This window comes from Phaenicophaeus curvirostris, chromosome 3, assembly GCF_032191515.1.
Source record: "Phaenicophaeus curvirostris isolate KB17595 chromosome 3, BPBGC_Pcur_1.0, whole genome shotgun sequence".
Classification (NCBI taxonomy): domain Eukaryota; kingdom Metazoa; phylum Chordata; class Aves; order Cuculiformes; family Cuculidae; genus Phaenicophaeus; species Phaenicophaeus curvirostris.
The window spans coordinates 4,332,591-4,476,161 of record NC_091394.1 but is presented as its reverse complement, the minus strand read 5'-3'; the positions used below and the strand labels follow the sequence as shown (position 1 = coordinate 4,476,161).

The 143,571-nt window shown below is 41.4% G+C and overlaps 5 protein-coding genes across 7 annotated transcripts; 2 read left to right on the top strand and 3 right to left on the bottom strand.

The window, feature by feature from the left end:
* Positions 1-1,980: 1,980 nt before the first annotated feature.
* Positions 1,981-14,281, bottom strand: CNDP1 (carnosine dipeptidase 1). Of its 3 annotated transcripts, none has more exons than XM_069853276.1 (12): positions 14,188-14,270; positions 12,237-12,355; positions 11,637-11,780; positions 9,757-9,919; positions 8,754-8,842; positions 7,022-7,222; positions 5,562-5,646; positions 5,187-5,347; positions 3,942-4,106; positions 3,608-3,749; positions 3,066-3,213; positions 1,981-2,230 (listed from the first exon to the last, which is right to left on the bottom strand). In XM_069853276.1, the coding sequence occupies exons 2-12, from the start codon at positions 12,312-12,314 to the stop codon at positions 2,125-2,127; spliced, it is 1,482 nt and encodes a 493-aa protein (XP_069709377.1). In that variant the 5' UTR covers positions 12,315-12,355; positions 14,188-14,270; the 3' UTR covers positions 1,981-2,124. The 3 variants fall into 3 exon arrangements, with proteins under 3 accessions (XP_069709377.1, XP_069709376.1, XP_069709378.1); XM_069853275.1 differs by having other exon boundaries at positions 14,192-14,262; XM_069853277.1 differs by having other exon boundaries at positions 1,982-2,470; positions 14,192-14,281.
* A 14,538-nt stretch (positions 14,282-28,819) lies between these two features.
* Positions 28,820-41,270, bottom strand: CNDP2 (carnosine dipeptidase 2). Its single transcript, XM_069853280.1, has 11 exons — positions 41,125-41,270; positions 40,056-40,199; positions 37,486-37,648; positions 35,849-35,937; positions 34,757-34,957; positions 34,161-34,245; positions 33,438-33,598; positions 31,373-31,537; positions 30,710-30,851; positions 29,937-30,084; positions 28,820-29,527 (listed from the first exon to the last, which is right to left on the bottom strand). Exons 1-11 carry the CDS (start codon positions 41,182-41,184, stop codon positions 29,458-29,460), a joined length of 1,428 nt encoding a protein of 475 aa, XP_069709381.1. The 5' UTR covers positions 41,185-41,270; the 3' UTR covers positions 28,820-29,457.
* A 2,712-nt stretch (positions 41,271-43,982) lies between these two features.
* On the top strand, positions 43,983-71,148 carry DIPK1C (divergent protein kinase domain 1C). The gene is made up of 6 exons (XM_069852987.1): positions 43,983-44,255; positions 58,653-59,070; positions 60,449-60,570; positions 64,883-65,560; positions 69,620-69,784; positions 70,520-71,148. Exons 1-6 carry the CDS (start codon positions 43,983-43,985, stop codon positions 70,733-70,735), a joined length of 1,872 nt encoding a protein of 623 aa, XP_069709088.1. The 3' UTR covers positions 70,736-71,148.
* Positions 71,149-100,231: 29,083 nt separating this feature from the next.
* C3H18orf63 (chromosome 3 C18orf63 homolog) lies at positions 100,232-117,457 on the bottom strand. The gene is made up of 15 exons (XM_069853032.1): positions 117,439-117,457; positions 116,139-116,308; positions 115,397-115,475; positions 113,985-114,041; positions 112,637-112,748; positions 111,439-111,480; positions 111,009-111,085; positions 109,499-109,608; positions 108,838-108,934; positions 108,632-108,717; positions 107,920-108,103; positions 105,775-106,845; positions 104,675-104,791; positions 102,285-102,372; positions 100,232-100,854 (listed from the first exon to the last, which is right to left on the bottom strand). Exons 2-14 carry the CDS (start codon positions 116,270-116,272, stop codon positions 102,316-102,318), a joined length of 2,223 nt encoding a protein of 740 aa, XP_069709133.1. The 5' UTR covers positions 116,273-116,308; positions 117,439-117,457; the 3' UTR covers positions 100,232-100,854; positions 102,285-102,315.
* Positions 117,458-120,373: 2,916 nt separating this feature from the next.
* CYB5A (cytochrome b5 type A) lies at positions 120,374-135,129 on the top strand. The gene is made up of 5 exons (XM_069853282.1): positions 120,374-120,550; positions 129,150-129,278; positions 130,901-130,930; positions 133,217-133,251; positions 133,989-135,129. The coding sequence occupies exons 1-5, from the start codon at positions 120,413-120,415 to the stop codon at positions 134,065-134,067; spliced, it is 411 nt and encodes a 136-aa protein (XP_069709383.1). The 5' UTR covers positions 120,374-120,412; the 3' UTR covers positions 134,068-135,129.
* The last annotated feature ends 8,442 nt before the right edge of the window (positions 135,130-143,571 follow it).

Genomic DNA, 143,571 nt, shown 5'->3' with positions numbered 1-143,571 from the left:
ATACTGCTTGGGTAAGGAACATGACCGTTTTTCTTTGCTAACAGGATGCACGTCGTGCAGTGTGTACTTTGAGGTTAGTCAAGGTTTTGATGGATTTTTTTTCCCCTCCCAAGGGTAAAGTTGCTTAGCAAATAGAATCCCAATTCAATGCCTCATGTTTTTGCAAGCACTTTCACACCTATTTAATTTAAGTCCACAAAATAATATCAAAATCATAAATGAACACAGAGAAGGGGTTAGAAACCACAAAGTATCATCAGCTGGCAGTGAGTGTTTTGATTAGCAGAGGGGACAGAATCTGGAGGTAGGTGAGAACAAGGGCATACACTTCCCCGTATGTGAGTTTTCCACACACAGGCAACCTTCACACCCTAGTGATGAGCCAAGGAGACTAAACAGGATCTATTTAACAAGAAGATTGTGTTCAGGATTTCTTTCATGCATCAGTATTTTAACTTTTCATGTTACTTGCAGGTAGAAGTTTCCAGCAGGAGCAAGGGGACTGACTTACTGGCACCAGTCACTGTGTCACGAGCTCCTGCGTCACCAGGAAAGGCAAAGCTGCACAATATTCCCTGTCCGAACTTGAACTATGAACATACTTAGGTAGCGAGGCGTTTTATACATTTTATCAAACAAGCTAAGTGCCATATTCTGAGAGGAATAACTAGCAGGAATCAAAGTCAAGCTTCTTGGGAATAATGTTATTGAAAAGGAAACCCATAACTACATGAGTAAGCCTAATCTTCCACTTTTACATGCTAAGCAGATGGTGACCTGATTAGTTCTTATTCTCAGGAGGCTGCTCATCTCACTATGCCTTCAGCTTCTATTGTCAGCATCACATTATTTTACTCATTCTCCGTGATTTTAGCTGACTGGCACATTTTTTTTAGTCTTGTCTTTTGAGACATTACTGAAGGATTAAAAACTCTATTTATCTAATATGAAAAAGCAACTTTCACTCTTAAGCCCACTGATTTTAAATGGAAATGAAAGTTTTCCAATTTCTTCTTTCACATTAATAATCAGTAGGAAAATACGATTCCACCCTTGAGCATTTGTTTTCTTACAACATGGATGTACAGCCTACAGGAGGAAAGACTCGGGATGATGTGCCATCGGGGAGAGAGGCAGACCTTGACGCCCTGTGCTAGTGGAGGTGCTCTGGGGTGCTGCTCTGGGCCACTGGCAGCATTAATAAAGGGCTTGAACTGTGTCCTTAGGCCATAGTTCTTAGGTACTGCGGGACATCCCCAGTGGTATTAGGCATCTGAGTCTTGATACCTGAATCAAGCTGTCAAAGGTATAGATGCTGCTGTTGGACATACCCACAAAGTTTTCCTATTACCTGCGTAGGTTTAATCCGCAAAGCATCCCCTTACATGACTATACAGAATATGAGATGTGAAACAAGTGGTACTTGGGTTTCACTGTGAGAAGGTACCCTGAAGTAAACTCAAATTAATGCTTGACCTTTATCACAGTGTAAAAATTAGTCTAGCATAAAATTTAACCAGTGCAATTTACACAGAGAAGTTATCTCTTTTTGACGTACCTTTTCTGTGACTTCGTGTAAACTGTGCTAATAAACACATTGTAGCATTTGTAGTTTGAACTTGAAGCACTATGAACAAGAATTTTGTTCTGATGTGGGATATGACATATCTAGAATACGCTAACAAATCAAAACAAAGTTGAATCCTATTTTGAACACTATTACTTTGCAGTTATCTTTAGCTTACTGTGGCAACAAATGGCTATTGATGCAACCAAGAAGTAGCACTGCTAGAAATGATGTAGAACAATAAAGACCTTAGAAAAATGCACACTGGTTTGTTTGGTTTTTTTTAAAGGCTGATGAGATGCTGCACATCAGAAAAAAAATAACAAAGACAGAATGACCGGTGGATGCCCTGTCTTGATCTAAGAGGCAAAGCGTAACTCTAGGAAGCCCTGGGGGTGGGAGTGGCTTCCACAGTGGTTTCTTTCATGGACAAGTAATAGAATGGTATTTTTTCCACCAATTCAGACCCATTGAACTTGTATCATGTTTTTCCAGATCAGGAAGTTAGAAAGCTTCACACTAAAAAAGTGCTTTGCTGATTTTCTTCTGATGGTCTATCAATTGTTAGTCTCTGTTTTGGAAGTTTCATGTAAGTGCTGATGTAGCTTCGATATCTCCAGGAAGAAGGCTGCAAACACTTTGGTTCCTTCGATGTAGTTGTGTCTATGAAGAAGAAAACAAAGAGAATGAAGCCCTGTCAGGCTGTTCTGCTCTTCAAATTAGTGGCATAGTCCGTTGAAGTTTTTAGAGTTTTTGCAAGATTCATCACCCAAGGAAAGGACCAAGTGCACAGAAATTCTGGACATCCTGCAATTGGAATTCCTCTGAAGGATTCACTGAGGAAACTTTTTCCAGTGTCACGTCCCATAATCGTTGTCTGTAGCCCCAAAGGTTGAGGCTATACTAGGGGGACAACAAAAATCATTGAGAATTATTGTAGGGCTCTCCAGTTCCTCGAGCCTGACATGATTTAACTCAGAAACTGTACATTTAGGCAACACACTACATGGTGTCTTAACGTGGCTCCTCAAAGAATGAGCACAAGTGGCAAGATTAAACTAATTTTTATATAATTACACTAGTTTTAGGCCCTGTGATATAAATACACCATTATATCTATTTATAATGAAAATCATTAAAACCCTTACTCAATCATTTGCTTTGGTATGTCTGACTGGACTACTTTGAAACTGATGTTGTGATGGGAAGGTGCCAGTCTACATCATCAATTTTCAGACCTGAGACCAATTTAATTTGCATTGAAGTTAAAATTGCCAGATTGATATATTAAAAGACTGAGTAAACACTTAATGAAAAGCACATAGCAGTATGTGTTTGATTGGGAATTTTGCTTTCTGTTTGGCACAGCAACGAGTTTGCCAGAGACAGTAGTTTGGGATTGTCAAAGCTTCCCATCTGTCAGTGCTTATGCATGGGTATCTGGGGACTTCAGTTCTTCCTCTTTCTGCTGTAGCACAAATAGACAAAGAAAAGAAACCTGCTTATTTTCTCATTCTGGGAGTGCTCCCCATCATCTGCTGCTCCAATTGGAAACATCATCACACTTTTCTGTGTTATAGTCTGAAACATTCTGGCTACAGGAACTGTTGAACCATCCTGAATAAAATCTGGATCTTCTCCAAAAACTGAAATACATGGGAAGAATGAAATTATTATTAAATGAAATAAAGGTGCTTTCTTCTGCTACCATATATTTGAGTAGATAGCTGATATTAAGAACTTCTGAGTAGGAGTTATTTTAAGTGCACAACCAATTGATTTCATGAATCAGCTGCACTCTACAAACTTCTGGCTTTGTATCAGTACACAAAGAAACTAAACAAGTCCCTTAGTCTACTCCTATTAAATATGAGCAAGGTGTGGAAGAAGAGGTGGCTGAGTTATTCTATCAAAATCAATGGGATTCATAAGAGTAAGTGACTGTAGCACTGAACTGGGAAATCCCTCTTGCTCTGCGGATGAGCACAATTCCCCTCCATGCTTGCAGACATATTAAGAACTGAAAACGAAGGCATTTACCTATTTTTATTGCCCTTCTTGCTGCTTGATATAGTGGATCATTAACATTAGCGAGCCAAGGCTCGGCACCCAAAGGCATAGACACTTTCAATTTGTTTGGACTGTTCCTCTTGGAAAAGACATTCTCCAAGTGCTCCATGACCTGCAAGGAAAACATGTTACACTCCTATGGGTTCATCTTGCAGCTGAAGCTTACACCTGCATTCCCACTTCTGCTCTCAAAGACAGATAAATACTAGAAACATTCAGTTTACTACTTGGGTCTTCAGTGTGTGAGGTGCTAAGAGTGACTTAGTTTACACAGTAGAAGCCAAAGAAAAAGTTTATTTCTTACCTGTTGTTTCACAACTGAAAGGTCCATGTGGGGGACCTGACGGATTGAGAATTTGCCAGTGACTTTTGCTGGAATGACTGTTTTAATTCCTGGTTCGTGAAAAGCTCCTTCAATCCCATGAATAGAGAGAGAAGGGTAATGCCATAGGTGTAGAAGTATTTCATCCTTCAAAACAATACATTGAAAATATAAGGGATGACACTGGAGCCAATCGCAACTGTTATAAATTGATATGAAGAAACAACCTTTTTCCATCCTAAAATTTGTATTTGGAGGCCTCTGTATTTTAAAGATGTTAGGTTTGTAACTCAAGCCCAGGTCTATATCTTTTAATTTTAAAAAATACTACTTCTTTCAGTCAACATTTTTTTACCTTGAGAAATATTTGGATGAGAACAGTTTTTCATGCGCAGCAAGAAAAGTGGAGCATTATTTTAAAACACCTTGGAAGTAAATTTTTCCAGTGGCTCCTTCTCTTCTGCTCCGGTTTTATGAGACTAGAGCTTTATGTACACGTAAAATTTGCACCACTGCATTCTTATATAGGATAAGCATCAAAACTTATTTAGTGTCTCACTACATTATACTACTGTATTAGTGATTATTTACAGTCTAGCTCAGGCTAATTCAGCAGCATCCATATTAGAGTTTATACCAGTATAATTATGTTAGTGATTAAAAAAAAAAATAAAAATAACTTCCTTCCTTCCTACCTGCTGCCATTCTTGTGTAGAGACATCTTTCTAAGCCAGCCCTTACCTGCTGGTTTTTATATTTAGGATATATTTTTTTAAATGATGGCATTTTATAGCTTTGGGTGCTTTTTTTGGCATGCTTATCAGACATAACATTCCAAAACATCTGCCTAAAGCTGCCTTCCCATTCTTCAGAGCCGAATACTACTTCTTTCCTACACTGTAACCTGCATGCAGATGTTTTAATGCTTGTTTTCTTTGGCTGGTTAGGTGAGGGGAAGACAATCTGTAGTGCAAAAGGGGGAGCAAGACTTAGTTTGGCTTTACTGCTTTTCATCAATTATTCATGTTTCGGATCACTTTCCCCAGATGCAGTAGCTTGTATTTCCAGCAGATTAATTTTATTTATATTTTAATGCTTTGTGCTCCTTTATTTTATTTTGAGTTTGCAATTGAGTGAGGATATTTTTCAGTTTGGCTTAATACATGAATGCTACGGATGGGTGATTTAAAGTCTTTCTGCTGACCATTTATATGGTTTTTATGTTACCTTGGTGCCATAGAGGAACTTTTTCACACCACTATTATTTTTATGTTCTTCTAGATCGAATTCAATCGATTCATACGATTTCCTCTCCTCCCCTGTCAGGGCAGCGACGCTGTCATAGATTCCAGGGATCAGAATACGACCTGTGGGATCCACAAGACTGTCTACAAAATAAGATAGAGGTAGCAGTACAAGTAAGTACAACACGTTTTCCTCTTCTACCTCTTTACCTAATGAGGAAGCTTAATAACTAGCTACTAGTAACAGTTTGCACTCATCAAATTGTGGCACCTGTGTTGATACATTTTCATTTATGAAGAAAACCATTGAGCTGCAGTCGTGCACCAGTTACTCGTGAGCAATGAGGTGTGTTATTACCCAGCAGAGCTGTCAGGTCCAGCAGTGGCTCATGAATGATGCCTCCAAAGGTTCCAGAGTGAAGGTCCTTGCTGCCACATTCAACCTGTACCAAAAACACTGGTTATGTATAAACACTCCCTAACTTATTCTTCTGCAAGTGTGATTTCCACGCAACCAGTGGCTTCAGTTTTTCTTATAAATGAGGCCACAAATGAACAGAAAAGAATTACGTATTTGTTTTTATAAGATGGAAAATATCATGTCAGGAACAATCTGCTTCTGGTAAAGAGAAGATAAGGCTCTCCTGTTAACCACTAGAGAGAGAAATTCAGCTGTCTGCAGCAGTTACAGGCGTTTGAAAGCAAGAGTCCCTCTCCATTCCCTCCTCTGCTTCAGTAAGATTAAATACACTGCAAGTGAAACACTTGCATATTGCTGTTTCTAACATCATAGAATAAATCCTTCAAGTTCTCTATCCCTTTATTTTTAATGCAAAATCTTCATAACAAAAGCAAGAAAGGACTTACTTGTTTTGCATTAAGAAAATATATGCCCAACCTTAATTCCAGATTGCAATGAATAAGAATTTAAAGCCCACTTGAATCATATGGCTTTAGAATAGAGAGAAGCATTTGGTTTATTAAATGGGCTCTTTTTTCCAGACACATTTTCATACATAGGTTTATCATAAACTGTTTGCCTGCAACAAACTTGTTTATACTTCTCAAAACCTCATTACAGCCCACTGTCTCGTAGCAAGCAGAGATCATTTTTGATGTTTTAATAGCATCATTTTTCTTAACCAAGACTTAGAGGAAATTAATCAAGGCTGCTGAGGCTCTTTTGGTTAAAAACAATTTTCATTCTATTTCAGACATAAAGGTTAATGCAGATTTTTCTTTACTTCTCTAGTTCTGTAATTGTCTCTCTAAATTCCTTTTATGCTTCATCAGGAGGTTTCCAGATGAGAAATTTCTGCTCCTCATTTCGCAGTAGCTCCTGTTGGCTGCTAAATATACTACAGTGTGCTATTATTTTTGTCTGCCAGTGGTTACAAAAATGTTGTGTGGCTTTTAAACCCAGGGATCCAACTAATTTGAGTCCTTTTAGGCAGATATATTGCACTAACTAGTATCTGCTGCAACAAAGGGCAGAGCTGCATAAGAAATTATTTTGAAGTGAGTAGGAGAGTCGGGGGGTGTAGGGAGAGAAGACTGAGAGAGTGGCAGGAGAAAAATGGGATAGGAAAGGTACCAAGGAGAGAGAGCGTAAGTGGAGAGATACTAATAGCAGAAAAGTTAATGAAAGTAAATAAGGCCAATTGAACTGAAATGAGGGGAGAAATCTGCACAAGATAAAAGGATGTGGAAGAAAGGTCTGTATTTGTAAACGTTAAGCTTGTGCTCGGTCATTCTCTGCATGCAGATATTGATGCTCTCTGGTCAGGGGTCCAGTTCAAATGAACCTGTGTCCTTTACCTCCACAGAGAAGCAGGCGTTTCCCCGACTCCCATACGTAAGGGCAGGCTTCTTGTTGCTGAGCCAGAGGTTGTCCGAAATCACAATATAATCAACATCAGAGAAAAAGTGCTGCTTTTCTTCTTCAAGTAATTTTTCTAGCCCCAAGGACCCTATTTCTTCCGTGCCTTCAATTACAAACTTGAAGTTTACTGGCATAGCCTAAAGGAACATTAGAGAAGTCTGAGTAAGGAACAAGCATTTTCAAAAATAAAAAATCTTTTTTAAATATCAGAATCAGACTGGCTTGCATTTATGTTGTGTTAGGAACACAGGATATATAGCTTGTTTCAATAGGAAGGGCACTGATATGTATACACATATAATTTCCCTGAAAAACTTATTCTTCTTGTTTTTCTGTACTTCTAATTTTTTGAAGGAAAATAGAAGTGCTGTTTTTTAACTTGTGTTTCCAGAAAACTTGCTGGACTCCCATAAAATGGTATTTCTGTCACAACCATTAAATATTCTAATTGCTTTTGAAAGCCTATTTAACGACCAAAAATTGCATTTTCACAGAAAATTTCTTGCATTTCCTCTGTTAGTGCCAGTTCAGGAACCACTGGTAGAGGTCCCCCCTCTACAGTTTTCACGGCATGTTATCTATAGCCAGAGTTAGTCACACAATGGTAAAAATGCTGCTGGTGATTCTACTGTAATTGTCCTTTTAGCACTCATGAATCCATTTGCCTGCTAGTTCATAAGGATGTATTTCTAAGGGTAATTAAGAGAACTTTTATTATGGAATAGTGCAAGTTAGAAATGCTGACACGTCCCACAGGAGAAATAAATTTGGGCTTAGTTTCCCATTCCAATTCATTTTCTCATTACAGCTTTTAAGATGTTTTATCTTTTGATTCAGTGCTCAGATTAAGCGCAGGAAAAAAATGTGGAGAATTAAATGAACTTGTGTAATGGATGGGTTCACCAGTGGTTCATCGAACGACCACAAAAAATTTAGAAACAAACTGTTCATGAATGTTATTTGATGTTCTGTGCTGTTTCCTAGGGAGGGGCTTCAAATGATAAAGATTTCTTTTGCTTGCTCGTTAAAATGCCGAAGTAGCTATTAGTGACTTAAAAAAAATGGAAAGATAGAGAAAGACATCCCCACAACCGCACCCACTTACAACAGCTAATCTGTAGGCAAGTAACATGTGGGTTTGCAGGCACTTTAGAGACTCTGAGGTCAATTCAGTGTTATTAACGGAAGAAAAACATCAGTTTTCCAGAAGGTTGCAAAAGGATTTTTAAAAGTCAAGACTTACACTCAATTTGTGCCATAGTATCATAATAATCACCACGAGAATATCAAAGTTTGGTTTAGTGTTTGATAGGAATGGTTGGACTCGATCCAATGGGTCTTTTCCAACCTGGTGATTCTATGATTCTAAAGTTTTTTAATATATATAGTGAACATTTTCCCCAGTGTGTTTTCCTCTGCAGGGCAATGACAGCAATACCATCTTTACATCTCATACAAACCGTTCAAAATAGAAATGCTCAAGGACAGACTCTTCCTGGAGTGGCACCAGTGCTCTGGATACAGCATTAGAAATAAGCTAATATTTCAAAAGGCATGTAGTCAGCTGGGACAGTGACATATCATCTAACTCCCAGGCAGGTAAATGCATCCCCCTAGAGAGCTTGTATTACAAAGAAACAGCAAAAATAATTTCTCGTTGATACCTACTATTTTCAAGGCTCTAAATGTTTCCACTGCATTTATCCAAGCTAAGACAGGTCCTTTATTATCTGTTGCTCCACGCCCATAGAGATTTCCTTAAAAAGAAAAGAGCAAAGTTTTTAAGTAATCCTTGAAACTTCTCTTGTCACTTCAATGTAATCAGCAAATCCCTGTTGCCAGAGAAGCTGTACTGGTGCGTCAAGTGAAGTGTGGAATGAATCAGGATTTCATTGACTTGTTTTAGATAAGGTGATGGGGGTTTCCCAGTCAACTGATACACTTACCCCCCCACCCCTTCCCTGCCCCTCAAGTTTTGTACACATCACATTGTGATTTGTGCTACGTGCCAGTTTCTGACCTTCACTTTTGAGCCGTTTGTGTTCACACCTGGCATACCTGGAGAGTTTGCATAATATGCAGCTTGTGTGCACATCCAGCAGCCCAGGTAACAAGCAGCAAAAAGCTCACAGATAAATACCATGGTGGAAATATGAAGCTACAAGTCTGGGTACATATTTTTTTTTAAAGCATTTAATTGTGCGGTTAAATACAGGGACGGAATTTGGGTTTATGTACAGATAAATCTGCTTCATATACACATAAATCTGTGGATCACCACTATCAGACCCCCTGAAGGCAGAAGAGTTGCCTCAGTAATGGTGTTTGGAACTGGTGCTAACAGATGGGAAAGGGCAATTTAATAGCTATAGGACAGTCCTGGGAATCAAGATTCCTGGGTTCTGGGTCTAAATCCCTGCTGACCCTCCAAGTGAATGGAGATTTTCCTGTTCAGCTGCCTGTAGGGGAAGGATAAGTACATTCAGGGGGGCCTCTCATTCTTCCACCACCAATGCTCCTTGGCTCTAGCATGGCAGGTGGAGGTAACTAAAGGATTATGAAGCAAGAAGTGGTCCTCGTGCTATGGTTAAAAATACAGGGAGCCTCTTTCTACTCAGAATCTCAGTCAAGTATTCAACTAACAATACAAAAAATAAAACCAGATACACACCACTGATTTCCGTCAGTGTGTAAGGGTCAGTTTTCCAGCCGTCTTCTTTTTTGGCAGGCTGCACATCTACGTGGCCGTAGAAACACACAGTGGGGTTTTGTGGATCCTTCCCCAGTTCCCCGAGAATCACAGGAGGCAGTGGGAGGTCCTGGCCATCAGGTAACTGCAGATAAATGTTTAGGAAAAAAAAAAGAGAAAAAGAGAAAAAAAGAAAAAAAGAAAAAAGAAAAAATAGAAAAAAAAGAAAAAAGAAAAAAGAAAAAAGAAAAAAGAAAAAAGAAAAAAGAAAAAAGAAAAAAGAAAAAAGAAAAAAGAAAAAAGAAAAAAGAAAAAAGAAAGAAAGAAAAGAAAAGAAAAAACCTTTGAAAACTTGCAAATATCACATAAAAAAAAAAAACTGGACTTCTCAGCATTGAAAATAATTCTACATACTCAGTTGGCTCTGATTTGATCGGGCTCACAAATGTGACTTTGAACTCAGCTCAGAGAAATCAAGGTTTTTCTCCCAACCTGCTCAGGTTCTGCAGGAACTTTATGGAGCTCTTTTAACAATTCACTGTCATAAACGCCCTCATTACTAAACATTTACTTCCCAGCACTAGAGAAGACAAAGCTGACTCTGCTGGAGTGACAAAAGCATGTGTTGTGACACCGAAATATTCAAACATCATACAGACTAATTTGGGGGTTGATTTTGCCACAGAGAGCTGACAGGAGGTTTGTAACTCCAAACAGAGAAACAAACCAAAGTTTTCCTGGCAGGAGGCAGCAGCAGCTATTTCAGACTCTTATCAGAACAGGTTAAGGCTCTAAGCAAATCCTGTAACTCACTGCTGTGCAGAACAGATCCCCACAGGGGCCAAGAGAGGCTGTGTCTCACAATGAACAGGAGTAAAAAGTAAAGGAATGTGTATTCTTTTCTATTCACCAATAATATCAGTCTGTTGCAGCACAAAAGCAAAGCTGCTTGCTGAGAAATCAAAGGGAAAACCCATTTTGTGTAACGAAACCTTGCCCTAAGGTGAGATAAATATCTCTGGTCTCTGCTCCAACAACCCCTTTCCCGCTGTTATCGACACAGACTGTTCCTATGTATTTTGGCAATTATCACTGCGTGCCAAGTGCATGTGAAGGTTTTAATAATAAATGCATCTATTACAACTATTAAATGGCATAACCTGAAATATTAAAATATTGCTGTGCTGCAAGGTCCCTGTGCTAAGACTCTCTCAGTTCCTCCCCAGAGGAAGGAAAGGGAATCTCTAGGAGTGAACTTTTGAATTCCCATTAGAACAGGACGGGAAAGAGCCCCAATAATGTACGTGAACTAGAGACAATGATTTCTCAAAGATTAACTCTTGCCTGTTGTTTTCCACGAGTCATTGAGGAAATGGCTTGGAGCTTGTGTCAGAAGGTCCCAAACCCAAAGATGATGCTCAAGACAGCTAACCTTTTCTGTATGGCAACACTCTCAGTGTAAAAGCCACCTCCTTCATATAGAGACTTTGGTGACACACTGATGGATTAACTATCATGCTACAAGAATGGAAAAATGAGCCCAGATAAAATACTCAGGCTTTTACTTTTACAAAATGGTTCCCTCCCTCCAGTTAAAAGCATCAAACCATCCACGCTGTGCAGAGAACATCTGTTTGCATTTGGATGGTTAATATGACCTCCCAAGTCTCTTCTCAGGCAGTCTGAGGAGGAGCTGATTTCAGCAGGTACCAGATGGTTATGGGGCTATCAATAAATTGTTATCTAGCTACCAAAACCAACCATTAAGTCACAATATACATATGCATAGACATAGCATTGAACATAAAAGGTAAACCGCATGTGAAAATACCATTTTTTAAATGTAAGAATTAGACAAGCACCTGATGTGACCCCAGATTTACTAAATTAACAGTGGCTCCCAGCAACGAAAGTCTGTCAGCTGCCAATGCCATCATTCTTATAACTTCTTTCCTCAGGTGTGGTTGGACAGAATCACTTTCCACAGCCACCCATTCCTTAAGATCCTGCACAGGAAGGAAAGAAGCGCAGTTAAATCACCCACGATGCTGCGGTGTTTGGCCTCTGAACACAACAAGTGTCACACTGGAGGATGGTTTCATTCCCATCCCCTCACAGCAATGTCGTGGTTGCTGTATTTTGGTCCTGACTGGTAAAGATTTACCAGTTCTCCCAGGTGGGTGCATTTTGGCTCAGTGAAGCCTCTCTCTGTGCACATTTGAAGGATGCCCACAGCCACCTTGTCTGTGGAGGGCTGTGTAAATCCCTCTCCCACCTGGAGGGTCCCCAGCACAGACTCTCCCCTTGCAGCCTTGCTTTGGGAAGCACGTACGGCACACCCGATGCCAGACCTGGAACCCTTCTCCTTGCCTTATCGGCAAACACTTATCTGGCATGTAGAGCACAGGAGCCCAGGACACCAGTTCTGCCATCCAGGCATTCCACTGCAATATGATTCCTACCTTGATAAAATCACTTTGATGTACATCAATGTACTGGAAGATCTCCACCTCCAACGCCGAAGACGACAATGAGGACATTCCTGCCTTAAAGAGTAGTTCAGGGTTGAGATGGATGTTATCTGGAAGTTAAGGATAAAATTCAAGATGTTGGAGACATCCTGCAATATGCACTTCTCAGTGCTGTAAAGCATAGACAACTACAGAATGCTGCATCTATTTACGTCTCATTTATGTCCTTCAAGCCAAGTATACCTGAGTTATTTTATTGTATAAAACCTGCAGTCAACTCATACTCAAAATGTTGAAAAAAAAATTTACCAAAGAGTAAACAGCTTTACAATTTCTGCTTTATAAGTAAATGAAGGGAAGCGTTTTCTAAAGAAGTATTCATTGCATCAATGCAATGCACAAAAATTGTATGTTCTGGGAAGACAGCCCTGGGGGAAGAGCTGCAAACACCAACACTCACCAATGGCCTAGGGGACTCATCTTTCTTCTAGTTCATTTCCAGGAGGAGGGAGAAGAAGGGATTCACTGACACATATGGTGTGTTTTCAGTGAATAAGGAAAAGCAATGCCGACACTGGAGAGTACTGGACAAAGAATTGCTTCTGTGGTTGAATAAGAACAGCTTGAGTAATGGAACACTTGATAAGTGCAGAAGTCATTTAGTATCTGCAGACCTCTCTGCCACCTTGTTTTTGACAAGATGAATGAAGGCTTAAAAAAGGTAATATTCCAAAAAGTGTATCACTTCCTTCCTGCAGTTTACTACTCCTGTTTCCTTGTAGTTTCTTGAATCAGTGCTAGCAAAGTAATACCTGGCTGGCTAAATACTTGGCTGGCTAAATTCAGAATATCTGTTGTATCAGGCTTTGCAATGCGATGGACTCCAAGGTCAAAGCCCAACACATTGATTCTAAAAATATTTTATACTAGTAGCAAAATACACAGTTATAGTTCCATCCAGAATTCCTTAACTTTGATGCATTGCTAAGGTGCTAGGCTATGGTAATAGTAATAATTTCAATTATGTTTCTCTGACAGAGAAAAAAGGTTGAAACCACAAGAACAAGAGGAGAAAAGCATTGTTCGTTTTGGCTGGAGGTCCTGTCTGTGTGAAGGATGGGCCCCTTTTTCTAATCTTCCCTTGCAAGCAAGGTTGCATCCACGTTGCCTATGATACACATCACTCTCCGGAACAAAACTCTGAGAATAGGAAAACTCTTTGATAGGAATGGTTGGACTCGATGATCCGGTGGGTCTCTTCCAACCTGGTTATTCTATGATTCTATGAAGGCCTGTGACACTAGATAGAATCCCCAGTGTCCAGTTCCTGACAGATGTTGACACTCTAAATGCTGGTATTGAAGGTGACCAAATGCCAGTTTTGCAGGACAGTGAAGAATCATAGAACCATAGAACAGTTTGGGTTGGAAGGGACCTTAAAGATCATCCAGTTCCAGCAGCAGATGGAACTTCAGGTTAATGCACTGCTAATACACTGGCAATGCTTCTAGAAAGCACTTGGGTCACTATGGGGAAAGCTTGTGTAAATAAAGGAGTTGGTTTAATGAAGGGTTTCAGGCAAGGCTAGAAGAGCTCAGTGTTATGAGGAGGGTAAAGATTATTTGAAAGGATGATAAAGCCTGGAAGGGGGAACCATCAAAGACTTCAGTGTTCAAATTAAAGTGTATTTTACTTGATCTCATTTTAAAGAGCAGTTGCTGCTTGATAGAAAAATGCAAGTATGACTATTTTTAGAAACAATGCATGACAGTCATGCAGTTTCTCTTCCTTCATTCTTTAGTAGTAAGAACCTTTTTGTGTCTCACTTCCTCCCATCTCGTTAAGAACTGTTAAAAGAAAACTCAGCATTCTTAGGGGGGTGATTTAAAAAGAAATCCAAGTTGATTCTTTAACTAGGGTGACTGATAAAATAACAACTTACGAACCCTTGAGAAGCAGCTCCTGAACGTGCTTTGCTGCCCTCCTTGCTGTTGCTGAAGCCAATCGCTCGCGTCCTTCCCTCCCTGCAATGCAGCATTTTAGATGTGCGTGAGGAGTGGGGGTGAAGGGAGGACTGGCAAGGAAAACTGAGCATTTGGCAAGCAACCCAGAGAAAGGCAAGGTCTGGTTTGCAAATAACATAAAGAACATTTGACATGAAAGGAAATAAAGATGTGCATGGCAGTAGGAGCTAATTTACTTGACCAAGAGTGGACTCTATCGAAAGGAGCTTTCCCTTTGAGCAATCTCCATCAAGGAAGAACACCAAGATAACAAGGTTATTATTTAACTTCCTTTAGCAACGTTCACTGATAAGTGGCAAACCCTTGGGGGAAGCAATCAATAAGCCTCAGTCACTTCTCCAGCGCACTAGGCGAGACCCTTGGAGGAGGAGGGTGACCCTTCACATGGTAGTTCTCAAGCACAGCCCTGACCACTGTCATTGTAGTGATCAGGAGCTGCAGAGATGCCGACACCGGCACGGGGAGGAATAGCCACTCACAGAATCCGACTGCATTTGATGATGCTTAAAGAAATGGCATCAAATCCAATAAACTGTGTAACAGCAATGAGTGCTTCTGGTGGAAAGCACAGGTAGGATCTGGCGCTTGCTTGCTTGCAGGTGACACTGTGATGCCCAGAGCTGTTTCCAGCACACACAGGGTTTAAAAAAATCACAGAATCACAGAATGGTTTGGGTTGGAAAGGACCTTTAAAGGTCACCTAGTCCAGCCCTCCAGCAGTAAGCAGGGACATCTTCAACTCAGTCAGGTTGCTCAGAGCCCCATCCAACCCAGCCTTGAATGTTACCAGGGATGGGGCAACCACCACCTCTCTGGACAACCTGGGATAGTGTTCCACCACCCTCACTGTAAAACACTTCTTCCTTACAGCGAGGCTGAATGTACCTTCTTTCAGGTTAAATCCATCATCCCTTGTTCTATCAGCAGTCCACCTTCCTGCCTTAAGGGTGTTTTGGAGAATGACTATTACTAGCCCTGCCCTCGCTCAAGCCGACTTCTTAGAGAAAAAAGTGAGGCCCCCCCAGTTTGTTAGTTCTGCTTTGCTGTAATACAGATTAAATTACAAAAGACAGGCTTTACCTCTTTGAGCTCTCGTTTTGCAGATGTCTGCAGATGGTGATGAAAGCTTGAACTGAGAAGATCTCCTCTTCCGCCTGCAGAACTGACACGTTTTAACTCCGTTCATGACATGAAGGGTTACTTTTAAACATTAACTTTTGGTTTAGGTGCTTAAGTCTACTTCTTTATCATATTATAACCCAGGCAGGATGTCCAAATCGCTACCACATCAAGCCATGAGAAATTTTCCCATCTCCTTTTCCTCCTCCTTTTCTCCACAGGAGTCCTAGATCCTAGGAGGAATCCCATCATCAGAAAGCACTTCAGCATTGCTGATAAGTGTTGCTGCTTTACTATAGTATTTTGAAGGACTTGGTGAAAAGGAGCAGCTTTTGTTTATTGCTTTGATCTGAAAACTGGAAGATAAAATAATACATTTATGCTTAGGAGAAGAATTTCACCCAGGAAGTAGCATTACACTCTGTGCCTACTGAGGAGAAATAATGCACTATTTACCTAAGAAAGTTTTCTGAGCTTCACTGCTCATTGATTTGCAGGCAGATAAACACTGGCATAAAAAGATCCTTCTTGGGAAGACAACCGCGCTGTCTTTTGTTCTTTTTGTAGCAAAAAAAGGTTAATAGGAATGAACCATTGGAGACAGAGTTAAATATCAAAATGTGTGCACTAGTACATAAGACTAAGCTACTAATCCATTTCATAATGCCCTTAAAACACAGTGAGCACCAAAAAGTAGAGAAAACAAAGAATATTTGCTATATTCTGACTTGCTAGGATGGCATTTAACATCCCCATCTAAGTGTATTGCTCTTGCATAGGTGTGGACAGCCTCACTTCTTGCTGCCAGTTCTTCTGCATCAGAAAGCCTCTGAACTTGTAGCATATTTTATGTGCTTGTGTTTCTGTATGTGTTTCTATCCTTATGGTCCTCTGTTCATGTGTTCACATGATCAGATTCGTGCATCGGTCTTCAAAGGGAAGTCAAGGACCTGCCTGAGAGCCTCACAAAGACCTTTTCTTCATTTGATTAATATATAAATACTCATTTCCAAATGAAATGTAAAAACTGGGGGAAATTAAATGTTTATTTGCATTTGTTTAAAATAATTCTCTTTTTACATAAATCCTGCCTTCCTTTATCCTAACTTTAAATGTTTCACGCTAGAGTTAGCCCTGAATTACTGTAGTACAAATGAGATTAGAAATAAGTGTAATAAATATAGTCATTCAACTCTACTATTGTGGAAAAAAGAAAGATGATTACTTTGTAGCTTATTATTTCATTGCTAATTGCTCCTTACTTTATAACCTATAACTTGGAACAAGGTTTAAAGTCCACAGTGTAAGAGATTTATTTTTTTATGATCACTGTTCCATTTATGGAGTATCATAAACATTACCAATATCGTTTAGAAGCGTTTTTAAATGCAGGCAGCTTTATCTCCTTAATAAAAACACCCTTTCATGGTAGCTTATTAACTACAAGAAAATAAAGAATCTATTAGAATAGTCCAGCTGATTGGTGGCATAGACAACACCTCTTCAGAATACAACAGTGTTTAAGCAGGAGGAAATAGATTAATTTCATAGAATCATAGAATAACCAGGTTGGAAGAGACCCACCGGATCATCGAGTCCAACCGTTCCTATCAAAATTTCATTGGTACTGCAGTAGAACTAGGACGCCTTAATTGCTACCTGAATTAAAAAGGCATCCTAAGTAATTGCAGTACCAAGTTTATTTTAGCCAATATGTAAAAAATATGCTGCTAGGAGCAATATTTCATTGACAGAGAAATTATATGATGGTTTTCAACACTGCCTGTCACTCTATAAGCAACCACCTCTAGCGCAAAACGGCTACTTTTCATTTCTTGAAGCTGTATTGCAGGAAAATGGGAATGATATTGTGGTGTCATAATCAGTGCTACCTGGTTATTATTGCAACTTACTGTCACTTCTCAATATACTGCTTGCATATAACTTATAATTGTCTCCTAGAAGTACAAGCATGGAATGGAGAGGTCCTTTCACACAATTCCCAACATTTCTCTCCCCTACAAGGATTTCTACTCCTGCTCCCTGTGCAGTGCAGCAAACCCTTCCACCTCCTCACTCCTTCCCACTTCGTGCTGCAGTTTGAGGATTATTTCCCAGACATTATCCTTCGAGATAACTATAATTGATGGCAAAACCTGGGATGACAAGTTAAGCAATATTGCCTGCTGCAAGGGCTTGGCCAGACAGTGGAGCAAGATTACTCTGGTAGAGAGGAAAAAAACCCCAAGGATCCCAAATTAGTAATTGTTACCTGAACATTGATAATCAGACCTGAGAATAATTGAGGAAAAGCCTGCTTACCAAGGCAAGAGGTCACCCAGTGCTTCACAAAAGTCGGTGGCTACAGACTGTCCTCTGCATAGAGCAATGATACTCAGCGCCTTCAGGAGCAGGGCCACAAAGATTCAAGATCCTCTGTGAAAGAACAGTAATGTGAAGCCTTCTCACTGCCTAGTGGCTAATTCAGCAAGCTCTTTGTATATAGGCTTTAAATGATACACCCTGGAGAGGAAGGAACAAGTTCTTCTTGTCCAGCACCTTTTCCAGTACCCGACACTGAGTGCTGAGATAGGAAACTGTCCTATTTTTCCAAGAGCAAGAGCATAAATTCATTTTGCTTTATGATTAAGCAACCATATTTTCAGATATTTATAACATCAAAGCAATGGCAAGAGGCTAAAGAGGCTGTTCCCATCTTGATATCATTCAGCTCTGCCCAGCCAAATAACAGCAGTGTTCCCTTAAGGGTTTTTAACGCTTTCCATGCAGGTGAGGCTTTTATCCAGCTAACAACTCACAGTAATTCCCAAACAGACATCAGAGACTGGCTTTACGAGTTCACAAAGTGAAGTTGGTACTAACAGTGCAGTATTTTTTTAATGCGGCTCTTCACGCTGCCTCCTCTCAACCTTCTGTGAAGTGAAGGAGTCGGTAGAGGGAGGGCACAACTCACTGAGGTGATGGTGTGCGAGGCGTCCCTCAAGTCACACGTCTGGAGCACCAGAGATTTAATTCAGTTTGACACTTAACCGACTTCAGCATTTTGTCTGTGTCCCAGGAGCAGCAGCCTCTGAAGAGAAGCTTACGAGTATTTTTCCATCGCAGCCCTCCTGTCATTGAAGTGTATTTGGGAGAAAGCTGAAACAAGCAGAGAGATACTTCTCTTGACAAATCTGTCACTTGTAAATAGTAGATTCCTTTATTTTTAAGCTATCTGAACATATATATTCACACGTGCGTAAGCTATAAATACACAGTCACAATACTGTGCCATCTCATGACAGCAGTGTTACCGTTGCAAGGTCTTTGTGATTGTGACCTCCTGAAGGAGGAATGTGAGATTTTTCCTAGCACATCTCATTTCTCAAAGTGCCACTGATCCTGTCGAGGGAGGCACATGTTCCATGACTAAAGGATCAGGCTTTTTGGCTGAGATGCTACAAACATAGAATCATAGAATCTTAGAATCACCAGGTTGGAAATAGACCCATCGGATCATCGAGTCCAACCATTCCTATCAAACACTAACCCATGTCCCTCAGCACCTCGTCCACCCGTCCCTTAAACCCCTCCAGGGAAGGGGACTCAACCCCCTCCCTGGGCAGCCTCTGCCAGGGACCAATGACCCTTTCCGTGAAATTTTTTTTTCATGATGTTCAGCCTAAAACTCGATTACAACTTCTGTGAAAAACAGTTCCCTACAGGCAAGTATTTTTGCTCTCTGTGTTAGAAGAAAATTCTCAACTTGCAAAGGCTGTTTTCAAAGGCCTTTCAGCAGCAGTGTAGCATGTGCCTTGACATGGCTTAAAAGGCAAAGATGGCTTTGCATTTTTTGTACTAAAGGAAACCAAACGTTTAGAACTAATGTTTTCATAGCTCTTCACTTCTAAGCAAATGACAGTTCTGAAAATCACTGGTTTGGACGTAAGCCATTAATCCCACGCTCCGAGTGCCTAAATCCATATTTAAGTTGTGAAATTTTGGTTGAAATATTTTAGAGCATTCATGAAGATGCATAAAGTTTGTATCCTCTCACTCACTGCACTTCAGAGGGAATTAACTTTCAGGATGAAGAAACAGAGGAAATCCCATGCTAATAATATTAAAAAAAATGCATTTAAGCTATGGAAAATCAAATACACAAACAGCTGTTGGAGGAATAGTTCCATTATGTGGAACTCTACTCTCACCTGGAAAGGTTTAAGGGAAACACTGATGGGCCAGGAAGAAAAGTATCTTCTCCCCATTTACAATAAAATATGCGCCCTTCCCTGCAAGATGGGAAGGGGGAATGCTGGGGAGGGAATTACCTCTTGGATATGTGTTGCCTGGACACGTACTTGAGACACAAGACTCTTGCACTCCAGGTGAATAATACCATCATCAGCTTCCATTTCCATCTGTTTTTAATGGGGGTTTCCTTCTCAGACCCACAAATACAAGGTTATTGTCACCTATATTTGAGAGAAGGTGTTGGGCTTTCCCTGCTATGCCAAGTTGAATGTTAGGCCAGCTCCCTTAGTTTGCAGAGCCTCCTGATAGCAAGGATCCATGTCCAATGCACCCCTGCAGGCACTGCTTCCCACCACAGGGCTCCAGGTTCTCCTCCAAGGCTCATCCCAAACTAATCATCACCGTCCAAAGCCCTCCCTAAGTAGCTGAGTGCTACTGAGCAGCCTAACTGAACAACTCAAGGTTTTCAAAATCTGACTTCTAACGACAAACCACACCAGTCTGACACACCACTAGCTTTTGCTTCACACTTATTTGCTGTGACCTCATTGAATTTTTTGTTTGCATCCAACACTGGGACAGAAAACAGTCAATAGTACAGTTGAATATCTTTTAATCACAGGATTACAGGATCATTTATGTTGGAAAAGATCTTTAAGATCATCAAGTCCAACCATAAATCTTGGTTCATGACATACAATTACATAGAAACTACCCAGTACATGAAGAACTCATATAGAAGACTAACTTTGCAACATGATGGACTTAAGGAGACAAAGTCCTAACAATCTATTTCGTACCTCGTGAGGAATTTCAGGAGAATACAAAGGAGTCAGAGATGTCAGATCCTTCATCAGTGCTCAGCTTTCCCAGCCACATGTAGACATGTCTTTTCTCTACCTGTACTTACTCTTTCTTAGCTAGAAAGAGAGAAAACTGGAGACGTTAGAAAGATAATGCAAATCACACAGTTGAGGCTTTAGGTGAATTCTACAAGAGGGAAAAAAGTGCTTCTCTCCCTGAACAGTTGGTTTTCCAAGAGCCGTATTTCAAGCAAAAAAAAAAAAAAAAAAAATCATCGGCTTTAAGTGCAACTGATCCCTCTTGAATTATCTCAGCATGGTGTCATCTTATCTGGAGATTTCATTCGTTCCTGTGACTAGTAATTGGGTCTTAAACCAGCTAACACATTTAGGGAGATCAAGTTCTCAAGTTCAGAGCACAGAACACATACAGACAGGTTTTTGATCTTTAAACTGAAAGATGAAGGCTGTTATGGATGTTGACATACACCACTTTAAGTACTGAAATAAGGAGTTTAGAAAGTGAGCTTTTTGGTACTTGATGTGTTCCTTCACTAGCAATAAGATATAAGTCACTCTTTGCTCCTGCCAACTTTGAAAACTCTCTGAAAACTGATAAATCTGTGAAAAATGAGTTACAGATGAAGCTTATGAGTTTGTGCATTATTTGCCAATATATCTGTTACCCGTAGTAACCGATTCTCCCAAGTCACAAACTACAAGAGGCTTCTATATCATTTTGCTCTTTGGTAGCTTGGAGTTGTAGAATAACTTGGTAGGTTTAAAGTACTAAGGTTAACACATTACTTTCTATCAACGCAGATAAAACTTAGTATGCAACAGATGAATTACAATCTATATTTCTGCATTGTAATCTTATGCAAAGCATGTGACTTTGAAATTTACTGGTTTGCTCCTTTATAAAGAAAACAAGTTCCTGAACATTTCATGGTCTGAAATCACCATATCCTCTACCTTTAATTTAGACACAGATTTGAAGCAGGGTCTTAGATTCATAGACCACCTTGTCATTTTATCACCCCAAATTCTTATATTCACTGATTGAAAATAACTAATAAACAGTGTGCCAGACTCAATTTTCCATTGGTGGGGGCTCCGGTCATTCAAATTCAAAAGCAAACAGGTGCATATATGCAGGTTTATTAAGGGATTACCATAAAGTGCTGGATATATTAATCTGAATTCTGTATTGACCCCTATGAGTGTAAGTGGATGAAAAGACTGTTCATTTCTCATCACAGCTGTCAGTACCTCCCTTACTCACGTTATGCTTGCAGCACGTCTGAGGGATGGAGAAGTTTTACTTCCCACTGTAGTGAGAGGGAGCAGAGCCCAGGATGGTGTTAACTTGCCAGTTACCCAATACTGCCTTCCACAAGCCGCCTGCCAAAGCCAGCAGGCACAAATCCTCTACAAGAAATTCTTGCATGAAGTCTGATTTGACTGTGTGTTATTGAAAAAATAACTCTTTCCTACTCCAGACCCCTTTTAAATTTTAGTGCTACGTATAATTATTTTCAGAATCTTTCTTCTACATCCTTAAGTACTGCTGGTCTGTTAGTGGCAGGGATTGTCTCTCTAATACTCTCTTCCATATAAATCAAGCTATTGGAAGGAGCTAGAGGAGCATTTATTACTGAGGCTCTCTCAGCTCCCTCTAAGGAGGTCAGAGAAGCTGAATTTGTTTTACATTTGGAAGAGATCATGCTAATCAGCTGTTACTGAGCACAGCTTCAAGGTGACTGCTGTGTCCCAGTAAATCTGTGCCATATTTGCACGTAGATAGATGTGGAGCTACAATGCATTAAGAAAATAGAATGCATAATTTGAAATTTTAATATTTTATGTTCATGACTCAATTACCTGTCATACTCTATAGGAACACTTTCACAGAGTGGGCAATGTAATATAGCATAGTTTTCTATTAATTTAATACTTAGAGAATCTGGTGCTCCCATTTTCCATGAGGAAAAAAACCCCCAAACAACAAAATTAAGAAACTCTGCATGTGTTTGCTACTTCTTGGGTATTTCTATTTTTAACCAATCAATGCATGAGTTTACCTGCAGCTAAAGACAATGTTTTTTTCCTCCCATTTCTCAAATCCCTTCTTCAAAGCTTTTATTAACTTTAAAAAGATAAGGACTGCTGAACTGGTCTCAAGGTATTTAAATTCCACCCACGAGTGTCAGACAGCTCCAAGTAAAGCTTCCAAAAATTATATGAAGTTCTACAAACTTACAGAAGTTCATAACCAGCCAAATTCCATTAAATATCATCCCTCGATCAGTGCAAAGGACCATGAGCAGATGAAAGCCTGGAAGCTAATAAACTGGCTATTCTCCTCACCATTCTCCTCAAGCCTTTCACTTTATTTCTGAAACCTCCTTTCTACCTGCCTTTCTCCCCAGTCTCTCCACATTCAAGTTATCTCTATTTACATCTCTATACTGAAACTCTCTTGTCAGACAACAGACCTCATTATCAACCCTGATCTCATGATGAACCTTCCCTCTTCGAGGTTTGTACTTCTGAATCTATCCAGTCAGAATTAAAACTGCCTTAAAATAATCATGAGCAGCACTGTGCCTCCTTGTACAAAAATTTAGGATACGGCTGACAACGCATTACAGGATATTTCTGAAATACAAACAGAAATCAAAGCTGTGTAGAAATAAATCTTTTGCTTTCTTTTTATTAATTCTCTCTATTTGACAACTGATTCATGAAAATGATGACATGTATTCTATGCTGTGTTTTGAATTTATATTGTATTCTTACAGCTTTGAGTCCTGCAGCTAAATGTTCCACACATACAATAGAAAAACCTAAAGAGATTTGTCATTTCAGAGTGTCTTTTGTCTGATGCCTTTGACTTCTGGCATTTCTGCAAATTAGAAAGTATCTTCCAGCAGACTTGCAGAAATAACAGCTCTTCTGCCAGAAATGTTAGAGGTTACTGTTCATTCAAAGAGTAAAAAGGTTAATGGAAAGGAATTTGGAAACAAAAACTTAAGTTCCCCCACTCCATTTAGTGTTCCTATGTTGTTAAGCCAACTTCCAAAAACTGAGTGTTATTGCAGTGGCAACTACAAAGTTGCAATTCAAGATCATTGTTTGATAGCGTTTTCCACGTTAGCATTAGAACCACAAACCTAATACAAAAAATAGAAGAAACTCAGTCCAGTCAACACAGAACAATCGCATTATAAAGTGAAAACCTGGTCATATTCCTGGGAAGCTCTGGATCACCCTCGCAGAGTTAGCTCCCCTCATGATAGGAAAAAATAGCGGGAGAGGGAAAGCAGAAAGAGCAGCAGCAGTAGAAAATATGGGAGGAAACAATGGCCAGGTATTCTGTGCTCTCCGTGTACTAGAAAAAAGTCCATCAAAAGAAAGAATATTCGGGTTTAAAAGGTTTCTAATGATGCACCAGTACACAGCCGACAATAGAAGAGAAAGTTGTCAACCCATTACTTACGCAGCAAGACAGTCCAAAACAACACCCTAACAGAGGCACTTTCATAAATACAATGCAGCATTCTAGCCAGAAAATCTTTCTAAAGCCATTCTAGGACTTTAACACTCCAGGTAGTTTAGTTATTTTGTAGCTTTCCAAGTTGCTGCTCATCTAAAGAAGAGTTTAATAGACTTTCTTGAAATTCAGAAGCAGCATCTCAAGAATTCTCCCCACTAGCATTTAAAACAGTCCAAGAAATGCCAGCATTTATTCTCAAGTCTCTAGCTCTGACCCCATTGTTCACTATATGGACATTAAATCCATTAAGCAGTTCAGAAAGGTGAAATTTAACTTCTTCATATCATAGAATCACCAGGTTGGAAAAGATCTTTTGGATCATTGAGTCCCATCATTCCAAGTATCTTAGCAGCTATCTTGAAATTGAGGAGACTGTTACAATTATACATTGTACTAACAGCTTAGATTTGCAATTCCATTTACTTACTCTATCCAAAAGAGAAAGAAAACAATTCTCCAAGATTCACTTCTATCTAAAAATGCTAAATGTCTTGACATATGTTTTTATTTCTGTATAGACAGTAACAGCAGCCTTCAAAGGCTCCATCCTTAAACAACGCTCATCCATATTGCTCATGAACTCTTAAACTTTATTAAGGCCACTCATTCAGTACAGACCAGCTGATTGACAGCTGTGGGGTCCTTGTATTCACCAGGAATGGCTAACACAGAAGTGCCTCTATATGAAGATGCTTGAGCATCTAATAACTGAATATATTTCACTTTCATAGAATCATAGAATCACCAGGAAGAGACCCACCGGATCATCAAGTCCAACCATTCCCATCAATCACTAAACCATGTCCCTCAGCGCCTCGTCCACCCGTCCATTAAACCCCTCCAGGGAAGGTGACTCAACCACCTCCCTGGGCAGCCTGTTTCAAATAATATTTGACACTTTGTGCTGTGGGTCAAATTCATTGCTATAGATAACTATGTAGATACTCTTGGTGCAGTTAGCTTTTACTTTTTGTGAAGAAACCACACGTATCCTCTGAAGATGCAACAGGTCTCATGATTCAAATCCAATGCATACAGGACAGCTTCTTTCCCAAAGGAGAGCACAGCAGCAATGACAAAAGAAGCTGTTCAACCAAATTCTTTATCTCATTTTTCAGCCTAAAGGATGACAGGCATACATGAAGTCCACAGGCTGTCTCTGTGATTGAGAAGAACATAAGTCTGAGCAGACAGAAGGAGGACATGGCACACCAATGTGTCAAGCAGCAGCTGGCACACCTCACCAGCATGCATCTTAAGCAGTCCTCAAGAAGTCTCACTATCGCTAAGGATATGCAAAATTGATAGATGAGTATTTAAACATACTAGCAAAACAGGTCTTAGTATTCAGGGTTTGTCATAACCTAACATCATGATGTAGAATGCTATGATAAAGCTAGCAAGGGACGAGAATCAAAATTATCCGCTAAGCTTTCCTGTGTAGTCTAAGCAGATTCTCTTCAGAGTGATTTAAATCCCCTGCATAGCTTTATTAATTACCAGGAAGATGATTTATTCAGATTGACTCCTCATAATGTAAAAGCATATTTAACACACGAGTCTATTCTATTTTAACTGAATGAGTTCAGATGACACTGAAAAAAATCGTACTCTTTTCAAGCTAGTACTTTGACAGAATGAACAAACTTCACATACTTTATCTAGATTAGCTCTATGTTATCTCCACTCTTCACATTGCTTTAAAGTCAAGATCACAAAGCTGAAGTTCTTAAAGTTGAGACAGTTTATCACATAACCTTATAGAAAAATAACTTTTGATTTGGTTAGCACATCCAGACTCATTATGCTAAACCAAAGTCTGCTTTGCAAGTTAAAAATGGTTTCAAATTAAGAAACATTGTGCTCGATAAGCCTAAAATGGATTGTCACATAGCTTAAAAACCAAGGCTGTGTTTTTAATGTGCGTGCTATTGTCTCCCTGTACAGAAAAAGTAAAGTGACATTTTAAAAGGCAGTTAAGGTCTTATTCATTTAGGGATAACTGCATATAATAACTCTGGCTGCTCTTTTAAATATGCATTCCATGCTAAGATGTACTGTCATGGATCTTGCTAAATCACAAAAATTCTAGTGAGCAACCAGGTATTACAAGCTAGAAGTCTGCGTTCTCAAATTTTCAGCGGTTTCATCTTGTGGACAAATGATTGTAAAATGCATGTTGTAGGTTTCCCTCCATTCTTGGTGTGGGCAAACTGCAAGCATAAGCCAGCTAAACTTGCTAAACAGCAGGATGCCCATAACCAAGAGGTTTCCTCATTTCGTATCAGGAATCAAGCTATTATTCCGTGTTAGGAAACAGGATAGAAGAACGTGTTCTGCTTTTTTTTTTGTGGCATATATATATATTTATTTTTTTTTACCCAGCTGCCTATTTATGAAGTCACCTTGCCTTCTGCAAGTAATCCTCCCAGGTACCCAGAATTAGTTCCCAAGAAACTGCTGGCGATTTAAGTTACTTAAGCGAGAAGAAAATAACTAAGCAAGGGCATATAAATCTTCTCAGAATCTTTAAGAAAACTCCAGCTTTCAAATAAAGCAGAATTGGGCAGTTCCCTCAAGTCTGACTGGAAGTAAATCTGGACAAGAAAAGCAAAATTATCTTGGGGTTACGGGGACACAGAAGGGGCAAAGTTGATGCAACTACTTTTAATTTATTATTTGAAGCAGTGTAGCATACTTAGACATAACTTAGCTAAACAGCAGCTTGTGAAAAGAAAAAAAACCTGGACTTCTAATTGGTTTATCCCTAAGAGACAAGAAGTTGACAAGTAAAAGAAAATAACATCTTGAAGCAATTGTCTAAGCCGTGACTAAGTGTAAGGTACGTAGACATGTTGGTACCCCCGATAGGCCCAGCCAAGATTCAGACACTTACTAGATTAGAGAAGTTTGTAACCGCATTCCTTTTGCTAGCCTGGCTTCTGTTTGCTTATAAATTGAGCTGGCATATCTGCACTCAGGAAAAACAAGAACATAGCTGTTTGCATTTGTAAAGCACAACTCTAGGCATTACTAGACAGACTATAGCAGCTATAGCCAAAGACCATGAGGAAGGAACTGCAAAACCAGCAAGAACATTTTTCTAGCATTTAACATCACACAGGAGTTGCTTAGCACAGTAAAAATACATGGCAGCTACCTAGGCTGAACAACCATCTGAAACAGCTGTAGCCTTGCCCTTGGGGTGGTGGTACTTGCTCCTAGTCAGGTCTGGTAGACAAATCAGTTCACTTGGAAGTCTTAATGAGCATCTATCAAGGATTATTAACTATACAAGCTTTCATGTTAATATAGTAAGTTAAGCTGGCCAAGCCTCTCAGTAAACCAAGGTGAAACCGATGCTATGAAGTTCTGTGTGGAAAATACAAAGAAATACAAAGGAGCCTTTCTACACCCAGCAGATGGTGCTGTGAGTTTCCATGCTTCATTTTGGTTTTCACCTTTAGCTCACATTTACCTCATGTGAGACACTTCTGTACTGTACACTAGAGCTGTTTCCAAATGGCTTGAGCTAAGCAAACTCCTCATACAATGCAACAAGCATTCAAAGGCACAGCAAACCAGATTCCTGCAGCAGGAACTCTGGCAGATCTCCTTTTCTGGGGGTTCTGGCACTGATACACCCTAGTATTTCTGCTGTGTGTCCAGTAAGATCTGCTGCCCAGCCTCTTCTATAAACCCCTTACTGTACTTAGTTCAGTAAGTGGAGGATCAAATGCAGAGCTTGAGCCAGTTATCTGATTCACAATAAAAGTTACAAATGTAATGACTACAAACGTGCTTACTTTCTAAACATAGTTGATGAAATTATTAGCTTCCCTACTGCTTAAATAAGTTTATTTACACAAAGTGATAAACTGTATTACCTCAGTCCAGGAAGCAGATTTTCCCAGTTTTGATGCTTTTCAAAATGATGGGTAGAAGATAAATAACAAAACCACCAACAGCCAGGGAATTACATCTTTTGCTGCCACAAACTCTCATTAACCCCTGTGAAGTACATTTTATTCCATTTACTTGAAAGGTGGAAAGAAAAATCAAACAAAAAGGCTATGTTATTGTTCAACACAACTGCAGCAGAACCCAACTCCTTTCCTACCTATACTCCCAGAACTTCTCTTTTGCCATGAGGGAAACTGGAATAACAGTGAAGTCCATGTGGGAGAAGGAATACTTTAGAAAAGAGAGGAACATACAAAGCATTTCAGTTTTACATTAGCTTGCAATGTGTTGGCCAACACCACACATACTTCTAAATGCATTTTATTCTCCACACAAGTGGATTTCACTCATTTATTTGCCCCTTGCCCACAAAGGCAGAAAGATATGGTAGTTATCAGATAAACCCACAAGTGAGACATCTAGTGCAACCACAGTGTAAATAACAATGCAGAAAATACAGTTTTTGCTTCCTTGCATTCAGTTGATGTCAACCCATGGGGAGAGATGCAAGTGCTGACTGCACCTACCTTCACTTTCACCAAAGCTACCAATGCCTTATCTTCACTTGCAGTATCACTAGTTGTGCTACATCATGGCAACCTGCTTACAGAGCCAAAATAGAACACTTCTGAGATTGTTATCCCTCAGGAGAGAAGCATTTAGCAACATCTGCTTCAAGTCAACAAGCCATTATGGAACCAGAGCCTAATGAATACAAACATGGATTCCCAATAAGTAGTCTGTGTTACCACATTGCTCACCTGCCTCCTCAGCCATAGAGTTGCATGAAGTTGCATGAAGTTGCTTTCCCACCCAAGTCATTATTTAACCCTCAGAGACCAAGAGCCAAACTCTAGAGCATGATTATTTATTGTCCTTTTCATGGAATACAAAGGGAGCTTTACAAAAAGATAGCCAGCAGTCATTACCAGTGAATTTTGTTATAACTTAATTCACTGTACACTGAAACGTGCAGGCAGGTATAAACCATAAAAGACAAACTGGTCTTCCAAATCACTCAGGAAGACAGATGCCTCACAACAGTTTGAGCACATTCCAGTATAACCCCATAACCTGTTACTTTGACTGCTTCCAGGATGCATCCAGGAATAAGATCCTTAAACTTGGCTGGCAGTTCTGCAACTGATGCAGCTGCTTAAACAGTTGAGAGCAAACCATTCCTCCTGCTTTACAGGAAAAGTAGATGAATACAACAAACCACTACTTTGAAGTGATACAGAGCAGACAAAGATGCAGTTCAGGACTGCTGGCCACATAAGAAATAGTCTGTGTCATTGGAAGTAAGCCTTTAAAGAAATATTTTTGGTATACGGTGTTCTTTGTCAAGTGAAGCTGCAAGCTTCCCTCTCCCTCAGTAAAGCAGTCAAGTGTTGGTGGATAAGGGGAGCCATTTAAGGGTTGTTAATTTATGACATTTTATAAGACAATTCAGACTTGTGACACACAAGCCAGAAGGTAAGGTGTCTAACTTAGTCCTTCAGCTGGGAGACTTCATAGAGGTATGCACCAAGCATCTTCACCCCCTGGATGTAGTTGTATCTGGAAAGAAGGTAGAAATACAGCTCAGACTAAGATAGTGCTAATGAAAGCTATCAGCTGTGCTTTGTTGCAGTATCAGTCCTAGGCGCACACACACACACTACAGGCATTACTGTTGCAGGCACTGCTCTTGACCTCCCTGCATTTTCCCTGGCAACAGAGAAATGCCACCCTTGGGCAGGGAGTAGCCAAGTTCACAGTCCAAAATATAAAAACTGCTTCTGGTTTTAAGTGTATAAAACCAGAAGGAGTAAAGAGATCAAGATTCAGCTACAGACTAGTAACCCAACTAGTCATTCCCTGCTAGGAGAAATGGTACTTTGTCTTCCAGAGTATTAAAGAAAAGCAAGAGCTCAGTTCTTGGTCCACAGTGCATCTCTGCCTGGTACAGGGCTAAATATTCTCTCACCTGTTTAGCTTCTCATTTTGAGAGTGGGCACCATCATCTGCAGCTCCAACAGGAAGCAGCATGACATTCTTGCCTGTTGCTTCTTGAAAAGTAAGGGTAACAGGAATGCTTCCTCCCTCCCTTGTCAGGTCTGGTTCAACTCCAAAAACTAGAACAAAATGATACTCGGGTGAGCTTGGAATTGCATTTGGTTTTCAAAACACAGATCCTAACTGCTGCTTAAGCAATCAAGTACCAACCACTTCTGTACTCTGTGCTAACCAAATCTTGCACTGTTTTAGTCAGCCATGCAACAGATGTTGCAGAATTGCGACATTTGCCCCCTAGATGTAGTACTGGAGTACTAGAGTTCAATTACACAAATAACATGTCACCTGAAAGCCTGTTCGTTCTCAAACACAGAAGCTGGATTTGCTCTAGTTGCCCTATGCAATCCAGCTGCCCAGCATAATAGATGATGAAGGATGCTAGGATAACTGAGCCTTGAGGGCTTTGGCTAAGCAAGTGATCTGAACTACTGACAGTCTCATCCTTATGCAAAAGCAACACGGTACCAACAGACTTGTTCAATACAGTAAGGTTGAACTTCACATTGTTTCCATCCTTCACATACCTCAGACTTAAGTTTAAGGATTGCACTTGACATGCTTCATTACTGGGCCAAACCCAAGTGCAGAACACCAAGTATTCTATAGACATGACCTCAGTATTTCTTGAGGTGCTGGAACAAGAGCTCTTTAGTTCTCCCAAAGCCAAGTGAAAAACTCACTGACCTGTCTTCATGGCCTTCCTACCAGCCACATAGTGGGGATGGTTGAAGTCTGACACCCAGGGTTTTCCACCGTGGCCTAAGTATACTCTGAATTTGTTTGGGCTGTGCAGCTCTGCAAACTTTTTGCTCACGTAGTCTTCAACCTAAAAGAAAGATTGAACACTTTTATCTGTTGTTAGAATTTCTATGCACATTGATAGAGACAGTATACTAAGAGCATCTTAGGTACTTGTCGGTCACTACGACTGTGCAGCAATACTTTTCCTATTACTATTAACTACTCCTAAGTACCTCTGCTATGAGGTCAGAATATCTCCTTTAGGCAAGCTAACAGTATACTGTAGAACAGTTAGCCAATGTGTCAAACTCATCATTTTGACTATACACTTCTGGTAATCAAAGCACTCTACAGTCAAATTAGCATTTACTCCTGAGCTCTTTCTTCAAAATGGCTGAGAAAAACTGAATAGCGAGACCACAGACATCCACTGTGGGACCACACAGTGATCCCCTAAATTATGGGAGGTGAAGTGCAGAACAGTGAAGATGGCAAAGTAAATAAATTGGACTGCTTTAAAAACCAGAAACACACTTCCCCTAGGCACACAAAACAGAAGCTTAGAGACACTAGTTGCTTTGAGGTTATCAATCCATCTCAACATACATGCTTTGTGACCTCTTCAGGAGTCATGTTTGGCACAAGCCTGATTGAGAACTTGCCAATCACTTTCCTAGGAATCACAGTCTTGGCTCCAGGGGCTGAGAAGGCTCCTTCAATTCCATGGAGAGACAAGGAAGGGTACCTCCACCTATGCATAAGGATATCTCTCTGAAGAAGCAAAGGGAAAGATTCAAGGTTACATACAGTTTAACAGAGGTCCACAAAGTAATAACTTCCATCTAATGAAGACTAAGAAACAGTGCTTCCTCCCATGGACAAATGCAAGATCACTCAGTTAAAGAGAAGCTGCTACTCCCACTAAGCACACATTTTGATAAAACAGCTGGGTTGTCAACATCTTGAGATTCAGTAGCTCTAGTTTAGCTTTCTCTTAGTTCTATTGAACTTACAGGACAAACCAGTGTTTCTGACAAGGACGCAAATACCATTGATAAAACACTCAAGCACAGTTTGTAGAGAGTATACTGGAAGTTCTAGTCTCTACTGCCTAAAGTCAGGCAGATGCCTTCACGTGAGCCACATGCTTATGAAGATCACACATTTCCTAAAGCTTCTAAAGCTTCACCACTGCACAGGCTGGGGCACACAGCACACTTCTGACATTTGTATCAATTGCATTAAACTGGCTGAACTCAGTTCAGTGAAGTGAGCCCTATGGCCTATCACTACTATGTGACTTCCGATACACTTTTACATTTCCTCCTTGTTGCCTCAGACATTATGAATTCAGTGTACTGTGCACTGCACAGCTACCATGTCTTAAACCTGAATTTCACTGTTGAGATTCAGGATACTTATAAGTTTTGTGGGCTTTCATATTAAGTTTGTTTTGTTCAGGTACCACCTGCCTCTAATCTCTTCTCAAACAGAAAGGAACTGTCACTGTTCAAGTCTCTCAAGCACATTGTTTCTCATCTGGAGATTATAGCCTTCTCTTCCATATCTCACCTTAGCCCTAATACCCTTTTTGTATGCACGCAGCTTAGAACTCCTCTTTGGTAAGTTAAGCCAGGATTTCAGGCTAGCCAAGACCAAACAGGTTTAGCCCAGCACTATCAATGAGGAGCCAGGTCCTTATATACAAGCTGTATTTCATCCAAGGCCAAACAATGAAGCCTGTGTGCTTTCAGTTGATATAAACCTGAGTAGGTAAACACAAGGTTCAGGATATAAAATTGTTACTTGTACCTATTCGAGCCTGAAGTCTCCTCCTGACAGTCCTAGGACAGAAGATGGGTCTGCACATGTAAACTTCCCTTAAAAGACTAGTCTCTGCTTTTTATGATATATATATTTACATTTACATGCTTTAAAATTAGTACTACCTATACCTTGCAAGATTTGATGCTGTTAAAAGTATTTATTTGGTGAGATCCCAGGATGAAGATCGGAGAAGTTCAGACATGAGTTTATTGAACTTGGACCTGTTCAAAGATTTAGGCGGCTGCCTAGTTCATGGCTACAAGACAGTCTTTGCTTGTCAGGTGTAGGAAAGTGTTCAGTATGTCAACCTTAAGCTCACCACAGCTAGATCTCAAACTGGTCTCTCACCTTATGAGAAGCTGGCTCTGAGCAACTACTTTATTTCTGACAGCCTGTTGAATTTCACACAGCTTTAGGAAGCCAGACACTTCATAGATGTGGAATTTGACTTCTGTAAAAGTGCTAGCAGTTCTCATTGAGCATTAAGGGAACAGCATCAGATAAAGTTCTGTACAAGTTTGCAAGTGCTACTTATACATTAGTTTAGGAACAAATGTAAAATTGCCTAGACTGCTTGCCTTAAACAATGGAAAACCTACACTAAGTTTCTAATCATCTAAACACTAGCAGTTTCTCTGCGAAGTGTAAGTACACAGTCAACCATACAGTAGGTAAAATTACCTTCAAGACCTTCTTATAATTTTAAAAATATCAGATGAATTCTTTGCCTACTAGGTTACTTGGTAACAACACAAGTATCCACAGAAGCTTGTTTCTGTCTTCTACTAATACAGATACCTTGAACTAACTCAGCTAACCAGTGTAGATTAGTAGTACATTATACCTTTGTATCATGCAACAGTTTAGTTGCTCCTACATCTTTTGCATATTCTTCCAGGTCAAAATCAATCTTCTCATACAGTGCAAGCTCCTCATCAGTAACAGGTGCCACTGCTTCATTAATACCCGGGATAAGGATTTTCCCTTTCTTGTCTACAAGAGAACCTGTAAACAAGCACCTAATATCAGGATTCAGCCAGAAGAAACAAGATGTCATTGCTGGGAACACCTTCCATGGGAAACAGAAGTCTTCACCTGCTGAAAACTCTGTAAATATAGTCAAATTCTGACCTCTATCTCCCACAGCCTGTTCCACTAAGCATGGAAGGCACTTATGGAAATTGCAGTTATCCAAAATGTGCACTTTCTTGCAACTGCACTTAATTCTACTGCTACCTGTTTGGCTGCCTGTTTGAAGGTAGGATTCCCTACAAGTTCAACATAGCATCTATAGAACATTTGGCAGAAAAGAACTAATTTAATTAACATACAAGTTTGCAGCAAGATTTTAGGGGAAGCTAAAGTAGATAGAAAACTTCTTAGCAAGACCTTCATCATATTTCTGTATCTAAGGCTCCAGCATGTTTTATGCATACCTGGCAAGCAGTTTCATTGGTCAGCAGCCCTTAAGACACCCCACCAATACCCCAACCCCATAAACAAACTCATGCTTTAATGGCTCTTACTCTTATTTTAGATTCACTTGGTGAAACCTGTCTTTTCTTACCCATTAGAGTAATGAGATCTGTCATGGCCTCATGTACAGAACCACCATAAACTCCAGAGTGAAGGTCTTTGTCACTACATTCCACCTGGTTTGAAGTAAATTAAAAATCAGGTTAGTTTTAGCATGAACTTACCGCCAAATGCACAGACTTTCACTCTAGCTTTTTGTTGCACATTTTGAGAATGCATCTGTTTTTGAAACCAGACCACTCAGTTTTAGTACACTAAGGCAGATATGCTTTTTATTGCTCTGTGGAGCACAAGCCCTTAGTACTCACTGTCCTAACCTTGCGTACTTCAGAGGTGACATCTCTTCCTGCACTCAAAAAAAAATATCTGAACATATCTATGACACCAGAAAATCCTCCAGTGAAGGTGCTGGCTTATGCTCCATACACCCAAAAGCTATCCCTCCAACCCAAGTATCACACAGGATAGTAAAAGGAAGATATTTGACAACTAATAGCAACTATTTTACTTAAGTAGCCAGTTTAATCTTTTCTGAGAGGGTATTGGCATGAAAGAGTTTGAGCCACCACTCTTCTCCAGTAGAAAATTCAGCTTAATACAGACTTAGCAGTGTATTCCAGCACTCACCTCTATGAAGTAGTAGCAGACCCCCCTCAAGCCATAGGTGATACAAGGCTTCTTCTTGCCTAACCAGTAGTTGTCAGAAATGCAAACATAATCCACACCTTTGAAAAAAGTGTCTTGCTGAGCAAAAATCAGTTCATCAAGGCCTTCAGATCCCGATTCTTCCATACCCTCTAGGCAGAACTTAACATTTACTGGGAAGTCCTTTGAAAATGAAAACCAAAGCCAGATTAAGTATGTTAAAACACTGGAGTCCTCCAGCCATCAGTGATTTTCTTTTGTCATGTACAAAGCAAAAAAATGGACACGAGTAAATTAGTTCCACAACTGTACATAACCAACAAGTTCCACAAAGCATTACAAAGTTTGGACTGCACTTACATTGAGGGCACTTATACCACCCTTCATCTGATGGAATTAAAACTTTTGAAAAATTTTAATTGAGTTCTAGAACAACTTGTTCCAAATCATCTTAACTGTAGGAACGCAGCAGAAATCTGTTGCCAAAATCACAGGGCCAGGAAAACTAATATTAACCACAGAAATCACATGCCACAGTAGGAGAGTCAGAGCTACCTTGTCTATCCTGTCTATGACATTCTATGCCTAGACAGCACTTGAAAGTTGCTAATTCTCACAAGTAATAGCAACTTGCCTTGCAAGGTAAGACAGACATGAGCTATTTCTGATTTTTCTTGAATAGAAGCTGGGAAGTGCCCTGTTCAGTGTGACTAACAGTCTCTTCTCAGAGCTCAGTGGCAGTGAGATATTATAAGGCCAAGCTAATTTGGCATCCTTATGTCAGAGTGATCATATTTGATTATTCTTGCTGCTCCAGAAACTTGCATATGTATCTTCCTTCCTACACATTGCATTAAAACAAAAATGCTTAAAGTGCAATCTAAGCATCTACAAGATTAACTTGCCAGCAAGTCAACTCAACCCTACTGGGACATCAGGGTATTCACAGGATTACTGCATCACTCCTCTGATCTGCTGAATAAGCAGGCTTGCCTCAGAGGTTTGTGGCTTAGATAACATTTATTGCTAGACTCAGCTGTATGTGAAAAAGCAGGACAAATCTTGGGCACACACCTGGTTAGTTTGTTGATAAGCCTCCAAGGCATTCAGCCAGGCAAGCACTGGACCTTTGTCATCTGTTGATCCTCGTCCATACAGCTTTCCTGTACAAACAGGACAAATTTACCGCTGTGGAGACAACTTATAATGAACCTTGAGTCATCTCTTGCCTGCAGAAGAAAATGTCTTTTTGGATAAGCTTTTTAGCCCCACTTATATTAACTTTCATTGTTGATTCTTCTGAAGTAGCAGGTTTGCATCTCACTTCACACAGCCACACAAGCAGGACAGGTACAGGACTGCAATAGTTCTCTCTCAGAGCTACCCCTATGTCTTCCCCCAACTGCTCCCTGGATAGGAATTGAACATAAGCCTGGAAAAGATGTAACTACCTTGGGATAAGTTGTTTCCATATCACAATGTCATTTTCTACAAACACAGCAGTAAGGGTATAGAAACAAGCTACCTCCTTTCAAAGGGAACCTAGCCAGCATTATCTTCAATTCAATAGTACTTTGTTTGAAGAGTAAGGCTGCAGTACCTAGTTACCAATTACTTCTCTGGACCCTCCAGATAAACGTGAATCTTCCCTGAGAGAGCTTCAAAGACAAGTTTTACAGGGTACAGGGAAGTCCAGGGAAATATAGCACATGGGATCACAGTAAAGGCAACTCAGCACTGCGGCTACAACCCATAAGCACTAGGTGTAACCACAGTGACAGAACAGGCCAGACAGCTTGTAAGGTAAGGAAGCACTGGGAAATATGCCTACAATGCCTGCTGCACAGAGATCAGGCAGAGCCTGAAGCAGGTCTAGCTCTTGCTATCAGATAAGATAATCCAGCTTTGTAACTTGGACTCTGTTGCTTGTGACCAAGTGCCCAGGTAGAAATACTAGGTACCACAGATACTTTTCTTGGCAATGATTAACGCTTGAACAAGAACAGTTAATGTTCTTCTACTCATATGAGCTTTGACACTCACTGAGCAAATCGAATGAGGAAGAGACTATTGGTAGCACCAGGTTTAAATACAAGAGAAAGTTTTAGTCTCCTCTTCACTACCAGCAATGTGTTTCCTCAACAGAAGTTACTGCACAATTTCTTCACCCACATTTATGGGAGAGGGATGCTTGTCTCGGCACTAGCTCTGTAAAACACATCTCCTGCAGTACTCATTGTAGCACAGCACGCAAACAAGGCAAACCACAGAGGCTGCTGCACAACTTCTGTCACCAGCCACAAAGCTGTATTGACTGCCTGCCCCCTGCACTAGCTCAAAATCCCCACAGTCTGACATAACCTTACAGGCCTCAAGTTGCAACCACCACAAGAAACTAGTTCTAGAAAGCTTTCTAGCAAAAAATTGTTAGTGTGGAAGACAGCAGTTAAGACTGCTGTAGCTACAAAGAAGATAACATGCAAGTGCAAGACTACACAAAAAGGAAACAAGCCCTGAGAGCAGCTGAGATTCTGCAGCTCTACTTGTTTACCATTTCCTATTTCCCACTCCCCATCTTTTATCTCAACAGTTTTTTGAACACCCATGTCTGTTCTTACGCTCCTTACCCTTTCAATGAAGGGTACAAATTTAGAACAGTTAAGAAACAAGCACACTTGTTAAATGCCCAGTAGTTTGTCCACCACTCTTACCTTCTCTTTCTACCAGCGTGAAGGGCTCGCTATCCCAGCCATCTTCTAGTGCTGCTGGCTGAACATCTAAGTGACCATATACACACACAGTCTTTTTGCGTGGATCTGAGCCAAGTGTTCCTAGAACAATTGGTGGTAGAGGGATCTCTGATCCATCAGGCAGCTAGAAATAGGAGGCAAGAAGTTTTATTCAAATGCGGAATGTCAGTGGCACATTTTTATCAGATTAATGAATTACTACAGCAACAGACAGCTAAACAAAACTAAGCCGCTTCAAGCGATTGTCAGAAACAGCGTGCCAATGAAGGCCTGGCTGCACCATGCCAGTAAGTCTTCTAACAAGTCCCAGTAACAGTCAAAATATTCCAAACCGCTCAGAGCTGTTAACTTAAAGCTAAATATCCTACATCAGGCATCAGCAGAGCAAGCTGTCTGCATGCCAAACCACCATATCTAATGCTGATCTAAGCACAAGTGATAAACTCCCTTCAATATTGTGTTCTGCATCGCTTGCCACTGCACTTTCATCCCCTCCACACCATAGCTTTTATACTCAGCAGTATCACCGAGTGTAACATGTGCTTACAGCCAAATAAGGTCAAACAACTGTATTTCTCTATACTAGCCTACACTGTTAAGCAAGGGCAGTGTAGTGCTGATGCACTTAGTTCAAGAGTTGAACTTGGCTTATTTCTTTGGAAGAGCCCATAACAATTATCAGGCTATTCTCAGTCAGCATGTATTTCTCTTCCAGTGAGCACATACTCCTAGTCACTGTTCAGCAGATCACCATCAGCTTTTTGTTCATATGGGCTCCAAGCTCTGATTTGTTTATCAACAGGTTACACTGTCCTCAGCCAGCTGCACCTCTACATAATTGAAGGGTTATCACAAGAATTTACACTTACACTAACCAGCATACAATACAAACAGCTGTGCAGCAGTAAACTAAGTTAGACATTGCTTTACATTGCTGCTACATCAATGAAGAGCAACATACACAAATCGACTAGTCTTATCTACATTTAATATAAAACTAAATACAAAAATTAACTTCCAATTCAAACGCAAGAATTTTCTAAATAGAACTGTTACTTGTAATCAACTCTAAAACAGGTTCTTGCCTCCAAGAAGTTACACTGATGAAAGAACAAGTCTGCCTTAACTAACTGAAGCACTTTATGGGATTTTAGGCTGTAGGTAGTAGCTGAGCTAGAACCGTCATGTAGATTCCCTCTCAAGAGGACACATGAAGTCACTGCTTCCCGGCTGTGACCCATGGTGCTACAAATAAGTATAATTCATTTGTCAAAATAAACTCCTCAGTGGGTCCCAATACACAGATTTCACCCACCAGGCACTAGCACTAACTACAACAATGATCTTCTAAAACTAGAAAACACTCCAGTACAACAGGATTTTGAATGTAACTATCCAAATGCTAGTCTGAACTTTGTTATGGGCCTTATTCTGTGGCATGTAGTGATAAGGCACTTAGGAAAAAGAGCCTATCAAGTGGATTGAGCTATAGGATGAGACTGTCACTCTCATAAGCACATACCTTTCCCAGCTGAAAAAAGTAGTTCAGATAGCTATAAATAAGGAGGTGACATGTTATTAAGGATCTTCCTGTGTCTGGTAAGGAAGCAGTGCAATCTTGTGTAATCCTTCTGGAAAAGCCCAAAAGTGTTTTGGAAGACTGATTTAAATTTCAGTATTTTTACAGCCTGCAGGTCTAAGGACTGACATTAGCCTGCTGTTGATGTCTATTTTTGCTTGCAGGAGCTCTGCTGATGTTCAGTCAGGGAAGTATTTAAAATACACTCAATATACAGTCCAAAGCATAATACAACATGCTTAACTGATCTGGACGCCAAGTTTCACTATGAACAGTTTTTATCAGGAAGCTCATACTAGAAAAGTCTGACTAGGAAGACATCCCACACCAACAGGTACTGCCTTTGTAGTCCACTACCCACAAGACCCTTGTGTGATGATCCTGACCAGGACACCATCACACATCAAGGAATTTGTGATCCGCAGTTAGCCTGAGTACATCCAAGCCTGTGGTGCACACACAGCTTTGCCTTCCTGTCTTTATTGTGCTGTGCGTATCCTTGGGCTGCAGGATAAACTTAACCAGTTGACTGTAGTTTGCAGGCAATTCCCACTTGGCACCAGCAATTACACCACCTGCACGTCCTTGTCTTTATCTAAGAATGCAGCAGAAGTTCTCATGTGAATATCATTTTTGTTTGGCAGTGGAATCGAACAGCTTGAATAAATAAAATGGGATAACATTTCCATGAATGACACCAGCACGGCATGCTGCACACTGAATGGATCCCTGCTAGATGCTGCACTTTTTGGGACTCCCAGCTCTGACAGGACATAATGTTATCTGTACTATCCTCTTTATAGCAGTAGCTCTAATAAACAGCATTTTAAATGAGACTTTATGGAGTCTAAGTGCCTTCCTTACTGGGACTGTAAGAAGCCAGCCCAGTACAAAACACCTCATTTTCTAAAGACAGTATTGCTACTAAGCTGGCATGAAGATGTGCACATACTTTTTGTTTACCAATATCCATGAGTTGAGTTGTGCCTCCCAGTCGCTCAATATCCTTCGCAGCAACCTCCATCATGCGCCTGATTTCAGGTCTCTTCTCTGGCCATGCTGACACACTCTGGATTGCCACCCACTCAGCCAAGCGCTACAGAAAGACACAAAAACTAAAGCATTACTACATTTGAATTATGGCATGGGATGCACTATACAAACAACACTTTGGAATTCAACTAATACTGTTTAAGTTGGGGTTAAGCTTGAGGCAAATCAGCTCCTGCCCTCTGCTCAAAAGGAAATTCTAATCATTCATAAAGCTCCCTAAAATCTCACTTTCCTACAGCTGTTGCTGAAGTGCAGCACATGGGCAACAAATATTTAAGGCAAGCTACGCTTAAGAACGACAGCTTGTGTCTATTGTGCATTTCTGATTGCCATTATTTAAGTATCCAGAAGCAGCTATTGTCTTCCAGGCTTCCCCTATGTGAAAATAGTGAAGCAACAGGCAAAAGTCATGTTGAACACTTGGCATAGCTCTTGCCTGGGAATTTACAAAGCTGTACCCTCAAAGCCTTCACAGACAAAAGAGACCACAATACAAGGTGCAATCAAATAACAGGTTAAACAAAGTACAGAAGCTAAACCCTCCCCTCCCCCCCCAACATGAACAGTTTCATATGAAAAAAATCTATTCCAGTCTTGTTTATACCTTTTCTTTCCCATCTCAAAAGGGGAGGGACAGCATAAACCTAGTCTGGCATTCAGAAAGCAGTGTCGAGCTTCTTGTTCCTTTGAGTCAGCTACTGCTTGCACTATACAGTAAGAGAACATTTCCTAATAAATCTACCATGGAGATCTATGTCTTTGAACAGAACTATACCTAAACCTAAGAAACATTTCTAGCTTGACTCTGATCAGTTACATCCACTGCCTGATCCCTTCTCTCCCAAATTACTTGGCACCACTATTCTTAGGAATATTACATAGACACAGCAACAGGCTTGAAGCTGACCAAACTTTCAATATCACACAGCTAGCTATGTTGCAGAACAAAACTCTGAAAGGAAACTTACCTGAACATAGAGGTCCTGGTGTTCATCAATGTATTTAAAGAGGGTTTCAAGAGCAGACATTTTCTGATCAGAATGGCGTTGCTGAAGATTCTGTAACAAAAATAGTTTAGTCTTCACAGGTTTAAGCAGCAACAGAAAGTAATCAAGCAGACACAGGATACTTGTACCTTTCAGCTGCTAATGCCACACACCAAGCCGTGTGAACATAAAACTTGAGGCCACTCCCTCTCAGAGAACTAGTCAAGTGGCTAAACAAATGTTTATGTAGTCTCAGCACTCTTGTTTCTGCCTCTCACCCCAAAATAGCTTTGAATGATCTCTACAAACAAGGTTGCTCAGTTTTACTTCCAATCAAGTCATGCACTGCACTTCATTGCAGAATTACAGACAAAATGTTACTGACATCTACTCTTTGAAGTTGCATTTTATTATAATAGTTCAACTAATAGTGTGCCCTAAGCTTGAATGCTAGTAGCCAGTTCCAAGAAAGCATCACACTTATTTCGTGTTGTACAAAGGAAGTTAAAAGCAGGCAACCTAAGAATTGTTTGTTCTGCTTTAAAGTCCCAAGTCTTCCCAAAGAAGGGCAGAGGGAAGCCATGGGAACAGAAAGTAGCCCCAACAAGCCATGAGCAAGTAGTCAGTGACTAGTTCACTGCTACCACTTCCTCATTTTGTTTTAATTTCAACTGGAGTTAATGCAAGAAAACCCAAAACCTCTCCCCTCCTCAGTTCTCTGTCTTCCTTACCAGTCCAAAGTTCATATTTAAAAGATGTACTGTTCAGTTAACCAGCAAAACCAACAGGCTTCACCTTAGTTCTCGAGTTAGAGCTAAAGATACCACACCTTCTTTAAGGCACAGAAAATAATAAGCTTTACAAATACACCTCTGGAATCCAAGTGCCTGGATCACAAGGGAAAAAAGTGTCTGTAATACACTGAACAGGCAAGTTCAGCCACACCAGCTGCTGTGATTCAGTATTTTGTTCAGTCAGCTTTATGCCAGATGCTTTAAGCCTTTCTTTCACTTCTGCCTGGAAGTCACAAGACAAGTATGATAGCTGGGAAAACATCTGACTGTTTGTCTTGAGATTTCTTGACCAGCTGACTACCCTGCATAGCTGAAAGGATGCAGCAGGTTGTCCCACACAGCATACTGCAACATCAGCACGTACCACCACCCCAAAACTGCAAAAGACTTACAGGACACATTTTCTTTCAAGCTGGGTTGTACTTACCCAGATCACCGATGTCTGACATACAAAAAGCCTTCCACTCACTGGAGATGGCTTCTATTTAATTGACAACATCTATCAAGTTGAAATCTCACTAATGAGCTTTAAACACCAATTAGAACAGCCCCAAGGCACCAGACACCTCAAGCATTCTCTTCAATAGCCATGAATGATGAAAACAGAATGCTTTCAAAAGGACTATGTAGACATAACCAAGCTAAAGCAATGCTTCTCACAGAAGCCTTATTTCCACAAGGACATCACCATCCCCACACGCAGCTAGAGCTCAGGCAGGATTCATACACAGCTTTTCAGAGAGACCAGCACACAGGCAGTAGCCCTGTGCATTTGACCCTCCTCTTCGCCGAGTCAGTTCCCATAGCAACATCAGGGCTTCAGCTCCACAGCAGACAAAATACAGCATATTACCTGGAGGCTGATATTCTGTCCAACACACAAAAAAATCTGAATTATTTGCTGTCAGGAACTACTTTAAGTGTTGTCTTAAACAGTTAAGTAACCTTAAAAATTAGAAGGGCACTGAATCACTCTAGTCTCACCGTAAAGCTGCAAAAAACTTGCCCCAGACAGCATAAAACTCAGAAAAGCAGATGCAGCTTTCCGCACAGCACAAGGCTTAATATTACTTCTGTGCTCTTAAAAGACAGGACTAGATTTTCCTGTAGGTCCTGCAGACTGGAGAACTGAAGGCTTTCTCCCTGCATGGAAGAGGTTCTAAAGTTCTACCTTTTCACATCCCTGCAACAGCTGCATTACCATAGAGTTGATGGAGTTGGAAGAGGCCCTTGACAATCATCCAGCTGCACCCTCTGCCGTGGGCAGGGACACCTCCCACCAGCCCAGGCCGCCCAAGGCCCCATCAACCTGGCCTTGGACACCTCCAGGGATGGGGCAGCCACAGCTTCCCTGGGCAACCTGGGCCAGGGCCTCCCCACCCTCACCTTTAAACACGGCAGCCCAAGGGACCGTCAGTGCCCTGGGACAACTTCGCCTTCCTTACCCACAGGCCAGAAAAGACCATTGAACCAGGTTAGGAGAGGTTTGTAGCCACCACAGAGCAAACGACCCCACTGCAGGCCCTGCCCTGCGGGCTGAGGTTGACCCAGAGACCAAGGCTGAGATTTCACGAGGTTTTCGCAGAGAAGGCGAACGCTCCCCGCAGCCCCCAGGGTGAAGCCCCGGGGCGGCACCTCGCAGGGCTCCTAAGGCTCACGGGCGGTTGAGACCAAGCGCGGCGAGGCGGAGCGGGGGCAGCCTCCCCTCGAGGAGCCACCGGGCCGGGACACGAGGCCGGGGAGGCACTTTCTACCCCAGGACAGCGGCCCTGCCCGGCGCGGCCTCCCGGCAAGGAACCCCAGAGGCCGAGCCGCGGCCCTGCCCGCCGGGACGCAACGCGAGGGGGTCAGCGGGGCCCGGGTCCCTCCCCACCCGCCGCACCGCTCCCTCACTCACCTCACCGCCCCAGCCCCCTGTCGCAACCACCGCCGGCAGCCGCGGCGGCTTAAATACTCCGTGCGGCCCCGCCCCCCCGCGCCGAGACAGCCAATCGAGAAGCGCTGCGTCTCTATTGTCCCGCCCCCCGGGCCGCGGCAGCCAATCGCATGCCTCGCCGGGAGGCGGGTCGCTGTGCTGGCCCCGCCCCGAGGCAGCCAATCGCGTGGCGCGCTGGAGGACGGTGCTGCCGTGGTGGCCACGCCCCTCAAGCGGCGACAGCCAATCGTGTGGCGCCGTCGCGTTATGGCCCCGCCCCTCGCGCCGCCGCAGCCAATCGCGTTGCTGAGGGGCGAGGCTTGCCGGAAGTCGAGGGTGGGGGCTGCGCCGCTCTCCCGGCGGGAGGGGCTGATGGGCCCTTCTACAGGTGTTACAGTAAATGTGTGAGATGTCCCTCTAATTTCTTCTGAAATTAATTCCAAGTGACTGTCACGCCCCTACATGTAGGTCTGTGGCAACTAAAAATCTCACGTTGCTCAAGTTCTTTGAGGCGCTGAGGGACATGGGTTAGTGAGTGATGGGAATGGTTGGACTCCATGATCCTGTGGGTCTCTTACAACCTGGTGATTCTGTGATTCTTTGTCTTTTCTGCTAAGTAAGGTAAATACACAACAGTTTACTGTATTTTTGAGGGAGAAAAAATTGAAAAAAAACCATGAAAAGCTGTAAATTAAGGTTTTTTCAGCCTCTTTAATTTTAATCTTGCTGTTTTCCACCCTTTTTCCTCTTTATTTTGTATGGTTCTGCTTAGGCAGGTTGCAAGCTCAACTCTTCATAGAATAATAGAATAACCAGGTTGGAAGAGACCCACCGGATCATCGAGTCCAACCATTCCTATTAAACACTAAACCATTCCCCTTAGCACCTCGTCCACCCGTGCCTTAAACCCCTCCAGGGAAGGTGACTCAACCACCTCCCAGGGCAGCCTCTGCCAGTGCCCAATGACCCTTTCTGTGAAGAATTTTTTCCTAATGTCCAGCCTAAATCTCCCCTGGCGGAGCTTGAGGCCATTCCCTCTCATCCTGACCCTGTCACTTGGGAGTAGAGCCCAGCTCCCTCCTCCCCACAACCTCCTTTCAAGTAGTTGTAGAGAGCAATGAGGTCACCCCTCAGCCTCCTCTTCTCCAGGCTAAACACCCCCAGCTCTAACACTAAGGATTATGAAGCATTGTGATCAGGCCCAATCAACATGGGTTCACAAAAGGCAGGTCCTGCCAAACTAACCTGATCGCCTTCTATGATAAAGTGACTCGGCTGCTGGATGAGGGAAAGGCTGTGGATGTATCTTCCTGGACTTCAGTAAAGCCTTTGACACAGTTTCTCACAGCGTTCTGCTTGGGAAACTGTCACCTCTGGCCTGGACAGGCGCACACTCTCCTGGGTGGAAAACTGGTTGGATGGAGGGCCCAGAAAGTGGTGGGAAACTGTGTGAAATCCAGCTGGAGGCCAGTGACAAGTGGGGTTCCCCAGGGCTCAGTGCTGGGTCCAGCCCAGTTCAATGTCTTCATCAATGACCTGGATGAAGGCATCGAGGGCACCCTTAGCAAGTTTGCGGACGACACTAAGCTGGGTGGAAGCGTTGATCTGCTGGAGGGTCGGGAGGCTCCAAAGGGATCTGAACAGGCTGGACCGCTGGGCAGAGTCCAGTGGGATGAGGTTTAACAAGGCCAAATGCCGGGTCCTGCACTTGGGGCACAACAACCCTGAGCAGCTACAGACTAGGAGAAGTCTGGCTGGAAAGCTGCCTGGAGGAGAGGGACCTGGGGGTGTTGGTTGACAGCGACTGAACATGAGCCAGCAGTGGCCCAGGTGGCCAAGAAGGCCAATGGCATCTTGGCTTGGATCAGAAACGGCGTGGCCAGCAGGGCCAGGGAGGTTCTTCTCCCTCTGGACTCGGCACTGGTGAGACCGCTCCTCGAATCCTGTGTTCAGTTCTGGGCCCCTCCCCACAAGAAGGATGTTGAGGCTCTGGAGAGAGTCCAGAGAAGAGCAACAAAGCTGGTGAGGGGGCTGGAGAACAGGCCTTATGAGGAGCGGCTGAGAGAGCTGGGGGTGTTTAGCCTGGAGAAGAGGAGGCTGAGGGGAGACCTCATTGCTCTCTACAACTACCTGAAAGGAGGTTGTGGAGAGGAGGGAGCTGGCCTCTTCTCCCAAGTAACAGGGTGTTGAGGAGTTTTTAGATCAAAATGGGCAGGTATATTTAGACGTGCACAACCCAGCTTCTGCACCTGAATAAGTTAGCTTTGTAAGAGAATTAGTCACTGTAGAGGACACGTTGCCTTTAAGGTTTCTCTCTGTATTATCAGAAAGTTTCTCTGCCTTGTACTCCTCTCACTTCTCACGAGAGGCTTTCCTCAGTAGTCCTTGACTTGTTATTTTGTAGACCAGAGTACTCACATAGCCGTTTCTTATGGGAAAGCATAATACTGTAGGTAAATAATGATTGTTTACTGCTAAAGGAGAACTGACAGAATCACAGAATCACACAGAATCACAGAATAACCAGGTTGGAAGAGACCCACCGGATCACCGAGTCCAACCGTTCCTACCAAACACTAAACCATGTCCCTCAGCACCTCGTCCACCCGTGCCTTAAACACCTCCAGGGAAGGCGACTCAACCACCTCCCTGGGCAGCCTGTTCCAGCGCCCAATGACCCTTTCTGTAAAGAATTTTTTCCTAACGTCTAGCCTAAACCTCCCCTGTCGGAGCTTGAGGCCATTCCCTCTTGTCCTGTCCCCTGTCACTTGGGAGAAGAGGCCAGCACCCTCCTCTCTACAAATCAGCTTGTAAAACCACGGCTCGCCCCTTCTGAAGAGGGGTATAAGTGTAATGCAAAATCTCAATAAAACAGCTTCACTGGATCATATTGGTCGTGTGATGTCCCTATCCTCTGCAACAGGGGACAGGACAAGAGGGAACGGCCTCAAGCTCCGCCAGGGGAGGTTCAGGCTGGACATTAGGAAAAAAATTTTCACAGAAAGGGTCATTTGGGCACTGGCAGAGGGTGCCCAGGGAGGCGGTTGAATCACCTTCCCCGGAGGGGTTTAAGGGACGGGTGGACCAGGTGCTAAGGGACATGGTTTAGTGTTTGATAGGAATGGTTGGACTCGATGATCCAGTGGGTCTCCTTCAACCTGGTTATTCTATGATTCTATGATTCTATGATTCTATGATTGTGTACTGCATCTGGCTGGGACAGAGTTAATGTTCTTCATAGCAGTCTGTATAGTGCTGTTTTTTAGACAAGTGAACAAAACAGTGTTGATAACACACCAGTGTTTTAGCTGTTGCTGACCAGTCCTGGCAGAGTGTCAAGGCTTTCTCTGTTTCTCACCATGAAAAAAGACTGGAGGGGATGTAGCCAGGACACTGACCTCAACTGACCAAAGATGTATCCCACACCATGTAACGTCTTGCTTAGCAATAGAATGGGGGGAAGTTTTTCCAAAGTAGCTGTTGCCTTTGCATCGCTTGTTTGGGTTTAGAGATTTTTTGACCTTTTCCCCCCCTTCACTTATTAAACTGTCTTTATCTCAACCCACAAGATTTTTTCTCTCTTTTGCACTACTAATTCTTTTACCCATCTTTCTAGAGTGACTAGATGGAGGCTTAGGTGCTAGTGGAGGTCAACCCATCACACACTGAAATAGGTTACCAAGGGAAATTTTGACCTTTCCAATGTTGGCTCTATTGTAAAAGTCTTTAGCACAAATTAGACAAGAAACCATAAGAATAAGATTTAATTAAGCCTGTCTTGGGTGTGGGGACGGATTAAATGAACCCTTGATATCTCTTCGGGTGATATTTTTTCTATCTTTCAATCTCTGTCTAGATGTCATAGAAGTCAATGGCACTGAATCATTTACCTTTTCTGTTTTACAACCATTAGCACTAGAAGCTGTCTGAGACATGGAGGAGGAGATGTAAAACATAGTTCTGGCATTTATGAGCTTGAAGAAAAATTCCTCGTGTTACCAGACTTGAGATAAAACTCTTCCCAAGAGCGTACAGGATGGTAATTTTCCTTTGTCAAATTTTTCCTCGTTTAATTTTAATGATGGCTTTTTTTTCATAACATCATTCTTCACATTAAGTCTTCACTTTTCTTCTCCATTATTTTAGACAGATTCTCCACTCATAATGGCCACAGTTCTGAAATAAGGCACATGGAAGCAGTTTACTTTTCCACAGAGAGCCTTATTGCGGAATGGAAGCCTGTGTAACTAAGCTTAGTTCTTGCTCTGCTACCTGTTTGTCAGTAAAAATATAAATATGCTTTCTGAGGGACTTCTCTCTCTGCTTTCTGATCAGAGCACGTATTTTTTGCCAAGTATGAAATATTCCCTGGGAGAAGAATATAAAGTTTATGGGTCAAATTCAGTGATGGAATTACACCCACTTCTGCTGGGTCTGACTTCGTGGACTAAAGGTGAACAGAGCTGCTTACATCTGGAAATTGCCTTGCCACTGGCATTCCAGCAATGTGAGCCTCACCTATTACCTCTGGCTTTTCGCAACCGAGTGGTAGGAAGAGCGTGGCCTTATTTAGAGAAATAGCACTAAACTAAAATAAAGCAAAGCATCATCCACTGTCCTTCTTTCCCAGTCAGCACTATGACTTCAGAGGTAATCTTGCTCTGGCCTCCGAAAAAGCAGTTCTTCTTGTCTCCAAAAAAGGACTTCTTATGTGATGTATGCAATAGTAAATTGCTGAATATTTAGGTATGCTCATGGCCTTCCTAATCTACATATGCATGTGTGCTATCTAGTAGTTAGCAAGTTTGACCCTCATAGACTTCCTCCAACAAAAGAAATACTGTTTTCTTTTTAATAGGTAATTAATCAAAGTACAAGGCAGACTACATTTAACCTTTGTAGTAAGTGTTGATGCTTCCATGAGAGTGTGGGATTGCTGTGTCCGAGTCCCTGGTCAGAATCCTGTTGGAGTATGCCATGTATAATGTAACTTTCCTTTTAAAAACCACACTTAAAAGCTTATTGTGACTTCACATCCTCCAGTAGTCACTTCACATCTTCTGTAGTCACTAGCTGCTTTAACTAAGCCTATTCAGGACACTAGAGAGCTTGAAGTCTCTCATCTTCTGTGCCATATTTACCTGCAAACTGCGAGAGTACAAAGTAGAATATAAAGGTCTTGCTGTGCACTGCTGGATAACTTTTCAATACTTTTTTCCCAGCTTTATACAAGGTGCTTTGCCCCTCCCTCTAAGTGCTGTTTTGCTGAGTCTGTACACTATATTGCACTCTGTATTTTCTGTGTCCTGGTTTTTTCTCTCCTGTATTTTCTGTGGCATGTTGGAAAGGTAGCTAGTTAGGAACCCAAAATAAACCTGAAGACTGGCTAACCTGTCCAAAGGGTTGGAGAGACCGTCTCTAAATAATGAGAGAGTGGCAGGGAGCCAGACAGAAACTCTCCTAAACTTAATGTGCAGATTGCCCCAATATTAATGCGCTTTTGGCAGCATCCTCTGCATTGCAGTGCCCTAACATTGCTCAGGAACAGGCAGTCTTTCTGTTTTGGAGGATCTTAGGCTCAAGGAGGGCAGATACTGTTCCCTCTTCTGATTTTGAGGCGCAGATGAAAGAATAGTGAGAGAGGCTGTTAGGAAATTGCTCTTCCTCAGCACCTTGGAAGACTGGATTGCAAAGTGCGGAGCCAACACATCTTGGAAAGTCACCGAATGGGCATGCCGATTGATTCCTTGTTTGCTGGAGTGATAGGCCAGCTGTGCCAGGGCTCTAAAAGGAGTGAAAAAAATGCACCTATATCCCTTTGTTCAGTGTCTGTTCCTCTTCCTAAGAGTCACTAAAGCGTTCTCTGCTTCTGCCTGCTAGCTCTGCAGTAACATGACAAGGCAATGGCTGGGATGGGAACAATGGGATGTCTATCACGTAACAAGCTCCACCAGGGGAGGTTTAGGCTGAACATTAGGAAAAAATTTTTCATGGAAAGGGTCATTGGGCACTGGAACAGGCTGCCCAGGGAGGGGGTTGAGTCACCTTCCCTGGAGGGGTTTAAGGGACGGGTGGATGAGGCGCTGAGGGACATGGGTTAGTGATTGATGGGAACGGTTGGACTCGATGATCCGGTGGGTCTCTTCCAACCTGGTGATTCTGTGATTCTATGATTCTATGAAGTGAGTGTGATAGAGAGGCAAGCAAAGGGTCAATAGCCTGGCTAGTTGTGGTCTGGCTGCAAATGAGAACCACAGCCCTTGGAGACTGCTTCGGTCCAGCACTTTTCTTTGGAATGACCACAGAGCCCAAATGCCAAAAGCTTTTACCCTTTTGCAACTTAATCTCAACTACCCTGTATTTCATCCTAATTTTTAATCCCAACACCATGCCAGTTTGTCCATTCTGAAAGTGCATGGAACGTGCTGTGTGTGAGTAGATGTCATTTCAATTTTTTCTTGACTATATTTCAGAATATTGGGAGACTTTATTTCAGTCTTTTATAAGTTGTTGATTTGCCAAAGTGAAAGAGAAATATTGAAGAGACTTGGCCAGTGCTACGTTTTCTCCTCAAGGAAATAGAGCTTAAATGCTTCCCCAGCTGGAATTTTCCTCCAGGGTAGCAGCTCTGCAGGACTGCTCTTTAGCGTCTATTGTGGTTTCACAGTGTTCCTTTCTCCATTCTTTGGTGGATCTCCCTTCTTCCCAGACTGAGGATCACACCCAGAATAATGCAATCCCTATTTTTAATTTTTGGAGATTTGCTATGAGTTTGTTTGGTAAGAACATATGTGTGTGCAGCGTGGGCTCAAAGCACGATTTAGTTATATGCAAGAAACATGGAGTCACAAAAGCAAGGAATATTAAATATTGTCAAGTAATGGCAATTCTGCATATTCCTCCTTTTGTGTACATTAGTGTGATCCAAAAGTAATTCTACTGATTTGGGGTCAAAATTGGCCTCTTTTTTTTCTCAGAAGAAGCCTCTGGCTGAAGGTGTGGAGGAGGGAATTCCTTCTGCAACACACGAAGTGCAGTGATGAAAAAGATGACAGGCATTGTTGGTGGTAGATAACTAAGAGCTAAGAAGGACAGAAGGTGTAAATCATTGGAGAATAAGGAAAACTGAAAAAAAATGTAAGTGGGGATGATAATGGGACTGTACTGAAGAAAAATTACGCAAAACAGAAGACAGGAAAAGGATGACAACACATCACTTCAGAAAAACCTAAGAACAGTAATGCCAATTTAATCATAGAATTTCTGGAGAAAAAGCTTCATTACACAAAGACATTTTTCAAGATTCTGTGACATTCTGCTTTTAATAAAAAAAGGCAACATTTTTATTATCCATTGCACAAGCGCAGAGAGGGACAACTGGCTAGCTAACTGAAGAGAGGATTTTTGTAATCACACATCCTTAAAGCTGAAAGTTACTCACACTGCCAAAGCCAACATGAGATGACTCTTGCTAACTGCAGTGGCTATTGGCTCTGGCCCATCACAAATTAAGTCTGTTCAAAAGATACGTTATTGCCTTAGAAACTATTTCTCAGTCCATTTAGTTTCTCATCAGAAGACAGCTTGCAAAAAAACAATGTGGCCTGGTAGGAAGAGCTGAAGCAATGCCAGATTTTAAAATAGCGTAGGAAGAGATGGAGAGGAATGTTAAATCTCCTGAAAGACCCACCTAGCAAACAAACCAGACACACCATCCTGGCTTTGATGAGAAGCAAATTCTCCTTTCTCCCCCACCCTCTCTCTGGTCTTTTTGTGCGAGGGAGTGCATTGCAAGTAGGATAATTTTAATAGGAATGGTTGGACTCGATGATCCGGTGGGTCTCTTCCAACCTGGTTATTCTATGATTCTATGATTCTATAAAAGAATTGTGCCTATGGAAGAAGCAGTGGAAATCCGCTTCTAAGGCTTCTTAGCCACATACAACTCTACTAGAAGCAGGAGGCACCACCGTGGCACACCTTGTTTATTATATTGGCTAGTAATGCGTGTGTAGCAGTGACTCCCTCAGAAGCAGGGGGCTAACGGGGCCCCTCAGGTTACTGGACGATGCTTCCCTGTAACAGGAGGAGTGTCATACAGCAATAACACTGCTGCTGCTCAGGCAGCTGGACAGGGTTGCACATGCAGATTTTTTCCTCGGGAGTAATATTGGGCTGCCAATCACCCTAACGGTATTTACCTTAGTATAATTATATATACTTACTTGTAAATGAGCTGTGATCTAGCATATGTGACAGCTACATTTCATTTGATTTTAAAACATAGTGCACAGCCCTTGAACCAAAAGAACAAAGCAAAACGATCAGAAAAATGCTATAAATTCAGATTTACTCATGTGAATGGAGAAAAGCAGCACAGACTCTCTCTGGAAGGTCTATGTATAGTTACAAAACTTTTCTGTGCAATATTGAACAGATCCACTTGGTGGTCACTTGTGCCTACAATGGAGAAGCTTTTTTTCCATTCCAAGAATCAGTTATTTGCTTTCCATTTCTCTTCTAGTAACAGAGAGCATGCAGACCTGCTGCATTTTAACATCTATGGCATGACAAGATGCAAATGGATTGGCCTTTGCTACCCTAGATTGCTCTTGCCTGTGAAACATTTAAAGTCAGCCTTGTGCAAATTCCTAACATAAACTCATTTCAGAGAATCTGCAGCCATGGAACTGGACTGAATTTAATCTGTATGACGTAGTAACTTTTCTGGCAGTATCAGCAGTAGAAATATATTTTTAATCAATGGACTGCAATGTATAATCTAGTAATTGGACCAGAAAATATGACACTTAATTCTCGTACTCTATTGAGCTAACACATATCTAAATGATCACAGCCATATGTGAATACCATATGCATATTGTCTAAAATAATCCACCAGTTTAAATGACTTCTTATCACTTATGTAAATAACAGCACAATGTGGGGAGAGTTAGCTTACTACATGGTGTTTTTTTTCTTTCTGCATAACCCTAGTGGAACTTCAAAATATTTCTGGAATTGCTTCAGGCTGTCATAAAGGGAGGCTACAACGAGCCAGATTCAGTATTGGTATAATGAGATCACTTGGCCTGAAGTTGGTGCAAAGCATAGAAACTGCGTACAGAAAGACTGGAAAAGAATTGTGGTATTTTCTCTTCTTTCTTCTTCCTCTCACATGCAGTGGACAAGCGCACAACCCACCACGCAGTAGGAGATTCCATTGGAGAACATTCTTTTAGGATAGAAAAATTGTTCTGAAGTCACCGACAACAAGCACAGGCAAACCCACTTATAATCCCACTTACAAACTAATTAAACTTCGTGTTACAGCTAATTAAGCTACTTTTTCCTGTTGGTGACTGGTAGTGCAGATAGACAAAGAACGCAGCAGAGAAGAAATAGGTGATGCTGTGTCAGGCATCATTTTTGCTCTGTGGGCAAAAATTGCAGAATATTTTTATGTCTTTATTGTTCCATCTGATCCAAAGGACCACAAGCAAACCACAGTCTGCCATGGTCATTGACAAGACATCTCACTCGCTTCTTCAGGCAATACTGTTTCCAAGCGAGAGGGAAAAGTTGGCATGAGGTTAATAAAGAGATTAGTAGGAAGGGGTTATAGGAGAAGAGCAGGACAATTAAAATTTGCTGTGTGGAATGTAGAAAGTGGTAAAAGGGAAGAAGAAAATAATTATCTTCGGCTTTCATGGGTAACTGTGCCTAAGAAATATCTACTGAAAATAAAAAGCAAACAGGACAAAATATATTACAAATCCTTTATTCTATATATACATGGGAAAGCTTTTTTTGTCTAAATACTTCCCCTTGTTTAAATCAGTGAATAACTCTAGGCTTTTCCCTTGTCCGCAAAGCTGTACTCTGTATTTTATATTGTGCCATTTTTCTGCTTCTGGTTTGCAATGTGACCCAATAAACTTGCTGCACGCTGATGCAGTAAAACTTCTGTGAGTAGTTTGCAGCATATTCTTTTTGATTAGTGGCATAAATGAGAAAATACATTTGGATTCCTCTAGTAGACTCGGTACTCTGCAGGGGAATTTCACTGCCTAAAGGCCATGTTCAAACGTATGTCAAACCTTGTGATGTTTTTCAGCGGATATCAGAAAGAATTATTTATATATTAAAATGTATTTTCAAGGTAGATTTGAACAGCACTTGAAAGTTTCCCGAGCTTCTAGCAGAAAAATAGGAGATTCATTTGTGCCCTGTGAAAGATTAGCAGGAACGTATCTAATTTCCATAGGCAATCGAGTGCTTGTGAGGGAAGGTGATGAAATGAATCAAAAAGAACAATAATTCCTAATGAATCAGTTTTACATTTCATTAACTTGATTGCCCAGGTAGTTCTTAACAACTGATTTTTTTTTTTCTTTGAAACTCTCATAAAGGATCAAGTCATTAGGAAAATAAGGATTAACAGCCTAATACAACTTGAGCCTGTGCAACTCAAGGCAATGAGGAATGTGTGGGCTCAGCAGGTCCTGAGGCTGACGACTGCGCATGGTCCTGGCTTGAGGAGCTGCTGAGCCCACACGTAGGTAGACAGCACGGAGAGACACCATGCCAGGGTCTTCTGCCTGGCTGTGCCAAGGCATCTCACTCCTGGCTGCCTGAGCCTGCGATTATTCCAGCTCTAAACCCTTGCTGGTGATGTGCAATTGTGTGGCGTGCCCAGTGCAGTGATGAAGAGGAGACCAACTTGATGTTGTCACTGTGCTGTAAACAGTAATTCACACATTTCTGAAATATAACTGGGTAGGAACTAATACAGTAAGTCTTGGACTATTTTTACTGCCCTTAATGTCACTTGCTTTAACTCAACTTCTACTAGTTCAGTAATATCGAGCTTAATTCTCAGTTAAACTGAGAATAGGAATACAGCTTCCTTTAGCAATACAGGAATGCAATGTGCAATAGTCACAACCTAGTACATAAAGGGAGCAAAGTTTCTCTGATGTGGACGATTTTTCAAGGGAAAATTGTTATTGGACAGAGAGATACATATTTTACAAAGGATGGGCTAGAATTAACTATTAGTCTGAAGCTTGAAGCTTAGGGCAGTCTAAAACTAGCTTTGAATTTTGCAGCTAGCAACAGATTGTTATTAAAGACTAAGCCCCCTCCTATTTCTTTATCTTTCACTTTTCTTTCACGCTTTATCCTATTTATCCTATTTCTTTATCTTTCACGCTTTTATCTTTCACTGAATCCAGGCTTCCTGAGTCAGTCCTTGATACGTTCTGAAAATGTCTGTGTATGTGTGTGTATGTATACAGGTACATACATGAAGTTACACGTACACAAGAGATACATTTACCCGACTTGTCCAACTTTTCAGTCCCGTTAAAGCAGTGGGATATTTGAAAATTCAGAGACTGAACAACTAGATGCAAACACTTTTCTCTGTCTGAATGCTGTATTGAAATCTTTGGGGAAGACGGGGCTTTATTCCCTGAAAATGCCTCCTGTGGGAGTTACCATAAAACGAAACTGGTAAATAGTCTAGTGTGAGCATCATGCAACTTATATTTGCTTCATTAGGTTCCTTTCCCCTTGTATTTTTATTTTTTATTAGAACTATATAAAAAACTAGGTTTTTTTCTTAGTCTATTTCTTCTTATTCTACAATTTCAAAGAGGCAGACAGCTGTATGTTAGAGGTAGGATCGCACTTGCTTTGTGTAGCAGCTGTTCCTAAACCAAAGAGAAGGATGGGGACCCTTTGCAGACACCAAAATCCAGTGAATTTTAGCTGGTACCTTGGAAGGAAATGAAAAGCGTGCTCAAAAACCTACAGGTGCTGCCTGCAGTGCTAACTACCCTGATCCAGGTGCCAAGGAAGCAGTGGAAGCACATGGCTGGGGTGAAGACAGGGACAGGACTGGTCCTTTCAGCAACCGTTTCCATTTAGATCCCCTCATCCGTAATATCGCGTTGCATCCCTGAAATGCAGACATGTGATACAGCCAAGTGAGTGAGACAGTTCTGACTTCAGCATCTCAGAGTGCCTGCCCCTGAGACAGCTCAAGTCCTCAAGACTTTTTAACCTGTCTGAAAATAATCTCAGCAATTATCAGCTTTACGGCTTTCTGCTCTGTTAGTGAGTTGAATAAACTCCCTGGTTCACAAGACACATCTTTTACTGGGGGAAGGGACTGAACTAGGCAGGTAAGATCAAGAGGAAAATGGAGAAGTGATGGTGAAGGAGGAGGGTCAAACATGCTTGTTTCTATCAGTAGCAATCGGAGCAGCTTAGCCATGACACCTAACCAGATCTGAAGTTTCCATACTTTGCTCCCAGATCAATGTCAGGAGTAATTAAGATTTGTTTTCAGAGCCATCACTAAAACATAAATGGTACATACGCAGAATTTCATGGATCATAATACAAAATATGCTTTGGGGAATGCTGACACACAGAGAAGTCAATATCCACACTTCAAAAAAATAAAGTGTAAAATATATATAGTTTTGGTAATGTCTAAACTACTAGCCAGACACCTTAGGACCAAGCAGTAGGGAGATATAATGATGCTTGCAATTCCCCTGTACTCTGCATCCCTCTTCTACGTGGGCTACATCTTCCTCCATCACAAATTTATTCCAGACATGGGTATGGCAGATCTGCAGTTTCTCCTCCTAGGTGGCAGCAGCAGCTGGTGGTTTGAGCCCTACAGAGGACGGCTAAGCAACTCTCCGTTTTGCCCTTCCCCACTTATTATCCTAAGAATTTCAAAATGAACACCCCAAACTGGCCAGAGACAGCTTCTGAAAGTAGTTCCTTGTTGCCCAGTCAGCCTCTCCTGCTCACTAGGTTCCGAAGAAACAGGCTGCATTGCCAGTGTCCCAAAAGCAAGCTTCCTCTCAGTAAAACGATGGGGACTAGGGGGTTGGGAGGGAAGGAGAGAGAACATAGAGAAAGGATGGTCACAGGCAGCCTCCGAAGGTGAAGAAATCAGATTGCAGAGTGACAGAGAGAGGAAAACACACTAACAATGGAAGATACGGCTAGTGATCATGATTCTGCTTCTGACACTCTTTGGAGATGGAAGTGGTTTTGTTCTTATTGCATCCTCTTCCCCACTGTCAGTCTCTAGGAAGCTGTGGTATTTTCAGCAATGTTTTTATCTTTCCATTTTCTTTTCTGTCATAGCCTGCCATCTACTTAGAAGCTGCATTTAAAGCCCTGCGATGTGGAGGGGAGATGGACTGACTACGCAAAACGTGTGGATAGCAGCAAGCTTTCAGCACCTGTGCTCTTCTCCTCGCTGTTCTGAGGCAAAATCCCATCACAGCAATCGACACACCTTTCTCTGTAATGACTTGTACAGGGAGATACTTTTCATTAAGTTGGACATAATGGTACAGGACATAGATCCCTGAACCCAGCTATCCGACAATGTACTTTCTTCTTAACGTATTAAAATAGTTTACTAACAAAATACTCACCAGACCAACTTACACAAGATGCACATTAAAATACTGCTATCTAATTATTCTGCAGTTCTCCATCCATAGGCCAGGTTCTACAATTCTTACTCATTTAGGTAAATAACTTACCCTCTGAGCGGTTTAACTACCAGCAATTCATCTTCCTCCTATGGGATTGCACTGTCCATATGAAGAAAATGAATCTAGTCCTTCATCATCATATCTGACTGTAAACCTGGATTACATACCCTTATTGCACTGGATTTTACTTTAGAATATGCATTTTTCCATGGAAAGCTGTCACGCTGAGATGCAACCAAGTGGGAATCGTAGAATCATAGAATCACCAGGCTGGAAAAGACCCATCAGATCATCGAGTCCAACCATTCCCATCAATCACTAAACCATGCCCCTCAGCACCTCGTCCACCCATCCCTTAAACCCCTCCAGGGAAGGTGACTCAAAGGTGAATCAAGGGAAGAAAAAGTGAATGCGATGGTCAGAATAGAGACAGTGACCATCTGCACCAGGACTGAGGAAAGCGAGCCAGGATCTTGGGTCACGGAAACAAACAGCTGGGTCTTGGACCCCTTGACATGTTCACAAAGTCAAAGACATGAGAGACCGTTGCGTGGAGCTGATTCCTCCTCAGAGAGGGACGTAGCCACAGGTGCTCCCTGGGAGACAGTTTCTCCTCCGCAGCAGCCTACTCGGAGCTAGTATCCCCTGTTCTGTTTTAGAGCATGTTCAGTGCTCTGCTGGCTCCTGGGGCAGCTGGACAGGGGAGCTGCTGGAGAGCCAAGGGGTGACCTGCTGTGGGGCAGTCTGGGGGGTGCGTTAGTGAATCACAGAATCATAGAATCATAGAATCACCAGGTTGGAAAAGACCCACCGGATCATCGAGTCCAACCATTCCCATCAATCACTAAACCATGTCCCTCAGCACCTCGTCCACCCGTCCCTTAAACCCCTCCAGGGAAGGGGACTCAACCCCCTCCCTGGGCAGCCTGTTCCAGTGCCCAATGACCCTTTCCGTGAAAAATTTTTTCCTAATGTCCAGCCTGAACCTCCCCTGGCAGAGCTTGAGGCCATTCCCTCTCGTCCTGTCCCCTGTCACTTGAATGGGCGCCTGGGTCGGTTTCCTCTCTTCCTTCAGGTGGATAAAGCTGGAAAAGTTGCTCCAGAATGAAAAAACACCCACCCAGACACACCCAGCCACACCTCCGCCCCATTTGACGGGAGGAGAAGCTTTCCCAGCAGGGAACCGTCCACCTCCAGGCTGCCTCTTCCCAGGAGGAGTCCCAGAACCTCTGGGATGGAGAAGAGCTTTGAGATGGTGAACTCCAGCCGCACCTGTCCGCTGCCAAACCGCGTCCCCGAGCACCTCGCCCGCACACCTGCAGGGTAACCGCCTCCGGGCTCCCCACAACCCTCCAAACCCGCTTTTCTTCGCGGGGAGCGGCGGCCGGAGCCCGCAGGGGCCGCTTGGCACGGGGAGAGGCGAGAGGCGGCGGAACTACGTGGCCTCGGTCGCAAGAGGGTCCCGGTGAGAGCAGCCCCGGGGGGGCGGGGAGGCGGCTCGGGGCTCCCCGCGATGAGGGGCAACGGGCGGCCGCGGCTCGGCCCCTGCCGGCGGTGCCGCCGGGCGCTGCTGTGGGCGGCGGGCTGGGCGGCGGGGAGCGCGCTGCTCGTCCTCCTCCTGCACCGGAGCGTCCTCCCCGAGCGCTGCAGCGACCAGCGGAGCCGCCGCGTCCTCGCCAGGCTGGTAGGTGCGGGGCCGAGCCGCTCCCCGGGGCCGCTCGGGGTGGGGGGGTGGAGGAGCTGGGGGGGACCCGGCGGGACCGCCAGGAGCAGCCCGGCTGCCTCCGGAGAGAGCTGAGCGTCCTCCGGGACGGGGACAGGGACGGGGACAGGGACGGGGACAGGGAGAGGGACAGGGAGAGGGACAGGGAGAGGGACAGGGAGAGGGACAGGGGCAGGGGAAGGGAGATGGAGAGGGACAGGGAGAGGGGACAGAGACAGGGACAGGGGACAGAGAGAGGGACAGGGAGAGGGGACAGAGAGAGGGAGGGGGACAGAGAGAGGGACAGGGACAGAGACAGGGAGAGGGAGAGGGACAGGGAGAGGGAGAGGGACGGGGACGGGAACAGGGAGAGGGACAGAGAGAGGGAACAGAGACAGGGAGAGGGGTGGGGACAGGGAGATGGAGAGGGACAGAGACAGGGAGAGGGACAGGGACCAGGAGAGGGACAGGGACAGGGAGAGGGAGAGGGACGGGGACAGGGAGATGGAGAGGGACGGGGACAGGGACCGGGACAGGGAGAGGGACCTCTTTGGAAAGGACAGGGACAGGGACAGGGAGAGGGGCAGGGAGAGGGACAAGGAGAGGGAGAGGGACAGGGAGAGGGGAAGGGACAGGGACAGGGGCAGGGAGAGGGACCTCTTTGGAAAGGACAGGGACAGGGACAGGGAGAGGGGCAGGGAGAGGGACAGGGAGCTCTTTGGGAAGGGCAGGGCGGGAGGAAACCTTTCAACCCTACTGAACCCAAACGGGGTTTGTGCCAAAGTCCTCTTCCCAGAGCTGCTTGTGATGCCCTCCTGTGCACCTGGCAGGGGCTGGCGGTGGAGACTGAGTTACTCAAAATATTCAATTCAATATTCGCTAAGATCTCCCTTAAAAAAAAGCCAAATCCTGCTTTACCCGCCCCCTCCCCCCACCCCCATTTAGAACTGTGTAGGAAACACCTTGCAAAGAAGAACAGTGTGCGGTAACGCTTTGAGTTTAATTTTGTTTCTTAACTGAAGGTGTTTCTTGAGGGATGAGGTTTAGTGTTTGATAGGAATAGTTGGACTCGATGATCCCGTGGGTCTTTTCCAACCTGGTGATTCTATGAGTCTATGACTCTAGTGCCAATGGTTAGGGAGGAATCCTAAAGGAAATTAAAAATCTGTTACCGCAACAAGAAAAACTGATCATAGGTTTTTATCTAAATTCTGTATAAAAAGAAAAGAAAGCTGCAGGCAGCGGTCCTGACAAGGTGTTTGGTGGCAGGGAGGTTTTGTTTCTCTGTCCCAGCCGCCAGCTTGAAGAACAGCTGAGCTCGGGGTGGCAGCTGAAGGAATGAATCCTGCCCACTCCTTAGGTGGCTGGGAAGAGGCGTGGAGCTGCAAGGAGCCGCCGGGCTCAGGAGGTCCAGGCCCTCGCAACGCACTCGCCAGTGATCAGATGGACAGAGACTTGTTGGTCTCCTTGAGTTTGGAGAGCGTTAGGCATGACTTCAAAAGCCCAGGCGGGGATCAGATTTCAGGCACAAGCTGCCAAAGTTGTCTCTGTCACTGTGTGGTAGCTTGGTTTCAAACCCTCCTTCCAGAGGAAGAGTAGCTGAGGTTGCTGTGCTCACCTGTTTCTGCAGGTGAGGCTTCATTGGTTTCTGTAAGTGAGTCTTCAATACTATCATTAAGGTTTGTAAGCAACATAGAATCATAGAATCACCAGGTTGGAAAATACCCACCGGATCATCGAGTCCAACCATTCCTATCAAACACTAAACCGTGTCCCTCAGCACCTCGTCCACCCGTCCCTTAAACCCCTCCAGGGAAGGTGACTCAACCCCCTCCCTGGGCAGCCTGTTCCAGTGCCCAATGACCCTTTCTGTGAAAAATTTCTTCCTAATGTTCAGCCAACAGTTTTCCCAGATGATATTAGGAAGGGATCATCCTTCCAGTGGAATGAGTAGAAAATTACCTCACCTTGACCAGCCCCAAAATCAGTCTTTAAACATATTCTGAGCATGGCATGAGTTTTGCAGTTACAGAAAACACAACTGAGCTATGAGACAAGTGATCTGATAGCTTTGAGTCTCACACCTTTTATCAAGCAAAATCTGACTTCCAAGAACAACTGTTTTACAAGTAATTTGTCATATTTTCAGTTGGAGAGGAGATAAATCGACTTCTTAAGTCAATTTAAGCAAGCAGGTGAAAAATTGCACTGGGGAGGCTGAAGTAGCACTGGGCGTTTCACAGAAACTCACTTCACCTATCCAAAAAACAACTCTTTCCTAACACCTGTCTCTTCTTCATTTACACTGAACGCACTAAATCATAGGGATCAATTTATATTTTCTCTGGAGAAATTAACTAATTTTGATGCCGTCCAAAACCTTGATCAGCATTCCATTTAGTTAGGAGAAGTACTTGATAACGAGACTGGACTCACTCTTGGGCTTGATCTACACACAAAGTAACGGTGGTACGGTAAGTTATGTAAATTGATAGAAATTCTGAGCGGGGGTGACATTAATTTAAATTTTACATACATTTAAATCCAGCTTTTTAAACTTGTCTTGGTAAGTGTACTAAGGATATTGAAAATTACATAACCGATTTTAAACAGAAACAGAAGAGTGAGCCCAAAGCAATCTTGAGTTTGCATTTTTGTGTAGCATAGCTGCTTTTCTATAAGGCTTTCAGCTTAGTAGCATTTTCGTATTTTAGTTTAACAAATCTGGCACTGAGTGGCATTAAAAGGGCACTCATTAGGTAGATTTAAAACTATCTCATCGACAGATCTCAAAGTGCAGTCGTTAAAGACAGGGATGGCAGCGTGGAGGACCATTTCTGGAAGATTTCTTTGAGAATTGAGTCTTCTCCTTATCAGCAGGCATTGTGATGATATGAAAACTTGTGTGGTAGTTTGCAGTTTGTGCAGAGGTTACTGGGTTGGTAAACAAAAGAGAGGCCATCTTTTCATTGCAGGGTAATGGAAATCACCTGGTTAAATATTTTTACTCCACCAAAATATGTTTTAATGCAGCAAAACGAGAGCTATTACATCGGGGAGCACAAGAGTACAAGCAATACCCATGAGCTGGAAGACTCTCTTGTAAAACTGACTTTGGAAAGGATGTAGGGGTCAAATAACTGCTTCAACATGAGCTACCAGTGTAATCTATGCCTAAAAGGCTGAATGATCTCCGAATGTCTCCAAAAAGGAGAATTAGGGAAGGGCTGTTGGCTGTCTTTGCGCACTGGACGACAGCATTCAGTCTGTGCTTCCGAGGTCGGTGGAGGGGAAAATTGAGAGAAGAAACAGGGAAGGAATAAAAACACAGAAACCACCCAGGGGCTGAAAAAATAAGGATTGTAGTGGGTGGGCTGAGGAGCTGAGCTTGCTTAGTGCGTTATGCTTATGGCAAAACATAAAAGATGGGATAATGTGAGCTGAACTATTGAGGACATGAAGGTGCAGTCAGTCTTTGCTGACCTTTTAGATCATACTGACAGGAAACTGAGGGGATTTTTAAAGTCATTGAGTGACTCAGACCTCACTAGATTCTATGAGTAGAGCTCTCCTTGATTCAGTCCTCTTCCACAGATCCTAGTTTGCAGAACAAATTCAGTGTAAGATGAATCCAATTCAGAGACTGTTTGTCAGATACTAGGTTAATATTCAAAGATTTATGAGTTCAAATGGAACAGCAGACAAGTCCTAAACAGCAGCTAAGTTAAAAAAATGACTCATCTCCCATGTCTGGCAAACATGAGATTATTTTTTCCACAACTACTTTTTCTCATTAATGCCACTAGGAATGACGTGATGGCAACAGAAGAAAATAAGCTGCATGTTCACATTTGACTGCAGGTCTGCTGGGCACATGTTCTAGATGCAAGAGCTCCATGCATACAGGCCCCGTAAGAGTGAACTTGCTGCACCCCAGTAGAATTGTCCGTGGGGGCAGATGTTCACATATGTGGGCATAATTACAGGACCAGGTCTTATATTCTCTCACTGTAGCAGAAGAAGTGTTAGGTTGTAGTCTTCACAATAGGAAAGCATTGATTTTAATTGTAACTATACTTACACTGCAAGGAAACTCCCTGAAATTCCTTCTGTTGGCAACCTTTCTAAAATAGTTTATAGTTCCAGATGGTAAGAAGTGCTAACCTACTTCCATTGAGAAAAGTACATTTCCTACTTTAAAAGGGAAAATTGATTTGTATCACATTGATAGGAGCAGCTTTTTAAAACCAAGCACACTGATCTTCATGCTCTGAAGTCTCTGCACAGCCCACTGAGCCTGCTTGACCATCCTCACGTGGATGCAGATGTGTCTGTTCGACACACGTTCATCACCCTGGACTCAAAGTCGGGATATTTGTGCCAGAATTTGCCTACCTGGCTCTTCTTTCTGGCCCTGAATGTTTTCATTTGGGCTGTGAGAACATCAGCATATGAATCAATTTTGCACCTGTCTGAACTGCCCTCGGTGAGCTGTTTTAGTCAATTTATTACCATTCCTGGATTTTGCACTTAATCCTCCACCCATTCCCCAATGTGTTGTTTAAGTTTGGACTCTGAACATTGCCTGGCATCAGAATGCATTGCTCTTATGCACACCTCAGTCTGTCCTGAGAAAATGCATCACTTGAATTTTATGATCATATTTCCTGTGTATGTAACAAGTCACAAACGAGACAGGGGTCAGGCAGCCCTTGCAAGCTCTCCACATGCAGGGGGAGCTGCCAACTTGTTTAAACAAAGGTTTGGATGCCAGAAAGCAAAGAAGGAGGCTGACCCTGTCAAGCCACCTCCCAGATGTTTGGCTTCCTACACCTCCACAGTCTATTCCCCTTCCACCAGAGACCTCTGATCATCCCCTCTACTGATCTGCCCAAAGCTGTCCCTGCAGCTGCACTTCTGAATGTCCATAGGAATGTATCCACTGCCTACACTTTTGGAAATGATGGGATGGAAACAATTATGGGGTGAGGGAAGGACTGGTGAGGGAATCCCTGTACTTCTTGTACGAATTTGCAGCGACCACTTAACTATCAAGCAGCAGTTCCCATGTTTGCATGAGCTGATTCTTTTCCAATTAAAAAAAAAAAGTATTAAGCAAGCCATATTAAAATATCAGTTCTGATAATTACATATAAAAACTGTAAAGGCAATTTTGTATCTATATATTTAAAAATTCTGAAAGTTCTTGGTCCAAGAGGCATTGGGGGTAACCTCTTTGTTTCGCAGTAGTGCAGAAAAAGGTTCATCCAGCTCCGTTCAGGGCATGCTTGCAAGGTTGAAACATGCAAGGCTGTGGAAGATCTCAACAGTGCATCTACCCATGGATTTTCTTGTGGTTTAAGTGAGGATGTCTAAATTACGCTTCCATTAAGCTTCTGGAGAAGTCTGGAAGTTATCTCCCATGCCTTAAAACGTTACAGCCCAAAATCTCACACAGAGCAGCCAAGTGTGTTCAAAGCTTGTCTCACTGAAATCATGCATGGCAAGAACTTAGAGTAACAGGCCATCTACTCCGTTTCCTTGCCCCCCACCAAGCCTGTCCTTTACTGCCTCAAGAATCCCTGTTTGGAAGCAAGATTCTCCCTAGTAAAATGTCTCTAGAGACTTCTGAAAAAAACATCAAATAACCCAAAGGTTCTAGAAGCTGTGCGTTTGGGGTAAAACAACTGCTGCAAGCCTCTGAAGCTTAGGACTGTTGTTGATCCTTTGCCTTTCTTCTGAGTAGTCCATGGATGTATGATCCCTCTATGAATATTTTGCTCTTTCACTCCAGTGTCTTGACTACAGCAGCGGAGCCCTGACTGGTGACCTCTGTGAGGACCTGTGTGTGGCACAGAAGCTGGTGTACAAACACTGCCTTTACTACGACAGAGGTAAGAAGGTCATCCAGGCTGACTGGAGAGGCCAGCCCATCATCCTGAAGTCCAAAAAGGAAATCTTCTCCAGCTACCAGCATCTCACTATGCTAGAGGAGGTAGAAACACAGGATATTCCTGAAACGGAGCTTCTGCTGATGGTAGCTCTGGAGGTCAAAAATGCCCTGGGGTTAGAACTGTCCAACAATACCATGGGGCCTCTGTGGACAAAGAAGAAGGGACCGCGTTGGAAAGCCCAGGTGGCCAGCATGTGGTCCTTGCTTCAACAGGAAGAATATATCTACTTCAGTTTGCTGCAGGACTTCAGCAAACACGTGTTACGAATTATTGGCTCTTGTGGACACTTTTACGCTGTGGAATATCTCACAGCTGGACACGCCTGGCACAAAACTCTTTTTCCCTTGGAAAATGTGGTTGGTCCCTCCCTTACTGGCCACAGAAGCAGAGTGAGAGCCATCATTGACATTGCACTCAGCTTCCTGGACATGGTGCAGCATTTTGATAACGATTTTTCTCACCGACTTCACTTGTGTGATATCAAACCAGAAAACTTCGCTATCAGGCGCGATCTCACGGTAAGCTGGGTCTTTGGGCTGGTGTTGCAGAAATTTGAGGTCAAAGTCTAGTCTGAAAGTGACTGAGTAGCTTGGAAAGCTTTTCGCTCAGTTTTGTCAAAACCAATGCATTTACAAGACGCAGGGGAGCTTCTCTACTGCTTGTCTTTGCAATATGTGCAGCCACGTTTCAGAGTGCTAGATCCTGCTACTTGTTTTGAGAACGGTTTACTCAGTTCTGATTTGTTTCACCTCCGCAAAGGCAGAGATACTGACAGGGTCTCTTGGATGCGGTGAAGGGTACCTCCTGAGGGCAAGGAGATCTCAAAAGCTGTAAATGAAGCTGTAATTTGAGTCGTGGCAACTATTTCTGATAGCGATGCTGAAAGGAAAAACTGTTTTGAGTTTGAAAGCGAGGGCTAAATTCTCTGACATGGCGCAAAGGGAATTCCCCACACCCAAACATGTATATCTTCATGCTTTAATGTTCAGCTTATCTGGTCTGGAAATCATAGAATAGAATCACCAGGTTGGAAGAGACCCACCGGATCATCGAGTCCAACCATTCCTATCGAATACTAAACCATGTCCCTCAGCGAAATGATCTGAACACAGTGACGTGACTCCCTCGTACTGTTACTGTTTGATTTTTCTTTGCAAAGCTCTAACTCCAACCAGAATAGCTGTGTATGTTTTCTAAGTAGTGATGTAGCTCGGCACCACGTTTCTGCACTCTTGAGTGAACATTCTCACTTGACTGCTATTTTCAGTACTCACTGAGCGTTAATATAACCCTCGTATCTTCAGAGTGTAGACAAATATTGCCTAAACATGCAGCCATGAAGAGCAATTAAGAGTGCTTCCCTTTCACTCTTCCCTCCTATTATTTATTCAGGTTCAATGCAGCAGCTGATACAGGGAATACAGGGAATGGATGAATCATAGAATCATAGAATAACCAGGTTGGAAGAGACCCACCGGATCATCGAGTCCAACCATTCCTATCAAACACTAAACCATGTCCCTCAGCACCAAGTCCACCCGTCCCTTAAACCCCTCCAGGGAAGGTGACTCAAACAGCAGTCACCTTCTGGTATAGGGAAGTATTCTACTTTAGTATTTTCTAGGAATATTATTTTTTTTTTAAAAGTGAGTTGCTGCTCACACGTGGCCTTCCCAGTTGTACACTGCTCACAGACTGTTGGTATCATCTGTTACTGCCCCACTGGGCTGGGGGACAGGAGGTACACACAGTCTGGGGAACAGAAAGAGCTTCGGTGAAGACAGAAGGCAAATGAGAAGCAGAAACTCTAGGTGGTTTTATCAAGCAGTTTGAGACCAGGGACACAGCAAGGCAGTCTGGTTTTTTTCTTCATGTTTTTTTTTAAAGCAGATTTCTCAGTTGCTTGTTTCTTGTGCTCTCTACAGGATAACAACAAACACCCATAATAGCAATGCTGTTCCTTATCCTAGTAATAAGACTGCTAATGCCCAATGAAATGTGCCCGGAGTGCAATAGTTTCACTTTGAGGATTATTTTCAAGTGGTGGGGATAAGCCTCCAGCCCTCGCTCCAGATTTCACATGCTGTTCCTGCAGCACAAAGGGGAGAGATCACTGCCTGGTAGATCATCCAGAGGAATTTTAAGCTGCCATGGAGCTACAGGGACAGGACTGGAAGGAGGTCTGGCTGAATATACAGTGCCCTGGGAGAGCTTCCTATTTTACCAGCACCTGAAAGAGAACTAGAAAGATGACAACACCTTAAACATGGCTTTAAATCAGGTCAGGACTTAAGTTGGGTCCTTCCTGCATTTTCTTACATACCTTCATCTTCAATTACCATCATAACAAACCCTACCAAAATGTAGCTGTTTATAGGTGTAGTGTCATCCAGATCTATCTTCACAGGGTCTGGATGGATGCCCACACGTTTTTATAACAGATGAACTTCAGCGAAACCACTGAACCCTTTGGAAGCTGCACGTTTGGGCACCAGGGCTGTTTTTCCTAGCAGAGCAATTGGTCAGATCATCAAACTTGCTCACTGCTGGCAGACACCCCACCTCAAGCTGATGCAGCGACCTTAGAACTGGGGAAACCTTGCACTGCTGTTATTGTCTCTTCAAAGAAGTGAGCAGCTAAACTACAGAAAGCTTAAGGAAGTAAAGAAGAAAAGAGAAAAAAATTGCTTACCTAAACGTGTGAAATTCCTTAGGCTGTATCATCACTATCAAGCTCTCCAAGAAACTTGGAGTTTTTCAGATATGCCTCATTTCTTTAAGATTTTTCCCTGGGGAAAAAGGAGTAGAATTAAATGAAGATGAGACTGTGTTGTTTCTTTTGCCTGTGGAAGGTTTATTTGGCCTTCTACCAGACATCTTTAGTTCCTGGGGCTGATCCAGCTGCTGTTCCAGTCACGCAGTTCAGCTTCCCCTGTTATTTGGGAGGTCAAATCTTAAAAACAAGAGTCCAAGTGACTCTGCTTTACTCAGGTCCCAGACATTTCCCTCTATGAAAATGTATATCAACTGCTGCAAGGGAATATCTTGGATCTTGACTGTCAATTGTTAAGGGCAGCTCTGGATGAACACTGATTGCCACATCCATGGTGCAGAAGGAAGCTGATGTTCACTGTGGTCACCCACAGTTTGTCTCACGTCAAGCAGCTGCCATCCCATTACTGGCTTCCTTTATTTCACTGTTTGTTGCTGTGAATTTTACGTGAAGTATTCCTTGATGGAGTGACACTGGCAGAAACTTAGACTGCAGCCTTTCACTCATAGAATCATAGAATCATAGACTAACCAGGTTGGAAGAGACCCACTGGATCATTGAGTCCAACCATTCCTATCAAACACTAAACCATGTCCCTTAGCACCTTGTCCACCCATCCCTTAAACCCCTCCAGGGAAGGTGACTCAACCCCCTCCCTGGGCAGCCTCTGCCAGTGCCCAGTGACCCTTTCTGTGAAAGATTTTTTCCCAATGTCCAGCCTAAACCTCCCCTGGTGGAGCTTGAGGCCATTCCCTCTTGTCCTGTCCCCTGTCACTTGGGAGAAGAGCCCAGCTCCCTCCTCTCCACAACCTCCTTTCAGGTAGTTGTAGAGAGCAATGAGGTCTCCCCTCAGCCTCCTCTTCTCCAGGCTAAACACCCCCAGCTCTCTCAGCCGCTCCTCATAAGGTGGTCTCAAACCTGGTGGTCTCAAACCACAGTGGTCTCAAACCTAGCATGGGCAAGAGCTCCTACAGCCACTTCGTGCTGTGTATTCACTATTTTGCAAGCTCTGTGTCAGGGTGAGAAAACTGATTGATCCCTTCAGTCCTTGCTTTTTCTGCTGAGACCATCTGCTGACTGGACTCTGTTATGGACCATATTTCTGGACAAGAAGAACAAGAACCACGTGCAATAAATGAGTCAATAGCAAACAGGATCGGACAAAGCCAGTCCCAACCTCAGGGATCGCTTTCTACAGCTGACCAGACTCAACCCCACCAAATACAATGGCAGTTTTGTTAGTGCTGTACCAGCTGCAGGTAATTCTGTGCATCCCAGGACAGGGGTTTAGTTTGAATGGTGTATTTGAAATGATTCCATATGGCTGTGGATAATTTTGCACCATCATATAATTAAAAGGTGGGGGTGCCATCTGCATAAGCTGCAACAACAAGCAGATCCATCTTCAAGTTGGATAGTGGCGGTTTAAGGCAGATCAATCCAGTTGACCCCAGGGACACTTATTGTCCACAGATAATTTGAGGGGCGTGGTTTAGTATTTGATAGGAATGGTTGGACTCGATGATCCGGTGGGTCTCTTCCAACCTGGTGATTCTATGATTCTAAAAAATAATATGCCCTTTATTGATGTTGTAAGCACTTGCTGGTTTTGTTTAAAAAGTGGTATTCGTAAGACTACCGCAGCTCAGTTACGCAAAATAAAGCCCTTTCATTGTGATCCCAGTTCCTCTCTGGCAGATGCTCTTGGCACAGCATTTCCAAAATCAAGCAGCAGAGAATGCTTGCTCAGCCCTGCTCTGCAGGCTGGGCTGGGCTGGTCCTAACGGGTTGTTTCGATCCACAGGTGGTGGCCATCGATGTGGATATGGCCTTTTTTGAACCCAAAATGAGGGACATCCTCGAACAGAACTGCACAGGAGATGAAGACTGTAATTTTTTTGATTGCTTTTCAAAATGCAATCTGAAAATCAGAAAATGTGGAGCACAAAGAGCTAATAACAACTTGCAAGTGAGTAGATACAGCTACTTTATGCATCCTTTTTTTAAAAAATCACATTGACTATAGAATGCATGATATATTCTAGGAGACTGTGAGATGAAGACAGTCAGGTTTTTAAATGTGGCCACAGAAGTGCAGGTCTTGTTCAGAAATCTCATCCTGGGGTGTGCAAACAGGTCTTTATATTTACCTGGATTTATTTGCTGTGGTTTTGTGTAGCTGTTTGCCAAGTGCCTCAGATAGGAGAGTGAAGAAAGTAGGGGCCAGGGATTAGTGTTACTGTCTCTGCTACTGCCAGGGCTGTCCGCACATGAGCAGTGAGGGGATATGGTTGCAGTTCTCCACTCTTCAGGTATAATATGCAGATATAGTGGAGAGACAACTTCCTGGGGTTCTTAACCTGGGATGAGCTGTCTTAGAGATCACCCAGTTTGAGCTGGTGGGAGGCACTGGCACAGCAGAGGCACTGGGGGAGCATAGCTGTAGTTTTTCAGCCTTTTGCCTGCTTCTTCCACACCCTCACCCTCACCACTTGCTCCACAGAAGCGTAAACGCAGTCTGAGGAGACGGGAGGTTCCTCAGCGAGAGGTAATCTTTGTGAATGCTCCTTTTTTTATACTTTCCTCTTTGAATAGCTGGAAGCAGATTGGATTCAGATGACATTTTACTCCAGTCCCAGAGAAGCAGCAGGGCATTAGTTGTGCTTCCTGAAAGACAACAATCTGCTCTTTTCTCTTTCATCAGGTAATTTGTGACAAAATATTCCGTCGCTGGTTTTCGCCGAATCTCAGAGGACCATTGGTTTCCTTCCCTCTGCAGCTGCAGCTGCAGAAAGCTGTGCAGGAGTGTGCTGAACCAGGGCACTTGGACACTGCTGGGCACCAGAGGACTCTGAAATCTCTCTCTGAGCTGTACCACCTGCTTCGAGTCACCCAACGAGAACTGCAAAGGGCAGAGTAGATACAAAAGGAAGAGCTGCAAGGGCCACATCCCAGCTGCCGCTAAGGGACGCCGTATGCGAGGCAGCCTGTATTTTCTTTCTCTCTCTTCCATCCCTCCTACTCATTATATGACATTTAACAGCACAGAGATTGTTTTTCTCGTATGCAAATGAAATTCATGGCTGCAGGTGCAGCATGTCCTGTTAATATCCTTTGAAGTGTGAAATTGTTTTACGTTACCTGGATTCTGTTCCTGCTTATTTTCCTGAACTAGCGCTGACTCTCTCCATCAGCATTCAGCACATCATTTGCCCACCGAGAGCTGTAGTCACTGCTCAGGTAGCATCTGTCTGAGTGCTGTGGTCAGAGTAAGGATGTACGGATGGTGCTTTGAAGATGAAAAGTGTAAATGCAGTAAAATTAGTATATTATGCAGTAGGGCTTTTTAATTTCTCTCTAGAATGATTTCTTTTTAAAGTAGAGACAGAGTGTTCTGCGTGAAAAACCAGCTTAAATAGGCAAATGTATTGTCACATGAGTGAAGAGTTGCTTTTGCAGAAAGAGTCCTTTCTGATGTTCCCAAATGCATTTTCTCTGATGTGTTGCATTACCTGTGCCGGAGCTAACTTTCTGAGGAGAAATTAGGACCTCTTTAGAGCAAAATAATTATGCCCTTGTTGAGTTCCCCTGTGGGAACTCAGATTCTGCAATGGAGAGGTATGAATAATGCCACTGAATTTTCCCGTGTGAACAAGCCCTCAGGCACTTGGTCATCAGAGCACTCGATAAGAAGCGCTCCTTTGCCAGAGAGAGGTTTACCCAGGAATGCCATCAATCTGTCCTTTGCACTGAGCAGAACAATATCCAGACATGGAGTTTTCTTACACAGTAATTTTTTAATGAACAAAAGGAAATTTTTCATAAGAATTCATTATCTTGCAATCAGGTGCATAAATGAAGGTTCCTAGATTAACTTAAAATGGTTAACTTTGCCTTTCCAATCTGTGAAGCTATAGCTAGAGAATCTTAACATGCAAGTTTAGAGGATGTTGCATGTATTTAGGCCCAATCCTGCACGATGTGCCCATGAGCTGCTTTTGGCATGAAGGTGTTAAAACCCCCACAAACTAAAATAAATCAACAGCTTGTGACAGCCCTTTAATATTATGACTGACAATACTGTTTTGTTGGATGTGAGACACATAACAGCGCCTAATCTTTTCTGTCTTTATATCCCTTGGCCTCATGACAGCCCTGAAAGCAGTAATTATACATAAATTTTCGATTTCTGGAGTGGTTCTTTAAAGTGATGTTAAAGACTGCCGGTGACCAGAAAAACGTGAGCTGCTTAGGGTACCTTGACACTTAGGAAAATGAATTCAAATATTCAGACTAATGATGGCTTTTTCTACTTCTTGTAATAAACCACTGTAATTTTTAAAATTGGTCAAGTCGTCCAGAAGCTCAGAGGGAGGACAAGGTCAGCTGCCTTGCCTGGGCTGTACTGAAGACAAGCTGCTGCTAAGCCAGAGCTACAGCTCAGGAGCTCCTGAATGGGAAAGCTGAGCTCAGTCTCTAACCAGGGAGACAAAACAGTGTTTCAGTACTTAAGATCATCCTTTGCAAAAGCAGGAAAGCAAAACAGAGCAAAAAGAAGCCCAAATTCCAGAACAGTTCCTATTACAAAGTCACGAAACCGATAGCAGAGAAAATAATTAACAATAGAATCATGTTGTTGAAAAGAGTTGCGGGCAGATAAAGTATCAGGTAGAGAGAAGATGAGGAAAAAGGATGAAGGAGAAAGAGAAAAATGAAGTAAAAACCATGCCCCACTTTGTGAAAACTTTATTTATGATGAAAGATGGAACAAACTGTCATTTCATCTTAGGAAGAAGAGGCTGAAGGGAGGCACGTTAACACTCTTCAGAAACAGAAAGTGGCTGATAAAAAGGAGTGAACTGCCCTGTCCAGTTTTCCTTGGTGGTTGTGACAAGCCATGAGCATATATCACAGCAGGGAAAATCCTGGTCAGACATTTGTTGCAGGTTTTCTAATAGTAAGGAACAGTGGAGCTACAGAATAGATAATTTGGGAAAACTTCATAAACTGTGATTTTTTAATTACAGGCAAGAGTGAGAGTCTGTCAGTAACAATGTACATGTAGTTATGTCAATGATCCTGCCTTGAGGTAGCCTTTTATCCCCAAGTCTTGTGATTCTGTTATTACCAGTTTATGTTTGCGCTCTTGCCACTTGCTCACGAGAAAATTCACCCTTCTGAGACAGGTAGATAGGGAAATCTCCTTTACCTTATACGAACAAATCCATGGGCTTCCCACGGGAAAGGAAGGCACAGAGATATCCAGCTGTGTGAATGATGCTACAGAGCCTGGTGGTGTGATCAAGGTCCAAGTGCTCCCTACATGACCTCCCTGCTGAAGGCACCAAACGCTGCTGGAGATCTGAAAGTCTTCTATATCATCACTTCTGTTTCCCTAGTGCCATTAATTCCTCCTTCCCAAGCCTGGAGGATACCAGCAGGGGAAAGCAAGCGTGCAGACACTCAGTGCTTTGCAGCAGTGTTGTGCTTCACAAAGTCTCTACGGTTTCTGAGTTGCATTTCGAACAGGTTAAATTGCTGTTGGATGTAATGTTTTGGTTTTAACACAAGTGAAAAAAAACATAGCAAAATGAAACTCAGTGGAAGCCAAATGTAGGTGGAATGTCACTCTTCTCAGAAGGTCTTTCTCCTTGGCAGGATTTAGGAAGGGAGGCTGTCTTCGACAGATTTCTCTACCCTCCCCCAGGGCTTGGCTGTAGCCACCTCCACCTGGCAGGAATCTCCTTCCCCCACATCACACGCTTTCCTGAGTTATTGGGTTTCACCGCTTCTTTTCAGGACACAGAGAGTGATTCTCAGAAACGTCTCAAAAGCAACACAAATGGGTTATTTATACTGTGAGATTGGGTATCACTGATGCAGCCAGCTCTGGCTGGCTTTGGTACAACTTTACCAGTAAGTGGAAAGATGAGGAGAATCTGACAGGCTGTGTGAATGCAGGGCTTCGTTCTTCACTGCCCCCCCATGCACCTTGTAAAGTCAATAAAACCTGAGAAATAGGAGAGAAAAATATTACCAGTGAAACAAATGAAATACTCGAGTTTATTTAGCGCAAGTACCAATGAGCAAAGAATCATAGAATCATAGAATAACCAGGTTGGAAGAGACCCACCGGATCATCAAGTCCAACCGTTCCTATCAAACACTAAACCATGTCCCTCAGCACCTCGTCCACCCATATGGAGATGGAGATGTAAAGAGTAAAAGGATGGTACTTCAAGGTATCCTCATCACTTTCTGATGTTTTTCTGATCCCAATTCAGATGAGAAATTTTAAGAAAGCTCAAAATCTTTTGCAGAGACTTTCTCGCCCAACCCCAGTGGTCAGATCTGGGAAAGAGAAGGTCCACGTATAGTTTATGAAGTTGGCTTTGCTTCCCATTTCATTTCCACATATTATTTGTGGTCTTAACTTAGGCTGCAATGGTTTCTGTTCTCTTTCTCTCACTTTCAGGGATCTTCAAATCTGCCTACTGGCATCCCTGTTTGGTATCTAGTTCACCGCAACTTTGCAAAGTCATCAGTGATGTAAGATTCTTCACACAGTTCATCCCCTCCATATAAAAGATGACTCCTCTTATATAGGTTCATTAACAGGATTTGGCTGCACTGAGAATGACTGTTTAATCCAAGAACGCTGTTCACATTGGATTGATCTCAGCCGCGTCTCTTTGCTCTGTCAGTCTGTTCCTGAATCCTTTTCACCCTATAAAAGTGGCACTACCTCCTGATTAATTTCTACCATTTGCTGCATTAGTTCCTTACTCAGCAACTTTCTCCCCATATTTATGGCTTTCTTTGAAGCAGGAACAGCATTAAGTCATTGTTTATTCCTTCTTTGCATCTTGGTTAGCAGCACATGCTTCAACTCAGCAGTAACCTAAATACGCTGTCTGTTCCCACATTTTATAAGAGGTGTTGGAGGTCTACGTCATAAACTTTGGGAAAGATAAGTACAACCCTTTGCTCAGGATTTTCATAAAACAACTAATTCTTGAATGCAGGTTTTTCTCCAGTTGGCATCATATGCTCTAAAAAAACCTCTGCAAGCAGTAGTCCTGCACACGGGTGATGTGAAACAGAGCAAAACTACTTGCACAAGAGGATTCACATGGTCTCCCTTGTGTTTTGAGGTTGCTTTAATGGTGACTAACCCAGAATAGCAGGTTATTGCTATAGCACAGTTTTTCATATGCTGAGAGCATTCGGATACGTTGCTCAAGTCAACAACAGGTACAACAACAGATATTTGGGATGGGGCTAGGGGGAGAAAGGGAAGGGCTTGTTTTATTTTGATTAGAAACATTGGCTGAACAAAATACTTCCTACAGATCAGGAACTTGAGGGAGTTAGAGACTCCTTAGTGATTTTTTCTTTTCCTTGGTTAAAAAGTGTAGATCCATGCTATTCTATTAAAAAAAAACCAAACCTTAAAGAAACCACATACCATGCTGCCAGTCTTTCAGCAGATCATTTTATTCTATGTAATGTACAGGAAGGTGATAAATTGCAGCTTTTAATGAGTGTCAGGCTGTAACATTGGAGTCTTTTGGTTGTAATATCAGTTTAAACATCTGGAAAATCAACTGTAACAAGACCCGTAACTGGCATTAGTGGAAGCGTGCGGTCAGAAGAGGCATCTTGGCAGATATTTTCAGAAGCCTAGCAGAGATGAATGATGAAATCTCTCTCACCTGCAGTGAGTCCAAGCAATAAGCAGAATCATTCTGCAGGAGCCTTAGTCACTGCCATTTTCCAGGTTCATCAGTGAAATCAGGAGAAAGGCTACTGGGCTTTCAGTAGCATAAAAAGGCAGCCACATGTAGCGAAGGAAAGAATGAGTTGCTTGGAAGAATGAAAATCCAGGAAAACTGGTCTCAGAACTGAAGCTACCGAGAGACCTTGTACTGAAAAATCAGAGAATGTCAATAGATTGCTTGGGAAAAAAAAATCCTAAAGATTTCTATTATAGTTCTTTTAAATAAAAACCAACAACAGTACAGGGAATATAGTCCAGGCATCTCCAAGACCCTTTGATGTGCATGCTAAAGATTTGACAAGTAGACTGTGGAGCTGTACAATGACAACTGCAGCCTAAAGGCTAAATGGAATAAAATAACTCAGCGAAAGGCTTTAGAACTACTATTTACATTAATACAGAAAACAACCCTAATTAGTAACAGCCACGTTTCCAGTTTTGATCCTGCAGGCTTGGGCCCCTAAGCATCACAGTGATTGCAAAGCTCCTTTAAACTCTGATTATTGGGTGACTTCTACAATATACATTGAGCAACTTTTTCTGTAAACTGGAGGACATAAACTGGAGGACACTTTTTCCTGCGCTACAAATGTGCCTTAGCAGTGACGGCAGCCAGAGGGATGTGCGCATGATCCAGTGCATAATCACTTCCACAAGTGTCTGCTGCTAGTGCTTTCAAGATAGATGTAATCCAAGCTGGAGACTATTGTGCATACCTCTCATTTTCCCTTGTTGGCTCCTTAGCAGTTTGCTTGTAGCTAGTTAGAAACAGAATCCCCCATCCTGCTTAAATTGGTTATAATCTCTCCAAGATTTGTGCTACAGCAGGAAAAGACCAAACTCCATTGAGTTCAGGATGGGTTCATTCTCTTAAAGGTACGATGTGCAAAGCTGCAGGAGAGAAGAGAGGTTAGTGTTTATTTCTAAAGATGATGTTCTCTGGCTAAATGTAAGCAGCTGAAAAAATAGATGTTTCAACTAGTAGTCCACGTACATTTATAAATTAACATTTGTCTGTATTTCCATAATTTAAAGCTTCTTTCCCATTCAAAAGAAAATTTAAAAAGTGGAATGTGTTTACAGCTCCAAATTTCACAGGTATGTGAATTACTCCTTTTCTGTTTCTGTGCTGGACATTTCAGGCTGTGCCATTGTCCTTAGGAAACAGTTTTTCCATTATCACAAGAAAGTTAATATCTGGAAAAATACACTTTCCAAAGATTAGATTTTCCTCTTGTTCAAGGGTTATTAAACACCATTCTAATCTTGCAGAGAATTATCAGTGGCTAAATATTTATTACATGAACCAGGACCTGATTAATAGACTGAATATCTGACAATAACTAAATAAACATCCATGTAATTACTCCAGTGTTCAGAATTTCTTTTTTAATGCAATGATGCCAGTGTTATCCTACTTGTTTCTAGGTCACATATCTATAAATAAATGATTTGCCAACATTGTGTTCAGATGTTTTCACCTGGATGAAGAGTAAACTGACTCTTGGCTATCTGTGTATCCTGACTGGAGCATATAGGATCAGAAAAATAACTTCTACAAACTCACATCCATGATCTTTCTTTCAATCATCATATCCAGTTGATTGTGGAGTAAATGCAGCGTACGTGCACACAGATACACACTCATCTGTTCACTGAAATGTAACTTCATGTAACAAACTCTCAGCGAATAGTCCACAAATGTCTGGTATTTCCTATTATATTCTATATAAATTGGGAAAATGTGAAAGTAATTAGCAACATGAATGAGCACCACACAGTGTAGAGAAATAATTGAATGCTTCATTGAATTCTGCATTTTCACACGTTGATTTCACTGCACTTTCTTAAGTGATTAGAGAGTTAAATTTGTTGGATCACATTCTACCCTCCAACTCTTAGAAAATATTGGAGGAACAGTATTATATTAGCCAAAGCCATATCGCTGAAGAGGCATTAGATAATGCAAGTGCACTGCATGAATTTCCATTACCATTTCATTAGAAAGCTCTCAAAAGGGAAGAAATGAAGCCAAGAGGATAGGGCAGTGATAAGCAATACTGAAATGGACTTTACATTAAATAGCAGGGACAGATCTTCAGTCCCACATAATTTCTTTTGCATCCAGTTTCCCTTGCATATGTACTTACATGAATTCACATGTGATATTGAGGTGTTTTAAGACTCAAATTGGATTTACACCAGCATAGCTCACTGGTGTTTCAGTATGTGCTCTTGATTCATGTCAGCAGGAGAGCAAGAACTCCTTGCACTTTCAATGGGCAGAGGTAGGAGTAATGTGAGCAATAAAATCACTTAATTAATGTGAGACTACAGAAGTTTTGCTATAGCTCAGAACTCGTTTCTTTCCCTGGCTGAAATCTCTGTGGGAAGAGCGATGCACAGTCTCAGAAGTGATCCAGGACTGCTCTTCGAGGACCGGAGCACAGTCCATCACTGTCACTCCACAAGCACTGGCTCAGCAACGGTGTCTGGCACACGGGCAATGGGGCTGTGGCTCTGGTCGCACCTCAGCGACCTCCTCTCAGCTCTAGGGCCGGGCAGGGAGCTTGGGGGCATGGGTTCTTCTCTCCTGCATCTGGGTGCTGAGCAGGCTGAAGGCTGTAGCTCAGCCCCTCTCCTCCGACAGCGCTGGTCTTGAGGCAATGAGTTATGAGCATCCACTCTCCCGGTCCTTGAATGCAAGCTCACTGGGAAATAAAAAAACCTTTCTAATGTCTCTTTATAGAGCGCTGAGGGGTGAGTCTAGCATCATTCCCAGTGCTGAGGTGTCTCCTCCAGGGAAGTTTCTCTCATAACTGAGGCTTTTCCCAGTCTTGACACACCGGTGGGGAGCTTGCCCCCCCCTTGCTGTCCGGCTCCTCCAGCACAGGCTGAAAGAGCCTTTCCCATGCCACGACTTGCATCTCAGAGGAACGTGGCATTCATGTCAAGGAGGGCAGTGAAAGAGCACAAAACAAATGCAGCACCATTGGAAGCTCCTCGTCTACTGATTTCACCCTGTTCCCACAGCTCTTTGACAACCTCACACAAACTTTGCTGGCAAAGACCTACTCTCACAACGTAGCCTGCTGCAAAAGGATTGCAGGAGTGAATTTAATACTATCCGCTTTTCCATGTGGGAAACAGATAAGAACTATCTGAATAATCACTGCAAAATAAAGTAGCTTTTCCAGGAAGCATAAAGGAAGAGAAATAATTTGTTATGCTTCATCCTTTTCTATCACAGACAGCAAAGCACAGCAAGGCTGTGCCTAATTTGAGTTCAAAAGCTGTCATCCAGGTCAGGTGTCGTCTCTGAAAGCTACAGGAATTTCAATGCAGTCACATGGATCTGCTAGGGCATTTGGATAAATGGTAGTTGGAGTGTGCAACAACACGGCTATAAATATTTAAACGAGCTGCTCTGACTGTGTTCTCAAGCTGGAGTGCAGACCAGAGCTGGAGCAACGTCAAATCAATACGCATGGGTTGTTAAAGGGGGATTGTATGTATCCCTGTGGGCACTTCTGCTACTATGAAATGCTATTAAAAGCAGAAGTTGCCTTTTCAGTAGAAGGGGAAAGCTGTACGAAAAGAATACAGCTTCTCTCTTGCATAAGAATAGGGAAGATTATTATGAAAAGAGGCTGAGAACAGTGGACTTCTTTAGTCTAAACAAGTGATTGCTGTGTGCAGCTAGTGGGAGCGTGTAAAGAATCATAGAATCATAGAATAACCAGGTTGGAAGAGACCCACTGGATCATCGAGTCCAACCATTCCTATCAAACACTAAACCATGAAGATGGAGCCAAGCTCTTCTTGGAAGTGTGTGATGGCAGGATGAGAGGCAACAGGCGCAAGATGGAACATGAGAAATTCCAACTCACTATTAAGAAAAAGTTTCATACTGTGAAGAGGGTCAAGCACTGGAACAGGACCCCAGAGAGGCTGTGGAGTCTCTGTTCTTGGAGATATTCAAGCTTGACAGGACGAGGCCCTGAGAAATCTGGTGTAACTGGGGCTGCTTCAAGCAGGTTGTGGGACTAGGTGACCTCCGTGTCTCAGGGCCAACATGCAGCCTTTCAAAATCATCAACCACAGTTTAAAAATCAGAGAAATATAATGGTCTTTCTTTCTTGACTGCTATTACTCAAAATACCCTGAGAAATGGGGAGAACAAGGTTTTCATGAATGCAGTTCCTCGGCCAACAGGGTGAATCTTCTGCAAAATTCTTGAGTCCCAAAACTCAAAATCCATCTGAACTTCTAAGGCATGGTTTAAACATTTTGCTGGATCTGTTTGGCCAAGCAGATAAGGACCAGAGTAACAAACAACCCCTGAGTTTACATTCACGTTTGGACCACTCTAGTCAGCTCTGTAAAAGAGCTTCAGGGGCAAGAGTGGATGTCGGTGTAATCTATGATCTATGTCCACTGCAGGACCTCGGCATGAGAAAAAAAAAAAATTCTAATCAAGTCAAATAGCTGGGTGCCCTTTGATGTGACTTAGATCCCAAACAGAACCTCGGTGCTGAGAAAACTCCACTACTTCTCCTTTCTCTTAGGCACAATTGCAAGATTAAGGATGAAAAGAGACCAGTCAAGCACTGGAGGTACAGATTCCTTTAAAAGTAGCTCTCACGTAACTAGCAGAGAATTTCAAAATAAATTCTGCAGAAATAAGAAAATAAATACCTTTTAGCTGTTCAGATGAATAAGACGTAACAAGATTCCAAATCGCATATCACTATTGTTAGAAGCTTGAGTACTATTGCTTTTTCTCCCCAAGGAAGATACAAAGGGGTTGTTGTTTTGGTTTTAGCTGTATTTTTTAAAGCACTATGCCAAGCTGCTGTTTTCAAACACATGTTGATGTTGATGCTGGGAAGAAATGGGCACGTATCCATCTTGCCTTCAGGCCAAACCATTTAACCAGAACTGGGAATACTGACAAACTTTCTAAACCTTTCTCTCTCTTCAGTGCAATTGTATAAGCAGCCCTTTGCAGATCTCTGTGAAAATGACCGGTGAAAGCATCACGCTACGTGCTTTCTTTTATCAAGTAGAAAATGATTTTTAATGTACTCCTGAAGAAAGGTAACAGGTAAGTAGCAAAAATTCTCACGGTCATTATAAAGGGGTACGTGTCAGTCTATAAATCAATAGCTGGCTCAATGCCATTTGCTTCTGAATGGAAGATGACTGATTTTGCAGAGCTGCTCACAGCAGCTGAGCATCAATGCTGCCGTGTGTAGCTATTAGGCAAAACCCAAGCATGACAACCCAAATCATGGAGCCCCTGATGAACATCTCTGCACATGGCTGCTTCTTCTAATCACCAGCAGAATTTAATGAGACACCTGCAGTTGACAGACACTCATGTTCCAACATAAATTGCCCTGAGAACACAAAGTCTTCTTTTAGAAAATATCCTTCAGTAAACCACAAACCACAAAGGGTTCATTGTGACTGATAACATACTCCTCACCGATTTATAATTGCGTGAAACTATATTCCCCCATGCATGACCTACAACAGATCTGAAGATTAAGTCAAAACCTGTTAGGCTCTCCTAATTAGTGCAGTTTTCAACCATTTTAGTTTCCATTAGAAAATTAGTGCTGGAGACCTCCAAATTGATCCCTTGTAATGCTGCAAAAGTAGTTTCTTCGTAAATCTGACCCATATCAGGTGAAGGAGAGGACTGAATGCATCTCATGGGTCTAGGTAGGAACCAGCTCACGTAGGTTGGGATTCCTCCTCTGCTTGAAGCTGCAATAGCATCCAGCTGACAGCAGCCACATATGCTTCTGCCTCATCTTCCGTTTCCATTTCAGTGAGGATGCAGCTCAGGCCGTCAAAAAAAAAACATAGAGGCAGTTCATGAGAATTCCAGAAATTATGAAGGTAACCCAGAATTTGCCATATTTTATTACATTTGCAGAGAGGGGGCAAAAAATCCTTTATTTTCAAACAGGATGGCATCTACTAACACGAAAATGAAGCCAGCTCCTCTGAATCAGTGAGGTTAGAGAGAGAAAAGGCTGGTTTCTGAAAATTAGCAATGTTGTCATTCACTAACTAAGCAGCTGGAAATCACTGGCACCGATTGCTGTATCTCTGGTGTGCCCAGGGGCTTTATTGTTTTGGACCAGAACATGATGTGGCCAGAGCAAAGCAGGCTATCAAACTCTTCAGCAGGTGCACAGGCTTCTCAGGAATTTGGCTATGAGCTGTTGTGTTCCTATTGACAGCAGCAGTTTGACTTTTTAACATCTGGGATGAATATTTGAGGATATTTGGTCTCCTCTTATTGTAACCTGCAAATATTTCAGTTACCTTAAGACTTTCCTTAGAAGGATCCTCAGAAATTGTTATTGCAATGTAAATTGTGCTCTGTGCTAACACAAGCCTGCTGCTTCTAGGAGGAAAAAGATGATTTGTGGCATTATTTAGTGGAAGAGCGTTTAATAGCAGCATTGAAAACAGTAATGGAGATTTCATTCTGCTTCTCTCTGTTGTCAAATATAATCTATTTGTCAGCGGCTGCCTCTCTGACATTTCTTATCCTTTTCCCTCCATGGACAATAGCTGCATTTCACACGGTGCCAGCTGGTGTAAATAGACACATCTTCAGTGAAGTTAATGGAGCCAGGATTTTTTATACTGTCTGAGGATCGTGTGCTGAACATTTTAAGCTGACTGAGCAGTCTCATCAGTTATCAAATAGAACATGTCAAGGAGGCACTCCAAGTCAGACAAAATAGTTGTCTAACAGCCCTGCTATCAGGAAAGCCACAAACGCTCTCACTAAAACACTTCTGGTGGACCCGGTGAGCATCTTTTGCAATATATTCCTCATCAAAAAAAAAAAAAGCACATTTTTTTATTCCTGTCACATTATCCACAGTTTTTCTCATCATCAGAACAAGAAAATGTCAGAATAAGTTTATGTGAAAGGCTATTTTTTAATAAAGTAAATGGATCTTCTCAGATAATAGTAATGAAAGGGAGTAATGTTAATGGAATTTTTATTAAAGAAAACTTCTTGTCAAAGTAATACAGACCATTGAGAGAGGAAAATTAGCAGTCAGATCCTCACTGGCTGCAATCTGGCACCATTCTGGTGACAGACTAACGTTATCTAGCATCGCAAGTGAAATTACACAGTCGAGTTGTGCTGTGACACATGCATTTGTTATGCAGTATCTCATATCTGTTACTTGTTACCTCAGGGCAGAGAAGTAAAATTATTTTAAATAATTAGAGATAAGCAGGTGAAATCTAACAGCAGACTTCTTGAGAGTCTGACCTTCCTTAAAAAAAAACAAACAAACCAAAATAGAAGACAAAAAATACACAATTCAGGTTTTAATCAAGCCTCGGTGGTTCAAAACCTCTTTCCTATGTCCTCATGAAGTTTTCACATGCTCAGCCCTTACTAAGCACAGGGTCATTTCTGTATCAGCTGCATCCCAGGGGCAAACTCAATGACTCCCCTTTACCACTACCACTCAGCCTAGAGCTGTGTAAGGGGTAAGTGTACTACAGGCTGGACTATTCCTGATCAACAAGTTCAGTCAGCTTCTAAAAGATGCAACAAATATCCTAACTCCACGCTACATGAAGGTAATGAATTAATTTGGGTTTTTTTCATGTTTTACTTATTTTCTCGTCCTTGAGTTGACAATTGCCTCTGTCACTGCTACAGGACGTAGAGGCTGAGAACCCCACAGACATAGATTTTTCATGGAAAGGGTCATTGAGCACTGGAACAGGCTGCCCAGGGAGGTGGTTGAGTCACCTTCCCTGGAGGGGTTTAAGGCACAGATGGACGAGGTGCTGAGGGACATGGTTTAGTGATTGATAGGAATGGTTGGACTCGATGATCCGGTGGGTCTCTTCCAACCTGGTGATTCTATGATTCTATGATTAGTGCATTTATTCTCAAGAAACAGCTCTACAATGCAGGAATTTGCTGCTGTTCCATGTATCTCAAACAGCTCTCATGTGCAACAATTTTTAGAGAGAAAAAGGAGGAGTGAGTCTGTTATTTGGATTATTAACAGTCATGGGGAACTAGATATATTGCAGGTAGACACTGCAGCTAAGTACTTACGTGCATCTCCTGGCACAAGTACCTTTTAAGTCTCTCCTGAACTGACATGCTGAAGGGCAGGAGATGCTTAGGGGAAAGGTAGAGTGAAACCCTGATCTCTGGGCAAGTGGCTTCACCCTGAAGCCTCCAGACCCTGGGCTGATGCACTGCTCGCCCTGCAAAAGAACCTTGAAGCCCAGGGTAAGTGCTGGGGCTGATGACTCTAACGTATCAACCACCTCCACGGTCTTCAGCACTGGAAAAACATCGGGTGGTGGGACCTTCATGGAGATCTCTGTGCCTCTCTCCTTCTGTCCTCTCAGAAGGAACGAGAATGGCTGCAGCAATGCCTCCACTGCTGCTGCAGAGACTGGAGGTGTGGTAGAAAGGTTAGCTCAGACTCTGAAGTCACCCTCCCTCGAGTAAAGAGCACGTTTGGTGTAAGTTCATTTATTTTCTGTTGCAGGCTCTAAAGGTGAGATGGCATTTGGCTGTGTTTCAGAAGAAAGCAGGTGATGAAAAGCCTTGAAATATATGTGCAGCAAGCATGAACAGAGAATCAGGTGAATAAACATCGAATGTGGAGTCCAGGGAATAGAAACCTTTTCCTGTCAGTTACATCACAGCCAAGGGGCCCAAACTAATTCTGTGTAGGAGACCCAGGACACTTGAGGGGCACAGGAAAAACCTGAAACTTCGCAGGGAATCTGTTCACAGTGAAACTGCTGAATGAGTTGGTGAGAGAAATTACTTGAAGGCATGGAGCAGAGCCAGGGAAAACAGTCAACAGTCAACCAGACAGTGCAGAAGTTTCTGGGGATAAATTGCTCTAGGGAAGTGTAGTGCTTCTTAGGATTGGATTCAAGGGTGCTTAAGTATTATTTCTTGTGTAAAGCCTCTAGAGCCAGCTGCTTTTGATTTTTTTTTCTTTAAAGTGACTTTATTAAGACAGAGAAACACTAATTAATCAAAGTAAATCTTACATTTTAAAAAGTATCTGTTTTGAAAAATATTCATAGAAACATAAAAATGGCACTGAACTAGAGTGGGTTTTTTGGTTTTGGTTTTATTTTTTTGGCCAAGTTACCTTCTGGGCTAGATGTCTAGGACCTTTTGTTCTGTGGCTGCTTAGCAAAACGGGTGGTCCTGCCGGTGCCAAAATTTTCATACCTAAAAGTAGCCCTAATTTGTGAGCTTCCTCAGAGCATACGATCCTACAGTTTCCAGACTGTTTTGCGAAACCAATATTGTAGAAGCCTTAATGCAACTGCTGATTTTCAGAGAGCAGAATCACCATTTGGAAACTGAAGGCTTTGAGCAAAAGGCATCCTAGAGATGCAGAACTTCCCATAACATCTAAGATTCCTCTTTTGTTATGAATGATAGCACTATACTGCATAAAGCAAACTCTCAATTTTAGTGTCACTCTTTATAGCATTTACAAACATGGGCACGCTCTCTGTTAACAAAGAGTTTAATGGCTTTGAATTCTTTTTTAATAAACATAATCTTCACATTTTTCCAGTACCGAGATCAAAGCGTAAATAATCCTTATAAACAATTTATTTGAACCAGCATTGGAAAGCAATTTGGCATTTGTCGTACCATTTGGGCCATTCTTATGTAAAAGCCTCCTATTCTGTTTGGTGTATAATTTTATTTTGATTACTGTAATTTCAGTTGCAACTAAACACACATTAAAAATCAGCTAGTCTTGAATAAGTCTTTATAAAAAGCTCAACAGTCTGTGCTGCTTATTCTTGATAATTGATACATTAACGCGCACCTGATTTAAAAAGCAGGGTGCAAATTCAAAGTGCAAATTACAGCCACGCAAACCGCAATCAAGGTTTTCACGCGTACGCGCTGCGTGGTGGGGAATTCACCAGCTGTAGCCCAGGGGCCAGTAGGCTACTTTTAAGCCCATATTCTTTAATTTATTCCCAGCAACTGCCTTCCCTGGGAGCAGGACAGAAGGCTTAGTGTGTTTACTAGGAGCAAATCGCACTACAAGATTATATGACTGCAGAAAGACCTGAATCCCGAGGTCTAGTTTCTCACCCATCTGATTCACAAACAGCCCCTCATGGAAAGTCCATCCTCCCATCCAAATACTCATTAGATATGAATATTCATATTATGCTATTTTTTTTTCTAAAATTCCTGCAGTAACAATTTTTTTTGCAGTTACGATTAGATACAGTCCATATTTGCAGATTTAGGACCTTTTTATTTCTAGGAAAGCAGCCTTCAGGCTTTGAATCAAGCCTGCAATGCCCCACCCCAGCTGGCACGGCTCTATAAACCCACCTTCAGAAGCGACTGCTCGATCAGATCTTTAATTTGCACTTGAAAATGTTCACCTTGTATGCACAGTAGGTGGGAGAGGGAATTTGATGGCTTTCAGATTACATGGGGGAAAGGAAAAAGTATACTTTGTTCTGTATTTAGTGTGAAAATGATGAAGCTCTTTTAAATTCTTTTAAGTTACAACATGGATGCAGAGAGAGAGAGGGATTTAGATTTTAATCTTTTCACTAAAGTAAAATAATTAAAAGGGTTCCACAAAATCATTTATTTCCACATGAAATATTCTATTTCAATATGTTTAAAAAACTATTTCAGAAGTTAGCATTTTAAAGCAAGCAGCTGCACGTTGATAACAGGGGAAATAGCTCACCACAGCTTTAGATCACAGGAATCCACTAAGCACAGGAAACAATTTTTCTTTCCAGTTTTGAAAAAAAAAAAAATCTGCTGGTTAGAGTGCTAGCCTGAAATCAAACCCCATGCCTGGTGATTTTGCAAGAGAAACATGATAAAAATGGGTTGAAAGAGTTGCAGCTTTTTTAATATCTCACAAACAATTATTTAAAGTGAAGAAGAAAGCTACTGAATTCTTCCTCCTCTGATTGCTATTCATTAGTTATGTATAAGCAGAAGATGTGCCAGTGTTCATATGGATGTTCTAAATATCCACTAAATAGAAACTCTGTGCTTGCTAGCAAAGTTATTGTCACAGAGGAGGTTCAGGCTGGACATTAGGAACAAATTTTTCACAGAAAGGGTCATTGGGCAGTGTTAGAGGCTGCCCAGGGAGGGGGTCGAGTCACCTTCCCTGGAGGTGTTTAAGGGATGGGTGGACGAGGTGCTGAGGGACATGGGTTAGTGATTGATGGGAATGGTTGGACTCGATGATCCAGTGGGTCTTTTCCAACCTGGTGATTCTACGATTCTATGATTGCAGTGGGTTACATGTGCTCCCAGCAGCACATCCCAAGCAGTCCCAAGTGTGCAGACTCTATCACTGCAAATATCTAATGCAATAAGTGCTTGTGATGATTTGTTTCTCATGTAACAGCTTTTTTCTGTACCTTTACCCCTGGCAGCTCAATTTAATCAAATGATAAAGTGTTTTATCATGTGCATCAATACTTAGATGGAAAATGTGGTTTTGGAGAGCTGGCGATGACTTAGAAGTCAGTTTGCTCAATCTGTTTCTCTGTCCTTGGACTTGTCAAGCATGTGGGCAGTCAAATTCTGGCACAATTTACAACCGATGCCCATCTAGAATAACTGAAGCAAGGAATTATCTCAGCCTTACACTTGGGGTCACCAAGAGGTTATCTGGGCTAAAGAGTGGCAGTGGCAGACAGGTCTCCTTGATGGACCCTCAGGATAAAACCAGCTTCCCCTTGCTATGCTAAGTTTTCACCTACAAATATCTCCTGTGACATGTGGACCCATGATTTTGTTGGCAACTTTTCAAAACTGGGCTTCTTCAAAATCATTTCCATATTTACTCAAGAGTTGGATGTTAGGACTTTGGCAGACTTGGAGAAAAAGGTCTGCAAGGGAATTCAGGGTTCAGAAAGTCTCACTCGCATTATCAGTATTTTAATTTGCCCTGAACTCAGATTTAAGCCTAGAAGGGCTCATTAAATATTGTAATATTCTATAGATCACAGGCCACTGACTTCCATACAATTATCTTTTGCTGAGGCCCCAAAAATGTTATTTGATTACTTTTTTTTTCCATGTGAGATGTGATTGTTGATTTGAAGGCATCCAGACATGGAAAGCCTTCCTCTTCTCTTCATACTTCATTCCAATAGCTAATCACTCTCACTTGTTTCTCAATTAAATCTGTTTGATGCTGGCTTCCAGCCATCTATTCTTGCAATGTTTTTCTCATGAAGTAAGACAGACTTTGGTAAGTCAGGGTCGGGCACTGGTAAGCTACATCCACTTGAGCAAAATACTCTGCAAAAAAGGCTGTTGGTTAGTATTTTAAATTATCAACTCCTTATATATGTATTTAAATGAATTGAAATCAAGAAACCACAGTGAGTTAGTGTTTTATACAGCATTTTAAAAGGCTTTGAGCACTATCTGAGCATATGGTTTCATTTTAATATTTCTCCAGGCAGGTAAGAATTGGCAAAATGCAAAAAAAAAATACATATTTGTTCTTCTGCTTTGTGTAATGGCCATCTGCCTTCTTGTCTACCTCAAGTGTATATTTATGAAGTTAGAGAAACCCTCTGTCTAGGGAGTAGGTCAGAACAGCACTGGAAACTCAAAAGAAATACCAGCCAACAGTCTGGCTGATTTAAAAAAAAATGAAATAAAACTTAAAACTTCATCTGTCACTAATGAAAATCACAGGGGAATAAAATCTCAAAGAGACAACTGTGGCATCCAATAGCTGCATTTTCAGTAGAAAGCTGTTTCTTCTCTGCCAAGTGTACCCTGAAATCAAGATGGACAGAGAAATTGGGTTAGATGCCTGGAAGAAATAAGGATTTCTCAAAAATGCAGAAAAAACAGCAGAAAGAAGAATAAAAGTATCTGGGTCTGCATGCATTGAAACCAATGAAAGCTTTGCTCTCCATGCTAATGTAGGCTTTACTGCTTTGACTGAAATACTCCTTCTACACAGACCCCTCAGGTTCAAGAACTGTTGAGGTCACTCCCCACGTTAACGTCGCTGTGCTGGGGCAGGTCCACCTGCTGCCTGGTTACAGGCTGGGTTGGGCAGGGCGGCACCGTAAGGACCTACTGAAAACCTGAGACGAGCACAAGAATATTTTGTAAATCCACCAACCTCAAAGCCCACACCGAGATGTAAAACCAGGCAGTGAGCCCAGGGGCAAGGGCAGGTAAAATTTAAAATATATATTAAAACCACCATACAGCCTGCAAAGTACTACTCTAGAAAGTTACTGTCATCTTTCTAAGATGAGTTTCAAAGTAGACCCCCACAAAACTAACTAACTGGCTAAGATTTCTTTTAGTAATTGAGATAACGGTCTAACTTCTTGTCATTCTCCACCATGGAAGAACAACACTGCACTTAACTAATCACTGTGAATGACTCGATTACACAATTCCCATTACTGCAGTTACCTGATTATGCCCTCTCACACAGCTAAAGGAAATCAAAGACAGTCCACATCCATTAATGTGCTGCTCCTTTTCTGCAGGATATTCTGGCACCGCATTAAATGTTATTTCTAGAGACTGCCTGCAGCAGATTTAAATTCTTCTTGGGTTGAATAAAGGAAAGATAATGTTACCTCTCCCTCTTTCAGTCATCTATGCTTTGTTTTGATCATATTTCAAGAATATTCAAATGTCTCCCATACGTACTGTAAGAGTATTTTTGTAACATACAGTTCTTCCTTCCAAGGCCATTTATTATATTAAGAGTTTCAACCATGCTGATAAGTGGGAGTTGGAGGGGCATGAGAACTTACTTCCCCATTTAATCACAAATTCTAAGCAATGAAATGTTCTATCCAAGTACTAAGAATAGTTTTGGGTCAAACCTTACATAGGATTATGTTGGATACTTACTTTATTCCATTGCAAAGGTTGAAATCCAGTGGTAGTGCCTCAGTTAAAAACATCTTTTCTTTACTCAGTGCCGTGCTTTGCTCATATCCGTGCAACAGGGCTACAAATAAGTGCACTTTCATGGTCTCAAATGCTCTATGAAATCTCAGTCCAGCGTGGGATGCCCCAGAGGCCACTGTGCAGCCAGGCCTGCCGGGAAGACTGTGATAAGACTTGCCATGGCAGGAGAAGGACAAACAAGGCTACCTCTCTGTATTTCTAAAAAGGCAGAAGAAACCATGTTGAACCCAAGGAAACCCCCTCCAGGTCATTGTGGAATAGGGAGGTGTCACAAAGTGTGAGTCTGAAGCATGCTCCCTTTAAGAAGGCAAGGAGGAAAGGAGTAAAAGCTTGAAAACAGAGAAATTATCTGCTTGTAGAGCTGGGCAGGGCTAACTGATTAGTGTCGGTCACGGATCCACCTCCTTTGTGTTTTCTTAGCCTTCATACTCACCATACACGTACTCATTGGGTAGTTCTGGGAGTGCCTAATAAGAGCCACATTGTGCAGCAGGCACAGGTACCACAAAGTTTGCTATTGGATGGCTGCTTTGTTAACCCTAGTTCTAGTAGAGATATGTGGCTTTGCTGGTTTATCCAACACCCCATCTTGGGATGCTACAGGATCACATTCCCAATACCCTTACACACAACTGGAGGAATATATTTCTTGGCAGTGACCACTGACCATCGGGCATAAGAGGGTGCAGCAGATGGTAGAAGAAAGATGATGGTGCAGTCAGGTGAAGAGCATCATCCATCGGAAATTAGCAGCAAGTTCCCTCACCCTCAGACCCTGGAAAGACACGGCTCTAGAGGGCAAGTCTCAAGGTTCTCCTCTCAAAGGTCCTTTTAAAGCAAATACTACAAGAGGAGACAATTAGGAAATGTCTTAGTTTTCACTGGCTCATTGCTAAGGCTTACGCAATTATGGAAGCCAAGGCAGGGGTAAGAAAACATTGAACAGTGACAGAGATTTCTGGCTGGGAAACACTGGACCAGGGTAAGACTGTGGGAGAGAGCAAGCCATGTGGGAGAGGCTGGGGCTGTCTTACTTTCTGGGGCATGCCAGGCTGCTCAGAAATAGGTTTCTGGCATGTAGTCAGGGACAAGAATTAGCTGCTGCTGGACCCAGGAGAGAATCAGCTCGGTGTGGCTCACGCAGGACTGTAACCAGCTTGGACAAACATTGCAAGCCTGGGACGGGGAAATGGAGCGGAGAGTGTCGGGTCAGGGCGTGGGTACTGAGCAGGGTCACCTTGCAGCAAATAGTTTGCATCCAAACAAAGGCAATTCCTGTCAAGGTCTTTTCTGACTTTGGGTAAAGTGGCTGTGGGAAGCTTGGCTCACTCAAAAATCACGTAGAGGTCGAGTCTGAGAGTGTAGCAGGCACCTTTGGGGGCTCTGGTCACACACAAGCTGCATCCCTCTGCCATCTGCACCTCCTGCTGCTGCTCACAGGGGAGATCTGAGCTTGCTGCCCATCTGAAGGATGGTGCAGGGAAGGGGAACCATGTTCCAGAGCACAAGGATAGGCTGAAGGATGGGAAAGAGGGTCTTGTTGTCCAGGCATGGCACTCTGACCAGGAAGGGGCAGCAAAACATCACCACGAACAGGAGCGTGTGGCTCTATAGAATCACAGAATCACCAGGTTGGAAGAGACCCACCGGATCATCGAGTCCAACCATTCCTATCAAACACTAAACCATGTCCCTCAGTGCCTCATCCATCCGTCCCTTAAACCCCTCCAGGGAAGGTGACTCAACCCCCTCCCTGGGCAGCCTCTGCCAGTGCCCAGTGACCCTTTCTGTAAAATTTTTTTTCCTGATGTCCAGCCTAAAGTCACACTGTAAGCATGAGCAAGAAGTAATGGAAGCTGAAGCAGAAAGGACAAGGAGTAAGTATATGACCAGAATACCTCTGCTCACAGTTTTATTTTAAGTCAAAATATATTTTCCCCCAAGAACAAAAGTTAAGAGAAAAAGGTGAAACAAATCTAATGTGCGTGGCTGTGAATAAAATACATCAATCTCAGAAGAACAAAATGGGAAAAAATAAAGCTTCTTTCAGTTCTCAGTAGATTCTCTTTTCAAAAGGCACCTGGCTCTGGCATTATGAATGTATTTAATCACATCTGTCCTATTAAGCAAGAGTGAATGACTGAAACTGTATGAAAATTGTTGCTGGCCCAAACATGACTCACCAGGAATGAAAGGCAGCCCTGTTAATGACATTCTGGAGAGCACTCCCCTAAGTGCATTATTCACACTGAAGTTCTAAGCACATTGTAGTTCATGAGGCAGAGGTGGGAAGACCCTCATTCGGATGCAGACAGGGAGCTAAGTCTTTGGACTGAGCCTGCATGAACTTTTGGGAGAGGGGAGTGACGTAAGTGACACAGAATCCAATATGATTAATTAACTAGTTTTAATATAAGCACAATCATAATCATAAAGGGAGACATGATTTAATGTACAAAGAACTCAATAGGAGTCAGGTAACCTATACTAAGTTCAAAATTTTGATACTTAACAGCTTTCTTAACGTAGCCGGTGCCTCCAACCATCTCCCCTGTCTTGACAAGTATAAGGTCATCAGAACATCAAATGTCATACCCAGTGATGCTATGTAACTCAAATTTTTACAGACCTTTCATAGAATCATAGAATCATAGAATCATAGAATCACCAGGTTAGAAGAGACCCACCGGCTCATCGAGTCCAACCATGGAGCTTATGTGATTATTGTATCTAAAAGTTAAAATAAAACATGTTATATCTTAATGAAATAGTGAGCTACTGCACAAATATTTTATCCTATGTTCACAAACATTAAAATCCCCCTCGGTGCATTCTATGCTAAACTTTTGTAATAAACATGTTAAAGAATCACATGCTGTGTGATTCTTGAATTATTCTGAAAATACCCTGATTACACAGTAGTAGGCATGTGAAGTTGATTTGAAGGATCTAAACTTTGCATCAAATTTCTCCTGGGAATCGTGTGAAACTGCAGAATAAAACATTGTTGCTGTAACTTAAACAGATACTGACTCTTAGGAGACATGAAAATAAAAATGTTGCGGTGTTAAAATGCAGCCCTGACAGGTCTATTACACCCTTCACAAAATCTGATAGTTTCTTCGAACAGTAGCTGTGTTAAAAATTAATGATGCATATATTCAATGTTATCTTATCACTGACGCACAACTCAGTAGGTTCAGATGAGATTCTGCCTGGATGGGTGTGTTTTTGATGTAAAGAGGAATGGGCTCAGTTCACCAAAAAGCTTTCCTTATCAGAAACTTTATTTTTTCACTTAATCTACAGAGACTTTCTGTGAGATATTCCACTCAGTGTTCTCCTTTCCAGTTGTCAATAAGACAATAAGGTCCAAAATTCCACGTGGTAGCAAAAAATAAAGTTTTTTTTATCTGAAGTTTGAAAAAAAAAAAGTATTTTAACCAGCAGAGTAGAAAAAACCCTTAACTATAACAACTTTTAAACTTTACAGTGATATTTGAAATTATCCATGCAGATGAGAACTTTCCTCCACAGAGTTGCAAAGAGCATTTGCAGTATTGAAACTCCCAGCATAATTGTTATCATAAATTGTTATGATAAATTCCTGCTGGCTTATTATCACCAACTAACAATGCAGAAACTAAGTAGCCATTAGGCTTTTAATTTGAGCTCATTTTAAATTAATTAATCACTGCAGTCATACGTCAAACGTGCATTTCTAAAGGATTATAAAGGATTTAACACAACTTCTTGCCCACTCCCACCCCACTAGCTCCCTCCAGCCTGGAAAAAAAGCCTGGGAAAGTCAGTAAAACCAGAATTCTGACCCAAAGGCTCCGTTGGGGGAGTGCAGGACGTGAGGGAGCACAGTTCAGCATCCCTTACCCAGCCGGGGCCTCGGATTTCAGTGGACACCCACATACCAATAGTAGATGTATATACGCACATCCAGTATTCCCAGCATGGGCAAAGTCCCAAAATTGAGGTTGTTTTTTCCCTTTACATCTGAATGGTGGCTTACACTACTTGAGCTTACACTGCTAACATCAATCGATTCATCTCTAAATGAGAATTAATGAAGATGTATGCTTAATACCAAGCTGGGCTGGCCAGGAGCCCGGGTATTGGGAGCTACGCGTTTTCCATTACTGCAACGCATTCACTCTCACCGATGTGCAGAATCTGGATTTCATTGTTACTTTCTTAATTAAAAAATCTGCAGAGGCAGAATATCAAATTAGCACTATAAGACTTTGTTTGGGTGGCATTCCTAAAGGAGCTGTGAGATCTGATATAAAATCAAATGCTTTAGCCAGGCTTCAAAGCATGTGATCTCCCAGAATATAAAATCTATAGAAATGAGCCTTACTTAAGTCTTTCTTTCAATAGAAAGAATGCTAGAGAAGCCTCCTCTCTAACAAATGCATGAATTTATGCAAATTTCAGTTCTTCACAATGCTGGTCACATATGTTAAAGATGCACAGTAAGCTGCAGAATATCTGCTTTAGAGAAGTACCATTTTTCTTTTTTCCACGTTATTTTCCGTTATAAGGATGGTTGAAAAAGAAATGAAGTTAATTTTCTGAGAAATTCTTCTTTTGAAGACTGAATACTACACATTATCATTTTTTAATTATACGACTTACTGCACTTTTCCCCTCTTTGGTGAAGGTTGAATTTTACTTCATCTGCCTAATCCAGTTTGAAATATCTGGATTCTCTGGAATATCTGGAATATCTCTGGAAATACCTGAAATTCTCTGGAGTGAGTCCAGAGAAGAGCAACGAAGCTGGGGAGGGGGCTGGAGAACAAGAGGAGCAGCTGAGAGAGCTGGGGGTGTTTAGCCTGGAGAAGAGGAGGCTGAGGGGAGACCTCATTGCTCTCTACAACTACCTGAAAGGAGGTTGTGGAGAGGAGGGAGCTGGGCTCTTCTCCCAAGTGACAGGGGACAGGACAAGAGGGAATGGCCTCAAGCTCCACCAGGGGAGGTTTAGGCTGAACATTAGGAAAAAAAAATTCACAGAAAGGGTCATTGGGCACTGGCAGAGGCTGCCCAGGGAGGGGGTTGAGTCACCTTCCCTGGAGGGGTTTAAGGGACGGGTGGACGAGGTGCTGAGGGACATGGTTTAGTGTTTGATAGGAATGGTTGGACTCGATGAGCCAGTGGGTCTCTTCCAACCTGGTGATTGTACGATTCTATGAGTCTATGATCCCAGAGCCATGCAGATCTAGTTGTAACACAAATATTTCTACTGCAGAATTTGGTTAAAAAATGTAACATAAAAACTTAAACAGGTGTCTGCATCTATTTCAGATCTGTAGGGATAGGTATCCCTTGGTAGCACCTCCCAGTGGAATAACTCTTTTTTTTTAATCTGGAAAGCACTTCAGCACTGAGCAGTCTGAGCTGATTTCCTTGGTACCATTCTCCGGCTGAACGGAGACAGGTGGCCGGCTGCTTTGTAAGACAAATGTTTACTCTTGCTAAAATCTGTGCTGTGATATGCTGCATAATTAAGGGAATGCATTTTACAGGAAGCAAAGTACTCCTACTCTGAAGCTCAAAACCACTTAACCACATGCTTTATGTTTATTTACGTTAAGGTTCAACTTTGGATCAGCTACCCAGGTGACCTTCTTGATTCCCAGGTATGCCTGCAGCATGCAGATTGATGCCTTAGAACAGGTAGATTCTGTCATATAGAAAAGAGTGAAAGTTTTATTTTCAGATGATCTGAGGGCTGGAGCACCTACTATACAAGCACAGGCTGAGAGAGTTGGGGTTGTTCAGCCTGGAGAAGAAAAGGCTCCGAGGAGACCTTATAGCGACCTTCCAACACCTGAAAGGGGCTACAGGAAAGCTGGGGAGGGATTGTTTACAAAGTCTTGTAGTGATAGGACTAGGGACAATAAGTATAAACTGGAGAGGGGCAGATTTAGACTAGACATAAGGAGGAAATTCTTCACAATAAGCGTGGCGAGGCACTGGCCCAGGTTGCCCAGGGAAGCTGTGGCTGCCCCATCCCTGGAGGTGTCCAAGGCCAGGTTAGAAGTGACCCTGGGCAGCCTGATCCAGTGGGAGGTGTCCCTGCCCATAGCAGGGGGGTTGGAACTAGATGATCTTTAAGGTCCCTTCCAACCTTTAACTATTCTATGACTCTATGATTCTAAGATTTTACATCTATTACTAGGATGGCATCACCCAAGATTTCAGGGTCACGGAACAGAAACAGCACAGTTAAAACAAGATAAGATTTGTTAGCCTGTTCCCTTCAATGTAAATGGAGTTTTGGTCATGGGCTCTGATCAGGGAACCAGGGTGACAAAGTGAAAATTATCCCTTACACATCCTCCCATGGTACCTGGCAACAAGGAACTACCAAAAGCTGCTGTCCGATTTAAACTGTTTGTCCTAGAACAATATTTTTCACATTATACATACTCTTCACATTTTTCAAACATCTGTAATGAAATATAACTATCTAGAATCATAGAATCACTAATGTTGGAAAAGACCTCTTAGATCATCCAGTCCAGCTGTAGGTCCCACACCACTGTGCCTACTAAACCATGTCCCAAAATGCCATATCTACATATTTTTTGAACACCTCCGGGAAGGAGACTTAATCCTCTCATTCAAGTTATTGATAAAGAAATTAAACAAGACTCAACCCAGCACTTGTGAGCAGCTACTCACACTGGAACAAAACTGTATCTGTTCCCAGAAGTGATCATTTGATCGCAAACAAGGAGCTTCATCCTGCGAGAAGATCAGACCATGCTATCTTCCAATACTTTTGAACTCCTCTTGCTGGCGCACGCTTAAATCCCTTCTACATTTTGGATTTAATAAGCAATTTGCTCTCACAGTTTTGAACAGTAAAAAACGCCATTGCAAGAAGCTGTGTGCACTCCTGATGGAACTGCAAGCTCTTTGGGAACAATTTTCACATATTTTTCAGCAAAGTTACAGTGCTTTGTCCCAGATTCTAATGCTACCCTGGGGGGATCAGGCTATTCAGAGGTTGCATTAAGTTCTGCACAGATCCCAGGGAAAACATACTCGCTCATCCTGGCTGCAAATTTTTAGGTGAGAGGTTGAGCCACTGCTCTGTGCTGTCCACAGGCCCGCAGAACTACATAGTTTTGTGAAGAGATGGAGCACTATTGTTGCTGGGGTGCAACTACTCGTTTTCCTGAAGTAGTCCGAGAGATCATAGAATCATGGCATGACCCGAGTTGGAAGAGATCCATGGGGATCATTGAGTCCAACTCCTGGGCTATGAGATGCCACAGATTTTCAATTCACATTCTCCATGAAGGAGGACGACCATGTTGATGCAAATAAGCATGAAGACCGAAGTCCTTAAATTGCTGTATTTAGTAAATCACGTTGTGATACAGTGACACGGTACTTTCAGAGGTCTTAATCTGGCTATTTTTAAACAAACTGTTAACCACAAACTGATATGAAACTGGCACCAAAGGAACTAAACAGCAAGCTTCCCTGCTGTTATAACCACCTATAAAATCATTTGTAAACTTCTGAGTTCAGGTTTGACACAGCGCTTGAACGTATGCCAATTTAAATCATGCAAGAAGTCCCTTCGGCTCACATCTGTGAAGCCTAGGAATGAAAAGAACTTTGTCAGCTTATGAAAATATTTGAAAAAAGATCACTCTCTGGAAGAGCACATTCACTGAACAATGTAAACTTATTGCAGACACTTCAACTGAAGCTTTTTGAATTGTCTAATACAGTGGCCAAAGAAAGCTTTCTCAAAGGTAAATCTGAATTGACTTAGACATAGAATCATAGAATCATAGAATAACCAGGTTGGAAGAGACCCACCGGATCATCGAGTCCAAACATTCCTATCAAACACTAAACCATGTCCCTCAGCACCTCGTCCACCTGTGCCTTAAACCCCTCCAGGGAAGGTGACTCAACCCCCTCCCTGGGCAGCCTGTTCCAGTGCCCAATGACCCTTTCTGTGAAGAATTTTTTCCTAATGTCCAGCCTAAACCTCCCCTGCTGGAGCTTGAGGCCATTCCCTCTTGTCCTGTCCCCTCAATAGATGCACCCTCAGTAAGTCTGTGGAGGGCATCAAGCTGACTGGTGAGGTTGGCACCCCTGAGGAACACGACGCTATTCAGAGGGACCTTTACAAGCTGGAGAAGTGGGCTTGTGAAAATCTCATGAGGTTCAACAGGGCCAAGTGCAAGGTCATACACCTGGGGAGGGCCAAGCCTCAGTATTGATAGAGGCTGGGGGATGAAGAAATTGAGAGTAGCCCTGCAGAGAAGGACCCGGGGGTGCTGGTAGATGAGAAGCTGGAATACTGCATCCAGTTCTGGAGCCCTCAGCACAGGAAAGACATGGACCTGTTGGAGCAGGTACAGAGGAGGGCCACAAAACTTATCAAAGGCCTGGAACACCTTCCCTACGAAGAGAGGCTGAGAGAGTTGGGATTGTTCAGCTTGGAGAACTCCAAGGATACCTTATTGTAGCCTTTCAATACTTAAAGGGGACTTATAAGAAAGACGGAGAAAAACCTTTTAGCAGGGCCTGTAGCAATAGGACAAGGGGCAGTGGTTTTAAACTAAGAGAAGGTAGATTTAAATTAGATATTGGGAAGAAATTTTTTTCACTGAGGGTAGTGAAACTTTGGAACAAGTTGTCCAGAGAGGTAGCAGATGCCCCATTCCTGGAAACATTCAAGTTCAGGCTGGATGGGACTCTGAGCAACCTGATCTAGTGGAAGATGCCCTGCTCACCACAGGGGCTTGGACCTAGATGACCTTCATGCGTCCTTCCCATCCAAACCATTCTATGATTCTATGATACATTATTTGAAACTGATCAAAAAGCTAGAGAACACTACAAAACCCAGCAGGCATCAAAGGGCAGGTAGTATCTTCTGCCAGTTGAGCTCTTACAGTTTCTCACACCTAAGGACTGTTTTAGCCTTTTACAATTCCACTGATTCCTGGTGTACATTTATATATTAGGGTCAGGTAGGTGGTTCTGTTCCTTAATCTTAAGAGATAAAGCCTGCAGACATCACATGTGAAGGCTCCGAGTTATCCTAGATGTTGAGGGATCCTGTGCTTTGGCCAGCTTTGTGCACATGCCAGAAGAGAGGGTATTATCATAGAATCATAGAATAACCAGGTTGGAAGAGACCCACTGGATCACAGGAGAAACTGAGACGGGCTCTTACAACCTCTCCATATAAACAGTCAAGGGTAAGGCAGCAGTGAAGGTCCCTTCAGCATCCCTAGATCCTCCAAAGGCAACCACAGCGTTAGTTCCTCCTCTCTTACTGGCATTTCCACCACCACTCCTGCAACCAGCGTGTTTCCACTCACTATCAACACTTTACTATATATCTACAAGGAGAGGGGTAGAATAACGGGGACCTCCTCCACAGCACAGACTGGGAAGTATTTGGCAATTTAGCAGGAATGGGTAATTCGATAGTTTATTTTAAATGGAAGAAATTGGGTCTGCAATAAATACATTTTCTGTATTTTGAGTACCATAATAGATAACACAAAATGATGGTAACATTTTAAAATGCAAGAATGCAAGATGATTCCTGTTATAACACAAGGCAAACATTGGCAACTGGCAGCATTTAAAAAGCAACAGTAATGTGATGAAGTACTAACTTATATAACATAGTAGAAATGCAACTGCTCTACAGGCTTGTTCATATTTTAGGACAACAAGAAGATAAACTACATATAGCCAAAGCTATAAAAGGATAACTAACCCACAGCATTTGAAAAGTAGCTTTGTTTACCCATTTCCAGACAAAATGTAACTATAATTTGATTTCTTGCTGACCATATTGTTCTAATTTTTGCAATATTTGCATAGTTTTGTATTTTTTGTATTACATGTAAGAAAATTACATGTTATTGAGGCCCCTGCTTCATTTTTAAACACTGGCACCATTAAATTAGAGATATGTTAACAGTCAGCATTTGAGAAAAACCCCCACGAACAATACATAAGCTGTCTTTGTAGTAGGGCAAAATACTAGTTTGAAAAAGAGGAATTAAAATACAGCTATGGAACTACCAACCCGAAAAGGTTTTCATAAAGCACATAAAATTCCACTGTACTCCTTCGGGAAAAAAAGTTTTGCAAATGCATATCCAAATCAAGTGTTAAATTCCAATCATACTGACTTAGGGGCTTGTGTGACATTTGATTTTTATTTTCCAGGTAACACGGTAATATTCACTTTAAATAGCTATTATGGCTTAACAGTCATATATACATATATATATGTGCAACTACATCTTCAAATAGGTCAGTGAAGAGACATTTATGCTGATAAAATTATTCAGAGGACAGCTGTACACACTGTGCATGAACTGCTGAAGAATTGTGTTATCAATTAGATTTAAATCTTTTACAGAGCAGTTTCATTTCTGAAAATAGAAATTAATTAAAAATTATAACAAGAATTCAAAAAGCTTGAATAAAATCCAGTGTTCAGATTATTCCCCCAAGAAAAAGTGTACCATTTATTTTCCAACCATTTGACTTGACAAGGAAAATTTATTTAGGAATGTTTTACTGATAGATTTGAAACTTCAAAATAACTTGGGAGAATGATTAACCATGCAAGCAAAGAAAAGGATAGACGTGATGTGATTCAAAACCTGAGCAATGAGCTAAGTTTTCAAATTTATTAAGAGTCTTAACATAAACTGTCTGAAAAAGTTGTTCATACATGGATTTACTTGACTGTATGATTTAAACCTCAGTTTTTCATCCAGCAACAGATACCACTCATATGAAATAAACAGTAAAAATCACAAAGCTCAGACATCCTCAAGTATGTTGTGCCCTCTTGGGAACCTTAATGGAGGAAAACATACAGAAAGCTTGGATGACAGAAGAAATGAAATGACAACTCGGAACTGTATGGTTAATATGCAAACAAAAGTTGCCGTATTTCCACATTTGTATTTGCATCCTGTTTACAAAGTTTGGATTTAGGGCATTAAATATTTGCATTTTTACACAGAACAAGAAAGAATTGATAAATCCATGTTATCATGCACAGCTTTATGCTTCCTCTTGGGTCAGGTTTTAAATTGAAAGCCCTCAAAATATTACAATCAGCTGTGGTGCTGGAAGAAGGAAGTTTGATTGCGGAAGTCTATTCACAACTTGCCAGCTGAGATCAGGCAGCCAAACCACATTCTTAGCTCTACAAGAAAGTAAGAGACAGAATCTTAAGAAATTCTTTTTCAGCATTTTTAAATGGTGAACCATGCAGTGAATTAGATAAACCCTAACCTGGAACAATCCTGCAGCAATGACAAATGGATAGGATAATAACAATAATGTCATGATAGCACCTATTTTTTGGAGTGTGTCTCAAGTATTTATGTACCAACAACCTGCTCATGTACACAGTTCAAAGGTTATTTCTGCCACTATGTTTGATTAGGAAACATTTTCTCCATCATAAAAACCCCTGCATTTTCATTGAAAGACTAAATGTATTCAGAATCTTTTTTCAATGAAAATCCAAATATCCTCAACACATACAATTCCCAAATGCTAGATCCAGGAACAGGATATGCTGAATACAGAAGTATGAAGGTCCTACATGGAAAGCTTCCATCCATACAGTGGACATTTTTTAGGCAAAGCAGATGACTGATACATATGTTCATTGGAGGAAATTTATCCACACAAAGAAAGGAAGGATATAAAGTGTTTCACTGAGATAAAATGCACATTTGGCTCCTTGTTCTCTCTTACTTTGTTCTCTTACGTGGAAGCCAAAAGCCATATAAAAGATTGCTCCTTTATTGCTGTTTTTCTATTTGCTTTGTATAACATAAATTTCTGTGCTGTTGTGTCATCTTGCTTACATCAATACTTTCTTTTGAGTAAATATACTTTGAGTTACCTCTGAAACAGTTAACCCTATAGGCTACTCCTTCCTGCATGTTTTACTATTGATAACTTGTGATAGACATTAGGTCAATAAAACTGGTGGTTTTCATATTCTATAGATATCCTTAGTATTCAAAGGAATATCCAAAGGAAAAGCTTGTTCTTCCCTGCAAGACTGTTAACGACAACCACTCATGATGTGGACTGAAATATCTGGTAGCAAAAATAAATGTTTTCATTTTGTATGACATTTTCATTTTGTCCTTGGATTATATCTTAGCACCACAAAAGCATGTAATCATTTTGTTTCATGAAATGATATTAAACAGTACACATAGCTTCACTTTAATAGTTTATGGTTTCAACTTCAGCTTAGATTCAAATGAAACTCAGTAGCACAAGAAACAGATTTACCTTAGTCTGAAAAAAAACGAGCCAATCAAAACATAAATTTAAGCCAAATTTTAAGTCCTACTAAGTACAAGATGCCTTTGTATTTAAGATTGCTTGTTTTCACAAAAATAAGCAAGGCTTTATTTACTAGTGTCCAGTAAACCCAAGAATCTTAGCTTCTGTTACCTCGTTATTTTGCTCTAGATGCCACTTGTTTTTAAAAGCGATTCTTTTGGAGACAGCTGATTTCATTATCATGATCCAAAAGAATAGGGGCTATTACAGACATGTGGGATTATTTTAGTAAAGAAAAATATTTAAAAACTGTAATAAGCATACCCAGAGTCTTCTTCCAGCACCACAGAACATCCTAGACTGAAAGTTTACTTCTTTTAGCTTTCTTTGACTTTGAATAACCTTCTTCTTTCTGTTAACAAAAAACCCAGAGAAACAAACAAAAAAGAGGCAAAAACCCAGTAAAGCAAACAAAGCAGTAATACTAAGCTAACAGCTCAACTAAAAACTAGTTTCTCAGTTAAATGTTTAGTGGAATGATATGAGAAGTAATAAAGTTTTTTATTTTCCAGTGTAAATATAATTTAAAGCATGCTTACATGTAGAGTGGGCAAATAATTAAAACCAGAGTGATTTTGAAAACACCCTGCTACACGCTGGTGGCTAAGACTTTAAAAACTAACTTATCATTTTTACTGTCTGAACTTGAGATCATGGCAAAGGCTTACTTTTCAGAGGAACATTTAGCAGAGTACCGAGCCAGCACCACTGTATTTTAATCTGGAGAGAGGAGGAATCAGACTAATGAGTACTTGAGCATCCATCCCTAATCTAGTTAATGGACAAGTCCCTCTCATATCTCTGAAACTCCAGCTGAGGCTTCCCTAGAGCTGCACATCCACCTCACGTCGCTCCAGCAGTGCCAATGCTGCACTGGCAGTGTGACAGGCAGACAGAATTTGCTGTCGTCTGCAACTTACACAAGCAGCTTGCAGGGCTCAGGCTGATACCTTTGTTACTCACAGCCTGCCTAGAGGGAGAGGAACGGCATGGAGCACTTATGATTTATGATTAGGACAGGGCAGTTCCCACCCCAGCAGTGCTTCCAGACCAGGTACAAGGTCTGCTTGTCCAGCCTGCCCAAGCTGTAGAACTAGCTCCATGCTCGCAAGCCCTAGTGTGGTTGAGTCATTTTCAGTGGAAGGAAAAGGACTCCAGCTCTCAATTTGTGTTATGGTAGAAGCCTCTCCTCAGCACATGACCCCCGAGGTTGCTATTCTTACAACCACCATTATTTTTAGTCACTGTTTTTCTTTTCTTTTCCGTGAGACTGACTGCTGACTCTATGGCTATAGCATGGCTGTGTTGGGCCCATAACAAGTGACTCAGTTGTGGCTCCAAAAAAAGGCCTTTCCCAGATGCAGTTGGATGGGGCCAGCTCAGAGCAGCTAGGCTGCTGTTTCCCACACCAACTCCTCCCTTCCCTGCTGCAGCCTGAGCTCTGGGGTATGAGCGTGTTCCAGCAGCAGGCCCCTGAGGCTGCTCTGCTGGCCCCTTCTGAACTGTATGGATAGCACAGACTGCTCTTTTAATTACCACTAAATATCACTAAATTGTCTTGTATTTGGCTTTGAAAAGAAAGCAAAACTAAAAGCTGACATATAAAATATGTTAACAATGCAAATAAAGGAGAAGATATACCCTTAAGTTCTTCATCAACAGTTAATCAACACATTTGACATGACAAGAAAATAGATGTACTGAACACTGGGAGACCTTGAACCCATTCTTAATAATCCACCTGATTTCTAGGTAGTAAAACATTAAGAATGTGGTTGTAAGGAGAAGGAGTTAGAAGGTACAGCTGAGTTTTAAAGAACTGAGTTTTAAAGTAATGATATTTAGAAACAGAAGTACAGCCCAGAGCTGTGTGAAGGCAATATTTAAGAATTATGAAAAAATATTTTGAAGAGGATTTTAAAAGTACCAACTACTATCATTACAGAAGAATCCAGAAGTAATTAAATACTCTAATGGTATTAGGAATCCATACAATTGCTGCTGTTCAACACTTCTAGTAAAAGAATAACAACTGAAATATATTAAATAATTAAGAGAATATACATTTTTAAAACCCAGAATCAAAGAGAAACAGCCTTTCGGAACTCATTTCCACAGAACGCTGCTCAATTCAAGCACTTAAGATAAGGCAATGAGAATGCCCCTAGTTTAACATCCTGCCCAGGGAGCGGGTTGATTCACCTTCCCTGGACGTGTTTAAGGGATGGGTGGACGAGGTGCTAAGGGGCATGGTTTAGTGTTTGACAGGAACAGTTGGACTCGATGATCCAGTGGGTCTCTTCCAACCTGGCTGTTCTATGATTCTATTCTATGATTCTATATAAGACAAAGTAAAAATGGTTTCTGTAGAATTACAAAATCTGCTTCAGAAACATATTTACATTAAATAACACGTTACACATTTTCATTTTAGTAGTATCTTTCGCAGCAGACAAATATTTTAAATGCACACTTGAAGTAACAGTAACATAACCAACAGTTGAGGTTAATTTTATCCAGAGTAGTCTCAATAACATTTCTTGGTTTCCCTGTTTTAACCGAAACTCGATAAAACGCAGAAAAATTTCACTTTTATCTCTCAATTTAGGTCCTTGTAGACTGGATTAATGTGTGTGTGGGGGGAGGGGGGTTACCTGTCTTCTTTTGGCACAGCCTTTCTTTACACATGCTTCCACATTTCTTTCCTTCATTGAGGAAGGCGATTTTGAGGTCAGGGTTTCACATGTCAGGTGCTCATTCCCTGTAATCATCTTAAAGTACAGAAGTTTAGATCTTCATTAGCAAAAACTACCAAACATATTTCTACTTGTTAAATTAACTACTTTTTAAAAGGTGCCTTATAATACAAATTTGAAATAATCTACCAATTCCATTTTATACGTTAAAAAAATTATAAACACAACACATTTCATCCATGTGCCCATTCTGTGGGATATCATCCTCATAAAAATTGCACTGAAATCAGCTCAGCTAGTTATTTTATTGAAATACAGACAGAATCATAGAAAATGTAGGTTGTAAAGTGACCTCTAGAGGTCATTCAATCATAACATTCACTCAAAACAGAGCTAACTTCATAGTTAGAGCACACTGGGTTTGGCTTCATCCAATCAAGTTTTTGAGGATCTGGAAGGGCAACAACTCTACAATCTCTCTTAGCAACTTGTTCCAGTACTTAACCACTGTCAGTCTGATGACTTTTTTTCCTTACGCCCAGTAGGAATTTTCCCTCTTGCAACTTGTGCTTTTAGGGGAATTGTAATTAAACTTGTATTTGCAAAACTTGCATGTTTGTCCAAGAGCACAATGCCTTACACGCACTGCGGTCAGCACTGCACAACTCATGAGATTTGAGGTTCCTCCCAGGAGCTGTTCATTAATATAGTTCACATGAAGACAAGACTAAACACTGAAAATTTCACTGCATTAACCTTGCACAAATCTTGATAAACTGATAAACTGTCTTAAAGAAAGGCGAAATAATGATCCCACCTTAGAAGTCCCAAATAAAGGAAGTGAATCTTTCAGACAACACAGCAGATCATCTTCCCTTTCAGAAAAAAACGCAGCAGTAGCTGACAACATAAACTTATATGGAAGAAATTTAAAATAAAACTATATAGAGAATGATGGTAGAAAGCAATGAAAGCCATGTTCTTTATTGCTTAATGTTGTTTTAGAACATACTAAATTTGTGAGAACCAGTAAGAATGAGCCTTGCTATTTACTGTACCTGTTTAAAGTTACTTCTGGAATGCTTGGTTGTCTTAACAATACAGTCCTTAGAATGGCACGCTGCTTTATTTTCTTCATTTTTGGCGATGCACATGATGTCATTTAAGACAGATTCATGAATATTTAACCCTGCTCCTGCATTTGATCTTTTTGTTTGTTGCTGTGATAACCCAATATTTGTCATTTCATTGTCTAATTTACAAAGCTGCAAAGATTTCTTTGACTGGTGTTGTTTCTCAAGATCTTGCACGGTATTTTGACTTGCAACCTTTTTCCCCTTTCTTGCACTGTAAGAAGGAGATGCATACGTATTCAGACTCAGACTGTTGTTCGATTTCTGAAGCACTGACCCAATATTCTTAAGAAAGGAAGGAGAATTTGCCTTTTTGTGATAGACTTCACTTGAATTCCCACCTGAAGCTGAGCTGTCAGAAAAATCAGAACTCATCACTTGTCCAGTAGATGCTGTTTTCCATCGAAATATAGGTATACCATGTTTTGCATATGTTTTCATGTGCATTGCCTGAAGTTCGCTGCTATGAGTAGGACTTTTGACTGATGTATTTTGAATGGGTTTGCAAACCTGAGTTATGCTGGATTTGCACACAGTCAGTACAGAAGATGAAATACCCATATGTTTTATTGGTGAATGTCTTTCAGTATTTTCTCTTTTCTTCCTATTTATGTCATTTGCAGTCTTTCCATTCATTTGCATCAACTTCCCTTTGAAAATTGGTATAATTTTGTTGACTTTTGGAGAGGTGAGTTTAAAGGTTGAATTTACAGCTGTTCCTAAAGACTCCGCAACTGGTACTGCTGGTAGTCCTAGTGTTTGCCTATTATTCATTGACTTGTCTGTTGCTTCAATGCTAACCTTTTCTGTATCCTTATAGTTACTCAAAAAATTGTGTGTTTCTGGCTCTTTGATCAAATGCTCCATCCAGCGGCTGTTTTCCATACTGCATGCTGAAGAAATTCCACTCAAAGTCTGTTTACTTGGAGGAGTCTGCGTTAGAGATACTAGGGAAACAATCTCACTTGCCAGTTTCATATGCTTCAAGTGTGTTTCCTGCAATACAACAAGAGTTGCTAAATTGAATGAACTGGATTTAGAAATCTGACAGTGCCACCTAATGCACTGCTATGTGATACCTACCTAATATAAATCACAATATTCCATCGTCAGTTTTCCTGTTTTGAATTAGAATGAACTACATTTCTAAACAATATTTCATTGTCACTACAAAGATTTTTTTACACCTCACCTACAGGAAAGACTCAAATTACAGTCATTATCTTAGTTTAGTTCTTTCCAGCTGGGCAATGCCTAACCCTTTTGAAGGAGTCTACAGAGAGTTTGACTGACAGTGCTCCTCATCCCTTAAGACCGCTAAAGGCATCTGTATTCTGAGCAAAAGACAGTTTGGATGTCTATAAAAACTGCAGATGACAAAGAGAAGCCATTCTAGCTTTGATCACTGAAGAGACAAACAGGAACTGCTTTCTGAAAGAGGATTACAGTCTTTTAAAATCACTGCAATTTCTGTCACTGCTTTGTTCAGAACTGATTACTTTATTTCTACTTTCACACACTACTACCAAAGAAATTTGAGTCTCAGTCTTCGTCACAACTTCAAATTAAAGGAGTTTTGATTGCTTGTCTCCTTTCTATCACCAGCCATGGAGTAAATCTAACACAGCTTGAGTGTTTTTAGATGCATTAAGCCCACAGAACTTTATATTTTTCTTGGTTTGTTCTTTTAAAATAAATGGTAGCAGTACTAGTAATAGCAATAATAGTTACTTTGTTAATGATGTTGTTGTTTATTAGTAGTATTATTATGGAAGAGGTGAGAGAAAGTTCTCGATATTCAACTGTAAAATAATCCAACAGTCTATGGAATTGCAAATATTAACTAATTAACACTAAGTCAAAATTTTTAATGCATTTGTGATGTGAACGCCACCACAATAGCAAATAGCAAAATAATATTTTTACACATTTAATTAAAACTTGCATGATTAAAAGTTGTTTGTTGTGAAAAGCATAATTTCATGCTCTTACTGTGTTCTGAATACGATAAAGGTCACTTCATACTATGAGCAATGTACATGCTAGTAATATGTTTACAAAAACCCTTACATGCACCGGAGCCCTGGAAAGTTTCTGTGCAGCATAAAGTGCTTTACTTGTCATCTTTACTGGAAATCCACACAGATGTGGAAAAACACACTTCACGTCAGAAAGAAAAGAGTTCAACACGCTTTCTGAATCTGTTCTAGGGAAATACTGCACTGGCTGACTTCGAATGCAACTTAAAGGATACCTGAATAAGTGCTCAGGCATATATAACAAGTGTCTTTACATTTCTATAATTATTAATCATTTTCATTGAAAAGAAACCAAGAACATGTCTAAAGCTTTCTCAAAAAGGTCACAAAAAGCATCTGCATTCTTAAGAGATTTAAGCTTACAAAGTTACATGATTATACCATACTAATCTGCCACAGTATATGCAATCCTTACTCTAGTCTAGTCTTTTCCTACCAGGAAAACTCTCATTAAAGCAAATCTTTGTTGGCCGTATTTTAACAGGAATTTAATTCTTCTTTTTAGACCACTGTTTAGACCGGCATTATCATGTTTGCGGAAGCTGTGAAGCAAACTGATGTGCTTGACTTAGGACAAAGAGATTTGACTAAGTATTTTGTTCCAATTTATCTAGTGAAGCAGTTCTCCACTGACTTCTGTGAAAGCATGGAAGAAGAAAATGTGGCACATGCAAAAATGAAAGATTAGATCTTCTTTAGAGGTGTAGTAGAGGAAATGCAACAAAAATATTCCAAAAGGATACGTAAAGAACCTTTCCCCTATGGGTCTGAAGTAAACACTGAAGTATATTTCTGACTCTTCAAGATCCTCTGGAAGAACATATCCATACTTAAAAAAAACACAGATGTGTATTACAAATTCAATGGTGTATTACACCAACGTGTATTACAAAATCAATGGGTACAAAAAAGGGAGGGAAATGCACAAGCAGCATATATTGTTTCTTACCAGATTCTTCCAGTGCATCTGAAATTCTTTATATGAACGGAAAGGAGATTCCGGAGGAATTATGTGACTGATGTTTATGATCTGACCCATTTTCATGCTGTGTATAGGCAAAGAAGGAATATTTAGAAAGGGTGTCATAAAACTTAGCTGAAAATACACTGCACTTTTGGGAAAAAAGTAAACCTTATTTTTTGACATTGAATGTATTTATGGATTAATTTATGTTTTGAGGAATAACACCCTTAGCTCATAAGTTTATGACAGAACAATAGCAATATTTCCTGAAGCATGGAAAAAAACTTGGCACCTACACGTCTTATTTCTCATCTGTAATACTCACTATCAGTGAATGTAGAACAAAAGCCAAAAGGTTTTTCTCTATAATTTACACTTTCTGCTAAAATGAATGCTCTTGCACATCACAGAAGTAGCGGAAGATTATTAAAATTTAAACAACACTTAAATACGTCATTTATGACTCACTGATTAATTTTTCCTATTTTCCATCACATCAAGACCATAAAAGCAAAAAAGAAAGATTCCTGAATACAAACCATACTGTGAAACAGAAGTGTTCTTATCACTGGTATAAAATCCAAAATTTGTATGGCAAACATTCCAGGAAATGTTTGTTTCTACTGAAATGTAAACAGACTCCTACCTTGGCAAAACATAGCACCAGTTACATAATATGGAATGTTGCTGAATAACTGTATTTTCATTGCTGTCAAACAGCTTTAAGGTGTTTGCTGAAATATCAAAGTCTGCCAGCTTAAAACAAAAAAAAAATGTTACTTGCGGTAACATTCTACAGCGGTAGAAAAATTAACATTTTCAGAAATAACTGTGTATCACAATACACTGAAGCTTATGTGTCATTATTCTTCTGTCAGCCCTTACAAACTGATTATTTCAGAAGATATTCCCATTATCAAATTAAACACTTAAGCTAGAGTCTACACTACTTTCAGAAGTTATGCAAGTACAAGGTTTACAGGTTCAAACTTTAAGTGTTTTAATAAGTAAGAGCACAGAAATAATTTCTCAGACTAAGAAGTATCTCACTTCCATGCAGATTTTTCAAAGTGCAAATCAGAAACCCAAGTGTAGCAGTCTGGAAACTGTAATATTAGAAGTGTCTACTAATGCCGCCTTGTGCATCAAGTGCAAAGATCTAAGCAACAGAATTAATAGGATATATAGTTTCACCCTGTGAGAAGTCAGAAAACAGCACATATTTTCACAACATGAAAATATTTGACGGCATGGGTTAATCAAACACAGAGATTTGAGAAACATTTTCTCTATATATGGTCTACTAGGGTTCTCACTTCCTCACTGACAAGAAAATCTGGCCATTTCTGTTTTAGAAAAGCATTAAAATGATCAAACTGGTAATGAAACCACATTATGATTGCTTCCATCATCGCTTTGTGTCATTTTGGAATCTATCCCATAGATAGCTTTAATGTTTATGTTGTTCAACTAGCTCACAGAAGAAATCCTATTCTTCTTTTCTAAAAAAGAAGAGCTTGGATCAGAAATACTTATTTTGTAAGAAACCAGCAAGCCTGACAAATATGCCCCTGTATGTATGGACATTTTCAACAAAGGTGGCACAGCTGTCACAAACGATGGCAATTTTTCAACCTCAACCATGATTTCTTAAACAATTTATAAATATGCTTACAAGCAGCATAGTCCAGGCTGGGCCAGTGTTTTGGAAGGTGCATAGAAAATTAAAAGGATTCCAGAACAATTATGTACAGTGACTTTAAACATAGTGCTGATAGCTTACCTGTAGCTTCAATTTTAAGATTATACTCAAAACCATTTCTGCATTACAGTGAGAGAGTGAATGCCTTCTAGAAAACACTGATAGAAAGAAATCTAAGATCATGAAGACACTTCACTACTACATTCTGTTAGCATTTTTTGAAAGGTCTTTTACTCTAGAACCCCAGTTTAACAATGCTTGCTAGAATGCACCAATATAGATATAATATGGATGTTATGCTCTTATAACAGATGCAGACATGCAATGAATGTGACTACTGTCTTAATACAATCAGAAATAAGCGCTTCTATTCCCACCATGGTAATTGCAAATCACAGAGAAGAAGATAAATATTAATGACAAATGCCAGCATTGAAAATATAGGTATTTATACCTCAGGAGGTGGCAACCGAATTGAGCAAGCCTCCACACTGATGCAAAGCTGTCTTTCTGATACATTGAGGTCTACAACTAAAATAGAAACAAAGCACAAAGCCCTGTTTTGAACTATGGTTCATCTGTTACAAAGCTAAATCAAATGTTTATTTAATGTAATTGTTAGTCAAAAGCTGCAGTTGAAAATAAAAAGGTTAGACTTCCTCAGCATAAAAATTAAATGCAGATTTTGTGGGTAATTTTTCAAACATGCAGTTGAGCTGGCAACCATTGCATACAGGGCATCATCTGCCATCAACTCTACTTTGAAAGAGGTTATTTCAAAATGAAAAACGAAAATATGTTGTTTTGGTAATACCAAGATCACGGTAGTATGAAAGCACTTAACTATTCTAACAACTTTACCACGAACAGAGTATTGTACTTACCAACAGCATTTTGTCTTCCTGAACGAGACAAAAAATCTTTTCCTTAATAAATGAAACAGAGATTATTTTCTAAACTATACACCTAATGTCTTTAAGCACAAAAAAAAAGGAGAAATCCCACAGTTTTGTTTGACTGTCACGAATGCTGAAAGGTTTGTTCCTTTTGAGGACAGAAGAAACCCTCTATCAATTACCATGTTACCAATTCATTAACAACTTATCTAAAAAAAGAGAGACACATGAAAGTATACTAGTGTAGACAGCAATTTATAGATCACTGTTTTCTTTCCAGTAAGGAATTTATACATAGAACTATTTTGAACTGACTAGGAATTAACAAATTTCTCAGGTTCAAACGCAAATCTGTATAGTATTACCACATATTGTACCATCTATGATCAATTTTGCCCAGCTTTAGCAACAAACACGATTAGACAAGCTGCATGGACCAGGATTACATTGCTGTTAGTCAATGTTTTTCACTGAAACCAGTTTCATATCAGAGAGCTGTATATTTTGAAGACACTGAATACAAGTTACTGTTAATATTGTGGCTGGAAATATGACAATAATATACATGCTTTTCTCAGTGCATATTTGGAAGGGTCTATACAATTGCTGTACTCAATAAGAGCACACCACAGTATTTGAAACACATCTAGTTTTCCACATCCTGGTAATTCACTTTTATCCTACACAGAAATTAGTAGAGAGATGCCAGACAAGAAACTACCATCTAAAAAGACAGAGCTTGGTAAAGGGAGATGGTCTGAGATAAAAACACTTTTGTAATTGAAAAGAATGTAAGCCATGTGCAGAAGTGCCACTGATGAATACATAAATCTGAAAAACAGGCCCAATTTTTAGAAAACATTTATTGTCCAACAGTACTAGATTTGCAAATTATTAATTTGGTATGTTGCATTCAGTTGAAGTAATTATTTGATCTATTACAAAGATAAGGAGGAAGATGAAAAAGTGAACGATATGTCCACTCAGATAGTTAACTTCAATCATTAAACTTGGATAAAGGAACAATAAAAATGCAATCAAAGAAAAAAAGAATCATAGCACAAATGAATTAAATAATTGAATATAATGAATGAAATAATAATGGAAAATAAATTCTAGAAAATAAATGCAGCAGTAAAGAAGTGAAAACTAAATGCTTGATTCCTGACCCACGTGAGTCGAATACCTTGCACCAAGAGATGACCAGCCTTGTTCCATCTGGGTGCAAGCCTGGCTATAAGCGTGTAGGAGATACAGGTTTGGAGAATGGCTGGACTGACTGCTTGTGGTGCTTCCAGCTAATAACATCAGTGAGAAAAGAAAAATACATTATTAATAATTTAACAGATTTTTTTGGTGAAGTTTTCAGTCAAAAGTTAATGAAAGATACTGCTACTGCATCCTGGAGCCAAATCCTAGTGTATGTTACACATATTTACTGTTCATTTATTTACCTACAAGAGGAAGTCAGCACAGTATTTCACACAGGCATTTAGATTTCATGCATCATCAAAGTAAGGTGCACTACAATTCATTTAATGTTTTCACAGGGCTTACAACAAAGTTGAGGAAAAGATTAATTTGACTACATGGAGTACTTTACCTGATATGCATCTCTTTCCAGACAACAGGCACAACATTCAAAATTTACATGTATTAACTCCGCTGTCAAACTTAAGACCACAGATATCTTATTGCAGTCACAAGTACAACAGATAAATGTAGCTTTCTTCACCCAGCAGTACTACTTGCAAGGATATGCTTGCAGCTCATGGTTAGTAAATGTAATTTGTACTACTAATCTGCTGGTGTTGGGAAAATCTAACGATAACAGTTCAGTTACACATATGACATAAAGAAGTTTTGTGAAGTAACCATATTTGAACAGTATATGTCTTTCTAAGCCAGATACACATTTATACTTCCTGGAATGAAGAAAAACATACTCAACTGGCTGTACAAACGAAGCATGAGGGCTACTGGCTTCGATTACCATCAGCAGCAATTTTAGTGCATACACACACAGACGTTCATAAACCTCACAAACATCGCGTACTAGAAGATAGTAAAGCATATGCATAATGGTCTAAAAATATATCAGTTGTTAAGCTAATGGGTTCCATGTCTTCTCTATAATTTTGTTTTGCTGTTGGAACACCCCCACCTATGAAACGTATAGGGCGCACACAGACAGAGCGGCACCAGCAAGGGAGATGCAGTTCTTTGGCCTGAAGGGCAGGTCTGTTGTTGCCTCGAGGTCAAAACCCAAAACTCCTGAACAGGGTCAGGATCCCACAGCAGCAGAGAAATCTAGTGAAATTTTTCAGGAACATCTTGAAACCTTGGACTCTGACAAAGTATATTTATTATATCCAGATTCATAAGAGACATTTGATCTATGTGCAGACGTCTTTACCCTGAAACTTGGCTTTTGTAGTGCAAACTGCATGCCTCATGAAAATACTCATCTCTGGCAATGACAATTGCAGAAAAGTGTAACAATCTTAAGAACTGTGACATCTTTCAGCACTTACGGTAGCGCCTTGTTTCTCTATGTAGGCTTGACACATTCCTGATTTGTAAAATGGTATCTAAAAATAAAATAAAAAAAATTAAAGTGTGTGAAATTAAGGGGTGTTTTAGCAAGTCACAAATTAAATTCTGGTCCACTCAGTGACTTTGCCTAAGAAAAACACGCTGAGAAACAGTTAAGCAAACATCATATCCTATATTTTAGACAAGAATGATAACTAAAATTAGTTCAGGCATTTCTCATAGTGTAAACTCATTTGCAGCTAAAGATATATTAACAAGCAAGCAAAACACTGTCCAAAATGAAACTGCAGGACTCCGCCCTTGCTGTTCTCATTGTGAATTGAGTGGTGTCTTACCAATTGAGTCCATTCTGTTCCACAAAAGGTTCACCATCTGAAAAGGCCACTTCATCAAAACAGTAGAAGACATAAGCTGCCATCTACTTTACTAATACACAAAAATAAAAGTTTCCTTTAAATTATATATTTTACTTATCCTTGGTCCTCACAAAACCCTTCCTAGAGAAATGTGCATGTATATGTTGCCTGCTAGCCCTACTTCAGTTCAGGCTGACCAAGAAGCAACAGGCCTTATATCCCTTGGGTGAACTCATGAGCTGGTACGCCTCTAGCTCATGTGAAGGTGTCTTGAAAAATATTTTCAATGGTGGTTCCAAACCCCAAAGTACAAGACAATAAATGTAACAGAACAAGATAGCAGAGCTAAAATGAAGATATCTGTCTTGTCTACACTATTGACTAGCAGCTGACTACTTGAACCTATAAATACTAGTCATGATGTGTCCAACTTGAGTTCTCCCTGAATGGCAGCTGCCTTGCACACCAGTTGTCTCTCTCCTCGAGCAGGGACGCCTCTCAACATTAGCAGTTCCTTGCCTGAGACTAAGAGACCTTTCCTTACCCACAGCAGAGAGATCCCTTACCTGCAGCAGATCCTCAGTAAGTGACTGACAGCATATTGTATTAATACTACGAAACAATACTAATCCATTTAGCTACTCACATACCATAAACATTGCATGGATAATTCTATTAAGCATGATCTGTTGACCAAGTCTGAGACTAAGATTGGATCCAGCTGCGCTAAGGCTCCAAAAACGAGTTTAGAAAGCAAGGGGTCCACTCTGAACCTTGTGACTCAAAGGGCGGGTCCTCTTTACTCTTTGTGTCTCCAGTCTCTCTATGAGTCATTCTAACTCCATTTTTCTTTCTGTGTTTCTCCCACACAGTAATTAGTAAGAGGAACCTTGCCTTCAGACTTACTGACCTCAGTCAAGTTATTATTTTACCTCAATAAAATACATCGCTGCTTCTCTTTTTTAAGTGAGGTGCATTCTCCTCATCCCTAACAGTGCATAAATACATACACTTATTTGCACAGCGACACTGACCGCCATTACAACTGAAATTTGACTCAGGGTTCCAATAACAGGTGCAGAAAGGATGTCTTGATGCAGGAATAACAACTGCCTATAAAATAAGTTAGAAAAAAAAGTAAAAAATCATTTTCTGTACTTGTTTTTCTCAGTTTATTTTCCTCACCTTCTGCAAATACATTACATTCCATTTTTAATCGGTTTCCTGTGGTTCAGTATAATATACCGGACTAGTCCAAGTTACTTGTTCTTAACCCACACATGGCGGTATAAGACAGAGGCTACCCGCCTTTGGCACATAAGCAGAAGGCTCCCCTTGCCATAATTTCTCATTTCTTCCCTTTCCTATTAAAGGGAATGGCATAATTCTTGGTGAACACTAAGGAGCGTACACATGCTTTCTGAGTATTCTTTTCACTCAGTCTCAACCTACATTTAGCAATCAGATAGATGTACTTGAAGATTCCCACTTTTCAAGTGAATACAGATTAATTTTAACTATTTATTAATTTGGAGTAGGCAGCCTTATTAGTTTTAGCTGATGACATTTAAAACATAATTAAAATGTGAGGGGTTCTACAACAGCCAGTAAATTCTCCATCAAAGAAAAAACTTTTATTTTGAACAATTTCGTACTGTTTGCTACTGATAAGAATTTTGCTGACTTTATTACAGTTAATTCTAGTACTGCTCATCAAATCTTTAAATAACAACTACCAACGGCTTCTGAAAATAACAATGCTCAGGAATTCTTTACCTGCACATTTTTAACTGTGTACTCCTTATCTCAGTTTCTGGTATCTGAGAATTCAGTGTAACTGTAGTGGCACAGAGTTTTTTGAGCTCTGGCAGACTGACAAAGAACAGAGACTGGTGCCTGGTGCCATTCATGTTCTGTTGTTGATCACCCCAACGCAGCAGCTGGGTCTTAAAAGAAAATAATAATAAATCATTTTTATAAGGCAGATATTTGTTTACAGAACTTTAGAAGCATATGGTATCAGGTAAATGCATATGAATATCTTCCGATTAAAATGAGGTAGGCAATATAACATAATTTGGTCAACTAAAGACAGCTCAATATACTTTTTCTATTAATAATGCATTATACCTGGAAAAATAATTATTTATTCAAAACATTCAGAGTAAGGACAAGGTCAAAAGCATCCCTGCCCTGTTGTTCTCAGCCTGCATTGGGGCTGGAATCTATCTCGGAACCAGAAGCTGAGGAATGTCTCTGCCATGTTGATACCCTCCTGTCTGGCAAGAAAGTTCATTTCCCAGGAGCTCAATAGCAACTTCCTCTCTAAGTCATACAAAGAATGTCGCCAGCCTTTTGGAGAGAATAAAACCCACAGAAACATGGAGGAAAACACTGGAAATCTTTTCCTTTTTCATGTGGTTAGACATATAGTGGTTCTACCAAAGCTGTCTCTCAAGTCCTAAGCTTTGATTTATAATAGAAATTATTGACTATATTTTGTGCTCAGGAGTAAGAAGCAGTTTGGGGCTCAGGCCACAATCATTATTATAAGGCCCATATGACCTAATATTTCATGTGAAATTATAAAGCACAGAGTACATGTACGTCCACTGCCCCAGCACTGAGCAAATGTGCTGCAACTCCGTAGTTTTTTGAACTTCCAAAAATCACCAAAAAGAAGAACTGAAAGAACCAGAATTTCAGATTGAGAATGTGATCCTTTGATGCAATACCAACAAATTTCATGTGAGTGGGAGTAATATAAAGTTACGGGTACTATCTCACCTGTTGGATGCCTGTTCTATGCTCCCATGTATTGCAGCACAGGCCAGGCTCTCTGTAAAGGAACTAGGAAACTTAAGGCAAAAAAGAACATCTAGCACTTCATTATTTAAAGAAAATACACCTTTTAACGCTAGCATTTTTTTCAATCGAAGCTTTACAAAGGAAAACAGGCAGGCAGAAAGTTTGCTTGTTATGAAAAGCCAGGAATAAACACTGCACATCACAAAAAGCTGTTTTAATAGTTCTTCCCCCCTCCAAGCTGTAAAACCCTTTTGGGAAATTGTCTTACCAGTGCAGTGAAGATCGCAATAAATATTTTGTGTCCAAATTTTATGAATTCACTAGGCGTTCACCTGAAAAGCAATTTTACAAATAGTGATCAAAAGATGGTGAACTGGAAACATTTTTTGAGGAACATTGTCAATGATGACTTTGCGGTTCTGATTTTGTTCTGCCTTGCTTACAGCAAAACACATTAAAAAGATTAACATTGGTCACGCCCTAGAAAAGTCACAAGATCAATGTTTTGTGACTGTAATTTTAAAGAAAGTAATGTTTTCCTCTTTTTTACCTTAAAGGAAAACACATTTCAATTTTTTTCTAGCAACGAAAAGTATTTTTTTTTTTAAATGCCAGCCAAGATTATCACTTCATTAGAGAATTCCAAAAGCTACAGCTTAAGGGAAAGGTCCATTTTAAACAAATGAGAAAAAAATCTTGTCCATTTGGAAACAGAAAAGAAAGGCTGTGTCCTCAGCTTTCATAATGTTTAAAAGAATTCTAAATTGCCATCTGGGGATTTTTGTGGCAAAGATGATGTAAAACACATGCTGCAACACTACAGTGATCTGCTTGCTGTTTGAGGCTAACTCCCCTGTGGGAACCGCTCCCTGTATTCGGTGTAAGCCAAATCTTCCCAGTCGTCTTAAAAGCTAATGGGACAGAGTGCTTGCAAAAGGCTTCTCCCTTCAGGCGAGAGGAGAAAGAGAGAACTACCAGTTAACACAGAACTACCAGTCATAAATCATAGGAAATTAATCCACCTGCCTTCTTTATGAGAACCTAATGTGTGTGAGAGAAATTACACCTTTAGATGCTGATAACACGCAAACTTCAAACCACCACAGAGCTCCTGCTAAGCTGACCAGGACATCAGTCAGAAGGTGGCTATCATTGGCTTTCAATCACAACAGACAGGTAAATCACTGAGCTCAGTGGCAATATTTGTTATTTACCATAATGAGATTATTAAAGCTGAGAATGACACCAAGCTGTGCAGAACAGTAGCTACGTGTGGCTCCCATGGCAGGGAGGTTGGAACTAGATGATCTTTAAGGTCCCTTCCAACCCAAACTATTCTATGTTTCTATGATTCTGTGATTCTACTCTTCCAGTAATGAACTGGAAGAGATCTGTAATGTACCAGAGACGGGATCTGAAGATTGCAGTGGCATTCAAAGAGGAAACATGAAGCTGTCTCACACACTCATAACTAACAGCAGACGTACAGTGTACAACACAACTACTAAGCATCAGCTTTGAGCATTAGCTTTTGGGTTGTGGTGGCATTCAGAAAGGAAGCATGAAGCTGTCCCGCACACTGATAACCAAAACAACTACCTCAGCACTAGCTTTGAGGAAAGAGGTCTTGACAGGTCATGTTGGGTAAATGTTTTGTCACTGAAATTATGCTGTAAACCCCACAAAAAAAACCCAAAACCAAAACCCTCGGCCTGTAATCACACTGGAGCATGTACAGGGGGTTTTGCTGTTGAGGGACCCAAGTAGCATACAGGCATAGAATCACAGAATTATAGAGTCATAGAATTATAGAGTAGTTTGAGTTGGAAGAGACCATAAAGATCATCTAGTTCCAACCCCCCTGCCATGGGGAGGGACACTTCCCACCAGCCCAGGCTGCCCAAGGCCCCATCAACCTGGCCTTGAACACCTCCAGGGATGGGGCAGCCACAGCTTCCCTGGGCAACCTGTGCCAGTGCCTCACCACCATCATTGTGAAGAATTTCCTCCTTAAGCCTAGTCTAAATCTATCCCGCTCCTGTGTTTGGAAAGCAAGCTCCCTTTATCAGGCCTGGGCAACATGAGGGAGTGATCTCTGTCAACCACGTGCAGCAAGCCAGGAGCTGGGACAGAATATACTTCCCACTTATATACACATGTATCATTTTCCCTGGAAATCTTATGCATATTCTATTATTTCCCAAGAACTAATTTTAATGGTATTATGAACTTTGAAACAGTCAACTCTCATGGGCTGCATCAAAAGAAGCATGGACAGCAGGGCAAGGGAGGGGATTCTGCCCCTCTGTTCCTCTCTTATGAGACCTCATCTGGAGTGCTGTGTCCAGTTCTGGAATCCTCAGCAGAAGAAGGAAATGGAACTGTTGGAAAGGGTCCAGAGGAGGGCTACAAGGATGATTGGAGGGCTGGAGAACCTCTGCTATGAGGACAGGCTGAGTTAGGGGTGTTCAGCCTGGAGAAGGCTCCGAGGAGACCTTATAGAAACATTCCAACACCAGAAATGGCTACAGGAAAGCTAGGGAGGGACCGTTTAGAAAGGTTTATACTAGCAGGAGTAGGGACTATGGGTATAAACCGGAGAGAGGCAGATTTAGACTAGAAATAAGGAGGAATTTCTTCATGATGAGGGTGGTGAGGCACCCACACAAGTCACCCAGGGAAGCTGTGGCTGCCCTGTCCCTGGGGGTGTCCAAGGCCACGTTGATGGGGCCTTGGGCAGCCTGGTCTGCTGGGAGGTGTCCCTGCCCATGGCGGGGGGGTTGGAACTGGACGATCTTTAAGGTCCCTTCCAACCCAAACTATTATATCATTCTAATGTGGAGGTTTAGAGCCATCTCCCTTCCCGAACGCGCCTTTGAGACGGGGGAAGGCTCCCAGCAGAGGGGTCACCTCACCCCGCCTGGGCAGAGGCAGCACTCGCCCTCACGTCGCCATCCCCCGCGGGAGCCACGTGACCCCGCGGGTCACGTGACGGGCGCGGGAGGGAGCGGGACCCCGCCTGACCGGCTCAACCAGCCCCTTTCTATGATTGGCATCCCGCTCCGCCAATGGGAAGCAGGCAGGCGGGGCCGCTGCGGGCACTGATTGGCTGGCGGGCTGGAGGAGCAGGCGCTGATTGGCTGGCGGGTTGGTGGGGGGCGGGCGCTCGGCGGGCGCGCAGCGGAGTTGGGCTGTAGGCTCGGCGCGGGGCAGAGAGGGAGGGAGGGAGGAAGGAAAGGAGGATGGTGGGAGCCAGCGGGACCGAGTCGTGGCGGGGACGGTACTACCGGCTGGAGGAGGTGCAGAAGCACAACAACAGCCAGAGCACCTGGATCATCCTGCACCACCGCATCTACGATGTCACCAAGTTCCTGGACGAGGTCGGGGGGAGAAGCGGGGAGCCCGGGGCGCGAGGAGGGGTTAAAGCTGCGAAAAGGAGGGGGGGGGTATTGGCTTAAGCTTAAGTTTGTTCTTTTCAGTGTTTTCTTTCCAGCCACTGTTCATTCTTTGGCGATGATAATATCTTGTCTGGATCTGCTGGAGGGCAGGGAGGCTCCAAAGGGATCTGAACAGGCTGGATCCATGGGCTGAGACTAGTGGCCTGAGGCTTAACAAGGCCGAGTGCCGGGTCCTGCACTTGGGGCACAACAACCCTGAGCAGCTCCAGACTAGGAGAAGTCTGTCTAGAAAGCTGCCTGGAGGAGAGGGACCTGGGCGTGTTGGTTGACAGCGACTGACCATGAGCCAGCAGTGGCCCAGGTGGCCAAGAAGGCCAATGGCATCTTGGCTTGGATCAGAAACGGCGTGACCAGCAGGGCCAGGGAGGTTCTTCTCCCTCTGGACTCGGCACTGGTGAGACCGCTCCTCGAATCCTGTGTTCAGTTCTGGGCCCCTCACCACAAGGATGTTGAGGCTCTGGAGCGAGTCCAGAGAAGAGCAACAAAGCTGCTGAAGTTCTTAGTAACATTAAAATTAGTACTTGGGAAATAAAAGAACGTGCATAAGAGTTTTTTCCTCCCTTCGCCTGCTGCTGGGGCGCTGGGGTGGAGTTGTCTCCTGCCTCCAGTTAGCGACTGGTGCTCGCGTGTTGATGGGGAGCGATTGGTGTAATCATTGATAGTCGGGGTTAATAAAGGAGCAGTTTAGTTACTGGGCTAAATCATAGAACGGTTTGGGTTGGAAGGGACCTTAAAGATCATTGGGCCCCTCACTACAAGAAGGATGTTTTGGCTCTGGAGCGTCTCCAGAGAAAAGCGATGAAGCTGGTGAAGGGGCTGGAGAACAGGCCTTATGAGGAACGGCTGAGAGAGCTGGGGGTGTTTAGCCTGGAGAAGAGGAGGCTGAGGGGAGACCTCATTGCTCTCTACAAGTACCTGAAAGGAGGTTGTGGAGAGGAGGGAGCTGGGCTCTTCTCCCAAGTGGCAGGTGATAGGACAAGAGGGAATGGTCTCAAGCTGCCCCATGGGAGGGTCAGACTGGATATCGGGAAAAAAAAATTCACGGAGGGAGTTATTGGGCACTGGAAGAGGCTGCCCAGGGAGTTGGTGGAGTCACCATCTGTGGAGGTGTTTAAAAGATGGGTAAAGAAGGTGCTTGGGGACATGGTTTAGTGGTGGATAGGAATGGTTGGACTCGATGATCCGGTGGGCCTTTTCCAACCTGGTGATTCTGTGATTTTATGATCATCCAGTTCCATCTGGGGTGCCTCCAGACCAGTTGAAGCTGCTCAAGGATCCACCCAACCTGGCTTTGGACACCTCCATGGATGGGCATCCACAGATTCCCTGGGCAGCCTGTTCCAGTGTCTCACTGCCCTCATCATGAAGAATTTCTTCCTAACATCTAATCTAAGTCTTTTCCCTTCCAATTTAAAGCTATTGCCTCTCACACCCTATCACTACATGCCCTTGTAAAAAAGTCTCTCTCCACTGTACACTCTTTTCAGCTACTGGAAGGCCACTATTGTTCTCCTCGGAGCCTTCTCGTCTAAGGTGCTGCTCCGTAAAGATGTAGAAATGCAAGTGCTGACCGATATTTTTCAGTATTAAAAGCAACTGGCATTTATTTGTGGTATTTTGAGTTTTCTTCCCAGTCTGCACAGACCTAGCATTCAATTAAAGAAATTTATGGAAAGCTGTGGAATTGGTCTTTATTAGGGAGTGCAGTGAGAACGAGGGGCCATGGTTTTAAACTGAAAGAGAGGAGATTTAGATTAGGCATTAGGAAGAAATTTTCTCATGAGGGAGCGGTGAGGTATTGGAACAGGTTACCTGAGGAAGTGGTAGGTGCCCCATCCTTGGAGGTTTTCAAGGCCAGATTTGAAATGGATGTTGAGCAACCTGATCTAGTGGAAGGTGTCTCTGCTCATGGCAAGGGGTTTGGAACTGGATGATCTTGTGTTGGATGTCCCTTCCAACACAAACCATTCTATGATTCTATGGATTTAAAGCCTCCATAGTGCTGTAACCCCATCTTGAGCTTTTTGTGGTTTTAAATGCCTAAAATTCAAAGTATAATTTGAGCATTTTGCAAATAAGAGGTTGAAAAGCAATTTTTTTCAAAGGCAGTGTTGACACAGAAGTTATTACATTCTTAATCTGTGTGCCCACAGAAATTGTTTGGCTTTTCAGCAAGGCAGACTGTGAAACTGATCCACTGACTCTTCCTTGATTATTTTAATTCGAACTTTGTCCCTGGTCTGCTTCATCCTTTAGTTATGGAAATCTTGCAGACAAGGCTGATTTTAATTACAGAAGGCCTGAAGGAGAATGCGGCTTTTCATGCAGCCTGAGAAACTGAAGTAGCTGTTCTTGGAAACTTGATCAGTTTTGGTTGATGCATAATTGTATAAGTGCTTCCAGATTGTCGAGGGGAATCCACACCACAGCAGAAGAGAAAAAACACACTTGACAAAAATCCAGGATATAATGAGCTTTTGGATTTAAGTAGGTGCACAAACAAGCTGACAGTCTCTTCCTTCGGGAGACATGATGAAATTTGTAAATGATACGAGGCACTACCTTGTGCAGATTTCTCCCAGAAAGTCTTCATTTTAGCCTTCAGGACAGTGTAGTTAATTTAGCATCTTATCAAAAGTATTCCATTTGTAAGCAGTTAAATGGTTGTTTCTTGGACAGTTGTGGGATGTCTGCAGTCTGGTACATGCGGGTTAAAATTTATCCTCACACCAAATAGCTTTCTAATGTAATATAGTTTGTTTTGGGGCTGAAATTTTGGTTCCTATTCTGATATAATCAATGCATGTGATTGGATAACTATTTTCAGTAAAGTAGCTAAATGAAACTACACTACATGGAAAGCTGTTTGATGTTCATTCTGTTTGTGATTTTTGGGCAGGTGCTCTTAGCTGGAAATGTGTCATAGGACACTTATTTTACCTTTTGTTGAGTGCTTTTGATACCTGGTTGGTTTATACAGTGACGAGCTAATTTTTGTGACACTGTCAGATACCCTGAGGCATTTACATGTGACAGGTGAGGAGAAATTGGAGCCAGCCTCTTGCTGGTGCGTTCCAGAGTATGGTAAATGCTTTTTCAGTGAAGTGATGATTACGCTAGCTGTTTCAGTAGTATTATGGGTTAAACTGTTTTATTTCTTGCAGATACTTGCAGAAATAGAAAAAACTTAAGATATTTTGATAATTAAATGTAGGCTACTAAAATAGTCCGGTAGTACTGTAGAGGATGCACTGCTAGAGCGTTGCCTCTCTCCTCCTTTTCCCAAGTAGTTAACAAGTAAAAACATCAGTTTAGTAGGGTGTGAAGAACTGGGACCAGGAGCTTACTTTACTAGTCCCATTTCTTAATTCAACAAGCAATCTTTCCAACCGCTACGTTAACGTATGGAAATGTTTTCTTCTTGATTATGAAGTTGAAAGCTTTACAGTGCATCTGTGTTAAAGGCACCCTGGATGTTCTCATGCCTAATAAGTGAAAGTATGCTGTTGCTTTTCACTCCAAGAGAGTACTTAAAGGATGTAGTTCCTCTGTCCAGCTATTGTATCTTCATAAAGGTTGCGGATGTTTAGTATGTGTTGGGAGTGGGGAGGCTGAAAAGGAGTGGAAGCATTGCATACTGTCACCCCATCAGCTTGATTTCTTAAGGATAAAGCTGAAAGATGATTTGAAATACAGATGAAGTGCTGGAAGAGGAGGGGCTTGTGCATTTTTATTCTAGGGATTACTGAAGATGAAAATTCTAGTGACTGCTTTTTTTGATATACATGTATTTAAATGGCAGATCTCAGGAAGACATAAATTGAATACATATCTCTGAATTTTCTTTGATTATCAAAGTATATCTTCTAGGAGAGGAGATCCAGAGACCTCAGCTTTTGGAGTGCAGTGTGTGAAAGCTATTGGTATGAAAGGCTGTTCTTGAGACCAGAAACTTGTATATAATCTTTTTCATTCAAAGGCTGTTGGACGTGTATTAGAAAAAAAATTGGGAAACCTTTTAATAGTTTCGGGTCCTGCATCTTTTAAGGGAAAATGGCAACTAGAAATGCATGTGGGATCTTATGGATGTATGTAGTTATCTTAAGACAGATAAGTGCATAATATTAAATGCCAATCAATGGATTAAGTATGTTGGTAATGCTTGATAAACTATGGAGAAATGCTAATAAAACCATCCCACTATTCAGGCTTTAACATCAATCTCATGAGCTTAACAAGAGTAGCTGGGCCTGTAAATGTAAGAATGAAATGCTAAGTGTCCTGACCCTTGTTGTGGTAAGAATCTTCCCTACGGCTTTCGTAGGAACCTTCTTGGATTCCTTCAGTTAGGCAGAGAAGCTAACAAGAATAGAATATTGCTACCTGAGACAAGTTTCTTATTCTGGAAAATATCTATTGTATGTATTTAATATTCTTCTAATACAGACTTTGTTTAGGTTACTTCACTTAGTGGTGGTCTCATAATTTTGTGGAAACATTAGTGGCCAATGAAAATGTTTTTTTTTCCTGAGGTGTGAACTTGTGCTTTCGTGCACCGAATGGACAACTCCCACAAAAAGTGTTTTGCACTGCAGGTCAAATAAAGTGCAGGAGAACAAATATTATTTTACTGTGTCAGAGTGAAAAATGTTCTCTCCACTGTGTGGTGATAAGTGACATTCATCCAGTATGATGATACTGAGGAGGAGCAGCCCACATTTAAGGTGGTGAATATCTTACATTGAAATGTGCCAGCGCTCTCATATTTGGAAGTCTGTCAGTGTACTGTGTGAATTTTTATTTCAGAGACTTACAGTCTAAGGATCATAAACCAGTGTTAGCACTTCCTGCAAGCTTTTATCTGAGCTTAAGGAAGATTTGAAAAAGCTTTGAAAAAAAAATAGCCCTTCTTACAAATCAATTTCAGCTTGCAGGATCTTGCTTAAAAAGATTGCTGAGTGGGGAGGTAGGCACTCACCTTCTGGGCATTTTGCAGTTCATCTAAAACCCTAGTGATGCTTTTCAAAACTACACTTGGGTAAATAGATCTGCTCTCGTAGGCTCCTAAAATTTTTACATGAATACAGAATTTCTGTCTTATAACTTAAGTGATGGAAATAATGTGGAGGACTCTTCAGAATATGTGGAAGTAATCTTAAAACAAAAAAGCATTAGCCTGTTTGTCTAAAGGCCAGGTTCTCTGGGTCTTTCTGGCTCTGTTGCTGCTCCTTTCTGCTTCTCATTCCCTGTAGTGCAGAAAGCAAAACTGAATTTCTAAGACTGCTACTATAGGAGATGTTTGCTATCCTCCCCAAAAGTTAAATTGCACTTCAGATTTTATTCCCCTATTGTGGGAAGGGGGTGGGGACAGTATCTGTGAATTAGGGTAGTTATACTTTAATAGAGTCTTGAACTATGATACCAAGAAACTTGCATGACTCTAGTGAGGGGGAGAAGAGGTTATAGGTGTTCAGGATTAAATAATCGCAGACCTCTGACTCAGATGAGAGCAGTGAATTTAACTGCTTATTTGCTTTATCTCCAACTTTCTAATGTGCTGCTGTTAGGTATTAGTTCATGCTGTGTACTGCTGCTGGCTTTATATATTCTTTTATTAGGCTTGTTACTATGTTGTTATATAGGGAATGTCCTAGGAATTAGCTAGACTAGCTTAATTTATCAGCAAGAGCTTTTTATTTTCCTTAAATCACAATTTATTTTTTTCTCCTGAAAAGCCCTTTATGTGTTTGTAGCATCAGAATTTCATTTTAGGAATCATCTCTGTAATCTTTCCAGCTCCAGATTCTATCCAAAGGCTTTTGACTGAAGTAGAAATTCTGGTATCAGGCATTGTTTACCATGCAGAAGTATGAACAAAGGGCTTGTATAAACAACCTTTGAGAAACTCATCTAACCGTGGAAAATGCTCAGCCACTGATAGAAAAGTCACTTCTTGCCCTTTGTAAGACATTACAGTCCCCCCCTTTCATTAGAGGAGGTGAAGTCTTTTCATTAATTGCTTGCATTCTGTCCTGTTTGTTTGCAGAGGGGTTGCAAGTTTGCATCTTTAAGCAGAGGAGCCATCTAAAAGAGAAGTGTTCAGTTCCCAAGTACTTTTCAGTATGACTACTAGGTTACTAGTAACACCATCTTATGTTGGGGCCTCTGTGTGTGATCCTCTCTCCTTTAGTCTTGCTGATATGGGGAAAAAATGGTACGAGCCTTCCCGATACGGTGACAGAGATCAGGGTGAGTTTTTTTTCCCTTTCAGCTGATATGTAATAATCACTGAGAGGGTTGGTCACAGCCACTGTGTTGACCTTAATATTGTGTTTTTATAGACAGAAGGACCACTTACTAATTGAACCAAAGCCTAATATGACAGAGAAAAGTTGGAGTGCCTTTGTGAAGCTGCTCATGATTACTCTACAGTGAAACAGGGGTTTTGGGAACAAATATATTGTTCTATAGGCACAAAGGATCATTTTATAGGCAGCAACTTGCTGACTATAGTTTGCGTACCCTGTGGAATGGTTTTAATATAGATGCAGATCTACTGGTAGGTGTCCACTTGTTGGATTGGTGGATTTTTGGGGAGGCACTAGTGGAAACCATGTGAACTTGACAACTTGCTGGAATAACCACTGTGTTATTTACTTCTGTGAGTAGGATTTGGGTTCATTGCAGTGCACGGGTATGAGTTTTGCCTTCTTTTCTGCTGAAGAAGCTACATATATTTTTCTGCTTTGGGGGCTGCAGTTGTTTAGCATGGCATAAAAAAACTCCTCCAAACAAAATCCCCCAACCAACAAATCAAATACCCCCCTCACCTCCCTAAAAAACAAAAAACAAACCAAAACTAGACAACCAAAGCCCATGTTGCTGAAGGAATTCTTTCAAATTTAGCTTCTTCAGGGCCTTGAAATGTATGGTCATTTAACTTGAGTGATCCCTCAGCTGTCATCCAGTCTGTTCCCTGAATATTTATGACAGTGGGTTCAAGGGCAGGATTTTGGTGAGCTTGCCATATTTGCATGTTTGTCTGCGTAATCTTTACTCTGCATGCACTTTTTTAACCTTTTTTTTCTTTTTTTTTTTTTTTTCCCCTGCCTCAGCTGCTGTCCCTAATCTCCCCATCGATTGCTTAATCTTGCTTTTGCTTAGTCATGGCAGGGATCCCTTATCCTTCTAGCTGTAGTATCTTGGATCTTCAGAAGAGGGTTGTTTTTTTTTATTTTGTTGTTTTTTAACTTATTTTTTTTGTAAAGCAATTTACTTAATCTGTTAAATGTCTCCCTTTATTGTGAAGGCTCAAGTTTTGGAGTGCTACTAGTGCTACTGCTGCTGGAACTGGTAGTAATGGTGTCTTTCTAACCTGTATGAATGAGTCTTATTCTATTTTATTTTTTGGAAGAAAGGGATTAATAGGAGGTTGATGTGGTGGCTTTGAAGAAATGCTAACCTGAATTACCTAGACAAGCATAAAAGTTTATGCCATTTCTTTTATCTACTATCCAAGCATAGCCTTTCTGTTCAGCTGTATTCCAGGCGTGATAACCCTGTGTAGTAGAAATTTTGCCTCTTTTCATCATCTTTAGATTCTGTAGTCAGGGGCATTAAAAAGAGAATCACATTTCCAGTGTCTTATTTCCTTTGTCACTGGTAAAGTGTTAGAAGTTATTTTATGATTGCCTTAATCCAAGGCGTTACTACTAAAGTCTTTTCAATTTGCTTGCCTGATCATTTCCACTATTTGTGTGGTAGTTTACTTAAAAGTTGAGTGGTGAATTTTTGTGGCATGTTACCTATCTATTGTATAAGTGAATAACTTGAGGCTGAGAAAATCCGCTGAACTAGAAGATAGATAGCAGGGATTTAGGTGAAGGGAAGGGTGATGGGTTGATGTAGTAGATACTTGGAGATGACTTCTCTACATCTCACTGTTTTTATCAGCAATGTGGTTTTGGGTTTCCGTACTCTCCTAAAACCAAACTGCTATTCTGCTGTCTTGTATAAGCTTTCAGTGGTGCCTAAGCAATTCTTGGAGGTTAACCGGGCCAGTCCCTCAGGTCAAACTAGCATTACAGTGAATAGCTTTTTTTGTTACATCTACCTGGAATGTTCTTGCTGCAACTTGCACTTCTTGGCTTGAATCCTTTTGTTGTTTAAAGCATTGTGCGGAAAAAATTATTCATGTCCTCCAGAAGCGAGAACACAGAATGTAACTATTAAGATTGACTGGCTTATTCTACTAATGTTCTAAATGCTTTAGTTGCCACGAGTGATGCCTCCTGCTGCTCTGTCACTGGTGGAGTAGAGACTTAGCTTCCTTGGTTTTGGCTTCAGGGAATGTACAAAGCTCTCTGGGTATTCAGAGAGGCTTATGTTTGCGCTAAAGTCTAACAGCTGGTATTGCAAGGACAGGGTTTTTCTTATTTTTAGAAATGTAGAAATGAAGAATTTCCGTTCTTAGAATGTATAATGTTTTTTAACAACACATGCAAATTCATTAAAATTGCAGCACCCAGGTGGTGAAGAGGTCCTGAGGGAGCAAGCTGGGGGAGATGCTACTGAAAACTTTGAAGATGTTGGCCATTCTTCAGATGCAAGGGCACTGTCAGAAACCTTTATTATTGGAGAACTTCATCCGGTGAGTATGTCAGAGTGCCAGTACTTTCTGTTCACTATAGTAGTTTTGTCTGATTATTTCTCTGGCAGTTTACTTCAAAGTAAAGGAGAGTGGATACCAGCCCTGCAGCTGTTTGTGGATGGACCTGGAGTGGAGACAGGTTCTTCAATTGGGAAGGGAGTTGATTAGTGTAGCATAAGGATAGTTACATCTAAAAATTTGTTGCATTGAAATTTTTTGTAGCTTATTTCTTGAATTAACTGAATATGGAATCATGCCATTTCTGGTGCACCCTGTAAGCTTTGTAACAAGACTATAAAACCCCTGAAGGTGATACGTCACAATGCCTGGAACTTTTTTTATGTCAATTTGTAGAGAGGTTACTAACAGCTGCTTTCATTCTCTCATCGTGTAAATATCCGTCTGGATCTAAAAGTACAATCCTGGCTCTTCATATGTGTTTAGGAAATGGCTAATTTAAGCGTCTTATTTCTAGTTTGATGCTCTGTCATCCCCCCTCTCTGGCTCCCTCTGTTTTATGCTGAATCAGTGTTCCCTACGTGTAGTTACCAGGGTTGTTTATGATCAGTTCCCACCGGATCATCTGTCACTTCCTCTTTTCTCTACTGCCCTTAACATTTCTGGTACTTTTAACAAGCACCTTTCTGCTGCCTCTAGCTTTGAAGAATTTATATTAGCTACTGAGTTGCTGCCTTGGCTTCCTACAGATCGGGCTTGTTAAAGTTCTCCTGCATCTTAATAGTTGAAAACCACTTTTTAGAGACTTAGGCTGTTGATGTGCCCGTCTGCCCATGTACTGCCCATCCCTATCTCTTCTCTTTTCTGTTTTGTGTGGGTTTTGTCTTGCATTTGGGGTAAATATCACTGTCTTCCCTAGCATATTTTACAGTAAGATTCTTGATCTTCTGTCTTACGTCCTTTCTTGATAAATATTAATGTAGCTTCTCCTAATACAAAATTGAACTGTGATGCACATGTGTAACTTTGCAGGCTTGTCATCTATTTCAGATGGCAATTGCTGGCAGTCATGTTGTTCTTAACCTAGCTACGAGTCCAGTTTGACAAGTGGCTTGTTTGCATTTGCTATGAAACAGCTTGGTATTTTAATGTACAAATAGAGCAGTGCCAAGATTAGATACTGTTGGGATTTTATTTTTCTAATAAATGTGACTATTACAAATAAAACTTCATGAGTTTATGGAAGATCTATATTGTTTGGGACCTTTGTACTGGACCTTAGACCAAAACAAGTCAGATGATTTTGCCCGATAATAGAAGTAAACTAAGTAGAAGTAAACTAATGTGATTGTAATTGGAGTCTAAGGTTATGTGTATTGTTTAGAGACAAAGGAAATGCAAAAACGTGGGCATAAGAATGATGAAATATGTTAGGGTCAGCTTTCACTTCTTTATTATATAATGGGAAGTAGTAGTTAAGGAAATGATCTTGTTTATGGTAGCTCAAAAGCATACATTGAAATCTGCTCTTTTTCAACTCTATTTCCTAGGTAAAAACTAGGTACATGTTAACAGAATAGAGTTGCGAACTCAATTTTGTCATAAATGTTATTTGAATGTTTTGGGGTTTTGACTAAATCTTTATTTTGCTTGTTTCCTTGCAGGATGATAGAGGGAAGCTTCAGAAGCCAGCAGTAAGTGTGTTTCTTGAAATGCTGCATGGTTTCTTTTAAGCTTTAGAGATAGTGTCTCTCTCTAAACGGTATACCCCCAAAGGCAAAAATAATTCAGCTTTGTTTAAGTGTAGTGTTTCAGGTCATAAATCTCTCAAACTTGTTCATCTGGCTTGAACGTATCTTCCTGTTAAGCTGTTATTGTCTTTCATTTGTGTGCGTTTGAACCAAGAGGTTACTAAGCATTACACTATAGCAAAAAGGTGAGTCTAGAATCAGCCCATGGTTTTCTAGTGTTCAGTTTAAGGAAAAAAATCAGTTTATAGATGATAAATTCAACTGGGAAGTGTTTGTGGGGAAAAATGTGGTGCTTAACAATAGATCGGTAACGCTAACAGATGGAGAGCGTAGAGTATCATAGTATTACATAGTATATAGTATTACAGATGGTTAATTTGCGATTGTGAACATTTTTCAAGGTTTAGTTACTGCTTACTTACTGTCTGTTTTGGTAGATTTTGGTGAGTGTCCTGCCATTGCAGTATTGCACTTATTTTCCAATTTTTAATTGGTCTTGAATAAAATAAAGTCATGTTGGCCCTCAAATATCAAACTTGTAAAATTCACATGTTCCTTATAGGAACAAGTGCATCAGGGATTAATTTATACAGTTACTGCTGCTGAGTGCATAAAGGTTGTTTGCTAAGGGCTGGCTTAACTGTGCAACAGTGTACTTAGAAAATAGTTGAAGATTCTTTTTAAATGAAGTGTAGTAGGAATAGTATATTACTCTTGCAGTTTGTGAGATTACTTTTAAGAAACAATCACTTGTAAGATCTTCCAATAATATAAATAAGTTCAAGGAAAGAACGTAAAAAACCCTGCATAGATACACTGAAATGTTTGTTATTGCAGTTACTCTTACCATTAGTCAAGGGCTAGAACTAATAAAAATAAGAAATGGAGTGGTAACTACAGTGCAAAGCTTCTTCAAACCAAGAATAATATCTGCCATTCAGATTCCTTTTGAAATTCAGGGCAATTTCCACTTAAGCTGTAAGAGCAGCCCATAAATGCAGCTTAGAAACAGATTGCCCAGTGCAACTTGTAGTAATCCAATCCCTTCATTAAGCTCACAGGAATTTGCTAAAGTTGAAGTTCTTAGTTGGACTAAGGTGTGGTCAGTTTGGATTTGAGATATATCCAAATGACTTTTTTGCTGCACTCCTGTTTACTTATACCTTTTGTTTTAGTGCTGGTCATAGTATCTGTGCTACCTGCATCTGTTCTGCCATTCCAGAAGGAAGCTGGGGTGCTTCCCTGCAGCGGGATGTGTGGGTGTAGCTGATAAGGCAGTTTCGTTTTTTGCTTTGCGCTCTGTCTGTGTAGCAGACCAGGCCCTGGGCTGTAGCTTTCTAGGAGTCATCAGAAGGCTTTGTGCTTTTAAATGTCCTTCTTGTCTTTGCACTGTATTTAAAGTACCCTTGGTGCACATGTTTGGTGTCATACGGTTTAACACCAGGTTTTTGATGAGCTGGGTGCTTTGCTTGTTTGAACCTCTGTGAAGACATTGGGAACCTTTTGCCCTTTAAATGAATTGCAAACGTTTTGATTCTGAAGAAATTTAATTTTTCTGTGATGGATCATGTACCCTTAAATTGAAGTACAGTTTTGATGATGGAATTTTTGAATGCACTCAGGGCCATGTGCAATTAGTAGTATTCATATTAATAAGTCTTCATGTAAATTGTGCACATGTACCCATCTGGGACTTGATCTTGTAGTGCTCCTTTTTCTATGGAAACTGAAGAGAAGCCCAGATCAATATTGAAAACAGTAATATTAATTTGACTGATTCTTATGCAGTCTGAAACGCCACACTAAAAATGAGTTTAATGAGACTTTTGGATGTAAATTTGTAGCTTTCTTTGTGTGACTCCCATATAAGAAGTATTTGTGTATTAATTCAGTCTTTAAAATTCGATTTTAGACAAGTTAGAGATCTTTGTCTTCTAGGAGACTAAACCTTTTCAAATGTAACCTGATTTAAGTTAGCTTAATGGAAAATTTGCGGCAAAGTTCTTGATATTACATATATTTTTAATAACTTTTGACTACAGAAACTCCTGCTAGCAAGCTTCTAATATAACAGTCTGTTATAGGAAATCTGAGAAAATGCTTCCCAAATGCAGTGCATTAAGTTGTTTTTAAATTAGTCCCCCTTCATGAATTTTGAGACATTGAGGGGCTAGTTAAGATAGAGAGCGTCTGCCTGGTCTAAATATCTTTTTATGCTTTGCTTTCCAGGAAACTCTTATTACCACTACTCAGTCCAATTCCAGGTACGGTATGACACCTGATGTCAGACTTGCAAGTTCCTCATGATTATGTTTCTGTAGCTTAGAAAGCTGAATAGCTTCTGCTTGCTAGAAGCTTAGATGTCAGAGAATTGTGTGTGAAAAATTCTGTTCTGTGTGAAGCTGAAGTTGTCATCTATGTACCATTTTACAAGCATATTAGCTTAGCACCTAGATTTTTTTTTTTCTCTCATATTGATAGGTGTCAGTCTCTACCAAATGGTTTAGGTTGCCCAGGCCTCCATTTCTGGAGGCTGTCAAGTGAATAGAAGACATTTGGTGCCATTGATGTCCCTAAAAAAGTCACCAACACCTCACTTAAAATTTGCTACAACGGTTGCATCTGAGGCAAATTAGAGCTGTGAGCAACCTGATCCAGTGGAAGGTGTCCCTGACAGTAGCAGAGGAGTTGGAACTAGGTGATCTTGAAGGTCTCTTCCAACCCAAAGCATTCTATGATTCTATGGAGAGGATTGTATCCATAAGAAGGAAAAATCTTTTGGAATTGGGGAGGGGGAGGGACACAGAGCTGGATGACACTTTGGAACACCATGAAAGGTTTCTTACTTGGCTAGGATATTACTTGCTAGTCCAGGTGTCTTTTGCCATAATTTTGATGTATTTGTTGGAGCAAGGAGGAAAGGCTTTTTTAATCAGTGATTTTCAAAAAAAGCTTTCTGGTTATCACTTTCTAAACTGCTGTTTCAAAAACTTCCTTCTAGTTCATGGTCCAACTGGGTGATTCCAGCAATAGTCGCAATCATCGTGGCCCTGATGTATCGTTCCTACATGTCAGAGTAAGCGCCTTACTGAGAACTAATGCAAGAAGAGACTCATCTCTGAGACAATATAAGCAGTCCTAACAAAATATGTTTCAGGGTGTCTGATGCCTGATGTCTGAAGAAAAATAAAATTTCTTTCAGAAAACTGAACAGTTCTTTTCTGCTGTGCACTTTTCTTGATGTTGCCTTCTTATTTGCTATTCTGAAGTGATAAAAAGGCAGCATTTCTCTTTTTCATGTAACGATTTTATTCTCTAATGAATTACTTTAACTGTATTGGTTTCTGTGTTAGAATATTGGTTTTTATGTAACTCTGATTCTGATTCTCTCTTAAATCTGTTATGGTGTCCATAGGACTTTCTTTACACATAAATTTTACAGCTTTAAATGGCTACCAAAACTGTGTACATATGTTTGTCCATGTATGTGACTTAAGAAAACAACATGATTTTTTAAGTTAAATGTAGTATGTTTCAGTGAAAGACTAATTGAAATGTAATGGAAAAAAGCTGAGTGAATTAGTGAGAATAGGTGCCTGTAAGCAGTTGGATCATACCAATAAGGCTATAATGAGCTGATTTTTTTTTCTTTTCTTCTTAACACCTGCTCTTATAGTTGCTGTAGATACACCTACTATCAAGTTGTTCTGTTTGGCTCCAGTTGAAAAAATTAGGCATGATATGAAACCCAGTATTTGGCCCAGTTATTTCTATCTCAGTTTTGTGAAAAGTAGCCTTTTTTTTGCAAAAAAAGGTAGGAAAAAATACTGTGTAAATTACCCTAAAAGTAATGTAACTGCTACTAATAATACTGTTGCTGCCAAGCGCTCAGGTGACTCTAGAATTTGTTCCAGAAATTTTAGACTTCTACGAAATCTTTGATGTTTTCATGCATATTGTGAGGGGAAAATCCAATACATGAAATCTTTTTCACTGCTCCGTGAAGTGTTCCTTGGTGCTTTACTATGAAGAGATGACTTATTTTTACCGATAAATACCAGATAACTGAAAGTTTGCATTTTGTGTTGAACATTTTTAGTCATATGTAAATGATCATGAATAAAATTTAGTTGTTTACTCTTGCTGGTTGAGATAAATTCATTTCAAACTTTTCTGAAGCTCTTGGAAGGCGTACGTTTGCATATCTGTTTAATGGTGCATCCTGAAATTCAGTGTATGTCACTTATACAAAGAAACCATGTGTGAAAAGTGGGGAAGGGAGCAGTTAGCATAGATAAACCTTTTCATCAGCATGACCTCAACATCAGCCAGTGACTTGGCAGTGGTTTGGCCATGCAGGCTCTGCCTTCCTAACAATCATCAGGACTGGACACACTATTCCAAGGGCTGCATCGTGGCAGCACCACAGAAGATGTACTTAGTTTAGCCCTTGTGTCAAATCAAATCAAACTAAAAGATGGTACATTGCGAACATGAGCTTTTAAGAAGAAAAAAAAAATGGAGGAGGGTAAGTACTGTGACTTCAGGAGATCCATGTGCATATGTAGAAATATGTCAATACAGGAATCCTTCTAAGAATTCCTTGTTGTGGAATTCCTGCTGTGGTAATTCCTCTACTGTTACAGCAAATAGAGATGTCTCATACAGCTTCGGTGGTGAAAGTGTTGCTCTCTTATATTTGTGTTCATGTGTCTCTCAGACTTGGTTTACAGATAAAGACACATGCACTTAGACCCCATGAACTTATTTACTTCAGAAATTTTACTCTGCAGTATAAATGGCAGTGTTTGGGTTGTGTCTAGCACTAACTCTTTTGTGATCTTGCCCTAGTTTTTCCTCTGAATGTGGTGAAGCAGAGTTTAAAAATGCAGGCTTTATTGGCTTTTATAGATAACCTTTAGAAAGTATCTGTTAACTCTGAGTTGGTATTTGGGATCATAAATCATGTTTCAAGTACTGAATTTTCTGTTAGTTATTCTAAAATAACATTTAAGTTCACTTGCCTCGGTGAGGCAAAAAAAAACCCTCAAACCCCACAGCAACACCCAGGGAATTTCCACAATGTGAACCAGAAGCCTGGTGAGTAGAGATGAGCAGGAAGTGCTTCCAAACCTGATACAAGTTAAAATGCTAATGCACACATGTAGTTCATTCCTGGACTTGGTCTGTTTCATATTCCCTTCTACCTGAGCTGATGCAAGTTGTTCCTCGGAGATAGATGTGACTGTTTCAGGTTTTTAAATGTAAACTGATTAAACTAAGAAAAAGATCAGGGTTATAATTTCCCCTTTTAAAACCCTGAGGATAGAGCTGCATCCCTGAAGCTAGGGGATCATGCACAGGAGCTTTTGTGTCTTTAGCTTTTCATTTTCATACAAAAGGATGAAAAAAAGGTATATGGATGTGGTGAGGAATGAATTCTTCAATAGCAGAGTCATTAGCTGAATTAAGGGTAGTCAAGTCTGACAGCAAAAGGAGAAGAATGGACAGTCTGCTTTCTTCTCAGAACAAAATCCTTCCCTGGAAGTTTTTGCTTTAATTGTCTGGCGATTAGCTTCAGTGCTAATTTTTGCTTGGAGAAGCTGGTTTTGGTGGTTGGTACTTGAGATTGATGCCATCTTCTGTTGCTCACTTATACAGCTTCACAGTGTTTATACTGCCTTTATATCCTGAAATAAATTCTTTGGACACTGTGTGTTTTGCCTTCGTTCGCCTCTCCTCTGTTGCTCACAAGAATTCCTAGTGGCAGAGAGCTCCCTTCAGTGGAGGTGGCCTTGGCTTCCTCGTGGGGTCTGTGGAGTAAAGCCAGCACATCTCGTTCACTTGCTCCATCCTCACTTGCTATGATGAGAAAAGTCCCTTTCTGTGGCTCCTTTGCGTGGGCAGGGTGGCCTCCTGCCTGTCTCCAGTGCTGAGTGCTGTGCTGCATGCAGGATTTTGCAGAATGCTAGAGAGAGACTGGCAGGGGGCTAAAAGCAAGGCAGAAGGCAGCACAGCGCAAGTTTTCTTCAGAGGCAAAAAAAAGAGAAATATACAGGAAGGTGCTATTGTTTCTATTTAATGAATATTTGACTACTGAGGTTAAACGAATGCTTCTAAATTCTTGGCTGTTCTGAGCAAAACTTGCTGTATTTTCTGCAGGGCTGGCAATGAAGATTAACTGAAATTCAGAATGCATGAGCTGTAACCAAGTATCATACAGAACACATAGAGCATTAAAAATATCAGTGTTTTCTTCTGAATATAAAACAGGATTAAAAAATGGGATAGAGGAACAATGAGGGGAAGGAAGGCCATGGTCCTGCATGCTTAGCTCTAATGTGTGGCCAGATCTGAGGTAAAGCTAGAAGATGGCAGGTTATATATTTGAATTTTACTGTCCTCACTTTAATTTCATACTGCGTTACACTCCCTCTCATGATTAATTCTTTATATGTTGAAACATTTTGAGTGTTGAATAACCTAGCTTATAAATAGGTAGGCAGATAAGCACTGAGAAGTGTTGAAACATTGCACGTCAGTAGATGATAAATGCTGGATTTTCTGTTTTTTCTGAAAACTAGACCTATTCTTAATATTCTTACGTGTAAGATTGTGCATAAAACAAAACTTGATGAGAGCACTTCACGGTATCTGGAGTTCTACCTACTTAGGTCCTAGTGAAATGTAGTTTTGTATTGTTTGCAATCACAAAGTCTTTAGACATCAGCTGCAGGAAAATGTCTCTTAAAAAGAACGTATTCTGGAAACTGCTTCAAGGTCTAGGAGGGGGTGGTTGAAGAGAAAAAAGTAAGTCAAGCAAGAGGAGTGCTTTCCTAAATTACATCTTGAAAATAAGGAAAGCTCATCCTCCCATCACATTCAGTAGTCACAGATTTCTGAAGCCATTTGATGCTTTTAGCATCACTTATCTAGTCTTAACATGGCTTACAGGGATGTCTGTAAGAGCATGATAGAAGTATTAAGGATGGACATGAAAGAAGAGTTCAGCCTGCGGGGTGGTGGGCTGGTAAGTGGAAATGAGAAAAAAAAATGTCCTTTCATTTTTAAACTGAATGGATTCTCAACATTTATTTATTTGGATCCATTTTCAGAGTAGTATTGCCATGAGTAACATTCTCTGCATTAACCTATGGAGAACAAGCACTTTATGAATAATGAAGGTGATATTTGAGGTTGGTATTCACAGCTTCAGGAATTAGAATGAGAAAACTTTGTTTTATCTTTCGGTGATTCTATAGAAGTACTTTTTTAAACCTATTGTGGTAACAAAGACACTTGAGGAATACAGGAATACAGGTTATAATATACTTTGTTGTCATCATGAAACAGACATTCTGTCTGGAGGGTATGAGAGTACAAGTCACTCTACAAGCCAGGATGTGTAGATTTAAAGCTAGATACAGCCTGGCAGCCCCTGGTGGTGGGCTGCTCGTAGTCTTAGTTGCATGCAAGATAATTTATTCCCCCTTTGCTGAAGGATACGTGATCGTGTGCTTGAGAAGCAAGCTCTGAAGTCTGGCCAAACGAGTTTCTTGCCTCAGACTCCCAGGAGAATCTTGAGTGTCTTGGATCACATGTATAAAACACATCAACAGGATCAGCCTCTTCACAACTTATACTTCTTTATAGAGTAAGCTGGTGTCTACAGGTAAGTATCAGCAGGTGAGAAAGAGCAGGAACAGTCACTGGAGAAAACAGAAATAGCCTGTGAAGCAAAGACTATCATCTAGGTATTTTTTCCTGTACTCTGTACTTTAACTGATAAGCTGCAGAGAGTTTACTCTCTCCACTATGAATCTGGCGTTGTTTTTTTTGCTACTGGAACAGATGAACTGCTTGAATATTTACCCTGGGTTTTGGACGAAGTTTTACAGCTTGGGTGAACTCTGGCCTAGTTTAGAGCAAACTTGGATGCGTCTACATCGTTCTGTAGGCGTAACCTCCCTCGTTCCTAATGGGCTTCACTTCTGGTTTGCATGAGCCACAAGAATACGGGTCCAGACTTGTTGCACACTTCCATGTAGGAACCTTTGGATTTGTTCTTGAAGTCAGTGTGAACTCATTATGAATCCTTTAAAAATAGATTTATTTTTTTTTAAAAAGGGCATAGGGTAAAATACAAATTTGTATGTGTCGGTGTTCCATTTCTTTTGTTTACAATATAAACTACCAGAACAGTTTAAAATTTTTAAATTCAAAATTTTATTTAAACTTTAAATCCCATTTTAGAGGGATCAACCCAGTCTATGCAACAAAATGCTCTTGTACAAGGATAGCCTTCTTCCAGAAATATGTTCTCTTAGGTGTACGTATTTTTTAGTATCTGTTGCATAAATAAGGTGTGTGTACAACACAAATCCATTCAAGCAGCTGCTCAGTTTATGACAAATTTTTTCTCCCATGAGTGTAACAAAAGAGCTATCATCCTTATCGGTGTGTTGCACTGTAAACAATATAAATAAAAAGTAGTGTCAAAACAAGTTTTAGTGGCTTTTAAGTGGCTAAGATATTAATGAAAGATACACCGTATACCCTGGTTATCATCCTTCTCCTTATTTCTCCATTTCATGGAATAATGTGAATCTTGTTTTTACAATTTGTTGTGTCCAAGCCAGAGTGCAGGCATTCCATATCTCTGCCCTGCTAATAAAAAATTCATAGGGTACATTCAATGACTTCACAAGGTCAGAACTTGATTTGATTTCCAGTCTAAAACACAAATGAAAAGTTTCAAATACTGAAGTTTGCATCCCAAAATTCTCAGAATTTCTAATGATATTACCATTTTAATGAGTTACCATGTCACCAAGCAGTTCAGAGATTGAAAGTGTCATAGTAAAATAGTAATAAAATACGGGATTCTTCACGGCTCTTTAAACTGCTGGTGGTAGAAAGGAGTAAGGGAGGTAAGTGCAAGTTCAATGAGTTGCAATTGGTAAAATAAAAGTAAGGTTTGCTCCAGGCGGTGGGCGTCCAAGATTAGGTACGTATATTTGAGAACTCTGAGAAACTCTTTCCTTATGCCACCTTCTGAATGACCTGCGACGCTTCACTGGTGCCACTTTTCAGAAGCAGAGGATTTCTACAGTTAGCGACTGTCTCCCTGCCCCACTCCGTGCATGTTACCGCTCCCATACTCTGCTAAACCGCTGCGGTCCAGCTGCCTCCTCAGGCTCTGGAGGGCATCCTCACTCCAGAACACTTTGGCAATGTTTTCTTGCATGGACCAGGCTGCTCCCTCTGAAATGGGCACCATTGCCTCAGTTTAAAGACACTTTGTGCAAGTGAAATTGCGATCCTGAGAGGCCTCGTGCTGGTGAAACAAGGCCACCTTCATCTGCTTGTTCCATCTGTGTTCCAAGCTTCTTGCAACCTAATACTAAGGTGGCTTCTCAGTGGCACAACCGTGAAGGAGGCGTAATTTTTATGAGAAATACTTGACCTATGCAAACTGATTTACTAAGCGAAGGTATCGAGTTATTAAGGTTGCTTAATACTGAAAACTACTTGGATTATTGCCCTGTGCTGCTGAAAGGACCTAGATAACTTCCTGATTTTTTATCTAGCTGCATTTATTTAGATATATGTTAATGTCAGAAAAGGGAGAGCTCTCACAGAAAAATCAGTTCTGAAGCTTCTCTGCTCATAGAATCATAGAATAACCAGGTTGGAAGAGACCCAATGGATCATCGAGTCCAACCATTCCCTTCAGTCACTAAACCATGTCCCTCAGCACCTTGTCCACCCGTGCCTTAAACCCCTCCAGGGAAGGGGACTCAACCCCCTCCCTGGTCAGACTCTGCCAGTGCCCAATGACCCTTTCTGTGAAGAATTTTTTCCTAATGTCCAGCCTAAACCTCCCCTGGCGGAGCTTGAGGCCATTCCCTCTTGTCCTGTCCCCTGTCACTTGGGAGAAAAGCCCAGCTCCCTCCTCTCCACAACCTCCCTTCAGCTAGTTGTAGAGAGCAATGAGGTCTCCCCTCAGCCTCCTCTTCTCCAGGCTAAACACCCCCAGCTCTCTCAGCCGCTCCTCATAAGGCCTGTTCTCCAGCCCCTTCACCAGCTTTGTTGCTCTTCTCTGGACTCGCTCCAGAGCCTCAACATCCTTCTTGTGGTGAGGGGCCCAGAACTGAACACAGGATTCGAGGAGCGGTCTCACCAGTGCCGAGTCCAGAGGGAGAAGAACCTCCCTGGACCTGCTGGTCACGCCGTGTCTGATCCAAGCCAAGATGCCATTGGCCTTCTTGGCCACCTGGGCCACTGCTGGCTCATGGTCAGTCGCTGTCAACCAACACGCCCAGGTCCCTCTCCTCCAGGCAGCTTTCTAGACAGACTTCTCCTAGTCTGTAGCTGCTCGGGGTTGTTGTGCCCCAAGTGCAGGACCCGCCATTTGGCCTTGTTAAACCTCATCCCATTGGACTCTGCCCAGCGGTCCAGCCTGTTCAGATCCCTTCGGAGTCTCCCTGCCCTCCAGCAGATCGACACTTCCACCCAGCTTAGTGTCGTCCGCAAACTTGCTAAGGGTGCACTCGATGCCTTCATCCAGGTCATTGATGAAGACATTGAACAGGGCTGGACCCAGCACTGAGCCCTGGGGAACCCCACTTGTCACTGGCCTCCAGCTGGATTTCACTCCATTTCCCACCACTCTCTGGGCCCTCCAGCCAACCAGTTTTCCACCCAGGAATTCTCATGCATGAGAATTGAGCACTGAAGCACTGAAAAATCCTTTTTGCTTTGAAAACCTCTGTTCATATTGTTCCCTAAGAATAAATAGGTCTCTTCTGCCTTCTCTCTCAAGCCTTTAATGCTGCTTTCTGTCAGGGAAAACCTGTGTCTGGATTTTGTAGCTGTGCTGAAACACAGATGAGCTCTGCTGACAGACAACATGACCGGGAACAAAAGATTTTCTAAGAGGCTGAGGTGTGATCTATTTTTTTTTTGAACTTGTCAAGAAAGAATTACAGAAAGATGTGCCCTATGGGGTTACCTGGATTTTGTGAGCGCTGCCACTGTGTTTTCTTCCTTCCAAGCTTTTCATTCCCCAGCGAGGGTGCTGCAGAACGTGCCACAGGCAGGTGTGTCGGGGACATCGGTATAAATACCCCACTCCCTTGGCTGAAAGTTCATCAAAGAAATAATAAAGAAAATAAAGTTTATAAAGGAAATCCCACTCCCTTTCACTGAAAGTTAGGCAAAGCGAATAGGAACCTCAGTGCCTTTAAAAAAAATGTAAGTCCAGGCTAACTCCCACTGACCTTGCTGGAATTACAGAGCTCTGAGTCATGGAGGGGCTGCATCTGTGCTGAGGAGAGATGTTGGATGATTCCCTCGTTCTTACTGGACTTGTTTAAAAAAAAAAAAAAAGTATTCAGGGTTCATAAAAGGAAGAAATGCTGCAGACCCACCACAGATAGGGAGATTTTGTATTCGTGTGCGTTTTCTCAATGCTTGCCAGTGCTGGCTTGTTGGCTGGTGGCACTTGCTGGCTCCGTTGGTGGCCAACGTTTTAATTAGCTACAGCTCAGGGGTTTTAACACAAATGTCCGGCTGTAGAAGAGCTGGGTTATAAAGGTGATGTTTTAGGGCTGCCTATTGTGTTTCCATAATTCTTCCTTTTCTGTTAGCACGGTTTTATTTGCAAGACTCCTTTCACAGGCACCTCTGAAGGCTGCTAAGCTCTGAGAGCAGCCGTTTCTCTGCGGGGTTGTGGGAGGCTGGTGAGGAGTTTCTTTTGAAGGTGTGCCAGGTTCAGCCGTGTCACGCAAGTGCACGTTAATGAAAAGAAATTCAGTGACCTTAGAAGCAAGGCGTCGTAAAGTTCCGCTAAGGGAACAGCTTGTGCTGGGATCCTGCAGGAATCTTGTTAAGTTGATTAACTGTCCAAAAGGTTTTCAGTGGTGATGAGGAGGATAGTTATGTCAGGCTATGGGCTTAACTGGAGAGATATAATGAAGATGACATCTTGAATGAGAGTAACATTGTCTTTTCTTCTGTAGAAATTGCTGTTTACTAAAAGCATCGAAAGATGAAAGAAGATGGGGAAAAAAAGCCCTTTCAGATCTACTTTTTTGGTCAGTGTAATGATAGGTCAAAACATTTTTTAGTGTTAATAAATTATTTGTGAATAAATGTATAAACAGAAAAGAGTTTTTTAAGTAAGCAAGTTCTTTACATTTGGTTTTGATCCCTTGTAAAAAGGGAGAAATTATAAAAGGCTTTTCCTTCCAGCCATTCAGTAAAATTTTTAACTTAATGTCCATGCATGGAATAATTTTCATATAAAGATAAGTGGGAAAGTCGTTATTCTTAATGTTTTTTCTATCTTTTCTCACTGCAAAGCTTGGATAAACCTCTTACTCTCCCTCTGTCTTTGCCCAACAAAATAACAACAATCAATCTTTTTATGGTTATCCAGGCAGTTTAATTTATCTTTCCTCTTCTTCCCAGTTGCCCAAGCAGACCAATAAGCTTTTATTTGCTTAAACTTTGACTGTGTCCTTCTGGACTGTGTGGAGGCAACAGTCTCAGGACAGAGTCCAAGGCAAAAGGGTTGAATT

Excerpts from the sequence above, each read along its gene's own strand:
- CYB5A (XM_069853282.1), top strand. The coding sequence starts at position 120,413 with ATGGTGGGAGCCAGCGGGACCGAGTCGTGGCGGGGACGGTACTACCGG. Across the intron at positions 129,279-130,900 it reads TTATTGGAGAACTTCATCCG|GATGATAGAGGGAAGCTTCA; the intron begins GTGAGTATGTCA and ends GTTTCCTTGCAG. Across the intron at positions 133,252-133,988 it reads ACTACTCAGTCCAATTCCAG|TTCATGGTCCAACTGGGTGA; the intron begins GTACGGTATGAC and ends ACTTCCTTCTAG.
- DIPK1C (XM_069852987.1), top strand. The coding sequence starts at position 43,983 with ATGCCTCGCCGGGAGGCGGGTCGCTGTGCTGGCCCCGCCCCGAGGCAG. Across the intron at positions 59,071-60,448 it reads GCCGCGTCCTCGCCAGGCTG|GTGGCTGGGAAGAGGCGTGG; the intron begins GTAGGTGCGGGG and ends CCCACTCCTTAG. Across the intron at positions 65,561-69,619 it reads CTATCAGGCGCGATCTCACG|GTGGTGGCCATCGATGTGGA; the intron begins GTAAGCTGGGTC and ends TTCGATCCACAG.
- C3H18orf63 (XM_069853032.1), bottom strand. The coding sequence starts at position 116,272 with ATGAATGGCACCAGGCACCAGTCTCTGTTCTTTGTCAGTCTGCCAGAG. Across the intron at positions 106,846-107,919 it reads TTTCCAGGGCTCCGGTGCAT|GAAACACACTTGAAGCATAT; the intron begins GTAAGGGTTTTT and ends GTTGTATTGCAG. Across the intron at positions 102,373-104,674 it reads GCTGTGCCAAAAGAAGACAG|AAAGAAGAAGGTTATTCAAA; the intron begins GTAACCCCCCTC and ends TTTTGTTAACAG.
- CNDP1 (XM_069853276.1), bottom strand. The coding sequence starts at position 12,314 with ATGTCCTCATTGTCGTCTTCGGCGTTGGAGGTGGAGATCTTCCAGTAC. Across the intron at positions 8,843-9,756 it reads CACACTGACGGAAATCAGTG|GAAATCTCTATGGGCGTGGA; the intron begins GTGTGTATCTGG and ends TTTCTTTTTAAG. Across the intron at positions 2,231-3,065 it reads CAGAATGAGAAAATAAGCAG|ACACAACTACATCGAAGGAA; the intron begins GTTTCTTTTCTT and ends TCTTCTTCATAG.
- CNDP2 (XM_069853280.1), bottom strand. The coding sequence starts at position 41,184 with ATGTCTGCTCTTGAAACCCTCTTTAAATACATTGATGAACACCAGGAC. Across the intron at positions 35,938-37,485 it reads CACGCTGGTAGAAAGAGAAG|GAAAGCTGTATGGACGAGGA; the intron begins GTAAGAGTGGTG and ends CTGTTTGTACAG. Across the intron at positions 33,599-34,160 it reads AGATCTCATTACTCTAATGG|GTTCTCTTGTAGACAAGAAA; the intron begins GTAAGAAAAGAC and ends GCTTGTTTACAG.